Source organism: Chionomys nivalis, chromosome 2, assembly GCF_950005125.1.
Source record: "Chionomys nivalis chromosome 2, mChiNiv1.1, whole genome shotgun sequence".
Classification (NCBI taxonomy): domain Eukaryota; kingdom Metazoa; phylum Chordata; class Mammalia; order Rodentia; family Cricetidae; genus Chionomys; species Chionomys nivalis.
The window spans coordinates 75,077,843-75,207,464 of NC_080087.1; the positions used below are offsets into that span (position 1 = coordinate 75,077,843).

The 129,622-nt window shown below is 50.4% G+C and overlaps 6 protein-coding genes across 8 annotated transcripts; 5 read left to right on the plus strand and 1 right to left on the minus strand.

The window, feature by feature from the left end:
• The first annotated feature begins 5,034 nt into the window (after nt 1–5,034).
• Slc1a5 (solute carrier family 1 member 5) lies at nt 5,035–21,218 on the plus strand. Its single transcript, XM_057762572.1, has 10 exons — nt 5,035–6,249; nt 9,411–9,453; nt 10,111–10,152; nt 10,528–10,575; nt 10,668–10,715; nt 12,229–12,389; nt 15,710–15,943; nt 17,523–17,717; nt 17,803–17,937; nt 19,374–21,218. The coding sequence occupies exons 1-10, from the start codon at nt 5,687–5,689 to the stop codon at nt 19,606–19,608; spliced, it is 1,704 nt and encodes a 567-aa protein (XP_057618555.1). The 5' UTR covers nt 5,035–5,686; the 3' UTR covers nt 19,609–21,218.
• A 10,134-nt stretch (nt 21,219–31,352) lies between these two features.
• On the minus strand, nt 31,353–38,412 carry Fkrp (fukutin related protein). 2 transcript variants are annotated; one of them, XM_057762260.1, is made up of 3 exons: nt 38,377–38,412; nt 36,757–36,813; nt 31,353–34,101 (listed from the first exon to the last, which is right to left on the minus strand). In XM_057762260.1, exon 3 carries the CDS (start codon nt 34,058–34,060, stop codon nt 32,576–32,578), a length of 1,485 nt encoding a protein of 494 aa, XP_057618243.1. In that variant the 5' UTR covers nt 34,061–34,101; nt 36,757–36,813; nt 38,377–38,412; the 3' UTR covers nt 31,353–32,575. The 2 variants fall into 2 exon arrangements, with proteins under 2 accessions (XP_057618243.1, XP_057618242.1); XM_057762259.1 differs by having other exon boundaries at nt 36,757–36,816; nt 38,377–38,402.
• Strn4 (striatin 4) lies at nt 38,000–63,326 on the plus strand. 2 transcript variants are annotated; one of them, XM_057762257.1, is made up of 18 exons: nt 38,000–38,311; nt 44,169–44,272; nt 44,692–44,765; nt 45,873–45,951; nt 47,950–48,147; nt 49,896–50,037; nt 53,520–53,679; nt 54,168–54,281; nt 54,633–54,727; nt 56,114–56,289; nt 56,362–56,409; nt 57,492–57,613; nt 60,125–60,295; nt 60,422–60,562; nt 60,854–60,952; nt 61,124–61,210; nt 62,162–62,394; nt 62,597–63,326. In XM_057762257.1, exons 1-17 carry the CDS (start codon nt 38,030–38,032, stop codon nt 62,329–62,331), a joined length of 2,262 nt encoding a protein of 753 aa, XP_057618240.1. In that variant the 5' UTR covers nt 38,000–38,029; the 3' UTR covers nt 62,332–62,394; nt 62,597–63,326. The 2 variants fall into 2 exon arrangements, with proteins under 2 accessions (XP_057618240.1, XP_057618239.1); XM_057762256.1 differs by having other exon boundaries at nt 54,612–54,727; nt 62,597–63,325.
• Nucleotides 63,327–65,314: 1,988 nt separating this feature from the next.
• Nucleotides 65,315–94,426, plus strand: Prkd2 (protein kinase D2). The gene is made up of 18 exons (XM_057761341.1): nt 65,315–66,197; nt 68,516–68,654; nt 70,230–70,361; nt 71,190–71,344; nt 71,447–71,672; nt 72,977–73,054; nt 73,540–73,693; nt 76,107–76,224; nt 76,717–76,794; nt 79,044–79,302; nt 80,842–80,894; nt 81,577–81,649; nt 82,945–83,051; nt 83,530–83,691; nt 88,497–88,595; nt 90,151–90,418; nt 93,280–93,365; nt 93,601–94,426. The coding sequence occupies exons 1-18, from the start codon at nt 65,958–65,960 to the stop codon at nt 93,799–93,801; spliced, it is 2,628 nt and encodes an 875-aa protein (XP_057617324.1). The 5' UTR covers nt 65,315–65,957; the 3' UTR covers nt 93,802–94,426.
• A 4,948-nt stretch (nt 94,427–99,374) lies between these two features.
• On the plus strand, nt 99,375–110,575 carry Dact3 (dishevelled binding antagonist of beta catenin 3). Its single transcript, XM_057763257.1, has 4 exons — nt 99,375–99,701; nt 106,691–106,787; nt 106,908–107,060; nt 108,396–110,575. The coding sequence occupies exons 1-4, from the start codon at nt 99,453–99,455 to the stop codon at nt 109,724–109,726; spliced, it is 1,830 nt and encodes a 609-aa protein (XP_057619240.1). The 5' UTR covers nt 99,375–99,452; the 3' UTR covers nt 109,727–110,575.
• A 7,138-nt stretch (nt 110,576–117,713) lies between these two features.
• On the plus strand, nt 117,714–119,210 carry Gng8 (G protein subunit gamma 8). The gene is made up of 3 exons (XM_057763042.1): nt 117,714–117,733; nt 118,768–118,853; nt 119,076–119,210. Exons 2-3 carry the CDS (start codon nt 118,770–118,772, stop codon nt 119,202–119,204), a joined length of 213 nt encoding a protein of 70 aa, XP_057619025.1. The 5' UTR covers nt 117,714–117,733; nt 118,768–118,769; the 3' UTR covers nt 119,205–119,210.
• The last annotated feature ends 10,412 nt before the right edge of the window (nt 119,211–129,622 follow it).

Consider the following 129,622-nt stretch of genomic DNA (forward strand, 5'->3'; position numbering starts at 1 on the left):
ACAGCTTAAAAAAAAGAAAAGAAAAGCCGGGCGGTGGTGGCGCACGCCTTTAATCCCAGCACTTGGGAGGCAGAGGCAGGCGGATCTCTGTGAGTTCGAGACCAGCCTGGTCTACAAGAGCTAGTTCCAGGACAGGCTCCAAAACCACAGAGAAACCCTGTCTCGAAAAATAAAAAAAAAAAAAAAAAAAGAAAGAAAAAGAGGGTCTTACTGTGTAGCTCAGCCTGGCCTTGAATTTACAGTCATTCTCCTGCTTCAGCCTCCAGAGTCCTGGGATTACAATTCTGAACCACACCTGACCTTGGTGTACCTGTCCCAATGCAGACCCATATCGGGGGACACAGAAGACATGGAAAGAGTTCCCACCTCTACCCCCCAGTCCTGCAGAATGAGCAGACGCAGCCTCTGGAGGTGAGGAACATAGGAGCAGGAGAGTCCAGGTTACTGAACGGCCTGTGAGTTCTCTGCCTCCCTTGCACCGGGAGCCAAGTGTGCACCACCAGTCCCATAATTTTTCTCATTTGGGCACTGAGGCTAGAACTCAGGTCCTCCTGTAAGCACACAGCACACATTTTACCCACTGAGCCCTCTTTCCAGTCTTACCATTTCATTTCCCATAGGTCTTTGGGACCCATGGCAGTTAGGTTCTTTGTTAGCTGTTTATTTAGCTGGTACTGAAAATGACACGCACAGGGCCTTGTGCATGTTAAGTGTCCACTCTGTCATGGAGCTATATTTCTGAATCCTATTGATTGATTGATTGAAACAGAGGCTCACTGTGTAGCTCAGGTTAGACTGTGTTAGTCCTCCTATCTCGGCCTCCCAAGTGCTTGGTTATGCCTAGTTTGTAATGTTTAATAGAATGAAAATATACGTGTATAGATTAGTGTCAAGGGACAAGATGATACACTGTAGTACCAGCTTGGGGCACACAGTTGTTAACGACAGCTCACACACGTCCACAGCTTAACCTTAGAACTGTGTTGCAAACTAGGCCTGGTACACATCTGTAAACATTAGCAAACAGGTGGCAGAAGCAGGAGGATTCAAGTTCAAAGCCAGCCTACATATTGAGTTCCAGGACAGGGATATAGAGACTCTGGCTTCATTGTTGTTTTGTTTTGTTTTTGAGACAGGGTTTCTCTGTGTAGCCCCAACTGTCCTGGAACTCACTCTGTAGACCAGGCTGGCCTCAAACTCACAGAGATTCGCCTGCCTCTGCCTCCCAAGTGCTGGGATTAAAGGCATGGGCCACTGCCCAGCTTCTTGTTTTTTGTTTTTGTTTTGTTTGGTTTTATTTTTAAAGAGAGTAAGAAAGAAAGGGGGAGGGGCAACAAGATGATTCCATGGACAAAAGCACTTGTTTCCAAGCCTGTATTCAATCCCTAGGACTCAGAGAGGATAGAAATAGCTCTTAAAGTTGTCTTTTGGCCTCTATACATTGTGAATACATGTACACACACACATAAATTAATCTAAAGAGAATGTCCTCATAAAAATTTAAAATAATTTCTTCCTCCCTCATCAGGCTGTTTCAGTGGAGATAGGTTAGGCTGCACAGCAATCACAAACAGTCCTGACTGCCCGCTGGAATTGCAAAGAATTGGAAGCTTGGAGAGACGGTTTCAGGTCCCAACACCACATGGCACCTCACAACCGTCTGTGCCTACAGTTCCAGGGCATCTGACGCCCTCCTCTGGCCTCTAAGGATGCCATACATGCATGTGGCACATAGACACACAGGCTGGTGAAACACCCATCCACATAAAATAATACATTAAATAAAATACTCACTGATGTTACCTGTCCAGATTCTAATAGATTTGTCCTGCCTCTCCCTCCCTGGCTTCTTTCTTTCCTTCTCCTCCCCGCTTCCTTGTCTTTTTCCTTTTAGAGTATGTGCAGTTAAATTCCTAAAAAATTCAATATTGGTAAAAATGGGTCCCTTTTGATTTCACATTTCAGCCTCATTTTTCAGTCCTTGACTTCTGTCTGTTGCAGAATTCAAAAATGCTGTCTGTACGCAAAGCATTCTACACATTCTGCTGGAACCCTGTGTTACAGGGGCTTCCTGTCTCCCAGCAGGGGCTATTGACCCTTCTAGTGACAGAGCAGGTTTGCGGGGGGGGGGGGGGGGGGGGGGGGGGGGAGCAGGAAATGGATAGTTTATGTAATTAGCTCCCAGCTCCTGTGCCTCTGGCAACTGAATGGCTATAGCCCTGGACTTGGGTTTACGCTAATGAATTAGGGGAATTGAAACAAATGCACAGCAGGACCATGTGCGGTGGCTGCTGGGAAGACGTACAGAAACAGAGTGGCAGAGAAGGCTGTGCTGCCAAGCCTGAAGACTTGAGTGCAATCCCCAGGACCACATGGTAGACAGAACAAGAGAAACTAATAGTGCCAGTGTCCTCTTACTCCAACACATTGACGGACATGCACTCACACACAGTAAACAAAGACGAGACAGGGTTTCTCTGTAGCTTTGGAGCCTGTCCTGGAACTAGTTCTTGTAGACCAGGTTGTCCTCGAACTCACAGAGATCTGCCTGTCTCTCTGCCTCTCAAGTGCTGAGATTAAAGGCATGTACCACCATTGTCCAGCTAAGAACTTTTTAATAATGAAAAGATGGTATAATATTTTCATAAAATTTATACATCCTCCATATACTTTTTTGTTTGAGACAGGGTATCACAGGGTGGCCCAGAATGGCCTGGCACTCACTACTAGTAGCCCAGGGTAACTTCTTCAGATTTGCAGCAATCCTCCTGCTTCATCCTCCTGAGTGCTGAGATTCCAATTGAATGGCATCATCCTTCAAAAACTGATGTGGATGCTTCCTCCGCCAGCAAGCCCTCCCTGCCCTGTCTCTATCTCTCAGGCTAGTCTTCCCCTCCTGCCCCTCATGCCCATCTTTACTCTTGATGTCACCGTCTGTGGCCCAGGCTGGTCATGAACTTGGAATCCTCCCATAGTTAGGAATGCAGGCCTGAACAAGAGCTGTGAGTGAGGTCCTGCCCAGAAGGCTGGTAGAACAGACAGAGCCCTGAAGTGTCTGTCCTCTGCTCCTCCTACAGGCAGACAGCAGACTTTCTAGGAGAGCCACCCTTCAGGGCATTTCCCAGGTGGTCAACAGAGCCCAGGCAGGGTTTCTTGGTTGCCCATGGTGGTCAACAGAGCCCAGGCAGGGCTTCTTGGCTCCCCAGAGCTCAGCCCAACCTCTCACTGCCCTTTCCACCCCTTGGGAAGCCCCAGGCTTTTCTCCCACTGATGAAATCTGAAGGAATCCGGGTAGGAGGTTCGGCCAAAGGGAAGAGAGCTGGCTGGAACCAGTTTGTGTGTTTTTTCTTTTACAGGGGACAGGCAGTGGGGCAGAACACTCCCAGCCAATCCTAATCCCTACCCTTCAACCTTTCCTGGCTGAGGTTCACCCTACTAATCCCAAATCCCTAAGATTCTGGGTTCAGGAGGCTTCTTTACTCTCCTTCTCTGAGTCTATTGTTCTTACCCTTGGAAGGGCGACAGTGTCTAGACTAAGAATACATTTTGGGATGAATTGGCCTGAGACCAATATTTAAAAAAAAAAAAATGTTACATTTATTTGTGTGTTTGTGCATGCGTGCATGAATGCGTGTGTGTGCCTGGGTGTGTGTGTGTTGCATCTGGCACACTCCTATGGAGAGCACCCAATCTATGACTGTCTGAGGAAGCAGAACGCAAAAGATCGTTTCTCCTGGCTAGGGAGTTGGTTTTCTACTAAAGCACCACCACCCCTTAGCCCTTCCTTCTTTCTTTCATTTGTTTAGAGACTGGGTTTTTCTGTGTAGCCCCTGCTGTTCTGAAACTCATTGTGTAGTCTAGTCTGGACTCAAACTCAGAGATCTGCTTGCCTCTGCCTTCTGAGTGCTGGAACTAAAGGAGTGCGCCACCACCTGGTTTATCCTGCTGAAATCCTTTTGTTTTGTTTTGTTTTTGTTTTTCGAGATGAGGTTTCTCTGTAAAACAGACCTGGCTATCCTGGAACTGGCTTTGAACTCACAGAGATTGGCCTGCCTCTGCCTCCCCGATTGCTGGGATTAAAGGAGTGCGACACTCCGCCCAGCCCTAAAGTACTTTTTAAAAAAGATATTTATTTATTTACTTATTATGTATACAATATTCTGTGTGTGTGTGTGTGTGTGTGTGTGTGTGTGTGTGTGTATGCCTGCAGGCCAGAAGAGGGCACCAGACCTCATTACAGATGGTTGTGAGCCACCATGTGGTTGCTGGGAATTGAACTCAGAACTCAGGACCTTTGGAAGAGCAGGCAATGTTCTTAACCACTGAGCCATCTCTCCAGCCCCCCTAAAGTACTTTTTAAATGGAGAGGAGTGTCCAGGCCTGTAATCCCAGGATTTGAGAGGTTGAAGCAAGAACACTTCAAGGTCAGCCTGGGCAACGTGAAAGCCTGTCTGAAAAATAAAAACAAAACCAAAAATAGCAAAAAAGAAAACTAACCTTTCAATGTCTAGGTACCTGCCATTTCAAGAGGTCGGGCTGTTTTATCCACTACAGTCCACAGATAAGAGTTCTTTAGCAAGCCGGGCGATGGTGGCGCACGCCTTTAATCCCAGCACTCGGGAGGCAGAGGCAGGCGGATCTCTGTGAGTTCGAGGCCAGCCTGGTCTACAAGAGCTAGTTCCAGGACAGGCTCCAAAGCCACAGAGAAACCCTGTCTCGAAAAACCAAAAAAAAAAAAAAAAAAAAAAAAAAAAAGAGTTCTTTAGCAAGAGATGCATGTGAGTGGGTGTGGGTTGGTATAACTTCCCAACGACCCGCCCCTTCTGACAGCCTTTGCATCCTCTCTGGCCACGCCCCCTCTCCTGCCCCACCCCTTCTAGGCATTGTTATTCAGCCTTGGTTGGGTGACCAACCCCTCTTTGATCTTGGTCCAGTCCCTCGCTCACCACCTGGCGCCGAACGCTCCGTAACCAATCAGCGCTCGCGGACTGGCCTCCGCCTTCTCAAGCCCCGCCCTCCGTCTTTAATCCTAATCGCTTCCGTCCAGCAGCCTCAGAGCCACGCGGCGCGGCCTGGGAGGTGTTTTCTACGCTCTTTGGCGCCACTTTCCACATCCTCGGGCCGCTGCCTATTTGCATTTGAGAATTTGATTTCCTCTCCAGGACCCGTGACCCTCAGTCTACTCCTCCTAGGACTCCAGTACGCACCGCAGGGACCGAGAACCAGGCGCCCTAGCCCTGGGATCCCGGATCCCAGATCCCGGTCTACCGGAGTCAGGCATCCGGATCTCCGCCACCTGGATTGAGTTTCTTGAAGACCTCGGCCACTTGGGCGGCCTCAAGCCTTTCCCGGAGTCGAAGATCCCCACGTCCTGGTCTGAAGAGTTGCCTCTCCTCCCCACCACCACACCAAAAAAAAGAAAACAAAGAAAAAAAGAAAAGAAAAAAGAAAAGAAAAGAAAACCAACCCAGACACTCTCAGCTTCCAGTTTTCGGGGATCCGACATCACCAGGAAAGGTAAAGGGGTCTCGGCGCACAGCCCAGAGAGCTTAGGATACGCCAGCCTCCGAGAGCCAGTGGACACACAACTTCAAGGACCCCTGCAAAGTTCCGGCCTCGACTGTCCGTCCCGAAAACATTGCACCTAGTCTCTTGGCGCGTAAGGAACCCCCAGTTGCGGCTCAGCATGGCGGTGGATCCCCCCAAGGCCGACCCCAAAGGGGTCATGGCGGTGGATCCCACCGCGAACGGTGCGGTGTTGGGCTCCAGGGAGGACCAAGGCGCGAAAGCAGGTGGTTGCTGCGGTTCCTGGGACCAGGTGCGCCGCTGCCTTCGCGCCAACCTGCTGGTGTTGCTCACGGTGGCGGCGGTGGTGGCCGGCGTGGTGATAGGGCTGGGGGTCTTGGCGGCCGGCGGTGCTGAAGCGCTGGGCCCGGCGCGCTTGACCGCCTTCGCCTTCCCGGGAGAACTGCTGCTGCGTCTGCTGAAGATGATCATCCTGCCGCTCGTGGTGTGCAGCCTGATCGGAGGAGCGGCCAGCCTGGACCCTAGCGCGCTCGGCCGTGTGGGCGCCTGGGCGCTGCTCTTTTTCCTGGTTACCACACTGCTCGCGTCTGGGCTCGGCGTGGCCTTAGCTTTGGTGCTGAAGCCGGGCGCCTCCTTTACGGCTATCAACGGCTCAGTCGGAGATACCGGTGTCCACAGTGGACCCACCAAGGAGGTGCTGGATTCCTTCTTGGATCTCGTGAGGTGTGTTCCCGCAGGGGATTGGGGTGGGAAGGGGTGGGAAGGGCCCGGTGCTAGTGACAACGGTGGTACGAGGGAGGAAGGACTTTTCTGAGTCTCTGTTGCTCAGGATGACCCTGAACTCACGGCAGTCTTCCTGCTCTGCCCTCTCGAGTGCAGGGACTACACGTGTGTGCCACTAGTGGTGGGACTTTAGATTCCTCCAGAGTGGGACACGCCTTCTAGGATCTAGGAAAACCCAAGGTAATGTTAACAGGACCTTGGAAGGGTGAATTTTTACGGAAGTTCCCTAAATTTGGGGGCAGGTCTAGACTTGGAGGACTTTTAGAGGAAGAAAAAAGAGTAAGCCTTCCTAGTTTTGTTATGTTTTTGGAGACAGGTTACAGGGTCTCGTACGTCCAAGCATGGCCTTGAACTCCTAATCTTCTGCCTCCACCTCCCAAGTGACTGGGTTAACGGCGTCATTTTGCTTACTGAAAACAAAGTCTGCTACATAACTCAGGCTGCTCTCGGAGCAGTCCTGCCTCAGCCTCCTTCTCGGTGAGGGGTGGTGTCTAGAGAGATACAAGGTCTAAGGAAAAGAGCCAGAGCTAAGCCCCCTCCTAAAGAATGAAGGTCTGCCACTCCACAAAAGAACAGCTGTGCAGATTTTTGGGTGGTGAGGGCGTAGAGATGGGGCTCCTGGACAAAGATTTGGGCCCAAGGTATGAAACCTTTGTACTTCTCTGTCAGGACGTCCAGTGTGGGTGTGAGGGGCTTCCTGATTTCCAGATAAGTGTCCTTGCACGTCACCCAGACACAGCTTGCTCACTCTAACCCCTGGCAGCCGGCCAGCCTTCCCTTCCGCTGCGGCCTTTCTGCCTTTACCATCTCACTTCCTCCTGCACACTCCTTCAGCGCCTCCCCCAACGTGGGGGTGATTCTTATCCCTCCAGGGTCCTCCCCATTTCGGAGGACTCTAGATTCCGGGTCCACGTGGCCTCCTCATGAGGCCCTCTGATTCAGTGTCTTCAGATTGGGGACTTCCTGGAAGGAAAAGCGGAGGGCGGGGGGGGGGGGGGGGGGGAAGTGAGTCAGAAAACAGAGCATCCTCTGTTTCTGGGTCAGAGTAGGGAGTAGGGGCTGAGATGGAGGACTGGGCTCTGCTTGTCCATACTGCGTGTGCCTCCTGGCTGGTGGAGATTAGCTGGTTCCTGGGCCCTGCCCTAGTGGCAAGCAGGCACACCCACCTTCAGGCTGTTTGTTATGAACAGAGCCTTTCCCTCCCTCCCAAGCTCAAAACAGCTGGACGCTTGGCTGGCTGGCCACCCTCAGTCTTAGCCAAGAACACCTCACGACCAGCTGGCATACAGCTAAACAAGGGCACACAGAAGCACACATACAGGGGACTAAGCACTCCACATTTTTATTATTATTTTATGTGTATGAATGTCCTGCCGGCGGTGTGCTGTGCACCACATGAGCGTGGTTATGGATTCCCTGGGACTGTAGTTACAGGTGGTGGCGAGCTGCCACGTGCCACTTTGTTGTTTCTCTTCTGTGTGGCCCTGGCTGTCTTGGAACTCACTCTGTAGACCAGGTGGCCTCAAGCTCAGAGATCTGCCTGCCTCTGTCTCTGGAGTGCTGGGATTAAAAGGTGTGCACCATCACTTACAGCCCAGTTTGGAGCCACTTTCCATGATGTCACTAGCCACGTAAAAAAGTTTTAAGCCCATGTTCTAAAGGGCAGGTCAAACCAGACGTGGTGACCCAGGCCTCTAAGACCCAACACTGGTGAGGTGGAGGCAAGAGGACCAGGAGTTATAGGCCACCCTGGGCTATGATAGATTCTCTCTCACCACCCCCATCCCCACCAAGAAAAGGACAAACAAGAATCCCACCTATCACTTCCTTTGGCAAGTTTCTTGCCTTTCTGTGCCTCGATATTTCCCTTGTTTTTTTTTTTTTTGTTTGTTTGTTTGTTTTTGTTTTTGGTGTATGTGTTTATTTATGGGTTTTGAGAAAGGGTCACCCTGTGTAGCCCTCTCTCAGCAGCAATCCCCATGCCTGCACCACACACCTGCCGTCACTTCAGTTCAAAAGGAGTTGGTGATGTAAAACAGTAGCTGTGCCACCTGGCATATGGCAAACACCCTCCACACACAAGTGGCCATGCAAGGACAGATGCATATTCATGACCGGAACAACCATCCCTTGTCACCAGATTTTAGCCTCTCACTGCCACAGCTCCGACCCACCAGCCTGCCCCTTAGGGACTGCCCTGTCCGCAGCCCTCCAGGAAGTAGCTGATGTAAGACTCCTGTCTGGTTAAATGATTTTAGGGGGTGGAGCTGAGGCCTGGTGTGACCCTGCCCTTGCCTGCCTCTCTCTCAAAAGCCCAGGTTTTGTTTTTTTTGTTTTTTAATTTTATTTCTAAGCCACAATCCCTTGGTTCTGAAACACCGGCTTACTGGGGCCAGAAGAGGCCAGTTGAGAGTTCCACATCCTGGAAAGGTGTGCTGGCTTGGTGGTTGGTGGTACTGGACTCAGTTATCCCTCCAGCTGCTCTAGGCTGAACTATCACAAGTCAGTCTGGGCTTACACAATTTAAGGCCACTTTGGATAACTTAGCAAGACTCTGTCTCAAAAAATAAAAAGAGGGCTGAGAATGTAGTTCAGTGGTAGGGTATTCAAAGGTCCTTTGTTTCCATCTCTATTATGGCAAAAAATAAAATAAAAGGATGTGGGGAGTGTGTGACTCAGGGGCTTAGGGTACTTTTGTTGCCAAGCCTGATGACCTGGGTTTGATCTCTGAGACCCACACAACAGATGGAGAAAACTGATGCTCGCGCACACAAGAGCAGTGGGGGCACACGTGCGCCTCCCACCAGAGTTCAAGGCCAGCCAGGGTTACACGGTAAGATATTATCCAGAAAAAAAAAAATTGTACACAGGGTGGGGTTGTGTGTTAGAAAGAATGTTTATTGTAATCCTAGTATTTTGGAGGTAGATACAGGAGAATCAGAAGTTTAAGGTCACCTTCAGGTGCTTATTAAGTTTGAGGCCAGCCAGGGCTACATGGACACTTCCTTAAACAATCAAGACCAAGAGATTCCTGTCCCTCTCCTGCCTGCCCCTCCCCACCCTCCCACGACAGTACCTAACAACAACGTCTATTTCTACAGGAATATTTTTCCCTCCAATCTGGTGTCTGCTGCATTCCGCTCAGTGAGTCCTCTGGGGTGTACTGGGGATGCGGGAAGAAAAGGAAAACGGGGCTTTGGGGTTGCCACGGAGACTCACCCAATGAAATGGGGACGGTTTGCTGGCTAGACAGCAGGTAGAACAGAAAGCAGATAGGAAGTGCTTGCTGTGGGCGCCTGAGAACCTGGGTTTGACTCCCAGAACACAGTTGTCCTCTGCCCTCCAAACACACTGGGTTGGGGGCAATGGGGAACATGCACATATTGGGTACACACACACACACACACACTAAATTAAATTTTAAAAAAAAGTGAGAATGTGGGAGAGGCTTGGTGGAGGCTGTGATACTAGCTCCGGGAGGCTGAGGTAAGGGAGAGGATAGAGAGTTCAGGCTACACAAGGAGACAGTGTCTTAATAAATGAAACTGGGCAGGACAGCCTTTACCTATAATCCCAGTACTTGGGAAGTGGGTGGGGAGGAGTCAGGAGCTCAGGGTTATCCTTGGCTACATAGGGAGTTAGGGATCAGCCTGGGTCACAAGAGACCCTGTCTTTGAAAAGAGAAAGGGAGGGAGGAACGAGGGATGCCCGCACCCAGTTTGTGGCTTTGTTCCCAGGATGGTGTGTGGCAGCTTTGGTGACAATTGACAGTGATTTTTTTTTTTCCCGCCCCATCTGCAGTATGCTACCTCGTACGTAACCACTAACACATCTGCAATCCAGGTGAGCCGAAGGGCCGGGGTCCTATAGAGCCTTGCCACTGGTCCAGGGTAGCTTTTCAGTTTTGCCGCCCTCCTTCCCCTCTGTCTTGTGAATCTGCATTCCTTGAGACTGGGGTGTGGTTCTGTTGGTAGAGTGCCTACCTGGTATGTGTGAGCGAAGCCCCGGGTTTCATTCGCCAGCCCTGCATAAGCCATGGTGGCACACACCTGAGTCATCTTTGGCTGCATAGGGAGTTCTAGGCCAGCATGGGCTACAAGAGACTATCTCAAAAGAGGGGCTGGTGGAGCAGCTTTTGGGCATTGCTGTCCCCAGTATGGTACCTGGGAGCCATGCTGACACTTGACCTGGCACTAATTCTTCCAACCTTGTCTACAGCAAGATGCCCCCTGTATACAAAGCAAGATCTACGAAGCCATGGTCCAGGTGAGCAGGGAAAGGCATTGCTGTACCCATCATGGGAGCAGAGAGCCATGCTGACCCTGACATGGTACTAATCTTTCCATGTCTGTCTACAGCAAGCTGTACCCTGTACAAAAAGAGAGATCAACGCAACCATGGTCCAGGTGAGTGGGGCAAGGGCTGAGGAGGCCACACCACAGGCCCATTGTATTGTGGCTTTCCATTCTGCTTCCCACACTTTACTGCTTTGAGCCCCCCACCTCCACCCCCCCCCAAAAGTATAGTGTGAAATTTGATTTAAAGTCTGCTTTCCTTGGAGCTGGGGATATAGCGTTTGTTTAGTGTGAATGTGACCAGTCCCGGGTTTGGTCCCTAGTGCCGTGTAAACCAGGAGTGGTGGTGCGTGCCTGTGATTCCACATTAGGGATGTAGGGGCAGGAGGGTCAAAAGTTCAGAGCTATCTCTTTATACATAGGGAAATCAGAGGCCAGCTTGGATTATAAGAGACCCTATGAAATTCCATAGTCCTATATCTACTGAGGTTTGTTCCCCAATTGTTAGGCAGTCCCCCAGCAGAGCCCCACCCCCAGCTCCTCACTCTTCCCCTACCTGATCCCATCCTCCCTTTCACCTGTCCACAGTGCCAATCTTACCCTCTCCATTGCCCAGAATCCCCAGTGCTCATATCCCCCTTCCCTCTAGAACGTTCACTTTCTGCGCCTCCTCAGCTTCATCTTGAAACTTCGTCTGCCTAGTTCATTTCCTGTTGGCCAGAGTGGGTAGATTTCTTCTTGTTCTCTGAGTGCTCAACTTACACTCATTTCTAGGTCCTTTCCAGAACCTTTTATTGCTTTTAAAACTTGTGCGTGTGTGTATGGATGAGGGGGCACATGCCAGGGTGCTCATGTGGAGGTCAGAGGACAACTCGTGGGAGTTGGTTCTTCACCATGTAGCTTCTTCCTGGAGTCAGGCCTGGTGCACTGAGCTATAACGATATCCCCACTTTATTTTAAAGACTGATTGGTGTGTGTTTTCAAGCACAGAGGTCCACAGGAGTTGATCCCTTGGGACTGGAGTTAGGGGTGTTTGCAGGACACCCGCCCTATGATCTGAATACTGGGATCTAAATTCCATCCCAGCCCCATCTACTCCTGGCTGGCACCTCCTCTCAGTTTCAGTCTTGCTTGCGTTCCTTTTAATTTGCTTTCTATTGTGAGAAACACTGTGGCCAAAAGCAACGTGGGAAGGAAAGGGTTTGTCCCCTAGCTCTGTGCAGTTCATCGTGAGGAGACTCAGGACAGGAACCGACGCAGGGACCACGGAGAAATGCTGCTTACTGACTTGCTCCCCATGGCTTGCTCAGCCTACTTTCTTATGGAATTCAGAATCACATGCCCAGGGATGGCAGCACCTACCATTGAGCTGGTCCCTCCCACATTAATTATTAATCAAGAAAATGCTGTACAGATTGGCCTACAGTCCAGTCTGATAGAGGCTTTCTCTATATTGGGGTTCCCAGATGAGTCTAGCTTGTGTGAAGCTGATGAAAAATAACTAGGGCTGGTTAGTTCCAGCCCCACCCCCTCTGGGTGACCCCGATTGAGTTTCCTGGGCCTTGGCAGGGCCTAGGACAAATGGCTGTGTAGATGGTTAATGCTCTCTGTTCCTTTCCCACAGCTGGGATGTGAGGTAGAGAGCATGAACATCTTGGGCCTGGTGGTGTTCGCTATCATCTTTGGTGTGGCTCTGAGGAAGCTGGGGCCTGATGGTGAACTGCTCATTCGTGTCTTCAACTCCTTCAATGATGCCACTATGGTCCTGGTCTCCTGGATTATGTGGTAGGTGGTGGGCACAAGGGGTGGACATGTCTGTTGTGTGATACGGGGGAGCCTCCCAGTGTGCCTCAGTTTCTCCGTCTATAAAATGGTGACCATCCTGTATTTCATGACTGCTAGGATTGCTACATTTGCCTTCTTGATCTTACTAGAAGGTGATAGAAGACAGCCAAACTCATATACCACAGCCTCCCATGTAATAACATGGCTCCTTTTGAATTAAGTCTCTGAAAGAGTGCCTGCCTTACCCTGTTGCCATAGAGAGTAGGTGAATGAATCATAGAAACACAGAAAAGAGATTGATTGGGGGCCATGGTCTCGCTCAACTTGTCCCACAGCTGCCAAGAGCACCTGCATCCCATCCCCTGTGCCGGGCTCCTAACTAGTGAGCACTCACTGACGGGAGTGCTGCACTTTGGTTTTCGTTAAATGACATCAGGAAATGAAAGCAAAAACCACACGCAGATGCCTCTGGTTTCCCGCCTTGTCCATCTGGTCTGACATTGACTCTGCCACCTGGCCTGGATCTAAAGATCAGAAATCGAGAGAAAAGACAAGATGGCTACTTTAAAAAAAACCACCAACAACAAAAACGAACAAACAGAAAAACCACCTAGATACACTCTGAAGGCAGAGACAGGTGGATCTCTGAGTTTGAGGCCACCTGGTATACAAAGCAAGTTCCAAGACAGCCAGGACTGTTACACAGAGAAACCCTGTCTCCAAAAACTAAAACAAAACTAAACCCATAAAACATGTTTTCTGGGACTGGGGAGAGTGTTCAGTGGTGAAGGGCTGGCAGCTCTTCCAGAAGATGGGGTTCGAGCACCCAGAATCCACAGGGTGGCTTGTAAACATCTCTGACTCTAATTCCAGGGGATCCTTTGTCCCCCTCTGGCCTGCATGGGCACTATACCCATGTGATGCTCAGACATACATACAAGCGAAACCTCCTTACACATAAAAATGAATCTTTAAGAAAAGTAACTTTCTAGTGGCTGGAGAGATGACTTAGGGATTAAGAACACTCATTGCTCTTCCAGAAAACCCAGGTTTGATTTCCAGCACCCACTTGGTGGCTCACAACCGTTTGTAACTCCACCTCCTGGGGATCAGAACCCCTCTAATGGCATTTTAGGGTACCAGGTATGTGCATGATGAATGGAATACCTTCAGGTAAAACACTCAGACACATAAAATAAAAAAAGAAAAATTTTAGCCAGGCATGGTGGTACATGCCTTTAATCTCAGTACTCAGAAGGCAGAGGCAAGCAGATGGATCTTTGTGGGTTCAAGGCTAGCCTGTTCTACATAGCCAGTACCAGAGCAGACAAGCAAACCAGTGAGACAATATCTTTTTTTTTTGTTTGTTTTTGTTTTTGTTTTTTTGTTTTTCGAGACAGGGTTTCTCTGTGGCTTTGGAGCCTGTCCTGGAACTAGCTCTTGTAGACCAGGCTGGTTTTGAACTCACAGAGATCCGCCTGCCTCCTGAGTGCTGGGATTAAAGGCGTGCGCCACCACCTCCCGGCGAGACAATATCTTAAAAACAAAACAAGCTGGGCAGAGGTGGTACACACTTTAAATTCCAGCACTTGACTGAGCTACACCCCCAGCTCTTCGCTGGGGAGGGGGTTCTGGGCTTTACTGCTGAGCCAAGTCCACACTCCTAGTATGTATTGATCAGTAAGATCGCTGCGCTGGAGTAGCAAAGAGATGATGTGGGTGAGGACAGCTTCTAAGATAGCTTGGTTTCCTGCGCTGCTGCTGCCCGTTCCCAGCTGTGTGCTCTATCTTGTTAGAACTTCCCTGTGCCCCGGTTTTTTCTCTGTAGACAGTGGGGCCTGTGACAGCTGCTTCAGAGGTCACCAAAGAGTCAATACGTGTACTGTTCTTAGGACAGTGGCTGGTCTGTCCCATGCTCAGAGTAAACAATGGCAAATATTTATTTAAGCATTTGCGCTTATAAAATTTCTGGGCAAGTCTGAGTGGCTAGGACTTGGCCAACTGGCCCTCCATAGTTGCACAGGTGACTGGGGACTGGTGTCTTTCTTTGTGTAATGGAAAAAGGACTGAGAAGGCAGTCAGCTTTGGCAGCTAGGCAGGAGGGTACTGGGAAGCCTAGCCAGCAGCAGGTATACCTTGGGGTCTTTGCTGTAGGAGACTGGGATGGTTGTTGAACCAGAAGTAGGACTGTGTACAAATACCTTCCAGCAAGTGTCTCACTTCATCCTGTAGCAATTCTGTAAGTATTACCTTGTCTGCTTGGTGTTTGTTTTATTTTGTGGTGAAGACTAAAAACAGGACTTTGAGCTACCACTGAGCCACACCCCAGCCCCTCACTGGGGGATCCTAGGCAGGGGCTCTACCACTGAGCCACACCCTCAGCCCCTCACTGGGGGATCCTAGGCAGGGGCTCTACCACTGAGCCACACCCCCAGCCCCTCACTGGGGGATTCTAGGCAGGGGCTCTACCACTGAGCCACACCCCAGCCCCTCACTGGGGGATTCTAGGCAGGGGCTCTACCACTGAGCCTCACCTGTCAGCCCTCTTTAATTTTTGAGACAGGATTTTGTGTCCTTGACCTTTTTTTATAAAAGAATTTTTTGTGTGTTTTTGTTTGGCCTGCATATATATCTGTGTACCATGTGAATTTGGATCCTGTGGAAGTCAGAAGAGAACACCAGATCCCTTGGAACTGGAATTCTAGACCATTATGAGCCACCATGTGGGTTCTGGAAACCGACCCTGAATCCTGTGGAAAAGCAGCCAGTGTTCTTAACTGCTGAGCCATCTTTTCCAACCCCTGGCCTTATTGTTTTGATTCTTATAACTTAATTAATACCTAAGTGGGATGACCGCTTTGTAGTCTGTTTTATACGCATGTTCAGTGTTAGCTCTACTAGCTGTGACTGACTTGCTTGTAATAGGAACTCCCTAGTGGGCTGTCAGTCAGCCATGATCAAAAGCTCGGGGCATGTTGTAAATGACATAGGCCTGGGAGTTAGTGTCACCCAGTCAGGCCTTTTTCTTTTTTGTTCTTTGAATGTGTTTCTGGCAGCAGCTGCTTTAACAAGCAAACCCAGAAAGAAAATGACTCAGAGTGCTGAGTACTTCATTCATTGTCAAGTCTATGTCCAAAGTCGATGTTCTGGCAGGTGTGGGAGCACACCCTGGCTTTTGTCTCGGAAAAGGCATGTCTACAGGTAGCTGGGTCTCCCCAGGCCAGTCTTGGGCGACTCCAGACTTCAGCTGAAGTGCCGAGCACAGGTCTTGGCTGTGAGTCCTGTGATCGGCAGCCGGAACCTGTCTCTGTGATGATCAGGTACGCCCCTGTGGGCATCTTGTTCCTGGTGGCCAGCAAGATTGTGGAGATGAAAGACGTCCGCCAACTTTTCATCCGCCTCGGCAAATACATCCTGTGCTGCCTCCTGGGCCATGCCATCCACGGGCTCCTGGTTCTGCCCCTCATCTACTTCATCTTCACCCGCAAGAACCCCTATCGGTTCCTGTGGGGTATCATGACTCCTTTGGCCACAGCTTTTGGGACCTCTTCTAGGTGAGGCCTGTTACCAGTTGTAACCAAGGGACCTGGGAGTGGGTACCAGTGTTTGATGACCTGTGAAACACCGTGATTGGGGTCATTTGTGCTTTATGTGTGTCAGCATTTTTCCTGCATGTGTGTCTGCAGTGGGTATGGTGCCTGCAGAAGCAAGAAGAGGGTGTTTGATTCCCCTGGGACTGTAGTTACAGCCCTAAGCTGCCTTATGGACGTTGACAAATGAACCCCGGTCTTCTAGAAGAGCAGCCAATGTTCTTAACTGCTGTACCACCTCTCCGGACCCCTTCATCAGCTATTTGGGGTCCTGGATTCCACTGCCCTTGAAAGAAATGAGACAACTTCTTAGTCTTTTTTCTTCTCGTTTTTTCTTCTGTCTCGTGTGTGTCGTATATGTGTGGGTGTGTGTAATCAGAGAACATCCGCTTTGATTTTTCCCTGTGTGCTCAGGCTAGCTGGCCTTCAAGTTGCTGGGATCCCTACCTCCCGTAGGGGTGCTACACAGACATTTGTATGTGTGATTTGTTGTTGTTGTTGTTGTTGTTTTACATGGAATGGGGAATTGAACTCTGATCTTTATGTCTGTACAACTACAGGCATTTCCTTAGCAGCCCCCCCCCTTTTTTTGAAACAAAAAAACCAAAACAACAAAGACATTTATTCTCGTGTGTATTTGTACATCTGTGGAGATCTGAGGACAACTTGAAGGAATGGGTCCTTTTTTCTTCACTAGGCGTTGAACTCAGGAGTGTCATGCTTAGCAGCAAACACCTTTACCCTAGTCAGCACCCCTTTCTCTTTTTGTGGTGCTTTGAATTGAAACCATGACCTTGGGCATGCCAAGGATAAGCCTTCCACAGAGAGCCACACCCATGACCCCTAACTGGAGGGATCTAGCCACGTGCTTAACCACTGACCTACATTCCAGTCCTCTTTATTTTTATGAGACAAGGTCTCACTATGTTAGCCCAGGCTGCTTTCGAACTTGGAATCTATGCTGGGTGTGGCGGTGCTTTAATCCCACCACCTGGGAGTCAGTTCATCTCTATTTGAAGCCAGCCTGGCTGGTCTACAAAGCAAATTCCAGGCCAGCTGCAGCTGCACAGTGAGAGACCCTGTCTCAGAGAGAGGAAGAAAAAAAAAACAACAAAAAAAAACCCACAGACACACAAAGAAACTTGGTCCTCAGCCTCCCAGGTGCTGAGGTTACAAACCTGTGTCACTACATGCAGCTTCTTGTGGGTGTTTGCAGCCTTCTGCTCACAGGCAGAAAGACAAGACAGGTCTAGAGGGTGCATGCTAGACCTTAGTCCTCCCATGCATAGCATGTTATACTCCAAGTACTGTTCAGGATCCCTCTGTTTCGTGGGACCCTGGGTGCCAGCTTTGGGAAGAGAAGGGCATTGGAGAGCTAACAGATCCTTCAGATGGTGGAGGAAAGGGAGTTTGGGCAGGTGGTCAGGGTCTTCCGATGATGTGGGTGGGGCTGAATTGTAGGTGACAGCCTCAGCTTGGGAGTGGACCTAGCCCTTGTGGTCCAGCAGTGCTCCTCCAGGCTCACCCTGATACCCTCCATCAGCTCTGCCACATTGCCTCTGATGATGAAGTGTGTAGAGGAGAAGAACGGCGTGGCCAAACACATCAGCCGGTTCATCCTGCCCATCGGCGCCACGGTCAACATGGATGGGGCAGCACTGTTCCAGTGTGTGGCCGCGGTGTTCATTGCTCAGCTAAATGGCGTGTCCCTTGACTTCGTGAAGATCATCACCATCTTGTGAGTGCAGCAGAGCTGTGACAGGAGCCCCGCCCCACTCCTTCCCATTCCAGATGCAGCTCTCTCACCTCTCTTCCCTCCCCAGGGTCACAGCTACAGCATCCAGTGTGGGGGCAGCAGGCATCCCTGCAGGGGGTGTCCTCACACTCGCCATCATCTTAGAAGCTGTCAGTCTCCCTGTGAAGGACATCTCCTTGATCTTGGCCGTGGACTGGCTAGTGTGAGTGGGGCTTTTGGGGGGTGGGGCTGGGGAGTATCCTGGGAAAGAGGATAAGGACTTCTGAGCACAGGAAGAAAGACATGAGGCAGGTCTAGAGGGAGCACGTGGGGACCCTAATCCTTAAGTTCTTGTGGTGGTGTACACCTTTAATCTCAGTACTTGGGAGGCAGAGGCAGGTGGATCTCTTGAGTCCAGCCTGTTCTAAAGAGAGTTTCAGGATGGCCAAGGCTGCAAAGAGAAACCTTGTCTCAAAAAAACAAAATAATGATAATAATTTATGTATTATTGTGTGTACATGATAGGGGATGAGATACGGTTCATGATATGGTTGGTTTTGCTCCGTTCACTTTTTTTTTATTTATTTATTTATTTATTTATTTATTTATTTATTTATTTATTTTTATTTTCGAGACAGGGTTTCTCCGTAGCTTTTTGGTTCCTGTCCTGGAACTAGCTCTTTTTTTTTTTTTTTTTAAGATTTATTTATTATGTATACAACTTTCTGCCTCCATGTATACCCACACGCCAGAGGAGGGCGCCAGATCTCATTACAGATGGTTTGGAACCACCATGTGGTTGCTGGGAATTGAACTCAGGACTTCTGGAAGAGCAGACAGTGCTCTTAACCACTGAGCCATCTCTCCAGCCCCAGGAACTAGCTCTTGTAGACCAGGCTGGCCTCGAACTCACAGAGATCTGCCTGCCTCTGCCTCCCGAGTGCTGGGATTAAAGGCGTGCGCCACCACCGCCCGGCGCTCCATTCACTTTTTGTGTGGATTCTGGAGCTCAGTCTCCAGCTTCCAGTCTTACAACAAGCACTTTTACCTGCTGAACCATCTTGCATCATCCTTCTGCTTCAGACTTCAGGGTACTAGGAATACATGTGTGAGCCACTATGCTTGGCTAACCTTTGGGGTTTCATAAGGAACCCCAGAAAAGCAATGAGCCCTCGTACTTTGCAATCGTGACTCCTAGGACAGGCGGACATGCAGCTTAAGCTCAGTCTGTCATAACCTTGTGATCTTAATCCTCGTGTATCTCAATTTCCCCATCTGTACAATGGGAAGAGAGTGAGGTACGCGCTGCACAAGTCTAAGGCCCTGAATTTGCATCCCTAACACCCATGTACACCCTGGGCCTGACAGAGACAGAATTCATTGGCCAGCTAATCTGCCTGACTGATCGTGTTCAAAAAATAAGGATGTCAGGTGTGGTGGTGCCTGCCTTTAAATTCCAGCACTCAGGAGGCAGAGGGAGGGAGGAGAAGCTCTGCATTTGAAGCCAGCCTGGTCTCCATAGTGAGTTCCGGGACAGCTATGTAGAGAGACCCTGTTTCACAGAACAGCTTTCCTAGTGGAAGAAGACAGGCCACCTGGGCCCAGCCTCCTGCCTCCTCTCCCTTCCCTCTCACCTTTGTCACTGCTTGCGCCCTTTAGGGACAGGTCCTGTACCATCCTCAATGTGGAAGGTGACGCTTTTGGGGCAGGACTGCTTCAAAGTTATGTGGATTGTACCAAGACGCCGAGCTCGGAGCCTGAATTGATCCAGGTGAAGAATGAAATGCCTCTGAATCCACTGCCCCTCACCACAGAGGAGGGGAACCCCCTTCTCAAACAGTACCGGGGACCCGCCGGGGATGCCGCCTCCTGTGAAAAGGAGTCTGTCATGTGAATTTCAGGACTTCATATGCTTTGGTGGCATCGCATTGGAAGTGGGGATCATGAGGGCTGGAGAAACGGGCTGGTGTGGACTCGGATGGACTGTTTACACAGTCCGTGAGCTCTAAGGGTCCCTCCTCCTTCCTGCAATGGGTATTGGGAGCCTCCTTGCTGGGGTGTATGTGCTTTACATGAACGTGTCCACAGATCTTCCCCCTATCCTGCCACCCATGTCACCCATCCAGCCTACCTGTCTACCGCATAGAGTTCTCGATCCTTTGAAGACAAATGCATTGTGATGTAGTGGCCGTAGGTGTGTGTGTGTGGTGTGTGCACGTGCGTGAGTTCTCTGACCTTACCAAGTAGTCTCTCCATGACAACAAGCACTCCCCACAAGTCCTGAGGGAAAGCCAAAGATAAATATTGTCACTCCAGAGCACATTTTTTTAGCAATAAAATGGTGTCAAGTGTATGGGATGAGGTGTTCTAAGAATCTGACTAGTACCAGGTGTACCGCACACATCTGCAGTTTCAGCATTTGGGAAGTAGGTTCTAGGTTCTTACCTGGGAAAGGATACAGGAAGAAGAATCAGGAGCCAAAGGCCAGCCTGGACTATGACATTGTCTCAAAAAAATAAATTCTTAGCTAGACATAGTGACACACTATGAATACTAGCAACTCACATCTGTCTGTCACCCCAGTCCCAGGGAATCGGATCCCTTACGGGACATATATGCAGGCAAAACACCAATGCATAAGTTTATTTTAAAAGTATATTTTGACTAAACACACTGAGCATTTCAATGCCAAAGACAAGTTTAGGCTTTACTGAACTCCAGCGATCATGTAGCCGGTGAGATGGTTTAGAGGGTGTAGGAACCTGAGTTCCGTCCCCGGGACCCACCAGGCAAAAGGACAGAACACATTCCTGCAAGCCACGCACCATCCCAATGTGTATACATAAATACTATGTAAAATACCTATTAAAGGGGGCTTAAGAGAACTGGCTGCTCTTCAGAGAACTGGTTCCATCTCCAGCAGCCACATGGCAGCTCACAACTGTAAGGGGTGGGGGGTGGAAAGGCTCAACCATCCATACCTCCCTAGGGGATCAGATGTCCTCTTCTGACCTCCATGGGTACCAAGCGCTCCTGTGGTGCACATGCAATCACGAAGGCGACCATTCTTTACATATATTGCTTCATGTATAAAGGAATCAGTTTAAACATGTAACTGGGGCTGGAGAGATGGCTGCTGCTCTTCCAGAGGGCCTAGATTCCATGCATAGCTACACAGGATGGTTCATAACCGTCTGTCACTCCAGTTCCAGACAATGTGAGCTTGGTCCCTGGATCCCAGTGAATGTGGGAGAGAACCAGCTTCACAAAGTTCTCTTCTGATCTCCACAAAGCTACAGTATTTTTTTTTAAAAATATTCTTGAGACAAGGTCTCACTGTGTACGCCTGACTGACTTTGAGCTCAGAGATCCACCTGCCTCTCTCCTGAATGTTGGAATTAAAGGCAAGCACCACTATACCTAAAATCTTGTTTAAAATCACCATTGATCCTGGCTTGCTGACAGTGGTACTACAGCCTCTTGCATAAAATGAATAATGTATTACCTTTGGGAAAATGAGTGAGTCTGTACTTATAAAAATCAGTGCATTTTGTTCTCTCTGTGTTCTATTTACAAATCTTGTACAGGGCCTGGGTGTGTGGCCCAGTGGTAGAGCCCCTGCCCAGAATCCCCCAGTGAGGGGCTGGGGTCATGGATCAGTGGGAGAGCCATCCTAATATGCAAAGGTTGTTGGCTTCATCCCCAGCATTGGGTATGCGCATCTTGTACAATTTTTGGAAAGTTCATACACCCCTGTGACTTCCTGCTACTCTCACTATCCAAATATTTCCCATAGAATAATTGGCTCTTTCTTTTTTAGGATTCTTCTTTTCCTTCCTTCCTTCCTTCCTTCCTTCCTTCCTTCCTTCCTTCCTTCCTTCCTTCCTTCCTTCCTTCCTTCCGTCTTCCTCTCTTTTGAGACAGGATCTCTCTATGTAGCCCTGGCTGGTCTTGAACTAGCAGAGTTCCTCCTGTTTTTGCTTCCTGGATGCTGGGATAAAGGTGTGCCACCAAGCCTGGTTTAGGATGGTTTTTGCTTTTTAAACAGGTTTTGCCTGCATGTATATCTGTGTACCGTGTGTGTGTGTGTGTGTGTGTGTGTGTGTGTGGTGTCTGTAGAGGCCAAAAGAAGGTAACAAATCCCCTAGAACTGGAGTCATTGTGAGCCACCATGTGGGTGCTGAGAATTGAATCCCAATCATCTGGAAGAGCAGCCAGTGCCCTTAAATGCTGGGCCATCTGTAAAGTCCTAGATCATTCTTGGTTTTTCAAGACAGGGTTTCTCTGTGTAGCTTTCAAGCCTGTCCTGGAACTCACTCTGTAGACCAGGGTGGCCTCGAACTCACAGAGATCTGCCTGTCTATGCTTCCCGAGTACTGGGATTAAAGGTGTGCACCACCACTGCCTGGCCTTGTTTTAGGATTTTTGAGGTAGGGTTTCCTATGTATCCCAGGCAGACCTCAAACAAAGCAATCCTTCTGCCTTAGCATCCCCCAGTGGTGGAATTAATGGTACTGACCAGTCACCTGACTTTGATTCGCTCTTTTATTCTTCTTTCTCTTGGAAACCCCAAATCTGTTATGTCACTTAGAGTCTTGCTGTCTTTTGGGGATACTCACCTTTTTAACCCACGCTGGCCTGAAGCTCTGGATCCTATAGCCTCAGCCTTGAGTGCCTGGATTACAGGTGTGTGCCATATGTCCAGCTGTGCTGCTGTTAAGGCTGTGTGCGTGCAGGCTGTGAGCTCTGCTGCAGTCTGGCACCTGTTTCAATGGGGTCCTGATCTCTGTAGTCTAGTGTGTTAGACACAGCTGCTGTCCTTCCTGTTGTAGGTCACTGTTGATTTATTCCATTTCCCTGGATCTTCTGCCAACCTGGGTCTTAGGATGGAGGAATCTTTGTGTGTGTATATGTGTGCCTTTTCAAGACAGGGTTTCTCTGTGGTACAGCTCTGGCTGTCCTGGAACACACTTTGTAGACCAGGCTGGCCTCAAACTCAGAGATCCTCCTGCCTCTGCCTCCCAAGTGCTGGGTTTAAAGGGATCACTACCGCCGCCCAGCTAGGACGGAGGAGTCTTGAGTCTCTTCAGCATGATTTTGGTTGTTATTCCCCACGGTCATTATGGTTCATACCTGATTCCATGCCCTATCCTGTGGTATACACAAACATTACTAATGAGTTTGATGTTGGGTCCTTATGAACCTGGGCTTTTTAAATGCTCTCTGTTATGTCCTACCCCTTACTGTGTTGTAATGAAAGCATAAGAGCATTTTAACAGGTGGGTTATGCGCCTGTAATCCCAGCACGTGGGAGGCAGAAGGATCCCCGTATACGGGTACCCGGGCTACAAAGCGAGAGCTACTGAAAGAAATGCTAGCATTTGGAAGACTGAGCCAGGAGGATTGCTGTGAGTTTGAGGACAGCCTTGGCTATAGAGTTAGACTCTGTCTCAAAACAAAATTAAAAAACAAAAACCAAAAGCCACGGGAAAGGGGGGTGTGACTGGAGAGATGGCTCAGTCATTAAGAACACTGCTGCTCTTCTATAGGACTCGGGTTTGGTTCCCGGCACCACAGTGCAGCTCACAGACACCAGTAAATCCAGTTCCAAAAGATCTGCCTCTATTCTGGCCTCAATAGGCACCACACATACAGTGCACATACATCCACATAAACAAAACACCCACATACATAAAATCTTTATAAGGCCAAAATAACCTAGCGCCAGTGAAATGGCTCAGTGGGTTCCGGCACTTACTGCTAAGACCGATAATCTGAGTTCAGTCCCCAGGATCCACAGAAGGAAGGAGAGAACCAACTCCTGCATGCTGTCCTCTGACCACAACCTACCCCCCAGCTCACTCAGGAGAGAGAGAGAGAACACACATGGCAGTACATGCCTATAATTTCAGTACGGGAGGGGGTAGGAGTTAGGCCTCACATAGTTCTAGGCCAGCCTATGCTATATCAGACCTTGCCTCAGAAGAGGGGCAGACCTACATAGGTGGGGGATGTAGCTCAGATGGTAGACCACTTGCTTAGCACGCATGTGATCATGGGTCCATTCCCAAGACTCAGTTCTGTGATACGGTTGGACAGTAACTTTACATCAATGGTTTCAAACTGTTCTAGCACAGGAGGGGCAAAAGGGAGATAGGTTCTGGCAATGTAACCCGGGTTGGTTTTGAGCTTTCCATCCTCTTGCCTCAGCCTCCTGAGTGCTAGGATTATAGATATCCACTACCATGCTTGGCTCAGTGGGTTTCCTTCCTTCTTCCTCCCCCCCCCACCCGGTCAGCTGAGACTGACCTTGAATTTCTGGTCCTCCTGTCTCCACCTTCTGTGTGCTAGGGTTACAGTCATGTGGCATTGTACCCAGTTTGATGCGGCACTGGGGACCAAACCCAGGGCAGTGTGTATTCTAGGCAACCTTCCTCCAACTGAGCTGCAGCCTCGGGCCTTCATATCTCATACTTAGGCTACCACACACCACATTCTCCTGCTCTCAAAAGAACTCCACACCCGATTCCTGTCACCTCCCACACTGGCCGCTTCCCTGGTCCACCGGACCCCTCACCTGTCTGAAATAAGACAGATGGCTTTTGAGACTCCCAACCTCAGGGCTCTCCCGGTTGAACTGTTCCCCATATGTCCACAAGAGGGCATCAGTTCCCACTTCTGGGAGCTCCCATTCCCTGCTCAGAGGTGTTCCACAGACAGGTGCTCCTCATAGCCCAGGAGACCTTACAACATCCCCCTTCAGTAACTTTGTAGCCTACCTAGTCCACCCATCCGCCCGCACTCACTCCAGTCACACTGGTCGGTCTCTCTCTTTGTTCTGTTTGGTTTTGGAGACAAGGTCTCACTCCATAGTCCTGGCTAGCCTGGAACTCCAGGTCCTAGTCTTCCTCCAGCTTTTGTTCTTATTTTTTTTTCTTCCGAGACAGAGTTTTTCTGTAGCTTTGGAGCCTGTCCTGGAACTAGCTCTTCTAGACCAGGCTGGCCTCAAACTCACAGAGATCCACCTGCCTCTGCCTCCCAAGTGCTGGGATTAAAGGCGTGTGCTACCACTACCGCCCGGCTTTCTTTAATTTTTTTTTTCAGAAGCTAGTCGGTGGTGATGCAAGCCTTTAATGCCAGCACTCAGGAGGCAGAGGCAGGAAGATCTCTGTGAATTTGAGTTCAGCCTGGTCTACAAAGTGAGTTGCAGGAACAGCTAAGGCTACACAGAGAAACCCTGTCTCAAAAAAACAAAAACAAAACATATATATGATGTGTGTATGTATATGTGGGCATGTGCATGCAGATACGTGTGTAATGTATGTGTGAGTGTGTCAATTTTCTCCCCCCACTGTGTGTGGTCTGGGAGTCAAACTCAGGCTTCGTGGCAAGCACTCTGACCCAGTCTTGCCTAAACTAGTTATTTCTTGCTCATGCCAGGCTGCCTCTTGCTCCAGAGCCCTTTCTCTGGCTGCTCCTTCCCCTAGATACCTTTGGCCCAAATCTCTACTTGGATCTTTCTTCAGCTCTTTTGAATCTTTTCTCAAATGTCATCTCAGCAAGGTCTTCTCTCAGGATATTTAATCCAGTCCCCACCCCAGTTCCATGCAGCACTTACCCACCCATCACCTTCTCTAGTTACTTAGTTTTCGTTTTAATTTTTTACACTTAATTATTGATTTCTGCGCATGTGGCATACATGCAGAGGTCAAAGGACAAATCCCATTTCTCTCCTTCAGGTCCTGTTTTGGTTTGGTTTTTGAGACAGGGTCTTGCTTTGTCACCTAGCTGAGAACTCAACATATAATCCAGGCTGGCCTGGATTTTTTTTTCCCCACGAGATAAATAAGGCAAGAAAAGTCAATATTCAGCAAGTAGATAAAAACAGTGAAACACGACAAACTCACAGACAACATGGCTGCCCACACAGAACCTCTCTTCAAATGTTCAGAAGCAATCCAGTAGAATCAAGAAACAAAGCCCAGGCAGTTCCACAAGCATACAAAATACACAAATATACAAAAATCCATTTCATTAATATACATGGCAAAAACACATGGACCAATAAAAATAATCCACAATAGCATAAAATGCAAACTCATACAAATAAATATGTATTATTTGCATGTGGAAAATCTACAAAATGGATAAAGAAAATTTAAAAGATATGAAAAAGGCTTGGAAACATTTTCAGATTTCAGTTTCTCAATATTTCTGAGATACTAGTTCTAGCCAAACTGGCCAACTGATTCAGTGCAATCCCTGTCAAAATCCCGTCAGACATTTATATCTCTGAAGAAACTGGGAGGCTGATTGTGAAATTTATATAGAAAAGTGAAAGGCATCTACTAACTTGTATGATTATGATAAAGAAGAAAGTTAATGAGGGCTTATATTACATGCCTTCATGATTTACAATACAGCTATATATAGTAATTGAGAGAGTATCAGTGGTGTAAAGACAGGCATATAGATTGGTGTAAAAACAGAAAAGAAAGCACAAATGGACCCAAAGACTTATAACCTGTTAGTCTTCATTAGAGGCACCTGGCAGCCCTATTCAGGACAGGTACTATTCCTAATAATGGATCAGGAGCAATTGGACACAGACATCAGAGAAAAGCCTCATGACCAGTAAGCCCTGCTGATTTGCAGAAGTCTGCTCTTGGGCAAACCATAAGCATAGGGAAAGCCTGAGTTACAAAAGATGCAGAGCAAAGCTTCAGAAGACCAAGCAGGACTCTGAACTCAGCAAAGTTTCTTAGGCAGGAACTGGGATGCATGCTATTAAACAGGGCTTCATACAAACGTAAAAGCGTCTCCCTGAAGGGTGATATTTAGAGTGCAAAGGAACAAGTCACAGAACTGGGACTCATACTGCACCCAGAATCTGAAAATAACTTAGAAATGGGATTGACACTGGCTTTAATAATGGTTAAACACTTACAGCACTTTGAGTTTTCTGGAAATTCTTGTACACCGTTTTTAACTGATGTGGAGTTCTTTCAGATTAACTAGGCTAGCAATAGAGGTCGGCAGACTTGAGAGGTCATTATCAGGGATGCTTAATTTCCACAGAGCTTGACAGTTGAACAATTGCCCGTGTTGCTTTTTTTTTTTTTTTTTTTTTTTTCGAGACAGGGTTTCTCTGTAGCTTTGGTGCTCGTCCCGGAACTAGCTCAAGTAGACCAGGCTGCCTTGAACTCCCAGAGATCCACCTGCCTCTGCCTCCCGAGTGCTGGGTTTAAAGGTGTGCGCCACCACCGCCCGGCTCTCTGTGGTTTTGGAGCCTGTCCTGGAACCTGGAACTAGCTCTTTTTTTTTTTTTTTTTTCGAGACAGGGTTTCTCTGTGGCTTTGGAGCCTGTCCTGAAACTAGCTCTGTAGACCAGGCTGGTCTCGAACTCCCAGAGATCCGCCTGCCTCTGCCTCCTGAGTGCTGGGATTAAAGGCGTGCGCCGCCACCACCCAGCTCCGTGTTACTTTTTAAAATGTAGCCTTGCTCATAAGACTTCAGGGCCTCTCTGTTCTTCAGGAAAAAGTGCAGACTCTTCATTGTGGCTTTTGAAGTCCTCATCTCTGCATATACTCATCCTACCACATCCGCCATCACCTGTGCCTCCTCCAACCTCCCTCCATCATCCTGTAGCCCACTCTGCCTGCCACTCCGGGTCCAGTCTCCAGCTGATGGCCTGGAATTTTCTATACAGCTGGGGTTGCCCTTGAGTTCCTGCTGCTTCTGCCTCTACCTTCTTAGTGCTGGGAGTTGAACCTAAGGCCTTCTGCATGCTAAGCAAACCCATTGCCGCTCTACTGCTGACTATAGTCCCAGCCAAAGGCTAGTCATTTTTAATGTGTAAATGTGTGCTCACCCCACCCCACCCCACCCGTTCTTGATACCCCAGGAGGTTGATACTGGTACCCACTAAATTAGTAGATCCAGATGTGTTGGAAAATGTTCTGGTGGTCAATTGCCAAGTGCCGTGGGCAACAAGGTTTTCTGATGTAATGGGCAGGCCTTGGCCAAGTATCTAATGAAAGCTGACACCAGCTTCCCTTGCTTTACATGGATGTTGCATTTCCTGGAACATCCAGAGGTAGTTAGAGCCTCACAGAGGACCTTGAGTTTACAATGGTGACTTCATGTGGGGCTTAGATCAACAGTATTTCTGTCTGCAAGGAAGGTTAACATTTAATTGGTCTGATCTGGATGTATAGATTATTAAAATGTAGAAATAATTCCTCTTCTGGCTGGTAATTAACTGGTAAAGTAGTAAACTTACATATTCTTTATTAATTTCCTGGGGAAGGAATGAATGTTTCTTCACCATGTGGGAGCTGGGGGTCCAACTCAGGCTCTCAGGCTTGGCAGCAAGTTTTTACCTGTTGGACCTTCTAGCTGCCGTCATCATCGTCATCATTTTATTGTGTGGGAGAGGGTTTACTCAGTGTGACCTCAGGATATCCCTCAACAGTTTCTTTACCCAGCCAAGTGTGGTGGCACACTCCAGGTACTCCCAGTACAGAGGCAGGCAGCTCTCTGAGTTTGAGGTCAGCCCGGTCTACAGAGTGAGTTCCAGGACAGCCAGGGCTACACAGAGAAACCCTGTCTCAATAACAAACAAATAACAGCAACAAAACAAAAACAAGTCATCTCCACGACCCGAGCAATGTGGGGAGAAAGGGTTTATTTCATCTGGTAACTCTCAGGTCACAGTCTGTCACTGAAGGAGGTCCGCACAGGAACAAAGAGGCCGAGGAGCACTGCTTGCTGGCTTGTTCAGCCTCCCTCCCTCCCTCCCTCCCTCCCTTCCTTCTTTCCTTCCTTCCTGCCTTCTTTCCTTTTTCTGTCTTTGTTTGTTTGTTTATTTTGTCTTTTGAGACAAGGTTTCTCTGTGTAGCCCTGGCTGTTCTGGAACTCACTCTGTAGACCAGGCTGGGCTCAGACTCAGAGATCCTCCTGCCTCTGCCTCTGGAGTGCTGAAACTAAAGGAGCGCGCTGCTGTGCCCGGCCCAATAGTTTTGTTTTGTTTTTATGTTTGTTTTTTTGTTTTGTTTTGTTTTTTGTTTTTCGAGACAGGGTTTCTCTGTAGCTTTGGTGCCTGTCCCGGAACTAGCTCTTGTAGACCAGGCTGGCCTCAAACTCCCAGAGATCCGCCTGCCTCTGCCTCCTGAGTGCTGGGATTAAAGGCGTGCGCCACCACCGCCCGGCTTTTATGTTTGTTTTGAGAAAGGATTTCTCTGTGTAGCTTTGGAGCCTGTCCTGGAACTAGCTCTGTAGACTAGGCTGGCCTTGAATTTACTAAGCCTCCCAAGTGCTAGGATTAAAGGTGTGTGCCACCATCGCCCGGCCAGGAACTTTTTCATAGTTGATGATGGCCTTGAACTCCTGCTCCTCCTTCTGAGGTTGTAGGCACAAACCACCACTCCTGGTGGTTTCATTTAGTTTGGTTCAGATGGGGTCTTGCTGTGTTGAAGGTCTTTAACTCCTGGGCTAGAAACACTCCATCCAGCCTCCGCCTCCTAAATAGCTGTTGTAATATGAGCGGCAGGGCTGCTTCCCACAGCCACCCGGCTAGCTTTACCCGAAATAATTACACGGAATCTGTATTTTTTTAATCACTGTCTGGCCCATTAGCTCCAGCCTCTTATTGGCTAGCTCTTACATATTGATCTAACCCATTTTTAATATTTTGTGTAGCACCACGAGGTGGCTTACCAGGGAGATCTTAGCCTGTGTCTGTATGGAGTGGGAGAATCATGGCGACTCACTGACTTGGCTTCTTTCTCCCAGCATTTTGTTCTGTCTACTCCGCCTACCTAATTTTTTGTCCTATTAAAGGGCTAAGGCAGTTTTTTTATTTAACCAATGAAATTAACTCTTCCATCATTTCCCCTTTTTCTGTTTAAACAAAAAAGAAAGGCTTTTACTTTAACATAGTAAGATTACATATAGCAAAACAGTTATCAAGCAAGAATTACAGTTACAATATTTATATCTATTTTATCTTTTATCATAACTAAGGAAAACTATAACTATAACTAACCATTTTTCAACTCCATCAAAGACTCCAGAAGGATATAATATTACCTAAGTAAACAAGAAATAAGAAAACTCTAGAAATGACAGAGACATCTTGCTGCCTGGACAGTCACGCAAAGTTTCTCTGTACCGTTGGGGCATACATCTTCAGCCTACAGACCCATAGTATCCAGCAGACATTTTCATGAAGCAGGAAAATTCAAAGACAGTTTAGTCACTTTCTGCTGTGTCCTGTAGAATGTCTCACAGACTCTTTTATGAATCAGGAACCCCGAAAGACCATCTCACCTTTAGGCAAGTTTAGCAGTCCTCTCTCTGTGGGTTCTCTGTGTCCAGTTTATGCAACAGTCCAGGCAAGAACAGTTTCTTGCCCAAATGGCTATCAAACTCCATAAGGAGCCTCTTTGATGCCCATCATCCTCTTGAAGTAGATTGGTGCTTCCAGGAGCAGACGTGTCTCATTGTCATGAAAAGCCCTAAGTTATTAAAACACTTAAATGCCATATTCTGTAGCCTTTGAAAGATATGAAGAATGCCTATCTGAAATATATCTATGCATATCTAGAAAATCTAACTAACATGACTACAATCTTGACTATTATTTATGATTATCCATTAGCAACCTATATTTTTTAATTATACATTACATTTTTAAATGAACTACACAATCACAATACCTTAATCAAGATCAGAAATACGTATACATATAACAAAATTGACCTTAAAATTTATACCAATGCAAATTATTCATATCTATATCATATCCCCCTTTAAATGTAAAAGAATATTTATAAACAATATTTGGGAATATGGGCACAGTTTTTGTTCTCAATATTGTTTGTTATATTTATTATTTGTTATTATTGTATATAGTTGTATTTGGTTTAGTTCTATCTTATTTAGACAAAAGGGGGAGATGTAGGGATATAGCCCCACCCATTGGGGGCGTGTTCGCCTCGGGCTAATGTTTACGGATAAATCTGCAGGGCGTGATCCCAGCAGCCCCTTTTCTTTTGCTCTGCTTTTCCTGTGCTCCGCGGGAACCTGTGGTCCTGTAAGTCTATTTCCTTATTAAAGCTGTATATATCTATATAATCTGTCTGCATTCATTTGCGCCGCCACAAATAGCTGAGATCACAAATGCACAGAGCTGTGCCGGCTTCCTGTGCTTTACTAGTCACTATGCTATGATCAGTCTGTGGTACAGGTGTCAAGCCTAGGGCCTGTGCAGGCTAGATAAACCTGGGTCTACAGCCCTAGCTTTTCTTTTCTAAATCAGGACCAGAGTGTGGGGGCATATCTCTATAATCCCAGTACCTGGAACACTGAGGCAGAAGAATTTGATAAATTGCAGGCTAGCCTGGGATCCATAGCAAGCCTGGGATCCTCCGTTGGACCAGACATTTTGGTACATACCAGGAATCCCAGCCAGCACTCCAGAGTCGAAGACAGGCAGATCAAAAGTTTGAAACCAGCCTAGGTTACAAAGTTAGACCCTGTCTCAAACCCCTGCTCTTCCCAATAAAATAAATGCGATGGGGAGGAGGGGAAGGCACAGCCAGGAAGCACGTGGAGGAAATCCTCAAAGCAAGAAAATGAAAGGCTCTATTCATCTTTTATTTTAATTTTAAAGTAATATAAATTAAACATTATTTAACAATATACAGTTGGTCGTAGTGGTCTGAACATAATTTACATGTATAATTAAATAAGGAAAGTTATTATTTTTAACCTGTTAAATGACACGACTACTGCAAGGACCCACGGTACTATTTCTAGAGCAAGACATAAAATGGGCTTTGAAATGATGGCCTGAATTCAAGTCTCCTATTGGCTGGCCACTTCCTAAACTAGCTGGTCATGGATAAATAACTGCCATTTTGGCCTCAGTTATCCTGCCTGGAAAATGGATGTAACAGCAGCTGTCAATTCAGGGAGTAGGAGTGAAGATGAATCCATTCGTGTGTATGCCTGGGCCCCAGTAAGCTCTCCTTAACTATGAGCTATGGCGAAGGTTCACCCCTCAGGGCAAGTGGGGAAACAGGGGCCGAGAACTGAAAGAGGTAATAAATGTCAGCCAGGATCCCAAACCAGAGCCCTGTTAGTCTTCCAGGTACACGAAGGGGCTAAAAGCAGCAGATACATCACGCAGAGTTCTCTAAGAAAAGTGCCATATTCAAGGAGGAGGGGAAGTGGCCAGTGCTGTCCCACCACCCAGAGCCATGCCAAGAAAACCAGAGATGATGGCCGGACAGATGCGCCCTCTGGTGGAGGAAGCAAACGCTACAGCAAAGGATCCTACGGATTCTAGACACCAATGGAGGCATTCACAAAACGGGCGGAAAGCAAGACTGTGCAACTGGTCCAGGGCCTCCTAAGTTGTGTGTGGTAGACTGAGGCTGGCTGGTCTGTCCTCCGGACCTCACTTTACAAGGGCCTAGGGATCTTGGAACATAACAGGGCAGAGACTATGTGAAGCCCTGACGATGGGCTCTGATCCCTGGGCTTTTCCATCAAAGGCCACCACTTTCCTTCATTACTGGGATGGAGTAGGAGGTTTCCACACTTACCCCAGCTCAGGGCTCAAGAATATGTATGTTGCTCCAATCTTCCGCAGGGTTCTGCTTCCTGCAAAAGCCGAACTTTTCCTGTGGGCTCCCTCAAGTCTTCCTTGGGCAGTTCACCTTTTTTTTTCTCTCCAATGCACAGCCTCACCGCTCAATCAAATGAGCTTGTCCAGACCCACAGGGCCTCCAAAGGCAGAGAACTACTTCCTGTAAATTACCGCTCCCCTAGCCCCAGATGCGAGCACCAGGGTTTCAGCCACCTGTCAGACTTAAGAGTGCAGGGTTGGGGTACTCCGGGTTCTCGATGACGCCAGGCCCGAACTTGAGCTCCAGAAAGCGGCGGTAGTTGTTAGGGGCCTGCGCCATGAAGCCGGCAAAGGGCAGGGGGACTAGCGGCTGCAGGAAGTGCTCTGGGAACTCCACATCCTGCCGGTGGTCCAGCCATGTGTCCTTCGTCATGACCCCATTGCGGGGGTAGAAGGGCCACAGGTCAACGTGTAGGTGGTTGCTCTCACTGAACTGCACTCGGAAGAAGTCGCCCTCCACTGCCTTCTCCCACACGAAGCCGCGTTCGTCCACTACCGAGCCAGCCTCGGCGCCCCGCAGCTGCTCGCAGTTGCCCACGTCCTCCAGGTAGATGCCCAGGTCTACGTCGTAGTCCCAAGGGATAATGTCACCGTGGCGTGCTGCACCCAGCAACGAGCCGCCCTCCAGCCAGTATCGCACGCCTGCAGCCTCCAGCACGCCCACCACGTAGCGCGCAGTCTCTCGCAGTGCGCGCAGGCAGCAGGGCGGTGTCCAGCGGCCCTCGTACAGGTAGGAAGGTGTGTCGCCTGCTACAGTCCCGAAGCAGCGTGCGCTCTCCTTGCTGCAGCCAAACCATTCGAGCCGCCCGCCCTCCCAGCTCACCAAGCGGATGCCCAGAGCACGCAGCAGCGCAGCCCTCCGCGAGCGCCCCTCGCGATCTGCCTTCCAGCGCGCGTGAGCCGTAGCCAGAGGGGGCTGGCGCGCAGCGGCGAAGGTCAAGTCCAGTAGCTGCACTGTCCAGCCCCGTAGAGCAGTCTGTAAGAAGAGGCTGGTGGCCAGAGGCCGCGCCAAGGGCACCGAGAGGTTGAAGAGGTCGCGGGAGCGCAGTAGTAGCACAGCGTCGCCATCCAGGGCGTCACAGCGCGGTGCGCTGGGTGCTGGACCGTAGCGCGCGGTCCACTCCCGCAGGCTGACGTTCAGTGCCAGGCACCGCGCTGGGTTGGCGGTGGCGACTGGGGCGGCTACCAGGCGCGCGCTGCTCCCTCGGAGCGCCTCCACCATACGCTCCAGGTGGGTTGGTGACTCGGCCCGCACTCCATCAGGGACCAGGGCCACGAACTCGGTGGCTACGTATGTCTCTGGGCGCGAGGCCGCAGCTGGCCGGTCCAGGGCCGGCTGGAGCAGCGCCAAGCGTACGTTGGGGATGCGAGGCAAGGCCAGGGGTGGGTAAGGGAGTGTGTCAGTCGCCACTACCACAGGCTGGGCTGGGTCCTGCTGCAGGAAGGAATCCACCAGCTCTGGCACCGCATTGTCAAAGGCCTCAAACTCCCGAATCAAGACGGTCACCCGGGGTCCAGTGGCAGGAGTCCGGCGGGGGCCCCGTGCCCGGGAGTTTCTGGGCTGGTGGTGTAGCCATGACACGTAAAAGAAGACCAAGAGGTTGAGGATGATGGCGGCTGCCAGGGCAGCCCAGCAGCGGGTGAGCCGCATGGGGCCCGATGTCAGACTCTAGCGGGGACGACCAGGACATCCTGGAGAAAGGATAAAAAGGGAGGCTGGTGCAGGTTTTCAGCAGCCCCCTCCCTCAAACCCTCAGCCCTTCTTCCTGGATCTAATCTCAGGGCTAGCCCTCCAGGACTTCCTACCTGGATAGCTGATCTCTCCCAGCTACCTCCCAGTGTTGAGTCTACTACAGGTGTGGGACACCACACAGTTGTAAATGTACTGCGGAGCTGTGTGTGCAAGACTGGTTAAGATGATCCATTTGATGTTACGTGTATTTGATCACCGTTTTTAAAAGCTGTAGTAATTGTGTAATCCAGCCCTCAGAAAGCAAAAGCAGGAGGATGGAAAGCTCAAGGCGAGCACGGGCTTCACAGCGAGACTTTCTGTCTCAAGAAACAAAACAAAGATCCAAAAGGAGGAAGAGGAGGAAAGAAGCAGCAGCTTGCTGCCCTTTACCCCAGCACTCAGGCAGAGGCAGGTGGATCCCCACGAGTTCAAAGCCAGTCTGGTCTACATAGTGAGTTCCAGGACAACCAGGGCTCAGGCCCTGTTTTTGTCTTTTGGTTTTGTTTTTTTTTTTAAAGATTTATTTATTTATTTATTATGTATACAGTATTCTGTCTGCATGTATATCTGCAGGGCAGAAGAGGGCGCCAGACCTCATTACAGATGGTTGTGAGCCACCATGTGGTCGCTGGGAATTGAACTCAGGACCTCTGGAAGAACAGCCAGTGCTCTTAACCACTGAGCCATCTCTCCAGCCCCCAGGCCCTGTTTGTTTGTTTATTTATTTATTTATTTTAAAGAGGGCTGGGGGCTTAGCTTAGCAATAGAAGCCTAGCCTAGAATTCATCATCAAGTAGCCTGCTCCCCTGAGGTGTGGCTTTTAGTGGCATAATTGCATTGCATAAAAATGTTTCATTCCCAATACAATAAGGAAGGGGGGGGGGGAATCAAACACAAATCAGGGCTGGAGAGATGGTTCAGCAGTGAAGAGCACTGGCTGCTTTTCCAGAGCACTGGAATTCGAATCCCAGCACTATTGAGGCTGCTCACAACTATCTGTAACTCCAGTGCCAGGGGTACCATGGCATGCATGTAGTTAGTACACAAACATGCACACAGGCAAAACACTTGTACATTTAAATAAAAATAAAGGGAGGAAACTGAAGCACAGAAAGGTGAAGTCACTTGTTCAAAGTCACACAGCAGAGAAGAGGGACATGGGATTTGATGCAAGAAGTTAGTTCGAGAATCCTGCTTCAATCCAGTAAACCAGCAGGCATAGTGGCACTCGCCTTTAATCTCGGCATTGCAGAGGCAGAAAGAAGAGGATCTCTATGAGTTTGAGGCCAGCCTGGTGTACACAATGAGACCTTATTTCAAAAACTGAAACACCCTAATAAGCTGTTTTGCTTTGTTGAGATGGGATCTCACTGTGTACGGAAGGCTGGCTTTGAACTAGGAAACTCTTGGGGCTATAGGCCACTATGTCCACCCAACTCGGTTCTTTTTGTTTTTGTTTTTTCAATCAATCACATAGCCCAACTCTTTCACTACATCTCTTCCAGAGCTCAAAAGGCTGAATATGGCACATGAAGTCAGTTTAGTAAGTGGATACTTAATCAAGTACTCTGTGCCAGGCTGTTTGTTTTTGAGACAGGGGCTTAATGTGGGCTAGGTTGACCTTGAACAAGGCATAGAGCTGAGGATGCCTCTACCTACCAAGGACTGGGCTGGGATTACCGGCATGTGCTACCATCTTCCACACTCTACCAGCTAAACTATGCCCTGAGCCCAAACCCTAATCCCAGCCCGTGTTCAGACTCTGTGTTCAGCAGGCCTGAGCAGACAGGCAACCAAAACAACTTAGGTAGGAGGTCAGCAGGGGGCATGAGTGAGTAACACAGGACCTTGCCTAGGAAAAGTGGTCAGGGAAGGGAGAGTGAAGCTAAGACCTTATTGGCTTTCCATTTCTTCCCCTGAACATTTTTTTTTTTTTGGTTTTTTTTTTTTTTTTTTTTTGGTTTTTTGAGACAGGGTTTCTCTGTGGTTTTGGAGTCTGTCCTGGAACTAGCTCTTGTAGACCAGGCTGGTCTCGAACTCACAGAGATCCGCCTGTCTCTGCCTCCCGAGTGCTGGGATTAAAGGCGTGCGCCACCACCGCCCGGCTTCCCCTGAACATTTTACATGCTAGAAGTGGTCTTAAATGTTGTCATCTCAGCTCATAGGAGGTGGAGGCAAGAGGATTAAAAATTCAAGGTCATCCTTGGCCACTGCTTGAGTTGGAGGCCAGTCTGAGCTCCATAAGACTATCAGAAAAATCCCAAACCACCACCACCACCAACAACAACGACGACAAAACAGTGCACAAAGTCTGGTGCGATGGCCCAGCAGGTAAAAGTGCCTGACACTAAGTCTGACCTGAATTTGACCTCCAGGACCCACACAATAGAAGGAACGAATCAACACCAGCAAGCTACCCTCTGACCTCTACACATGTTCATGCAAACAATAAATAAATAAGTGAAAAATTTAAAGTGTATGTAAGTGTATCACTTGGATGTAGCCTGAGCCTTTTCACCCAGGTACAAAAAAAGGAGGTCTATTCAGGAACGCCTTTAAGGACATAGAAAGGGCAGTATCTATGTGATTCTCGTGATATCAAGGAGACTTCTTACCTCCCTAGGTTTCAGACTGAGGGTGATCAAGGATGGTGGCTCTACCTTGAGTCATCTCTGCTGCGGGAGAAACCAGAAAACAACCAATGAGCCAACTCCATGCAACAAGCTGCAGTTTCACCCTACCCACAAAAGAAGTCAAGGACTCTTTTTCTGTTTGAAGTCCACAGGCTGGGTCACAACTTCAGTTGTCTCAGGAGTGGGGTGGGTGGGTAGAAGGTGTGTCAGATATCAGTTGTAAGCTATAACTATCCCTCTTCCATGGTGGTGGGCAGAAATGACCGACAGTAGCTGTTACCATGACAACCTCTTCCCTCGACACATACATCCTTTGGAGATAATTCTAAAACATCCCCTATCTTTGTGATCTCTCTGGATCACTATAAGGTGGGAGATTGCCCTGTTATAGTAGTCAGGGCACGGCTTTCACTCTCATCTCCCTGGAAATGGCTTAGACCCTGTAACCATAGCAACTGTCCCACAGCAGCGCTTCTCTAAATAAAAACACCTGGTTGGTTTGTCCATGGACCTCCCATACAAGAAGGGGCTATGGTTACCATGGTAATGCCAACTGGGTTGGCTGGGGGAGGGGTGGGGCAGAGGCATTCTTAGAGGAATATCTTTGGGGCTGAGTTCTTTTCTACCTGAGCACTAGGTGAGGAGAGGTTGCCATGGTAACTGATGAGGATAGGGTCAGAAGAACCACCAGGGACTTGGGTTACCTTAGCAACCGCCTCCTGGTGCAAAGATAGTAGGTTGGGGCTCCACATATGCAAAATGGGAGAGGGTTGGAAAAGGCCTCCAGGTTGGAAAGGGTTGCTATGACAACAAACTTGGTCAGGACTTAGGACAGATCCCACTCCCGAAATCACCCCAGGTCCTCTATTTTTTTCCTCTTAATGAGTGAAAGTGGTGGTGGGGGGTGTTATTTGCATCTGGAACGGGCTAGGGCTCTGACATTGGGGAGAAAGAAGGCAGAAAGAAAGAAGTCCTGTTCTGTCTCACTCCTCCAAGGGGGACAATTGCAGGGGCTCTAGGTCCTTTGCCTAAGTTGAGGCAGTCCCTCCCCCCTCCCCGGTCAGTATCCCAGAACGTACACACCACCGGGGTCGACCCCGGGTGGGCGAGGCTCGCGCCCAACCCTGTGCTCGCCTCCGCTCCCCTCGCCCGCCCGTCGAGCACGCGCGCGCGAGGTGGGGGTGTGTATGTGTGAAGCTGCGCGTCCGCGCAGGCGCGAGGCAGAACGGGCGCGCGGGCCGGCCCCGGGGCCTCCATGATGGAGGAGCGAGCGGCCGCCGCGGTCGCCTCGGCCGCCTCCTCCTGTCGCCCTTTGGGCTCGGGCACGGCTCCCAACCCGACGGCGGCGGCCCCGGCCTCCAGCCCTGCTCCTGGGCCCGGCCCGGTAGGTAAAGGAGGTGGCGGTGGTGGCAGTCCGGGCCCCACAGCGGGTCCGGAGCCCCTCAGCCTGCCTGGGATCCTGCATTTTATCCAACACGAGTGGGCACGCTTCGAAGCCGAAAAGGCCCGCTGGGAGGCCGAGCGCGCCGAGCTGCAGGTGAGCGCCGCCGCCGCCCTCCCGCGCCCCCCGCCCCGGTCCTCCCCGGCCCGGCCTCGCCTCACCCGCCGCCGCCGCCGCCATCTTGAAGCAATGGCCGCCGGGACGGCCGGGAGGGGGCGGGCGGGGACAGCAACGGGCCGGCGGCAGGGTCCCCGGGGCCTCGGGGCGGGACGCCGGCCCGGCTCGGCCCGGCCGAAGGAGTTGAGCCGGGCCGAGGCGGCAGGGAGCCGCGAGTGGGAGCGTCGGGCCCAAGCCTACGGGTACCTGAGCGATGCGAGTCGGGGTCCTCGGGGACAGGGTGCTGAGAAAGTGGATGGGGTCTGGGCGAGTAAAAATGCCTCGCATCCGGATCCTAACCAGATGCTAGCTGTCAGGGTGGGATGGACGAGGTGCCTTTTGGCGCGACACATGTTTGACATCCACTGGGTGCCAGGAGTGAAGAGAGAAAGTCTTGAGAGCTGGGATGGGTACCTGGGGGGAGTGTCTGGCCTGAAGGAATTGAAAAGTGACTGTGTGAAGACTTCTGAGGGTGGGAGGAAGCTTTATGGGAGGTGTCCCAGGATGAAGTATGTAGCCTCTTGTTCAAGAAGGACACTTTGGGCATGTGTGGGTTCCATGTAGGGAAGGGGTCATTTGGGCGGACTCACGGAGAGTGCAGAGGACTTACTCTAGGAATCTCTAGGAGAACTTGAGAGTGGGGCGCGACAGTTTGGGGGCTTGGAGGGAGTAGAGTGATGGTTCTGGTGTGAAGATGTGAAGATGTTAGGTAGTTCTCCTGAACTGGAGAGGCATCTGCTGGATATATGCAGTGTGAAGACAAGAGCACCTGTAATGGACAGAGGAATGGGGAATAGGGGGAAGGCAGCATATGGGGGAACCCCATGAGAGAAGTGTTTGTGCGAACTCCTGAAAAGGGACTTCATGGTTTGTGGAGAAGAAATGTGCCAGGTGATGGTTCACCGAATAGGAGTTGGGCTGGGCTCTGTGACCTTGAACAAGGTCCTGCTTGTGGATAGTGGTCTTTCAGAACTAAGAATCAGAAAGGTGAGCACTTCAAGTCCTTCAGGGATGGGCCACCAGGAGTCAAATGGTTCTTAGGCTGGGATGTTATTAGCAGAAATAGTCAGTACTTGGCTTCTGGCAAACCATTTTTGTGTTTGCAAAGTGCTCGTTCCTGTCTAATTGAAGTAGGGCCCCAAATAAGGGACTGATTCGAATTTTGTCCATGGGATGAACTAAGAGAACATCTTACTTTTCTCCCTTCCTTAGCTAGCCGTAGCTGAGGCTGTGGTGGGGGAGAAATCCTTATGTAAGTGCTCCTCATGTTGTGCCCAACACTATAACTAAGGCTCTTTCCCAGCACACATTTCATCAGATCTTCTCAATACCCCATTATGTAGGCAGGCCAATGTCATTACCTCACTCAGCAATAATGACAGCAACTGCTATTTTTTCAGGGCATATTATGTGCTGGACACTGTATTAAGTACTGTGATACCTGCTATCACAATTTTTGTAGCATTCTGAGAGGGGAAATGGTATCTCTTCCTCTCTTTTTTAAACAAGCGGAGGAGGAATGGGGTTTTGAGAAGGCAAATACTGCGGATCACAGCAGTGAGTGGCAGTGCTGATCTTTCCTCTCTCCCTTACTCAGCACAGGTGAGGAAAGTCTCCAGGGAAGCTTAGAGGCCTCAGCAGGTCACCCAAGCCATCATAGCAGAGTGAGGGCTGAATCTTAACATGGGCACTTAACATGGGCACAACTGATAGCATCCACTATAACAAATACCCTGTCCCCTTGCTGTGTAGCACAAGCTCAACTAAAACTTACCATCCTCCTGCCTCAGCATTCTAAGTGTTGGGATTACAGGTGTGTGCTACCTCTTAATGAGAGGTGTGTGTCTGTCCCCACAGTTTTGTGGAACTCATGAAGAGCATCATCACTTTGTACTTTTGTTACATTAAGTCAAACATTAGGGTGTGTGTGTGTGTGTGTGTACATGCCCAGAATGAATGGAAATGTGCTTATACCATTTTGTGACTTTCCATAAGTCATACATTAAGTCTCCTTTTCCTATCTGCACAGAGAGCTCTATTTTGATAATGGCATAGCATTCCCTTGAGTATTTATACCATCACTTACTTATTTTGACCCTTGTCAATGGATGTTTAGGATTGTTTCCACCTTTCCAACCCTGTCAAAAATATCTCTGAAGCCTCAAGAGACAGTTCAGTTGGTAAAGCACTTGCTGAGCAAAGGAGTTGAGTTTGATCCTCCAGAACCCATGTAAAAGGCAGGCATGGAGACACACACTTGGAATCCGGTAGTGGAGACGGGCAGGTTCCTGGGACTCAGTAGCTAGTTAGCTTTCCCACTAAGAGCTCCAGGCTAATGAGAGGTCCTGTCTCAAAAAAACAGGGTAGAGGGTGCCTAGAGAATGGTGCTTCTAGATAAGCATGCATTCATAGACACACACACACACACACTATGGCTTTGATAACTGACTGAGTTTATGGTGTATGAATGTGTTTTGCTTCAAGATAGGGTCTCACTATGTAGCTCTGGCTTTCCTGGAACTTACTGTGTAGACCAGGCTAGCTTTGAACTCACAGAGATCTGCCTGCCTCTGCCTCTGAGTCCTGGGACTAAAGGCATGCTCTGCCTCACCTGTTAAATTTTATTTTTAAGTTTAAAATTAAGTTTGTTTATTGTGGAGGTCAGATGACAAATCACAGGAGTTGATTTTCTCCTTTGACCATGTGGCTTCTGAGATGGAACTTAGGCAGCAGACTTGGCAGTTGGCATCTTTACTCACTGAATCATCCTTGGCTCATGCAACTCTTTCCATTTATTTATTTTAAATATTTATTTGTCTGTCTATTTGTGTATTTACTTTTGAGGAAGAGTCTTGCTGTGTGGCTGTGGCAGTATTAGAACTTCATATGTAGATTAAGCTAGCCTTAAACTCACAGAAATACCCCCCTCACACAGATCAACATACACCTAGCTCCTGAGTGCTGGAATTAAAAGCACTTGGTACTGACCACATTTGGCCCCTTTTTATTTTTGAGTTAGGTCTTATTCTGTAGCCATAATGGCCTCGAACTCACAATCCTTGTGTCTCAGCCTCTGGAGTGCTGGAACTACAGGTCTGCACTGTTACAGGAATAGTCCCATTCTTTGTAATGGGTGAACATCAACACGTCTGACAAGCAACATCCCTTCTCACCTTTCTTCCATTCAGCACTCAGACTTTCTGAAGGGCAACTTCCATGAGAACCTTCATGACGGGGCAGTATTGGTACTGAGGAGCTGTCCCTAGCTGTTTATGATACAATGTCCAGGACACAGGTGGGAAAAAGGCTGGCCAGGAAACTCCAGAGTTCAGAGCAGAGTTCTCAGGAGCAGAGGATATGGCCCCTCAGAAACTTTAGACCAGCAGAAAAGACTGCTTTATTCAGGAGACTGCAGAGAACTGTCAGTACTCTTGCATAGTTGATTGTGGGATTCTGCTATGTGCTTCTGAAAAGGGAGTCCTTGGGGAGAGATCTGAACCTGCTGTTCTTGCAATGGAGAGAGTAGATGAGGCTCCAGGGAGAAAGTGTGCAGTTCCCTCCTCCACTCAGCCTCTTGGGCACTCTGGGATCCAGTGAAAGCTTGCCCTGTCAGGAGCTGTGTGAGCTATAGGCTCCAGGCCACATACTGAATGGGGAGCTTGAGGATGAGAAGATGTGCAGCAGGAGAGGCTCTGTGTTCCAGGAGGATGCTGCCTTAGAGGAGCAGCCCCAAGTCAGAACTCAGGGTGTTGGGGCCTTGTGGCTGGAAGGTGTGGCACTTCTAGCTCTTAGCTCCCCTGCTGCCCTCATGTAGGAGACTGACAGGCTGGTGCCAACATTTCCCATTTTTGGTGGGATTCCACCAATCTAAGACACTTCAGCCACATCTTCCTGATTCTCCTTCCTCTCTTCTCTACCAGAGGAACTGGCAAGAGGACAGCAGACCAAGAGGGTGCTGGGGAGGCTCCTACTCAGCTAGTCTCAGTACTTCTGGGTTTAAAAAAAAAAGGTTTTATTGGATTTATGTGTTTGCTGAGATTACAAGCATTAATGTTACCATGCTCAATTTTATGTGGTGCTGGATATCAAATTCAGGGCTTCATGCGTGCTAGGCCAGCACTCTGATTGACATCCTCAGCTCAGTTCCAGGGTTCTATGTTTTGTTTTTTTTTTTTTTTTTTTTTTAATTGGGGTGCCTCTTTGAGCTTTGCTAAATTCACACTTGGTTCTCCACATTGTAGCTGTAATGCCTTTGGTACACACTTGGTTATAGCTTTCTTCTGTGGCCTCCCTGTGCTCTTCCGGTAGACATCATGTTCATCTCTGTGGCCCATGATGTTTACTGTCTCCCATTTTGTTCACTAACCTTAGTTCCCATTCTGGTGTACCCTTGCTGTACTTTTAAGAGTACTGTTAGTTTGCCTTGCCCTGTTGTCTGTTTTCTGCCTGCAGCTCCCTTACCTAACTTCTGATCAGCCTCAGTCCTCTGTTAACTCTGGGTAAAAAATGGAGGTGAGGGATAGCAAGCCTGGTCACAGGGACAGGGAAGATAGGTCAAGGACCCTGCTAGCCCTGAGGAGAATGAGCAGCTTGAATAGGCATTTGAGCATTCCCTGGAGGAACCGGGCAGGTCAGCCTGTGAGTTTTTGGGGGAGCCCAGGAAGCACTTCAAAACTGATGTGCAGGAAGACAGCCATCCACAAGGGCCTGGCCTCCCAAGCCTTTCTCCCTGATGCGTCTTGGTTCAAGGATTAGGTCCCTTTGACTAGCTGGAATTTTGAATTAGTGGACAGGGAGAGAAAAATGAAGAGAGGCAAAGGCAGGGACTGGTATGGCAGCCCTCATTGCAGATTAGAGCTACATATGAGGGACAGTGCCATGGTACTCTATTCTCTTAAAAGAGGAAGGCTCGATGAACTACTTAGTGTCTGCAGCAAATCAGTGGCAGAGCCAGACCTGGCTCTTAGGCTGCTTTGGGCTAGAACAGTGGAGCCATTCTGGGAAAGCCAGAAAGAGCCCCATGCTCTGGACTTTGGTAGAAGGGCTTCCAGAACATGATTGGTGGTGCCTCAAAGGCTTTTGGCTCAATGTTTCTAAATGGTCTTTTGACAGACTGGAGTTGACTAGGGCATCCCAGCTAGCAGTCAGGGAGGAGAGGGTGGCAGGAACCATACGCCATGTCTGTGACACATCTATCTCCTCATGCCCTGGGCAGCATAAAGCTTCAAACTGCTTCTGCATTGCAGCGGGAGCTGAGCCCAGCCTCCTACTCTTGTCCCTGAGTGCCAGAAGTAGCTTCCTACGCCTCGCAGCAACAGATGCTCTGAAGGAATAGTGGGATACCACCTCCACCAGCAACCATAGGGACAGCAGCTGATGGGGGAAGGGGGGAATTCAGGGCTGTTAATGCTTAACACCCCCAACACATCCCTGACCTAACTCCTCAGAAGGCCACGGTCAAGTCAGGCTGGGCTGTCCCTGTTTGAACTTCATGGGTTAAAAATGGCTCCTCAGCTTTTTTCTTTTCTTTTTTTAAAGGTAAAGTCTTATCTTAGCCCACACTGGACTTGAACTCATAGCAATCCCTGTGCCTTAGCCTCCTGAGTGGTGAGATTATAGACAGAGCTCTTTTGTGAGTGATACACCTAGAGATTCTGGAGGAAGACTCAGCTTGACCTCACTTCTTACTGAATCCTGGCATCCATGGGGGAGAGGCTGAAGCTGTGCCTGAATGGGGAGGGAGACACAGCATCAGTGACCCTTAGTCCCTGCTGTCCTCCTTTCTCTTCTGTCCCAGGCTCAGGTGGCTTTCCTCCAGGGTGAGAGGAAAGGCCAAGAGAATCTAAAGACAGACCTGGTGCGGCGGATCAAGATGCTGGAGTATGCGCTGAAGCAGGAGAGGTGAGCCCTGCCCTTGCCAGAGAGGTCACTGTTCCAGAGAGGGTGGCAAGCTGCTAGCTCACTCCTGCCAGCAAAGGAAATTTCTTCACCTTCCTCTTCCCATCATCCCTAGGAGTGGGTGAAGCAGCTTGTAGTAGGTGGGATTCAGATGCCAGCAGCAGCATTAGGGGCTATGGCAAACCTACTGTGTGCACCAATTCTGAACAGCTGCTACCTTGCTTATTCTTGCCATAGTCTGATGGTGTTGCTGGCCATGGTTCTGGGACGGAACTGAGGCTTCAGGAGGAGGGTAACTGAAAGTCTTAGAGCTGGTGTCTGGGGGCAGGGTGTGAATGAAGGAATCCTTGGAACTTGGGCTTTCTGAGGTAGTCTCTTTCCCTGTCTGCTCTTCTCTACTCATTTGTTATTTACCCTTTTAGGGCCAAGTATCATAAACTGAAGTTCGGGACAGACCTGAATCAGGGGGAGAAGAAGGCAGATCTGTCAGAACAAGGTACCCGCCCTTGCATCCTCCCTTGGCCACCCCCGGCACAGCAGCTGCTTGGCATAGAGAAGTTGCAGATGGCCTGCGCTTTTTTACTTTGCTCCATGAAATGCAGCAGTGGCCATAGGGTTGCAGTGGGGTTTAGTCAGACACTGTGTTCAGCCCTACCTGTCTGTCATCCTGCTGTCTTCAGGGACATTATGGCTGCTCCAGCAGCTCCCGCCTCCTCCTGTTAGGAGAGTGAGTGAGACTATTTGTGGCATGCTGTGGAAAGCGTAGGAAGGCCATCATCGATGAGCTGGTGTTTGCACTGGGCTGTCATTCAGTCATTTACCCTCAAAATTTGATATGTGATGTGCTGGCTTCCTGTCACAGAACAGGAGCACAGCAGAGAGCAGAATAGATGTGGTTCTGTTCTGTGGGCACTGGTAGCTTAAGCTTCTGGAAGGAGGGATCAGATGCCCATGGGAGTAAGAGAATGTTTTCAGGTGAGGCACTAGTACTTAGTCAGTGTAGGTAGACTCTGTGGCAAGGGCAGCGTGCTTGACTGTGCTGGTGATGCTGGGAGCTTGGTCCAGGGCTCTGTAAAGGCCTTGCCTGCAGGGCTAAGAAAGGTCATCAGCTATTGCCATGCTTCTCCTACCGAGATAATAAGCTCTTGATTGGTGTGGCCCAGGCATGTAGCACGGCCTTACAGATGCCCAGTGGATACCTGATGAGCAATTCACAGAACAGGTGTCTCAGCCAGCCTCACCTCATCGTGAGAGGTGAGAGCTGTAGCATGGAAGGCAGGCTCATAGGCGCTCAGAGCTGCTCCAGGAAGTGCAGCCAGACTGCCCACTCCTTGCATAAGAAAACAGCAGCCAGCCCTGCGTGTGGAGGCACAGCTCTGCTATTATAGGGGGTGGTGATGGTTGGCAGAGGCCAGTCAAGAGCCTAGCAGCGTGGAGAACTTCCAAAAGAGGAGTCACGCTGAGTGGGAGAGTGAGTGGAGCACACTCAGGAAGTGGGGACAAGGCCTGTGATGGTAGTAGATTTGGACTTGATGGGAGAGGATGGAAGGGTTACAGGAAGTGTCGGTGTCCTGACTGAGACGCTCTCCTCTTTTCTCTCTAGTCTCCAATGGCCCTGTGGAGACGGTCACACTGGAGAACAGCCCATTGGTGTGGAAGGAGGGCCGACAGCTTTTGCGACAGTGAGTGGGTGGGGAGGGATGGAACAGGATGGGGCACGAAACACACAGCATACTTGGCTCAGAAGATAAACCCAAGGAATCCACAGTCTTTCCTGTCCCCACTGGGACGTGAACTATCAGGATCCCACCCAAACAGATCTGGAATGACCCATCAGCCCATGGGAACTAGAGGGAAGGCTTGCAGCAGGGGGCACCCTCCCACATCCTGAACTTGACCCTGCATGCCTTTCTGACATTTCCTTTTAAAAGAATAATGTTGGGAAAAATTCTTTTTCAAAGAGTGAAATTAAATTATAGTAGTATTAGTACCTGGGTGCTGTGGGTTCAACCCAGGACCTCAGAGAAGGTGAGCCCTATTGTCTTACCCTCTGAGAGGTGAGCTGTCCTGCCTCCTGAGAGGAGAGAGGCCCCAAACAGAATCAGTGGGCCATCAGCCTCCAGCCAAGTCAGTATTTTTGTTACTTTAAAAATTTTAGCATTTTAGGATACTTGAGAAGTAAATAGTCCCAGTAAACAATCCCATTTCTGAGGAAATGTGACCCTGTACAAATTGACATCTCCACCATCAGCCCCAGCACTTGGAGGGGTGTCCTGAGTCACGAATGGAGTGCTCTGTGCTGTGTTAAGAGCCGCGACTCTCCTTTTACTGTTCTTAGGCTTTGTAATGCTTTGACTTATTATCAAATCCTCCATATAAATTAGCTAGGTTACGTAATGTTAAAAATTTTGTGGGTGGAGTGTGGCTTAAGGGTTGAGTCCTTACTGCAGGGAAGGCCCTGGAGTCCATCCCCAGTACCACAGAAATCACCACCATGTAATAGGCACGCTTCTGGAAAGCCAAAGGTCTCGAGAGCCAATCCATTGTGAGGCTTAGGACTCGTGACAGACCTCAGGAAGCTGACCTTGACTGCTTTCAGCTCAGTCTTTGCAAACCACTGCTAACGTAAGTGGGCACAAATAACCCCAGAGGGCTGAAACAAATATAATGAGAGCCAATCACAGTGTCTGTACTGTGTAACTACTGGCTTGCCCTGATTCACTGGTACCGAGACCATTTAATAAATACAAGGAGGACCTACAGTAGGCTCCCAGGCAGTCATCTCTAGAGCTCACCTTCCAGATTGCCAGGTTTCTCTACCTCTCTTGTCCCCTGGGAGATAAGAGCCTGGGCCACACACAGGCATTACAGAGATGAGACAAGCAAAGGAGGGCACAGGCACCCAAAGGGGCCTCTAGCAGAGCAGCAAGGCAGTATTGCCCCTTAACTTTGGAAGCTGCAGATACCCATGATTGACTTTTTGATCTTTTTCTCTTCTTTTTCTTTTTCCTTTAGGCCAGTCTCAGCTGGCTTCAGTTTTTTAAGTTGCAGAAGTAATAAATGCTCAGGTGTAGAAGTAAGTAGAACAATCCACAGCGCTCTCTTGCAGGCTGCGGATATAGCGCAGCGGTAGAGCGCTTGCCTCGCATGCTCAAGGCCCTGGGGTCCATCCCCAGTACCGCAGAAAAAAACAGTGTACTCTTGTGTCCTGGATCCTTCCCTGCAGAGGTCACTGTTGCTCAGTTATGTTTGTCTTTTAGGCATCCCAGAAGCAAGTACAAGTGTGTCTCTGTGTGTGATGAAAACATACACACACCTTCACACTCTTTTTTCCATTTTTATAAAGCCTGGAATCACATGGAGCATGGTACATACACCATGTTCGCTGTGCTGCTGATCATAGTCATCTTTCTGTGGCTCTCTGCCTTCGTCACCTTCTGCCTAGCGTCCATCAATGGACATCTGGCTTTTCCTGCACATGGGCTCTCCCCTACATGTCGGGGACACAGTGTGCCATAACAGCGTGCATGGGGACCAGGGCTTCCATTGAGAAGTATCAGAAGCCAGGCTGCTGCTCAGGGCTTGCTTCTGAAAAATTGCCGTCTGCTCTTTGGTGGCCCCTCGGAAGACTGCTGGGTTCTGCATGGCATGTGTTTCCTGACCTGGCTCTGCTTCCACAGGTACCTGGAAGAGGTGGGCTACACAGATACCATCTTGGACATGCGGTCCAAGCGAGTGCGTTCCCTTCTGGGCCGTTCAGTGGAACTCAATGGGGCCACTGAGCCTATCGAGGGGGCTCCCAGGGCTTCACCAGGCCCTGGGGGACTTAGTGGTGGCGAGTCTCTGCTGGTAAAACAGATCGAGGAACAGATCAAAAGGTGAGACCCTGAGCAGGAATGTTGTTCTTTCCCCTTGAGTAAGGCTGAGCAGTAAATCAGCTGTTTCCAGCTATTCCGCCAGTCCTTCTAGATTATGTTGTGGGCTCCACCATTGCTAGGCTTCCCCTTTAGGTTGTCACACGGTCTTTTTTCCAAGCTGAGGTTAGACCTCGGGTGGTTTGGTTGCAGAGGGAAACGTGAGGCCTCTACCCTTGTCTTAGGGGGCTCATTTTGTTCATCTTCCCATCAGTAGTTGGTATTCATCAGGAGCAGTAACATCATCATTAGGTGATGCTAAGTGCTATGAAGAATGTGAAGAGAGTGACAGGAGATTGCCAGGTACTGTGGCACGCCCCTGTGGTCCCAGCTGCTCAGGAGGCAGAGGCAGGAGATTGTTTGAGCCCAGGGGGTTGGAGACCAGCCTGGCCAGGAAAAAAAAAGTGACAGAAGTAGTGCTCTGCTTGGTAGCTGGGAGGGAGGACCACTTTGTGGAGGTAGCATTTGGCCAGAGAGTAGCGGGAAAGAGTGCTCTCCAGGCAAGGGAAGTATTGAGAGCCGGATTCTGAGACAGAAAGGGCTTGATGTGTGTGGGAAGCAGGAGACCTGTGTGGCATGGCTGCTGCAGTAAACACATGAGCCTTGTGGCCTGTGGTCTGTGGTGAGGCCAGATCTCAGGAGGCAGATCACGGAGTGCCTCCCAGGCCATGATAAACAGTGGATGCTTACCCACAGGGCTGTGGGAAGCCAGTGGTTTCTAGCAGAGGTATATCATCTGATATCTTAGTCTGCTTTGAGGAGAGATTGCGGAAGCAGGGAGACCAGCTGGGGGCTTACCGTGGGATCTAGGCCAGAGCTAATGGATTTAGCAATGGACAGGTAAGAAATGGGCTCTTGTAAAGGACTTAGGGGGAGGAAGAGGAAAAGAAGTCTGAGGAATGGATTGGTATCTTCTGAAGTCAGGAACCTGGGTGGAGGAGGAGGGACAGCAGGAGTTGTGCAGTTGTGTTGAGGGTAAAGTATCTGTGTGCCTCACATCAAGAGGCCACATGTAGCTTGGAGGCAGAGGTGGATGTGGAAGGAGGAAGCCCTCAAAGGAAAGTGTACGGGAGGCAGAGGTGGATGTGGAAGGAGGAAGCCCTCAAAGGAAAGTGTACGCTAAATTGATCTCTTTAGAAAAGTAGTAACTGTGTCCTGGCAGTTGACAACTCTGGTGTGACAGTGAACAGCAGGGAAAGGGTGGATATCTGTAAGGAAGGGATGGCATTCAAGTCTGTCTATGCTGCCTGCACTTGGTATTGGGGTCTGGCTTCCCTGGGAGCCAGGAGGCAGAGAAGGAATGCTACTTATATGATGAGACGAGGCTCTCCCATGTCCATGTTAGTTGATAGTAAAGAGTTGGAAGTGTCTGAGTATTGCAGAGTGGCTACTGCTTTGGCTGATTAAGGGAGAGGCACTGGGCAGTGATGTCTTCTTACCCAGCTCATGTCTGACTTGGCCAGATGTAGGACAGGCATATGCAGGGGTGCTCTGTCAATTACAGTTGGAATTCAGTGGGTGGGACGCATAGCTTTAGGTCTGTACAAGGACCCCAGGGATGATAGTGCACGACAGAGGTGGAATAAGAGGCTCTGCATGCTCAAAGCCAAGGCTTCTTGGGGCTTAGGAGCTCAGCTGTCTGGGATCTTATCTCTGGCCTCTTGTCACCTGACAAGACTAACATCCCTCTGTCTGTTTCCCTTTCTCGGCAGAAATGCAGCAGGCAAAGATGGCAAGGAGCGCCTGGGTGGCTCGGTACTGGAGCAGATCCCCTTCCTGCAGAACTGCGAGGATGAGGACAGCGATGAGGATGATGAGCTAGACAGTGTTCAACACAAGAAGCAGCGTGTGAGGGTGAATCTTCCACTGCTGACTTAGCCTCTGCCCCGGGCCTTCCCTGGCCCCAGATAATGCCCCATCCTACCTTTCCATTTATGATTCTGCAGGGCAGCTCAGTGCCCTGACCCATGCAGAGCTGCTTCCCTTCAGCTAGCCTGTCCCCAATCCTAAGTGAAATGTTTTTGCCTGTGACTCTTGCTTTCTATCCCCATGTTCTGAAAAGGGTGTGAAGCACAGGCTCTCAGTAAAAAATTGTGAATGAGTAGATGTGCCTGTGTGAGGTCTGGGGAGTCAGTATGATCTTGGGGGTTCTGGTCTGCTGTGTGGTCAGGGCCCTTGCCTGTGTGACTTTGATTTAGCACCCAGTATGGTCCAGTGCTGTTTCCAGGATTCTGTCCTTGGTTGTGATATGGCCTTAGTTGCCCATTAACATCTGCTGAACCCTTCACAACCCAGCTCTGAGCAGGTCATGGGACAAGACCACAAGTGGAGCAGTAGTGGCTTTGTAGATGGCCACCTGCGGGACATGATAAGGTGGAGGCAGAGACATCAGCTGTGGGGAAAGTCTCAGTTTTCCCTGGACACCACTTTCCCAGATGTGGCTTCTGCGGCTCTTTTCTACTTAGTCTAGGCACACTTTCTCTGTCTTGCCTTGGGTCTCCTGGGACCACTGGGAATGTGTTTTGTCAGCTTCTAGAGCTCCGGGTTCCCTTATCTGAACCCTGACAAACTCTTGAGGTGGTGATGGAAGGGTCTTGGCTCCCACTCTATCCCTAAGGTCCCTGGCATGACTTAGCACAGGGTCCTGTCCAGGTGGAGCAAATGATAGACCTGGAGCCCTGGAGGAGGCAAAAGGCTAAAGTGTATCTTTGATGTGGGCACTCTAACTTGGCGTCCTGGTTTAGATGTTAGAATCTTCTGTTCTTCCCTACCCCCACTTGGGATTGTCTTTTCTTTTGTATGTGTATAAGAGAGAGAAAAAGAAAGAGGGGGAATATTTGTATGCTTCATAATGGCGGTCTACTTCCTCAAGAGCTGTCTACCTTGTGACTTTTTGGATTTGTTCGTTTCCATTTTTGGTATTTATTTGTGTATTAGTCAGAGTTCTCTAGAGGATCAGAACTGATAGAATAAATCTATAGCCAGCTTGATATATATAAATCTATAGGTACTTAGATAGATAGAAAGAGGATTTATTAGAATGGCTTACAGAATGTGGTCCCACTTGTCCAACAATGACTATCTACCAACGGAAGTTTCAAGAATCCAATAGTGCCTGGCAGTGGTGGTACACGCCTTTACTCTCCAGCTCTCGGAAGACAGAGGCAGGCAGATCTCAGGGCCAGTCTGGTCTACAAAGCAAGTTGCAGGACAGCCATGGCAATTACACAGAGAAACCCTGTCTTGAGAAACTTAAAAAAGAAAGGAAGAAAGAAAGAAAAGAAAAGAATCCAATAGTTTCTCTGTCCACTAGACTGAATGTCCCAGCTGATCTTCAGTATATGCCAGAATCCTGAAGAAGTAGACTCTAATGCCAGTGAAGGAATGGACTTGGTAGTGAGAGCCAACAGGTAGAGAGCAAGCTGCTTCTTCCAAGTCCTTGTTTGTTATACGCACCAGCAGGTGTGGTCTAGATTTAAAGGTGGATCCTTCCACCTCAAAAGATCTGAATTCAAAGTGGATCTTTGATGTAGATTCCCCTTTGTATGCTGTGATTAGCATTAATGAATAAAGAAAACTGTCTTGAGCCCGTGATAGGGCAGAACTTAGATGGTCAGGGAAAACTAAACTGAATGCTGGGAGAAAGAAGGGCGGAGTCAGAGAGAAGCCATGTAGGCCCACCAGAGACAGACACCGGAACTTTAGCTGGTAAGCCACAGCCACATGGCAATATACAGATTAATGGAGAGGGGTTAAATTAATATGTAAGAGTTAGACGATAAGAAGCTAGAGCTGATGGGCCAATCGGTGATTTAAATAATATAGTTTCTGTGTGATTATTTCGGTTCTGGGCAGCTGGGATGAACAAGCAGCCTTCCTGCAGCAGATCTTCCTACTTTAGATGATTTAATTAAGAAAATTGCTCACAGGTGTGCCCAGCTGCTTGGGCTTTAGGTAATTCCAGATGTAGTCAGTTGACAACAAGAACAGCCATCACAGTTTGTATTTTGTTTTTTGTTTTGTTTTGTTTTGTTTTGACACAGTTTCTCTGTGTAGTCCTGGCTATCCTGGAACTTGTGATCAGGATGGCCTGGAACTTACAGATCCTCCTGCCTTTGCCTCCCGAGTACTGTGATTGAAGGTTTATACCACCATGTCTAGTTTGTGTTATTGAGACAATGGGCGTGAACTTGCTGATAAGCCTCCAGCCTGGCTGACTAGTAAACCTCAGAAACACTGTCTCCTCTCCCCAGCCCTGCATCACAAGTACCCACTGCCATACCTGTCTTTTTTTCCGGGCGCTGGGGATGGAACTTGGACCTGAGGCTTGTTTGGCAGGCAATCAACTGAGCTGTCTCCCCAGCCTCTCAGGACTCTTCTTCTGAGCCTGGATGACGCTTTTTCTAGGAACCAGGCCTCACAGCAGAAATGATTCTTCACTTTATTTTTTTTTTTGTGTTCTGTGGTTCTCATGCTCAAACTCATGGTCTCACATATGCCAGGCAAACACTCTGTGCCCGAGCTTCATCCCAGCTCTTTTGTTTCCTTTTGAGGCAGAGTTTCATACTACAATAGAGGCTAGTCTAGAACTCTTGGCCACCTTCTGCCTTGCTCAACTTCTGAGTACTAAATCAGGCATGAGCGTCACCTCCATCTTCCCCCTCACTGTTGTATACCAAGAGGCCTTGCATTTCACTGTCTTGTCCCCCATGCTCTGTGGGCTTCCTGGTGTGGATGCCTGAGAATTGTTAGTTCTAGATTCAGACCCTCTGGATGACCACCTTGGAGAATCAACTGTGTCCTGGGCTCCACAGTCTGTTGGTGCTGCCCATTTTGGGGCCCAGTTTGAATTTGGGGGCCTGGGGTAATGGGCTTCATTCTGTATAGCTTATTCCTACACATATAGGATAGGAAGAAGGATAGTAGTTTGGGTCACTGTTCACAGGATTGTGCATTAAAATGAAGCCATATCTGTAAACTCATTTGTGAGCCACTAGTTCTTGCTCAAGCACACAGCTGAGTGACTAGGGTATGTTATCACTGTAAGTTTTATGCCCAGAGTGGAAATAGAGGTTCTGTTCATCCCCTTGCAATTGTATGTCTCTGTATACTCCCAGGGCTTGTATCATATGACTTCCCGAGAGCCATGTGCTGGGGAGGGGCTCAGCAAAGCTGAGGAGAGATGAGAGTGCCCAGTGCTGGCGGTAGAGGAGGGCCCTCTGCAGTCCCCAGATCTAGGCTTTGGGAAATGAGTTGATGGCTTGCCTTTTCCCGGGAACCAGCTGGGTTTGATCTCTGAACTCCAGCTCCTTTTCCCACTTCTTCCCCTACCCTAGCTCCCATCCAAGGCCCTAGTGCCTGAAATGGAGGACGAGGATGAGGAAGATGACTCGGAAGATGCTATCAATGAGTTTGATTTCCTGGGCTCAGGAGAAGATGGGGAAGGGTCTCCAGATCCTCGACGTTGTGCTGCAGAGGGGAACCCCCATGAGCTGGGTGAGTCGGAGACTGACTGACAGGCCTGGCTAAGACAGGATCTGACCCTGCATGCTTCAGGTGCTTCCTGTCCAGGCCCGGGCGGATGTACTTCCTGAGGTGGGTCAAGGATAGCTGAAGCCCCAAGCCAGGTCCAGGCCCTTACCCTTCCCTGGAAAGTCCCTTTGAGCTGTATTCAAGTGGCCCTGCCAGAAGTCAGCTCTGGTCCTCATAGCAAGTGTCTAGGACCTATTTAACTCAAGTAGGGGGTAGGATGAAAACTGATGGTGGAGAGGGGGGTATGGGGCTATGTCTCTTCCTGCCTTGTGACTCCTGACCAGAAGGGCCTTGGGGGTCCCCTGGGCCTAGGGTAGAGAGATGCCTGCCATCTCTCACTGGGTCCCTGCCAGTCTATTTCCTCAGTCTGTGTCCAGCAGCAGTGGGGTGGGCTTCCCTGAAAAATTGGGTAGAACTGGTAGGCAATTCTTATTTATGACTCTTTCATGCAGAAAGCCGTCGGGTCAAACTCCAGGGAATTCTTGCTGACCTCCGGGATGTGGACGGGCTACCCCCCAAAGTGACCGTTCCACCTCCTGGCACACCCCAGCCCCGGCCTCATGAAGGTAATCTCTAGCCCCACATGCCAGTACCTTGGGGTCCATAACAGAGGGGGTGCTGCAGAGCTAAGCCCGGGGTCTCTGTGTCCTCAGAGGTAAGGCCCAGTCTCCAGTCTGCAGCCTACCTGTCCCAAAAGGTCGTCTGTCTGTCTGTTTCCCTCTCTTTTTGTCTGTCCTCCCCTGTCTGTCTGTCTGTCCGTCCCTGTCTTCCTTTCCAGCTGCAATTCTTGATCCTGTCTTCCTGCCTCTCTTCCTTGCTCCTCATCCTTTCTGCCTCTCTCTGCCTTTCTCTCTCTCCCTGGCCCTGTCTGCCCCCCTATCCCTCCCCCCTACCAGGTTCCTTTGGCTTCTCCTCAGACGTCTTCATCATGGACACTATCGGGGGCGGGGAGGTGAGCCTGGGGGACTTGGCAGATCTCACCGTCACCAATGACAACGACCTCAGCTGTGATGTAAGTTTTTGGGGTGCCCCATCAGTTCTTAGCTCTGAGCATGTTGCAGGTCTGGGTTCTTTCCCTTTCATCTGAGGACTGTGAGAGGTCATTCCATACCCCAGCAGGAGACCTCAACACACCATGCCTTACAGAGGGGTACCTGGCAAACACCTCACTTAGGTGCAAGCTCTGAAAGACACAGGAGTTTCTTCATTTCATGCCTTCTTAGGTGATGTGGGGAGATGATTGCCAGCCATGCTTCCCCACTCAGGACCTCTATTGTGAGTGGAACAGGGGCTAGAATGAAGGGGCCTCATGACTAGCATTCTGTGCTGTGCACCTTGGTAACTGGGACTTTCTGTGGTGGGTTTGGATGCGCTTTTCAGGGCAGAAGATCAGGTTACTGGCTCCAGTGAGGTTGGAGGCTAGTGTAGAATGAAGAAGCGAGGCTGGGCAGGGTCTACTGGGAGTGTACTGCAGGGTTCCTCAATCTGCCCCATGGGTGCTTCAGGGAGTAGGGAACCCGCTTGAGCACAAATCCTCCAGTTCCTGATAATCATGGTAGAAATTGCTGCTGAGCCCAGGTGAAGGGGGTCTGATGGTGCTGAGGCTTCCTTGACAGCTCGGTGTCTCCCAAACCTGGCCGTCCCCTTGCAGTGAGCAGCTTCATCTTTTAGGACCCATGCTCTCAGAGCATCTCTCCTGGACCCGATGGCTCTGCTTCCCTGTCAGGGACTTCAAGACTTGTTCCCTAGGGCTTTGTAGCTTAGGGACCTATCTGCAGTTACTCTGACCTTCCCCTAATCCCAGCCTCCTTAGAGAGGCCAAGACCTAAGGTTCTACAACCTCATGTGGCTTCCCATTTTTCTGGAGCTTTTGCTTAGGATGAAACAAATTGTAAGTTTCTGAGTGGAACCCACTGTTCTGCCTGCCATTGACCTTGCTGGCTTTCTCTCGTGCAACACTTTTGGTGTGTCTCCTGGTCTTGCTGCCTCCTGCCTCAGGGCCTTTACACACACAGCTCTTTCTTAAGTCCCTTTCCTTTACCTGGTGCTAGTTAAATCCTGCTTTGTCACTATCTCCCCAGAGCCTCTTGATCCCTACAGAGGAGGCTAGGCTGCCTTGGTGTCCCTGCCTCAGGCTCAGAATTCCTGGTTCTGTGTATTTAAGACCTGTCTGTCTACCTGAGGGACCTCTGAACTGTGAAGCCCCAAAGAATTAGACTCCCTGACCCCTTCAAGCCTTCCATGTTGCTGAGACCTGCTGAGTATGTGAAGAGCTTTTCTGGCCTGCGGAAGGGAGATCAGACTGGGGCTAGTCAGTTCAGTCTGAAAGGAGTGGTGTCACTGTCTGTGTGAGTGCTGGGATATACAAGAGGATACTGAGGCAGCTTCCCATCCCCAGCTGTCTGACAGCAAAGACGCCTTCAAGAAGACATGGAACCCCAAGTTTACCCTCCGCTCACACTACGATGGTATCCGCTCACTGGCCTTCCACCACAGCCAGTCAGCACTGCTCACTGCTTCTGAGGATGGCACACTTAAACTGTGGAACCTACAGAAGGCAGTTACAGCCAAGAAGTAAGGATGCTATCCTGGAAGGGGCAGAGCCCTAGGACCTGGGGTCTTAGTGACGGGTTCTTTTTCCCACAGAAATGCCGCACTGGACGTGGAGCCGATTCACGCTTTCCGTGCTCACAGGTAGGGAGGCGCCTGAGCCTGTTGTAACCCCTGCATTCCTGCAGCATGGGCTAAGCTGATGCCTGCTACCCTGGAGACCTGGAACAGCAGTCTCCACCCTGGTCCCTCTGTACAGTGGACCCTCAGCACATCCCTTACTCAGGGACATGTTCATTCCCACTGAGGTTTCACTGAGGCCCTTCTGAGCAGTAAAGGAAGAGAGCAGGAGACAGACAGCTTTCCCAGATGGCTCAACCAGAGCATGGATGCAAAATTCCCTGTGACATCCTTAAAAAATACCTAGGAAAGGAGACTGATGAGACGGTTCAGTGGTTAAAGGTACCTGCTACTAACCTTGACAACCTAAGTTTGATCTCTACAGTCCATCTGGTGAGAAGAGAGAACCAACTCCAGAAAGTTGTATTCTGGCTGGGCAGTGGTGGCACATGCCTTTAATCCCAGCACTTGGGAGGCAGAGACAGGTGGATCTCTGTGAGTTTGAGGCCAACCTGCTCTATAAGAGCTAGTTCTAGGACAGGCTTCAAAGCTAGAGAAACCCTGTCTCGAAAAACCAAAAAGAAAGAAAGAGCCGGGCGGTGGTGGCGCACGCCTTTAATCCCAGCACTTGGGAGGCAGAGGCAGGTGGATCTCTGTGAGTTCGAGGCCAGCCTGGTCTACAAGAGCTAGTTCCAGGACAGGAACCAAAAGCTATGGAGAAACCCTGTCTCGAAAGAAAAAATAAAAAGAGAGAGAGAGAGAAGAAAGAAAGAGAAAGAATGAATGAATCACAAAATTGTATTCTGGCCTCCCCATGCACAGTGTTATATGTGACAATAAATAAATTTAAACTATTTTTAAAAGTAGGTAGGAGAAACTGGGTGCTGGTGGTACACGCCTTTAATCCCCAGCACTGGGGAGGCAGGGGCAGGCAGATCTCTGAGTTTTAGGCCAGCCTGGTCGGCAGAGTGAGTTCCAGGACTACACAGAAAAACCCTGTCTCAAAAAACAAATAGACAAATAGCTAGGAGAAACCCTCAAGCTTCTATGAGCAAGGAAGGCCTGAGCCATAGCTACCTTCCATCACCTACCCTTGCACCCTGCAGGGGCCCTGTGCTGGCAGTCACCATGGGCAGCAACAGCGAGTTCTGTTACAGCGGTGGGGCTGATGCCCGCATCCACAGCTGGAAGATTCCTGACCTCAATATGGACCCATATGATGGCTATGGTGAGGACAGACCCTTCCCACACCCACCTCATGTCACAACCCTGGGGAACAACTCTATAGAGCTCCCAATCTGATTTAGCATTAGTGGGTAGGGCAGAGGGAGTTGAAGCAGGAGTGGTAGTGGTGAGGGGAAGGTTGGGCTACAACTGAGAATCAGCATGACCTGGCCTTTTGAGGGAAGCAGAGGCAAGAGAGCCTACGTCAGGGCCCCAATGGATTGGACAGCTTGGTAGACTCTGTTCTTGGGACCCAGCCAAGGTCTTATCATGGGTCAGTGGAGGGGTTTATTAGGAGCAGAGGAAGTGAGCTGAGAGGCATCAGTGGGACCATATGGCAGGGAGTTTAGGCTTTACTTTTAGCCCTTTAAGAGCTAAGTAGAGGAGCCAGGAGCTGGTGGCACACACCTTTAATCCCAGCATTCAGGAGGCAGAGGCAGGTGGATCTCTGTGAGTTGGAGGCCAGCCTGGTCTACAAAAGCTAGTTCCAGGACAGCCAAGACTGTTTCACAAAGAAACCCTATCTCAAATACAATGAACAAAAATGTCTTTCACTAGAAGTGAACACCAAATCCCGTCTCTAAGTAAGAAGCTATTTGCAATTGAATCCTACTGAGAAAGGGAAAGTGAGTCTCTCTGATCAGTGTCACTGGGTGTACCAGTCACACTCTAGGGCAGGCCCCATGCCCAGGAATAGTTGGACAGCACAAAATAAACTCCTTGTTAGGGTTGATTCTTTTGTTTGTTTGTCTGTTTTGTTTCTTCTTGGCAATTTTTGCTTTTTTTATCCTCTGTCTTTAGTTTAACTATTTTGATTTTTGTTTTTCTTTTTTCTTTTCTTTTTTTTTTTTTTTTTTTGAGAGAGAGAGAGAGAAAGAACATGAAGTTGGGTGGGTAAGGAGGTGGGAGAATCTGTGAAGAGTTGGGGAAGAAAAGAATGTGATCACTGGAAGAGCAGCCAATGCTCTTAACTACGCTGGAGTTTATTAAAAGACATTTTTAAAAAATGATACTGAATGTCTTACCCACTGAGCCATTTCTCCAGCCCCACCTCCACCCCATTTTTTTGTTTTTGTTATTTTGACTGGGTTCAATTCCTAGCACCCATATGGCAGTTCACAACTGTAACTCCAGTTCCAGGGTACCTGATACCCTCATACAGACATACATGCAAGCAAAACACCAATGCATATAAAATAAGGCTAAATAATTGAAAGAAAGAAAGCAACTCTAGGTATGCTTGCTTAAAAATGTTTGGTTTAGTTTGGGTGTCTCTTGTGTAGCCTTGGCTGACTTGGAATTCACTCTCTAGACCAAGCTGGGCTCAAACTCAGAGATCCACTTGCCTCTCCTTCCTGAATGCTGGGGTTAAAGGAGTGCACTTCCATTGCTTGGCCATAAAAGTTTTTAAAGTTTTTAAGTAGTTAATTTTTTGGTTTCTTGGTTTTTTGTTTTTTCAAGACAAAGTTTCTCTGCATAGCTTTGGAGCCTGTTCTGGCACTCGCTCTGTAGACCAGGCTGGCCTCAAACTTACAGAGATCTTGCCTCTGCCCTCAAGTGTTGGGTTTTAAAGGCCATCTGCTATTACTGCTTGGCTAATTGTTTTTTCCTAAGTGAAAAGGTACCCAGAGTTTCTCATACTCAGTGCCTTTGCCCTATTCATTGATACCTGTTTTACTCTTTTTACATGTATTTGTGTGTGTTATAGATGGTTGTGAGCCACCATTTGGGAACCAAGGTTGGGAACCAAGCCTGGCATAAGAGCTCTTAACCACTGAGCTATTTTTTTTTTGGTTTTGGTTTTGGTTTTTTTGAGACAAGATTTTTCTGTGTAGTCCTGGCTGTCCTGGAACTGGCTTTGGCTTTGTAGATCAGACTGGCCTCAAAACTCAGAGATCTGCTTGCCTCTGCCACCCCATTTTTTAAAGACAGGGTCTCACTGTGTTGTCCTGTCCATATTGAAAATCTCTATGTAGACCAGGTTGCCCTCCTGCCCACAAAAATCCTCCTGCCTTTGCTTCCCCAGTGCTGCTTTACTTTTGAAATTTGGCAGAGTATGGAGTTGTGTTTACCGTCAAGATAACAGTTATCTGGAAGGTCAAGGGTCAGTCCTAAGTGAACTGCCCATACTTCAGGTGTCAGCTGAACTTGACCCAGAACTGTGTGGAGTCCAACAGCCTGAGAGGCTACAGAAGGGTCTTTGAGCAGCAGGGGCTGTGAGAAACTAGCAAGAAAGGACATTCCAGGGCTAAAGGGGGACCAACCTTGGTCAGCAAAGACAGCATTTCCCCTCTTACTCCACTGGTGCCCTGAGCTGCTGACCTTGGCCCTGGGGAGACAGTGAACTCGGAAGCTTCATTTTTCTAAGCTGTTGAGCTGCTTCCTGAGATGAGGAATCTGCCCAGGTGAGCTCATGGGCAGTGGGCAGCCACCCAGGTCCCATCAGAGCTGCAGGCCCTGGGCTGTCTGGTGGGGCTGACATCACTAATAGCCTATTTCCTCCTGGCCTACCCAGACCCAAGCGTGCTGAGCCACGTCCTGGAAGGCCATGGGGATGCTGTGTGGGGTCTGGCTTTCAGTTCCACCTCCCACCGCCTGGCATCTTGCTCCGCTGATGGCACCGTCCGCATCTGGGACCCCAGCAGCAGTAGTCCAAGCTGCCTCTGTACCTTCCCCATGTCTGGAGGTGAGCCTTGAGCCAGTGTCTCACAACAGAATGCAGAGCCTAGGGCTTGGGGTGGCTCCAGAGGAGGCCCCCTGCCACAGGGCGGGCCTGACCCCTTAAGTATCCTTTTCTCCCCTGTGCTCTCAGAACACGGGATCCCCACCTCAGTGGCCTTCACCAGCACCGAGACTGCCCATGTCGTGGCCTCCTTTCGTTCTGGTGACACTGTTCTTTATGACTTGGAAGCTGGCAGTGCCCTCCTCACATTGGAGTCCCGAGGGAGCAGCGGTGAGGGCTCTTGGCCAGGCAGGCCAGTGGGACTGGGATTTGAATGCCCATAGGACCCCAGTTCCTCCTGTAGCTTTGGGGACCTAGCCATCAGTGAGATCAGAATGTTACCAATGTGCCCTCTGGGCCCACAAGCAGGAAGGAAACAAGGCTCAGTGGTGGCCAGCCAGTTTGACATAGCGGGCTGGGTAGCATGTCCCCAATTGCAGAAGTGGCCTGCTCCTCCTTCCTCTGTCCCAGTCCTCTTATTTTCCTCCTCAGTCCCCTCCCCTCTCCTCACTTACTTTCCAGGCCCAACACAGATCAACCAGGTGGTGAGTCACCCAAATCAGCCCCTCACCATTACTGCGCACGACGATAGGGGCATCCGATTCCTGGACAATCGGACAGGTGAGGCCCAGCCTTAGTTGTCCCCTCACTGTGTTTTTGGGAACACATTTGGACTGCCAAATCCTGATATTTATACTATAGGCTGTCAACCCCAACCCCCCCAACTTCACCTTCCCAGATAAGGCCTGCAGAGAGAAGCCACTGCCAGCCACTCTCTGTCTCTCTCTCCAGGTAAATCTGTGCACTCCATGGTTGCCCACCTGGATGCAGTCACCTGCCTAGCCGTGGACCCCAATGGCGTGTTCTTGATGTCAGGAAGTAAGTTGGGCCTCTTTTGCTGTTCCTTCCTCAGGAGGGTTGGAGGCAAAGAGAAGGGGCTACAGCCATAGCAGGCAACTCCATTCCTGCCTCATCTTCATCGACTGCCCCTGGTATTCCTGCCTGGGGGTTTGTCCTATGTTACAGGTGTATGGTGATGGACCCAGATCCCCTTGGAGTTTGAGCACTTGGTCCCTCTCTGCTCTCAGATAATAGGCTCAGCCGTCTCCTAGAATGGTAGACGGGTCCCTCAGACCAGTGTCAGCTGGGATGAGTGTGTGCACATGTGCTTGCAGATGTGCAAGGGTGGAGGCTGTGAGCAGATCATGTGCTGGCTGAACAGCTACACCGCAGACCTCCTGCTCCCGGCCAGTGGTATCAGACCCAGCTGTAGTACAGACAAGCTTAAGATCAGAGGCACTGCTTTCTGGGCTGAGTCCTTCTAGCTGGGCTGACTTGAGGAGCAGAGCCTCAAGCTAGTCATGACCTCTCATGCCCAGCAAAGTCCCTAGCCGAGCCAGTCTCAGTTCCCTGCAGTCATCAGGCCTCATAGGCTGCTTGCCCCAGGCCCTCCTTGGCCATCCCTCTACCTGGAAGGCTTCCCCTCCTTGAACTGATACTTTTTGCCTATCACCTGGAATTAGTTTCTTCTGTTTTCTTTCCTCCCTGCTGTGCTAGGAATAGAACCCAGGACCTTGGGCTGGCAGCCTCTGAGCCACACCCTACCACTTTAAGCTGTTCTTGCTCAGTGTTTGTGTGCATCATTCCTCCCAGGATCTTCACATATACTTGGCAGTTAGCAGAATGGTTAGCAGGATGGTGACAGAAGGGTTACACTTAGGGCTAAGCTGCCTCCACCTTAAGGCCTTTACATGAGGCCGGGTGAAGGGTTCAGAATCCAAGTCTGAGCTCAGGCTTGGTAACAGCCTCATCTGTTCCATGCCTGTGCAGGCCATGACTGTTCTCTGCGTTTATGGAGCCTAGACAACAAGACATGTGTGCAGGAGATCACGGCCCACCGCAAGAAGCATGAGGAGGCCATCCATGCAGTGGCCTGCCATCCCAGCAAGGCACTTATCGCCAGTGCTGGTGCTGACGCCCTAGCCAAGGTGTTCGTATGATCCCACCTGGCCTCGCCCTGGCTACACAGTGGCAGGGAGCGGGGCCAGGCCAGTGGGGCTGAGGTAAGGGCCAGAGGCCATTTGTGTTCTAGGTAGGAATGCAGAAACCCAGCATCCTTGCCCCAGAAGATATCCCACTTGCCTGTCAGTTTGAGTTGTGCCAAAGCCCACAGTCCTGTGAGAATGAGACTTCCCTGAGAAGATGGGAGGAATGGGGGCTAGAGTGGGACTCTAGCCTAACCAGCTGCTTTCCCTCTCTCTGCAGGCAGCCCCAAGCCTCCCTTGAGAGGCTCAGAGTCTCCGCCTCTTTCATCTTCCTGGAGCCTGGTGGTGCTAATGGCCCTTTCCCCAGGAATCGCCCTTCAAGGATGGCCTCTGGGATTTGTGCTTATGCCCCAGCCCGAACTCCTGATACAGTTGTCCTCCTGAGTTCAGCACAGCCAGGGCTGGGTGTCCTTGGGGATCTGTTTTTTCTAAGACAATAGAAGGTACCAGGCTCTACCCTAGAGTGCCACCTTTCCCCCGCCCATCAGATGAAGGGCTGTGCTGAAAGGGGTCTCCTGTGGCCCTCCTGTGTGGGCCCCAGGCTGTCCTCTTGGACCTCAGTCCCTTCCTTCTGCTTTCCAACACTAACAAGCATCTGGGGCCAGGTCTTCTGGAAAGGGCCTCCACTCCTCTGGGGCATGCTCCCAGCCACAGGCACTCCTTGAGATATAGAGGGTGGAGTGGGCCCCTGGCCCCTAGCTCGCTGTCTATCTGTATAAATGGGATTTTAATGGCATCCACCCCATGTTATCACTGTGTGATAGTCTGTCAGTCTCCTTCCAACTCCACACTTTTGCCTCTATTTATTTCACTCTTTATTTGGGTTCTATCTTGTGCCCTTGGTTCCCCCTTCAGGTTCCTGTTTATAAACCCCATCCCTTTTGCCCCCAACTTGTATGTGAAAAAAGCTGTCTCAATAAACCCTTTGGAGTAAGAAAGGTTCCCCAGGCCGTCTTTCAAGAGGGTAGGGGGTGTTGGGGGAGGGTCACTCTCTCTGCCTTGGCTGAGTGGAATCTGGGGAGAGAGAGATGATGGGATTGGGGTTCTGTCATAGAACAGGGTGGGGGTGGAGCTGGGTGGCAAGCCAGTGGAGGGGCAGAAGTAGAACATGGGACTGAATCTCTGTGAGCCCCTCCTTTTTGTCACTAAACATGACTTCCCCGGGGGCAGTAAACTGATCAACAGATGCTGTGTTGTGGCAATAAACAATTTAGTTGAAGATCCCATGCCTGCTCAGGAACTAAGAACTAAAGCCCCTTTCCTACCCCATACCCAGTCGTGGACTGACAGAACAGGAAGAGTGTTGGTAGACCAGCAGCCTAGGTAGGGTGTAGAGCACATGCAGGGATCTGGTCCTCACAGCACAGCAGAGTCCTCATCCCATCTTCCTAGGTTCAGACAGTGGGGGAGGGCTGGGAGTCCATACTGTAGAGGAAGAGAGTGAGGTCAGCTCAAGGCTCTCAGGCTGAGACTCCAACCTGCCAGCCCCTCTACAAGGGTCACGGGTAAAAAGGGTGTAAGTCCAGGTCCAGAGGTAGGCCTGCGATCGTGCTGGGGGACATGCCCGTCTAGGAGAAGGCGCAGGTGGGTGTGATATTTAGGTGACATTCTAGTGGCCAAGCTGTGAGCTCCACGTGGCCTTGCTTCCCCCCCCCCCCCCCTTTGGGCTCTTTGCAGCTTCCCCAGGTGGTAGTTTGGGTTTTTACTCCAGCCTCAGACTTCCTTCCCCAACCCTTGTTCCCCGGATGTGGTGACAGCCAACACTGTACCGACCTCAGCTGCCCCCAGCAGCACTGAATCAGTAAGGGGGGCTCTTGTGACAAGTCACTCTTTAAAGCTCCAGCTTTCTGGATGTGAAAACTAACTGGTCCCCTCTGCCTGATTATTAGAACAGCCGTCCGAATTTCCCCTGATGGAGCTGGGTTGATTACACAGGCCTGGCCACAGACTCTCAATAGATGTTAACTTTTTAAGTTTCCTGGTATTGCACTATTTGTTTCGGAGAACGGTAGAGGTCAGAGGATAACCCAGAGGAGCTCGTTCTCCTTTGATTGTGAGTCTCCAGGACTGAACTCGGGTCAGTGAGTTTGACTTCAAGTGCCTTTACCCTCTGAGCCATCTCACTTCCAGATGCTGGATGTTTCCCTTAACACAATCAGCCAGAAACCCCTGAGTGACTTTGGTGTCTCCTTTTTTCTCTGCAAAATTTAAGGGCAACCACATCAACTCTACCTTAGCTGTGTTCCAGGCACCCGTATTCCATCTCTGGAATACAGCCTCATGATAGGGAAACTAAGGTTCACAGTGGAGAAGCCCATACCTCAAGACACACAGCCAGGAAGATGTAGGTTAGGTCTCATGAGAGAGGTCTATGAAGTAGTTTTGACCTTTGGCATGTCACCTTGGTTGAGGTTTCAAGCTCTGTACCCATCTCAACTCACTGGAGACAGACCCGAGGCTTAAGCTCTCCCGTGTTTCAGTCTCACACCTGTGTACTGGGTGTATTGTTGAGCTGGGACTTGGGGTGGGGGGAATAGGAACAAGAACAGGAAAGCCACCGGACTTGACACCGATTTCCGACCCTTTCCCTGGGGCGGGCGCCGGATGCCGGCCAGCCTGACAGCTCCCTCTTTCAACGACCAAGCGCTGCCTCTCCCGCCCGCCACAGTGGACTGCAGCGAAAAGTCAGCTTTTCAGACTGGAGCTTGCGGAGAAAGCACTGACCCTTCCGCCCTCCTCCCACCCCAGCCACCAGATACCACTCCTCCCCAACCCCCAAACTCCCTGATACAGGGTCCCGCCTTCCCCTTCCGCCCCAGGCCCCTCGATAAAGGCTCCGCCCTGTGACGTTACGGAGCCCCGTGCTGATTGGCCGGCTGCGCCATCGCTGCGGAGACTTCCTTCTGGGCCGCTGCTGCCGACTTAAACTTTGAAGGGGGAAAAAAAGAGCCACCGCGCTGTGCGACCCTCCCTTGCCCCCCACCCGCCCCGCCTCCGGTAATGGCCCTTCTCCGCCGCCCCTGACCCAACTTTTCTCCAATTTTCGCGACCTGTGAGAGTCTCTTCTTTTAGCCCTGGCCTGGGGACCCCATCCCTGAGCCAATCGGGTCACTATGATCCAAAGACTGCTTTCTACCCACAAGGCATCCTCAGGCCCGCTCTCAGTTTGAGCCTGCCGTCAAACCTACTGGATCCTGGGATCCCCCTGCTCCGCTCTCAATCTTCTCTCTCCCAGGGGCCTTGGATTGTGTGTGTGTGTGTGTGTGGGGGGGTGTCTTTTGATTCTAGAGACCCTGCCCTACCCGATTTTCTTTTTTGGTTTCTTGCCATCTTCCAATATCTGGGTGCCCTCCTTCAAACCATTGCTTTTCTTTCTGTGCTGTGCTCCCTTGACTCCCGGCGTTTGACCCACTAGATTCCTTTTCTCTCATTGCCCAGGATCCCGCCATCCTTCAGTCTCTTAACCTGACAGATTTCTCTCTCAAATGCTTACGTTCTTACCACTACCGCACGAGAGCTCTCGGATCTAGGTCCCAGGTTCCTCGGCGAGCTCCAGCGGCTCTGGTCCGGGTCTGGCCCCCATGGCCGCCGCCCCCTCCCATTCTGCCGGACTCCCGGGCTCTCCTGGGCCCGGGTCTCCTCCGCCCCCCGGTGGCTTGGAGCTCCAGTCGCCGCCACCTCTGCTGCCTCAGATTCCGACCCCAGGCTCGGGGGTCTCCTTCCACATCCAGATCGGATTGACCCGAGAGTTTGTGCTGTTGCCGGCCGCCTCAGAGTTGGCTCATGTGAAGCAACTCGCCTGCTCTATCGTGGACCAGAAGGTGAGGGCATAGGGGCTATCCTCATGAAGGAGAAGAGACTTCAGCGGTGGCCTGGGGCTTGTTGGGAGGAGAGAGAGGGTTCCTAGGTAACAGCCGAGGAGGGGCACTACTCCCCAGTTGTGTCCTCACCCTACCACCGGTTTGAGAGAGGCCCGGGTAGGGGTGGGGTGCCTCAGAGGCCTCCCCAAATTGCGTGTTGCTGCTTGTTGTTGTTTTCTCAGCGGGCAGGGAGGAAGGGAGGGGCCTGCCAGGTGTGGCGTGGGGAAGAAGGGGCAGGTGGGAGCTGCGGATCAGGGGGACCTCTTCTTATGGTCTCACTCTTGGCCTCCGTTCTTTGGAAACTGTAGAAACTGAAGCCGTGTTGGCCATGGTGATCGGGTGACATGTGTGGGTGTGTGGACAAGCTGCCAGGGGCAAGCAAGGTCTCAGGGTGCAATCTCTACCCTTTCCCAGGCCTAAGATGGGGTGTGAAGGAGCAAGGCACCCCCCAAAATCCTGCAGATTCTATCTGCTCTCCGAATCACAGTTTCCCTGTAGGTACTCTTAGTTTTAGCTATCAGGGTTCCTCCCAAGAGTCATGGCAAGAGGGAAGCAGTAGGACTAGATAGATGCCCAAATCCTAGGAACATTAAAAGTTACAACCAGGCCAGGTGGTAGTGGCTCACACCAGGAGGCAGAGGCAGGTGAATTTCTGTGAGTTTGAGGCCAGCCTGGTCTACAGAGGGGGTTCCAGGACAGCCAGAGCTGCACAGAGAAGCCCTGTGTCAAAAAACAAACAAAAGTTATGACCAGGCTGGTAGAGCCCTTGTCTAGCAAGCAAAAGCCGCGGGTTCCATTTCCACCCCACCCTACACCTCTCATCCTGGGGTGGGGGATGCTTTTGTGTAGTTCAAGTGCCTGATTGTGAAGATGTCAGAACCTGAGTCCTGAGTAGTTGGATACTGAAATCTTTTCATACTGAGGCATCCAAATAATTAGAGTCTTAAGTTTATCATGTTGCTGTCCCATAAGAATTCTAGATGGCACTGACAGTAGGGCAGCCACAGCTGGAACCCAGGATGAATACTCCAAAATGACAGCACGTCGGAATCCAAAACATCCGGACTTAGCTTTTCTCAGGCTCCTGGAAATGGATTCTTTGGGTTTTGGGGAAGCAGGAAGAAAAGGGTCACCTCCCCCATTTTCCCTAGGGGGTGAAACTAGTTTAGAAAAAGACCTCCCAGGTCTGGCACTTTTGTAACTCCAGCACTGGGAAGGCAGAAGCAGGAGGATCAGGAGATTTACGTCAGGCTAGGGCATCTCCATTCCCTATTCTCTAGGGAAAGAAAGGAAGAAAGAAAAGAAGGAAGGAAGGAAGGAAGGAAGGAAGGAAGGAAGGAAGGAAGGAAGGAAGGAAGGAAGGAAGGAAGGAAGGAAGGAAGATTAAGCTACTGTGAGGGCCAAGGCAGTACTGCTTTTCTGTTGAAGATGGGGGTTGTGACCACCGACTTCCCAAGACCAGCCCAGCTGCCACTTCTAACCCAGCTGGCCTTATGGGAAGCAGGATTGGGGCTCCTGTGCATTGAATTCCCTGGCTTGAAATTCTTGGTGCGAGAGTTCAGATCCCCAGCCTCCCCTCCTCAGGCCCAGCCAGTTTGTTTTCTGCTCTTCCTGGGGTACAGGTGCTGTTTAGGGCCCCTTCCTGTCTGCCTTCCTTCCCTGTGCCCCACCTGGGCAGTTTCACTTTCTGTTTTACGGTGTTTCATTTCCTGCCCCCCCCTTCTCAAGCTGGGACCGGGACACCTGGGTCTTTAGAGCACGGCATGAAGGGAGACCTCCTTACCTCTAGCTATCTGGAGCACCCCCACTCAAAATTCCCAAAGCACCCCCTGCTTTCTAGTTCATTCTGCCCCAGTGCTGGGCTAAGAGCCAGGTAATGGACAATAGAGTCAGGAAGGAAGCTGGGGTGGAGAGGTGGCCAAAAGAGAGGGGGGTGATCACTCAGTGTCCCACCAGCTCTGGAAAATTCAAAGTGTCCATTCTGATCCTGGAGCCTTTAACACCCCCCCACACACACACACACTTTACCCCTCAGCTCTTCTCTTGACAGTCCCGCTACCAGACTCTGGCCAGTGCCCGTACCCCCACCCGGCACACCTGCCCCCCCCCACTGGCTCAAGCTAGGGTTGGGAGGGGCCCAGCAGGAAGCAGTGGGCTGTAGGGTCTCGGTTTCCGGGGGAAATAACCGGTTCTGCCCCTGGAGGGTTCAAGAAGGCTGCTGGCTGCCGCTGTTACAGGCTGCTCTGAGCTTTTCTGTTGCTACCTCCCCCTCCCCTTAGTTCCCAGAGTGTGGCTTCTACGGCCTGTACGACAAGATCCTGCTCTTCAAACATGACCCCACATCGGCCAACCTCCTGCAGCTGGTGCGATCAGCTGCAGACATCCAGGAGGGCGACCTGGTGGAGGTGGTTCTGTCGGGTGAGAAGCAGCTGTCACCCCAGGGGGCGGGGCCTCGGGCGTGGGGCCAGGTCTCTGGGAGAGGTGACCGAGGGTGGGCATGGAGGGGGCTCACCTGTGATCCCAACATTCCCGAGGCACAGACAGAAGGGCCACACATTTCACGCCATCTTGGGCTAAGAGTGAGACATTCGGGCTGGACAGTTGGCTCAGTAGTTGTTACTTTTTCAGAGCACTGGGGTTTGAGTCTCAGCACTCATATAGCAGCTCCAGTCCCAAGGGATCTGACGCCCTCTTCTGACCTCTATAGGCACAGGCATACATGCTGGCAAAACACCATGTCACAAAAACATAAAGTCAACAAATCTTAAAAGGGGGGAGGGACTCGTCAAGAGATGTGCCCCTTGGAAGTCTTGGGGAAAACACTTTGCTTATTTATGTTTGTTTATTTATCTATTTATTTATTTATTTGAGATAAGGTTTTATGATGTAGTCCTGGATGGCCTGGAACTCACAGAACTCTTCTTGCTTCTCACTCTGGAATTCTGAGATTAAAGATGTGTACCGGGGCCTGGGGAGATGCTCAGTGGTTAAGTTCACTGACTACTCTTCTGGAGGACCCAGACTCAATTCTGAGCGTCCACATGGCAACTCAAAACTGTCTTAACTCCAGTTCCAGGGGACCCAACACCCATGACAAAACACCAGTGCACATCAAATTTTAAAAAATAAGTAAATAAATAAGTAAATGAAGGGTGTACCATTGGACCTAGATAGTTAGCCCCTCCTCTGGGGATTGAACCTAGAACCTTGTGCATGTGAGGCACGCACTACAACAGTGAGCTATACCCTCAGCCCACCAAAACTGTTTTACATTGTGTGTGTGTCTGTGTGTATGTGTAGTACAACTTCTGGGAATTGATGCAACACATGGTGCCTATATATTGGGACTCAGGTCATTGGGATTGGCAGCAAGCACCTTTTAATTGCAGAGCTGTTTTGCTGGCTCCGGGATTGTTTTATTCTATTCTATTCTATTTATTATTTGTTTTTTGGGTTTTTTTTTTTTGTTGTTGTTGTTCTTTTGAGGCAGGGTCTCACTATGACCTGGAACTCACTATGTAGACCAGGCTGGCCTCAAACTAACAGAGATCTGCCTGCTTTGTCTCTGTGTGCTGGGGTTAAAGGCATGTGCCACTGCCCAACACCCAGGACTGTTTTTTTTTTTTTTTTTTTTTTTTTTTTGGTTTTTCGAGACAGGGTTTCTCTGTGGTTTTGGTTCCTGTCCTGGAACTAGCTCTTGTAGACCAGGCTGGTCTCGAACTCACAGAGATCCACCTGCCTCTGCCTCCCAAGTGCTGGGATTAAAGGCGTGCGCCACCACAGCCCGGCCCCAGGACTGTTTTAATAATGCAAAAAATATGATGTGTTCTGCCCATTAAACAACCCCCCACTAACTCCTTCCTATCAGGAAGCATGTAGTTTTTTTTTTTCCCCAACACCGAGTTTCTCTGTGTATCGCTAGCTGTCCTAGAACTCTGTAGACCAGGCATCTACCCTCTTGGCTCAAGGTGTGTCCCTCCTTGCTGCCCACAGCCTCGGCCACCTTCGAGGACTTTCAGATCCGTCCACATGCTCTTACTGTGCACTCGTATCGAGCTCCTGCCTTCTGCGACCACTGCGGGGAGATGCTCTTTGGTCTTGTGCGCCAGGGCCTCAAGTGCGATGGTGAGGGGCAAAGGGACTGGGCAGAGCCGGGGAGGTTGGGAAGGCTGAGGTCAAGGGGTGGAGCTTAAATGGTAGATGAGGTAAGCTCTCAGAGAGAACTTGGGAGGGGAATGGGATACAAGTCTGTGGGCAGAGCCCAAGGGGTGGGATTAGTGGGCTAGGTTAAGGCTCTAGAGCTAAGTTTGGGGAATATGGGCCCCTGGCTCTGGAATGGGTGATAATTGAAGTTACAGAGCAGGGAAGGGGTCCGAGTTCAGGCCTGGAGATGCAGCATAGGAAGCACTTCCAGAGTAAGCACTTGGGGAGATTTTTTTTACTTATGTTTATGTTATGTGCATGGGTGTCTGTTGCACCCCATGCATGGGGTTTAGGAGCTGAAGCGGGTCCTCTGCAAGAGGACAAGTGCTCTAACCACTGAGATCTCGAGGTGTGCTGACGGAAGCGTGAGCATGTGTCTGTCAGTCAAGCAAAGAAATAGATCAGGAGGAGAGAAATAGTAATGATTTATGAGGAACTGGCCTGTAGGACTTCGAGGCTGGTCAGACAGCTCTACAGTCCTCAGGGCAGCCTGTCTGGGATCACAGGCGCTACAGGCTGAATTTTACAGGCTTGGGAATCTTTACAGCTCTTTAGAGCTTTGGGTCTAGTGAAAATCAGGCATCTTCATCAACAGGATGTGGACTTGAATCCAGGACACAAAATACCTGCAGCACTGAGTCTTGGGGTTTCTCACCTGTGTGCTTGATGCACAGGACTGTTTCTTTAGGTGGGGGTCATGCCTAGTAGTGAGTACAGGTTTTGGCTCTGATGGTCTTGCGCCCCCTACAGGCTGCGGGCTGAATTACCACAAACGCTGTGCCTTCAGCATCCCTAACAACTGCAGCGGTGCTCGCAAGCGCCGCCTGTCATCTACGTCTCTAGCCAGTGGACATTCTGTGCGCCTAGGCAGCTCCGAATCCCTACCCTGCACAGCTGAGGAGCTGGTGAGGGGCTGGAGAGTGGGGATGGGTTGGAGTCTGGGAGTTAATGGAGCCAGGCAAGTGCTAACTCACTCATCCGTTCCTTCCACCCTCGCTGCTGGGTAGAACCGTAGCACCACAGACCTCCTTCCTCGCCGACCACCCTCGTCGTCGTCGTCGTCCTCTTCCTCTTCCTTCTACACAGGCCGTCCCATTGAGCTGGACAAGATGCTGATGTCCAAGGTCAAGGTGCCACACACCTTCCTTATACACAGCTACACACGACCCACTGTTTGCCAGGCATGCAAGAAGCTGCTCAAGGGTCTGTTCCGCCAGGGCCTGCAGTGCAAAGGTCAGTGGGACCAACTAGGAAGACTGTGGGTCTGACAATGCCCTCCCCCCCCCAAGAAGCACAGAATCTCGGATCCATGTTCTGAATCCAGGCCATCCTGGAGGTCTCTGGAGTTCTGGAACCTTAAACTCTTGGAAATCTAGATTCCTAGTACAGGATAGAATTCTCACTATAAAACCCAAGAATCTGAAAATCAGGGAAGCTTAGGAGCAGAGATCAAGACTTCTGGAGCTAGCCATGGTGGTGCATGCCTTTAATCCCAGCACTTGGATTGTGGAGAGAGATAGGCAGATCTCTGTGAGTCCAGCCTGGTCTACAAAGTGAATTCCAGGATAGCCAGGGCTGTTAAACAGAGAGACCTTGTCTTGTAAAACCAAATATATATACGAATATGTATTTACAACTTCTGGAATTAGACACCTGGAATCCCACCAGCACTTGAGATGTAGAGACAGAAAGGCCAGGAGTTTGACTAGCCTTGGCTACATAGTTTGAGGCCAACCTGAACTACATGAAATGGTGTGAGAAGGCTGGAGATGCAGCTCACAGAGTAGAATACCCACCTAGCATACCAGAGGCCCGGGTTCCATCCTTCATGGTATTCCTACTACCTTTTTTTCTTCCTTTCTTTCTTTCTTCCTTTCTTTCTTTCTTTCTGTCTGTCTGTCTGTCTGTCTGTCTGTCTTTTTTTTTTTTTTTCAAGACAGGGTATCCATGTGTAGCAGTACTGGCTGTCCTGGAACTTGCTTTGTAACCCAGGCCAGCCTTGAACCCACAGAGATCTGCTTGCCTCTGCTTCACAAGTGCTGGGATTAAAGGTGTGCACCACCACAGCCCTGCTCTGGTACCATACCTTTGAGCCAGATGGTGGCACACAGGCTTGTAATCAGCCTGGCAGTTAAGTCACCTCCTTCCTTAGCCAGTTCCTGACCAAACTGGGCTGCAGGAGATCATCTGCAACAAAAACATCTGGAAGAAAGACCTGATGGCCCATGCCTCTAAACGAATGCAGCACTTGGGTATTGGAGATGAGAAGATTGTTCTTGGCTACATAGAAGGTTCTGGGCCAGTCTGAACCAAAAGAGACCCTGTCTCCAAACAAGCAACAACAACAACAGTAAAAATATGTACTTGCAGCTCTCACCTGTAGAGCCATCTCCCCAATCTTTACAGTGCAAACCCTAATCCTAGCACAGGAGGATGACAGGAATTAGATGCTGACCACCTAAACTACGTAGTAAGACCTTGTCACACACACGCACATGCTGGGAACACAGTAACTCTCTCCTTTCCTGTCTCCTCAGACTGCAAGTTTAACTGTCACAAGCGATGTGCTACCCGTGTCCCTAACGACTGTCTGGGGGAGGCTCTCATCAACGGAGGTAAGACTCTTGTTGCGAGTTCTTTTACATCTTACTCATTTTGAGGGGCCTGCCACCCAGCTCCCAAGAAAACACACACAGAGGCTTATTCTTAGTTATGAATGCTCAGCCTTAGCTTGGCTTCTTTCTTTCCCGCTTCTCTTAACTTAAATTACCCCGTCTACCTTTTGCCTCTGGGCTTTTACCTTTCTCTATTCTCTATACCTTTCTTTAGCTCTTTCTCCATGGCTTGCTGTGTAGCTGGGTGGCTGGCCCCCGATGTCCTACTTTGCCTCCTTGTTTTCTTGCTCCTCCTTTCCAGATTTCCCCTTCTGTTTATCCTCTCCACCAGCCAGCCCTTCCTGTCCTTGCTTCTGCCTTGCTATTGGCCGTTCAGCGCTTTATTAGACCATCAGGTGTTTTAGGCAGGCAAAGAATCACTGCTCCACATAAGAGAATCAGGGTGGGACTGGGTGGAAGCTCTTCTAATGCCCCTGTCCCCACAGATGTGCCCATGGAGGAGGCCGCCGACTACAGTGAGTCTGACAAGAGCTCCCTCTCGGATGACTTGGATGACTCAGGTGTCATCCCAGGCTCCCACTCGGAGAATGCTCTCCATGCCAGCGAGGAAGAGGAAGGCGAGGGAGGCAAGGCCCAGAGGTACCCAGGGCCCTTGAGGAGGCTTCCCCACCGCAAGCCTCTGCTTCTGTCTTTAAGATGGGCTGGTGTTCGTGTATGATTGTAAATATTCTCAATTCCTGAGCCCCAGCCTTTTATCTTTGGGTCTCTCTCTTCTTTTCTTTTCTTTCTTTCTTTCTTTCTTTCTTTCTTTCTTTCTTTCTTCCTTCCTTTCTTTTCTTTCTTTCTTTCTTTCTTTTTTTTTTAAAAAGACATTTAATTTTTGGGGGGGATGTTGGTTTTTTTTTGGTGGGTGGTTCAAGACAAGGTTTCTCTCTATGTAGCCCTAGCTGCCCTGGAACTCATTCAGTAGACCAAGCTAGCCTCAAGTTTAGAGATCCTCCTGCCTCTTCCTCCCAAGTGCTGGGACTAAAGGTGTGCACCACCACCACCCAGCTTCTTCTTTCATCATTGAAAAGATTTTGCTTTGCTTTCTCTCTTTTTGAAGCTCAAGGGCAATATTAGTGTTTGAAAGAAAAACAGTGCGGGTAAACTGTAAACTCATCCATTGCCCTGCGAGGTTAGCTAGAAAAGAGGAGAGCTGTGCCTGTTTGAGCTAGGATCCAAGAAAGATGGCAGGCTCAGCAACAGAGATGAACACACAGCTGAGTGGTCAGAGGGGAGGCAGGCCTTCGGAGCCTGCAGGTCAGAGTCTAGATGCCAGTTAGCACTTACTGGAGAGCCTCTGTACGCCAGGCTCTGTGCCAAGCTTCTAGGAGCTGGAGACACACAGAGGTTAGGTGTCTGCTAGGCAGCCTGATTTCATAAAATTGTGGGATTGGGGTTGGAACCCAGGGCCTTTTGCACGGTAGGCTTGCGCTCTGCCTCCAGACCAAAGCCTAAACTTAAGCTAGCTTAGTAAGATGGCCTTCTCAAGAGTCACCCTCCTCCTGGGCACGTGGCTCAGAGAGGTACAGTGCTTGCCTGGCCAGCAGGAAGTCCTGGAAGACCCTCAGCACTGTTTAAACAAAGTGTGGCAGAGTATACCTGTAGTCTAGTACGCAGAAGGTTGGGGTAGGAGGACCAGGGCTAGCTCAGAATACCTCAGACTAACTCAGAAGGCAAAGTCGGGGACTGGAGAGAGAGCTCAGCAGCTGGGTGCAGTTCCTAGCACCCATATGGCCAACTGTCTGTAACTGCTGTTTCAAGGGCTCTGACACCCTCTTCTGGCTCTTTCAGGTACCACGCTGTGCAAACAAAGCACTCATACACATAACATAAAGGGATTTTTTTGTTTGTTTTTTAGGTTAGACTTTTTGTGTATAGCCTTCGTTGTCCTGGAACATGTACCACTATGCCCTACTAAAATAAATAAATCTAAACAAAACAAAACAAAAACCAACCAACCAACAACAACAATTAAAAACAAAAATAAAAAAGCATAGAGCCAGGTTAGCAAGATGGCTCAGTGGGTAAAGGTACTTAATCCCTTACGCCACAAAGGTAGGGAGGAAGAAGTAGACTTCACAGAATTGTCCTTCAGACCTCTCCCCCACACACAAAATAATATAACAAGTTAAAAGAATCCTTATTGGGGGGAGGGGGTGAAGAGTGACTCCGTGATTAAGAGCTCTTGTTGCTCTTGCAGAGGACCTGGGTTCGGTTGCCAGCTCCTGTGTCATCATCATCATCATCATCATCATCTATGCCTGGCAATGCTAAGCATGCACGGACAGCCCGTTTAGGGCGGTTTTCCAGCTGTTCCCATCCTAGGCAGTCCTAGAAGCTTGCGTTATTGTCATGCCCACGGTTCCACAGTCTTCCTTTATGCTGTCTAGCAGTGTTTTTTTTTTTTTGTTTTTTTTGTTTTTTTTGTTTTTCAAGACAGGGTTTCTCTGTAGTTTTGGAGCCTGTCCTGGAACTAGCTCTTGTAGACCAGGCTGGCCTCGAACTCCCAGAGATCCACCTGCCTCTGCCTCCCGAGTGCTGGGATTAAAGGCGTGCGCCACCACCGCCCGGCTCTAGCAGTGTTTTTTTGGGCCTTCTTCTTCGCCTTATCCTGTGCACTCCTTCAAGCAGTGCTATCTTTGGGGATCTGCCGTCATTCATTCTCAGGACATGGCCGGTGCATCTCAGGCACCTTTGCCGTATCCTGTGGTTTACCCTTCTGCAGATGGGGATGTTTCTTAATGTCATCTGGAGGCTTACAATAACTATAACTGTAGCTCTGCCTGACAATCTCCTCTGCCCTAAGCCACACCCACACACATCATACATTTACATAAACTCCAAAAATATATATATTTTTTTTAATTAAAAGAGTGAGAGTCCCTTTGCTATGAAAATCTAAAATCTCAGTAGGGAAAGAAACAGCATTTTCACATGACTGCTCAAAGATGTCCCTGTGGCCCCAGGCAGGACATGTGACTTGTAACATCTGGCCTGTTCCCTGCAGCTCACTGGGGTATATTCCCTTGATGCGGGTGGTACAGTCTGTGCGACACACAACCCGGAAATCAAGCACTACCCTGAGGGAGGGCTGGCTGGTCCATTACAGCAATAAGGACACACTGGTGAGTTGGGGATGGGGGTGGCTATTCTGGGTGCGGGTGGGCAAGTGGGCGTGGTTAAACTTCTGGGTGGGCTGGAAGAACTAGAGTTGACAGAGGTCCTGAAGCCTGTGTGGGCAAGATTCTTGGTGGGCGTGGTCAGAATTATGAGCGGGCCAGAAAGTGGGTAGGTGAGGCCAGTTGGGTGTGACTAGATTTAAAGGTTTGTTAAAAAGCTTGAGCAGATGGAGAACTCAATGGCCAGATGGGTGGGGCCTAGGTGGGCGGAGTTAGAGAGGGGAGGGCTGGGAAAGTTCAGGTTAAGTTGGGTCTAGGAGCAGGGGTTGTGCTTTGCTAGAATCAAGGATATGTTAGAGGAAGGAGGCTGGGCAGGATGTACAGCCCAGTGGGTAAGGCCGAGTTGAGCCACAGTCCCAGCTAGGGAGAAGCTAGGCTGGGTATGTGCTTGTAAACCGCCGGGCTGTCCACCTCACCCTGTCCGCATCTCTCTGTCAGAGGAAGCGGCACTACTGGCGCCTAGACTGCAAATGCATCACCCTCTTCCAGAACAATACAACCAACAGATACTACAAGGTGGGCCTATGTCCTCCCTCGCTGCTCCTCCAGTGACCACCCCACAATCTCTTACCCACTGTCCACTTGATTCCAGCCTGGGTGCTTTCCAGCCCAGGGAGCAGGGCTGGTTCGTTAGCGTCTTAGGCCTCCCGTGTCTCCTGTAAAGAGTCCCGTGGGCCAGTGTGAGAAGTCAAAAGCAGTCCGTGGAGAACAGTGAGCTTGGGGCAAGATCTACCTGCTTCTGTCTCTTGAGGGTTAGGGTTAAAGGCGTGTTGCACCATGCCCGTTTGTCTTTGCTGCCACTGCTTCTGCATGGCTCTTCACAGTCGTCTCTGTAGTGTGACTTTGTCTCTGTAGCCAGGGTCTTTACTGAAACCTTCAGAGGCAGCCGGACACAATGATGAGTGATCTCTGCTCCGGCAGGGAGAGTTCAAGGCCAGCCTGGGCTCCATGAGTCCCTGTCTCAAAAGTAAAACACACACACGCACACACACAGTCACCAGTGTTCCAGTGGCTCCACTGACTTTGGAATACAGATCAGGTTTCCCGGCCTCCACCATGTCTTCCTTGACATGCCCAGGCCTGCTTCCTTCTTACCTTTGCACTCCTCTAGCTCACCACATAGCTTGTTGCATAATTCACTTTTTCTTTTTTTTCTTGTTTGGTTTTTCAAGGCATGGTTTCCCTGTGTACTCTTGGCTATTCTTGAACTCGCTCTGTAGACTAAGCTTGTCTTGAACGCATAGAGATTTGCCTGCCTCTGCCTCCTGAATGCATGTGTCACCACTGACAATAAGTCACTTTTTCTTTTTGGTTTTCTTTTTGGTTTTTTGTTTGTTTGTTTTGGTTTTGTTTTTCTTTTCTTTTTTTTTTTTTAACCCGAGACAGGGTTTCTCTGTAGCTTTGGTGCCTGTCCCGGAACTAACTCCCAGAGATCCGCCTGCCTCTGCCTCCCGAGTGCTGGGATTAAAGGCATGTGCCACCACTGCCTGGCTTGTTTTTGTTTTTCAAGACAGGGTTTCTCTGTGGCTTTGGAGCCTGTCCTGGAACTAGCTCTTGTAGACCAGGCTGGCCTCAAACTCACAGAGATCCACCTGCCTCTGTGATGTAGGAGGGTCTTCTATTTATCTGTTGCTTTCATTGGTTAATTAATAAAGAAAACTGCTTGGCCTGATAGGTCAGAAAATAGGTAGGTGGGGAAGACAGAACAGAATTGTGGGAGAAAGAAAGCAGAGTCAGGCAGACGCCATGAAGCTCTAGCCCAAGATGGACATAGGTTAGAATCTTCCCAGTAAGCCACCACCTTGTGGTGCTACACACATTAATAGAAATGGGTTAATCAAGATGTGAGAGTTAGCCAGTAAGAGGCTAGAGATAATGGGCCAGGCAGTGTTTAAATGAATACAATTTGTGTGTTGTTATTTCGGGTGTAAAGCTAGCCATGCGGGAACTGGGCGGGACGAAATGCAGGCCTGCCTGCAGCTCATCACTACACCTCTGCCTCCCGAGTGCTGGGATTAAAGGCGTGTGCCACCACCGCCTGGCAAGTCACTTTTTCAAACCCAGGGTCCAACTTAAGCACTCTACCACTGAGCCACACCCCCAGCCCTCTTCCTACTTTTTGTTTTTGAAGCAGGGTCTCACCAAGTTGCTTAGGTTCCTCCTGCTGCCGCCTTCCCTGTGACTAGGATTATAGGCCCGTGCCACTGAGCCTGGCTGTCCTCTAGTTGTCTCTCCTCTTTTCTCCCTTCCTTTCTTCCTCAATGCTTTGCCTGCACAACAGTCCCTGCACTTCCTCTTTCACAGCCTCCTCCTCATCTGCTGTTTTGACCTCATTTTGTCTCATGGACTTTGCGCACGGAACCATGAACTGCACTTCCTTGCTCCAAACCTTTTTACCACTCCCTAGAACTCTTAGACAAAATCAGGCTTCTTTATATGGCTCCTGATGTCCTTGTGGAGCCTCATGGCCTTCATTTATACATACATCAGACACTTGTCAGGTGCCTACAGCGCGCCAGGTACTATCCCATGTGATGGGCACAGCAAGCTTTCTTCAGCTTTGCACATGCTATTCCCTGTCTCCTGCCAGCTAGCTAACTGTTCTTACGGTTAATGTGGGTACTGCTGGAGACCTCTCCCAACCTCTCCATATAGACCAGGCCTGTCCTTATTGATCCTGGCTTTGATGTGGCCCTCTAGGAGCAAGAACGCTTCAGGGATGGCCTACTAGGCTTGCCTGTCCTGACAGTTCCATCCCTTGCCAGGAAATCCCACTATCGGAAATCCTTGCAGTGGACTCAGCTCAGAACTTCAGCCTTGTACCTCCGGGCACCAACCCACACTGCTTCGAGATCGTCACGGCCAATGTCATCTACTTTGTGGGCGAGACACCTGGCGGCGCCCCAGGAGGGCCGAGTGGGCAGGGAACAGAGGCCATTCGGGGTTGGGAGACAGCTATCCGCCAAGCACTGATGCCTGTTATCCTCCAAGATGCACCCACTGCCCCAGGCCACACACCCCACAGTAAGTCCCTATCCAAGGTGCTAAAAGGTGACAGTCAAAGGCTCATGGGTAGCCTGGGGAAACCTAGGTAATGCTGGATGGGCTCAGACCTGGATGTGGGTCTCTGTGAAGCCCTTACCTGCCCTGGGTGTGTTGTCTCTGAGATGACAGTCAGTAGGGCTGGACTGAAATGAAGAAGCTGAGAAGCCAGAGGCACTTTACTGGGAAAAATCCCATCTCTGGCAGTGTGGACCACAGAGAGGAAGCAGGGGAGAGCCTTCTGCGCATGAGCGCCAGAGGGAGACCAGTATGTCAGGAACACACACCACAGGTGATATCTGCATCAGCCTGTGTGTCTGTCACAGGGAGCCTGAGCAAACGCTGAGGGTACGGAGCAGCTACGGCAGAATGCAGAAGAGTGCCAGGGTCCGGTGTGTGTTTAACCAGGGCCCTCTGGCTGTATAAGGAAGCGGACAGGATTAGTCAGGCGTAGATAGCACACACGCTTGGTATTCCAGCTCTTTTGAGGTAGAAGCGGCAGGATTGCTGTGAGTTTGAGATCGGCCTGGGCTGAGCACTGATTTCAAAGCCAGACTGAGCTATACAACAAGACTCTAGCAAGGAATAAAGAGTAGGAGAGGGAGGAAGAATGGAGAGAAAAGGCCTGGAGAGACGGCCACGTGGTTAAGAGGACTCGCTGTTCTTGTAGAGGACGAGTTGAGTTCCCATCACCCACATTGGGCGAGTCACAACCGCCTGTAACTCCAGGGGATCCTAGGCCCTCTTTTGGCCTCTGTGGACAACTGTACTTGTGTGTGAGCATACGTGTGCACACACACACACACCCCTAAAGGTAAAAATAAAATCTCTTAAAAAGAGGAGTGGGAAAGACACAAGATTCAAGGAAGAGTCGGGTAAGTTGTGCCTCCTAGCCTCAGTTTCCTGCTCTTGTCCCTGGCACTGAGGACACTGGGTACAGTGCTAGGTGTAGGATTGCAAGGTCCCATTTGGAGTCTCTCAGTGCATCTGGTTTACCTCCCTGTCCTGACATGACTCTTGTATTCCCCCCTCTTTTTTTAAAAAAAAATGTTTATTTATTTATTATGTATACAATATTCTGTCTGTGTGTACGTCTGCAGGCCAGAAGAGGGCACCAGACCTCATTACAGATGGTTGTGAGCCACCATGTGGTTGCTGGGAATTGAACTCAGGACCTTTGGAAGAGCAGGCAATGCTCTTAACCACTGAGCCATCTCTCCAGCCCCCCCCTCTTTTTTTAAAAAAAAGATTAATTTATTATGTATACAGTGTTCTGTCTGCATGTATGCCTGCAGGCCAGAAGAGGGCGCCAGGTCTTACTACAGATGATTGAGAGCCACCATGTGGTTGCTGGGAATTGAACTCAGGTACCTCTGGAAGAGCAGCCAGTGCTCTTAACTGCTGAGCCATTTCTCCAGCCCCCTGTAGTCCCATTTTATAAATGAGGAAATTAAAGTTCCGAGTGTAGCCTTGGGAGGTACAGGTAACGGCTCTGTTGACTTGTCTCTCCTCTCCTCCTAGGACGAGCTTCTCTGAGTATTTCTGTGTCCAACAGTCAGATCCAGGAGAATGTGGTAAGTCTTCTGCCAGCCTGGGGCACCTTCCTCCTGACTGAATTTCATTTTAGATCACTATGTCAACTATGTCAAAATATCCTGCCGAAAGCAAAACTTGGGGAGCTGGAGAGATGGCTCAGCAGTTAAGAGCACTTGCCCTGAAGAGGACTGGGGTTTGATTCCCGGCTCCGGGAAACCCCTGCCCAGCGGCCTGCACTCATGCGCATACACATATTTAAGATAGACTAAAAATAAAACAATTTTCATTTCACTAAAATTAGAAACTGAGGTGCTGGCTGATCTTGTTCAAATTTAAAATAAAGCAAGCCTAATTAAAAAATAAAATAAAAGATTTCAAAAGAGAGAAAAGTGTTATTTGGGCTCAGAATACAGTCAGTCGCTGGAGGCAGCTGGCTGCATCTATAGTCGGGAGCAGAGTGGAATGCGGCCGTGCCTGTGCTCAGCTTACTTCCTCCTCCACCCTATAGTCAAGGAGCCAGAGCCAGGGACTGGTGGCACTCAGTTTCCTGGGTCTTCCACCTCCATTATAAGACAGCTCCCGTGCCTCAGGCCAGCCTGGTCTGGACCATCTCTCAGTGGAGAAAAGTGTCAGGCCTGTCCACTCTCATCTGACCTCCTGTCTCCCTGACCCTCTTTCATCTCCAATTGCACCCATGACCCTGCTGTCTCCACCTTACAGGACATCGCCACTGTCTACCAGATCTTCCCAGACGAGGTGCTGGGCTCTGGGCAGTTTGGAGTTGTCTATGGAGGTAAGGCTGCCACAGGCCTGGCCCAGAGGCTGCCCAGGGTCAGGTGGCACTGTATCCTCCTTGCTGCCTGCCTCCTGTTTTGTTGGGGTTGGGAAGCTGGATCCCAGGTATGGGATTTGAAGGTTCCTTTTCTCATCAGGAAAACCAGGGGGCTTCTTGCCTGTCGTTAAAGGAGATGTCTCAGGGTTTCTATTGCTGTAACGAGAGAGACACCATGACTAGAAAGCAAGGTGTGGAGGAAGGGTTTATTCGACTTACACTTCGTCACTGAAGGACAGGAGCTCAAACAGGGCAGGGTCCTGGAGGCAGGGACTGGTGCAGAGGCCACACGGAAGAGAGCTGGTCACTGACTTGCTTCCCCAGCAGCCCAGGGATAGCACCAGCCAACATGGGCTGGGCCCTCCCCTGTTGACCACTAAATGAGAAAATGCCTTATAACTAGATCTCATGGAGGCATTTCCTCTGCTGACTCTAGCTTGTGTCAAGTTGGCACCCAGGAGATGTACCTTTTGGCTTCTGCTCGGTTATGAGTGTGGTTGCTCATGTTATCCATTGCCCTCCCCCAAGACAAGGTTTTTCTTCTTGTATAGCTCTGGCTGTCCTGGAACTTTGTAGACCAGATTGATCTCAAACTCAGAGATCTGTCTGCCTCTGCCTCATGAGTGCTCGGTTAAAGGCGTGAGCCGTTGCGTCTGGCTTTTCATTGCCCTTATTGAAGCTCTCTCTGTTCCTATCATTTGAGACTCATTGTGGTCTCAAGCTTGGGATCCTTTCACCGTAGTCTTCCAAATGCTGGGATAACAGGGTTGTACCACCATGCCTAGCTCATTTATCTTTCTTCTGTCTTTCTTTTCCTAGGGGTGAAACCCAGGGCAGCCTGAATGCTAGGCAGGTGCTTTCCCATTGAGCCATGCCCCAGCCCCTCAATGGTAGGCAGGGGCTCTACCACTGAACCCTGCCTCCAGCCCTCACTGGGGGATTCTAGGCAGGGGCTCTACCACTGAGCCAGGCCTCAGCCCCTCACTGGGGGATTCTAGGCAGGGGCTCTACCACTGAGCCATACTCCAGCCCTCCCTGGGGGACTCTAGGCAGGGGTCCACCACTGAACCCTGCCTCCGCCCCTCCTACTTTTACTCACTAGCCCTGCCCTCCCACTCCTCATATTGAGAACTCCTCAGAGAAACTTTGGAGGCTTCTAACATCTTTGGTCAATTGCATCTGGGTCTCCATAGAGGGGTGGAAGGAACTGGGAGGCCTTGATCTCTGATCTTTCCCCTTTCTATGCCCTCCCTCAGGAAAACACAGGAAGACTGGTAGAGACGTTGCAGTAAAAGTCATTGACAAACTGCGCTTCCCCACCAAGCAGGAGAGCCAGCTCAGGAATGAAGTGGGCATTCTCCAGGTGACCCGCAGGGACCATGGCGCATCCGTGCCCTTCCAGTGTACTCCTTTTATGTACAACCTGAGCCACAGTCTAAGAGTGATCAAGCTAGGCTTCCTACAAGAGAAGGTGTACATGTCAGAACTGAGGGATGTTCTGAGCAGAGAGGAACCAGGACCAGCCTGTGCATGTGACAGGGAACCCTAGAGCCAGGGAGACCAGGGAGGAGGGTAGAAAGATACCAGAGGGCTTTCTAATAAAGGAGCCATAGGAAGATCTGGCGGGCTGGGGATCGCCGGTAGAACACTTGGCCTAGCATGCACGAGAACCTGAAGAAGAAAAGCAAATAGAAACCAAAGCAGCGCAGCTTGCTATTTTCCCAAGCTTCCTGCTGTACTCTCCTCCCGCCCAGGCCCTCCCTGTGAGTTCCCATGCAAAGACCTCTCCGAGTGCCTTCCACCTCTTGCCATGCTGATCCTCAGCCCTCATTCCCGGACAGAGTCTGCGGCACCCCGGCATCGTGAACCTCGAGTGCATGTTCGAGACCCCTGAGAAGGTATTCGTGGTGATGGAGAAACTGCATGGGGACATGTTGGAGATGATCCTCTCCAGTGAGAAGGGCCGGCTTCCTGAGCGCCTCACCAAGTTCCTCATCACGCAGGTACGTTGTGGGCCTTGACTTCGGGAGTCCCCTGGCGGAGGCCTGGAGAACAGGCTAGTGCACTGGGAAGTCAAGAGGGCAGAGTTAGAGAAACAGATGGAAATCTTAATAACAGCAATAAGAGATGGAGGGGCAGAAGCTGGGTATGATGGCACACACCTTTAATCCTAGCACTTGGGAGACAGAGGCAGGCAGATATCTGTGAGTTCAAGGCCGGCCTGGTCTACATAGTGAGTTCAAGGACAGCCAGAGTTGCACTGTGAGACCCTATCTCCAAAAAATAAATAAATAAATAAATAAAATAAAAAGAAAAGGACAATCAGGGCACGGTAAACACGTTATTGATCATAACTAGCCTTCCTGTGACAGCCCTGCCCACTACAGCCCTGCCCACTGTGGTGACAACACCGCCATCCAAGGCGAAGGGCTATCTTATTACCACTATGTATCTAGTACCCCAACCTGAGTCAAGCGTGGAGCAGCATCTGGGGGAATGTCGGCTAAAAAGCCTACTGGAAGGACTGAAAGATTGAGAGAAAGAGGAGGGGAAGCCAGTTTCCCCCTTTTATAATATCATAGCCTGGCACTTACTATGTAGATGAAGATGATCTTAAACTTTGGATGTTCCTGTCTCTGTTCCCTGAGTGTTGGGATTATGGCCGCGTGGCAGGCACAGACCGCTACAGGAGGTGGGGAGATCAGGAGTTCAGGGCCATCCTGTCTGTGACCTGAGAGCCTGTCTCAGAAAGTAAAAACAATGTTTATTGTCTAAAACCTTTTCCATCTTTTTCCACAACTAAGTGGGAGGATGCATGCTTTCACACTTCTTACTGATGCTGGATAAAAATAATTGCCAGGCTCGGAAGATTTCATATTAGCTTTTGGCTTTAGAGACAGGATCTCATGCTCACCTCTGTGCTCACCTCACTTGCTTCTCCTGCATCTTTACTGCTGCTGGGGTCACACGTGTGCGCTGCACATTTGTTATTATTTTTGTATGTTTTACGTCAAATTAGTATTTTATTTTATTTATTTTTTGGTTTTTCGAGACAGGGTTTCTCTGTGGTTTTGGAGCCTTTCCTGGAACTAGCTCTTGTAGACCAGGCTGGTCTCGAACTCACAGAGATCCGCCTGCCTCTGCCTTCCAAGTGCTGGGATTAAAGGCGTGTGCCACCACCGCCCAGCCTCAAATTAGTATTTTAAAAAAAGTTTTTTCAAAAAAAAAAAAAAAAAAGTTTTTTCGTTTTGAGGCAGAATCTTACTATGTAGACCAGGCTGCCCTGGAACTTATAGAGATCCATCTTCCTTAGCCTCCCAAGTTCTGGGATTAAAGACATAGGCTACCATGACAGATTTACTATTTTCTATGTGTGTGAATGTTTACCCAATATATGTATTTGCACCCTGTGTGGTATGTGCAGTACCTGAGGAAGCCAGAAGAGGGCATCAGATCATCCCCTCCCCATCCCCCACCCCCCACCCCAAACTTGAGTTAAGAGCCACCATGTGTATGCTGGGAATTTAATCCTGATCCTCTGGAAGAGCAGATAATGGTACTAGCAAACTAAACTGTCTCCCCAGCACTTTTGTTTGTTTTGCTTTTGGAGACCAGGTCTTAATATGTATCCTTGGCTGATCTGGAATTCTCTGATTAGACAAGGCTGGCTTCCCACTTGCAGCAATGCCTATGCCTTCAAACAACTGGGCTTACAGGCATGGGTCACGAAGTATACTTATTGCATTATTAGTGCTCTTTGCATATGACAGATGTGAGATCATTGTCCTTTATGATGATCAGTATTTAATTACATATACTGTGTAAGTTTGCACGTGTGTGGGCATGCATGTGCTACAGCTTGAGAGCCATAGTGCACATATGGAGAGCGAAGGACAACTTGTAGGAACTGGTTCTCTCCTTCCACCAGGTGGATCCCAGGGACTGAATGCAGGCTGTCAGGCTTGGTGGCCAGTACCTTTGCCCACTAAGCCATCTCTCCAGGTCTATTCAATCCTTTTTATCCAAATATTTATTTACAACTTTTTTTTTTTTTTTTGGTTTTTTTTCGAGACAGGGTTTCTCTGTGGCTTTGGAGCCTGTCCTGGAACTAGCTCTGTAGACCAGGCTGGTCTCGAACTCACAGAGATCCGCCTGCCTCTGCCTCCCGAGTGCTAGGATTAAAGGCGTTCGCCACCACCACCCGGCTGTTATTTACAACTTTTCTTTCTCTCTCTCTGTCTCTCTTTCTCTCCCTTCCTTCCTTTTCTTTTCTTTTTTTTTTTTTTTTTTTGTTTTGTTTTGTTTTGCAAGATAAGGTTTCTCTGTGTAGCAGCCCTGGTTGTCCTGGAACTCCCTCTGTAGACCAGACTGGCCTCAAACTCACAAAAGATTGACCTGCCTCTGCCTCTTGAGTGCTGGGATTAAAGGTGTATGTAGTAGTATCAAGAGTTCCACAAGCTCTCTCGCCAGGCGTCCTCGTTGGAGTGACATTGTCTTTAAACCCTGCGTGGCAATCCCTGACACACCGCCGTGATGCCCAGGGAAGACAGGGCGACCTGGAAGTACAACTACTTCCTTAAGATCATCCAACTTTTGGATGATTATCCAAAATGCTTCATTGTGGGGTGCCAGCCCAGAACACTGGCCTGGGGCCCAAAAAGACCTCTTTTTTCCAGGCTTTAGGCATCACCACTTATTTATTTATTTATTTATTTATTTATTTATTTATTTATTTATTTATTTTGTTTTTTTGAGACAGGGTTTCTCTGTGGTTTTGAAGCCTGTCCTGGAACTAGCTCTTGTAGACCAGGCTGGTCTCAAACTCACAGAGATCCTAGGCATCACCACTTAAAAAAAAAAAAAAAAGAGTTCCACAATAGTCCGGAATCGAGTATAACAAAGGTTTGTTTATGCGGGCATAAACTCACAGTAAGGATAGAGATCCACATCCTCTGCGAGTGCTGGGAACTGGAACCGAATCCAGCGGAAGAAAGGGCACTTCTCATCTGCACTTAGACCACATGAGACCACGCCCAAAATGGGCCGGTATCTTAAAGGCTATTGGCTGAAGGAGCTGCCACAACAGGCCTGTGCCACCACTACCCAGCTTTTTTTCCCTTTTCTTTAATTTATTTTATGTGTATTGGTGTAAAGGTGTCAGATCCTCTGGAACTGGAGATACAATTGTGAACTGCCACGTGGGTGCTGGGAATTGAACTCAGTTCCTCTAGAAGAGCAGCCAGTGCTGTTAACCACTGAGCCTTCTCTCCAGCCCTTTTTATTGCTATTGTTGTTTGAGACGTGGTCTCTTATATCCTCAGCTGACCTTGAATTTGCTGTGTAGTTAAAGAAGACTTGAATTCCTGATGAAGTTCCAGGCATGAACCATCACATCCACTGTACGCAGTACTGGGGTGGAACCAGGGCTTTGTGCATGCTAGCCAGGCCATTGCTTCACCCATGGCCTTCATTCACCATGGAGTTTTAACCTTTGCGGTGTTGGACATTCCCTGGTGTGCTCAGAGGTTCAGTTCTCCCTAGAGAGGCCTCCCCTCTGTCTGGGCCTTCCTTCACTCTGGGACAGATCCTCTGTTGGTACTAGGCATCCTGTACTGTGCTGCTGCTCTGTCTCCACACCCCCATCAGTATGCCTGAAGAGACAGAGAGACACATCCTGACTGTGGAAGAGGGGGCTGAATGCGGTCAGCAACCAAAGTAGTTTCTCTACGGTCTTCCATTTTGTCCTGTGTTTTCTCTCTCTCTCCTCTCTCTCTCCCCCTCTCCCTCTCCCTCTCTCTCCCTCTCTCTCCCTCTCTCTCCCTCTCTCTCTCTCTCTCTCTCTCTCTCTCTCTGCAGATTTCTGTCTTCAGGGTTCTTGCCTGCTCCACCTCTAAGTGCTGGACCCTGTTCTTTGCCTCAGGAACTTATTTAGGCACCACGATTACCCTTCCAGGTAGGTATTAAGTCCCAAGTTCAACAGTGTGTGGTACACGGGCTTGTAACCCTGGAATCCGAGAGGTACAAGGATCAATCACTTGAAGGCTAGCTTTGGCTACATAGTGACTTTGGGGCTAGCCTGGGATACATAAGACCCTATCGTAAAAATAAAACAAGAGGCCATGCAATGTTGGACCACGCCTTTAATCCTAGCACTTAGGAAACAGAAGCAGGTGGACCTCTGTGAGTTTGAGGCCTGCCTGGTCTCAAGCTCCTTTACCTGCTGAGCACTATCTTGCCAACCAAAACAAGGTTTTCTGTTTGTTGTTGGTTTTTTTTGGTTTTTCGAGACAGGGTTTCTCTGTGGTTTTGGAGCCTGTCCTGTCTTGTAGACCAGGCCGGACTGCCTCTGCCTCCCAAGTGCTGGGATTAAAGGCGTGCGCCACCACCGCCCGGCTTTGTTTTCTTTTTATAATGCAGCCCTGACTGTTGGGGAACTCCTTCCATAGACCAGGCTGGCCTCGAACTCACAGAGATCCGCCTGCCTCTGCCTCCCAAGTGCTGGGATTAAAGGCACCACAACATCAAGCCTCAAAATGTTTTTTAATTGCACCACATAAAGGAAGTGTCTTGAGAGCCCCTGCTGTTTTAATAGCTCATGAGGCTTCTAAGCTGGGTCTTTCTAGAGTTCAATATCAGGCTCTTAACTCTGGAGGGTAAATGGTTCTACCGTTTTTGGATTCCTTCCTTAATGACTCCCTCAGCCAGGTAGCATCCTCAGTGGGGCAGAAGAAGACCTGGGTGGGGCTCATGGGTGGACTTCAGGATTGGTTCTATTTCCTTTCTCACCGGCCCTGCCTCCTCTCCTCAGATCCTGGTGGCCTTGAGACACCTGCACTTCAAGAACATCGTCCACTGTGACTTGAAACCAGAGAACGTGTTGCTGGCATCTGCTGATCCATTTCCTCAGGTCCGTTATGTCCCCTCCTAGCCCTGACAGCCAGGGGATAGGCAGACTCAAAGTCTAGTTGCAGGTGAGCTTCAGACCTTAGGTGACACAGCTTAAGACAGGGGCTTGATCCCACTGGATTGCATCTGACCTAGGTATTCTCAGCCTGCAAAGGTACTACATAGCCCTGGGCACCCTTTTCCTGGCTGTTATGTTTAAGACGGTTTGGTGGCACTGCTGGCCTTCACAGCCCATGGTCTAGCTAGAACGAAGGAAGAAAGACAAGAGGTACAAGAAATGTATTATCCCTTTCCTTCGCTGACATAGTAGGGAAAGTGGCTCACCTCACTTCCCTCACACCCCGTTCTCCTCTCACCTTCTAGGCATGGAGCCTAGGCCTGTGCTCTACCATTGAGCCACACCCCAGCCCCTCACTGGGGGATTCTAGTCAGGGGCTCTACCACTGAGCACACCCCAGCCCTTCACTGGGGGATTCTAGGCAGGGGCTCTACCACTGAGCCACGCCCCAGCCCCTCACTGGGGGATTCTAGGAGGGTGCTTTATTGCCAAACTACCCTCAAGATCCTTATTGGGGGGTTTTAGACAAGTGCTTTTTTTTTTTTTTTTTTTTAGATTTATTTATTTATTATATATACAACATTCTGCCTCGATGTATGCCCGCACGCCAGAGGAGGGCGCCAGATCTCAGTACAGATGGTTGTGAGCCACCATGTGGTTGCTGGGAATTGAACTCAGGACCTCTGGAAGAACAGCCAGTGCTCTTAACCTCTGAGCCATCTCTCCAGCCCTAGACAAGTGCTTTTTATCATTAAGAGAATTCAATCACTTTTAATTTTTATTTGAGATAAGGTCTCAGTATTTTCCTTGAAACCCCCTGTCATGTTCAGGATTTCTTTTTTTTTTTTTTTCCTTCTTTGTAGACCAGGCTGGACTTGAACTCACAGAGATCCACCTGCCTCTGCCTCCCTGAGTGCTGGGATTAAAGGCGTGCGCCACCACTGCCCGGCTCGAGCTCTTTTTCTTAATCTATGTTCTGCATTAAAAAATAAATTAATTGAGTTGTTCAGGCTAACTTTGAACTCAGTCTGTAGTCCAGGGTAGCCTTCAACTGTTTTTTTTTTTTTTTTATTTGTGATCCTCCTAGCTCTGCCTGTAGGTAGCTGAGACTATGTGCCTACACCTGCAGGTCCTGCATGCCTGTTCCTCTCTAATCCCCAGAAAGCCCTAGAAGTGAGCCCATTCCCAGTGTGGAGAGACCAGAGCCCTTGTCTGAAATCACATATACATTCCAGCTGGACAAAGCTTCTAGAACATTGCCCGTGCATCTTTCAGTCCATACACCTGTCCAGTAGGAACAATCTACAAAGGGTCATTCAGAGGCCACAACCCAAACTAGGAGGCACAGACGACTCTAGAGAACACTTAATCGAGATTTCTCCATACTGGGCACAGTTCAGTGAGCTGCATGTGGAATACTGAGGTGGCAGTGGTGTGGACACACAGTGGGGGAGGTGACACTGTCATTGCTCACAACCTTCACCTGCCACCTTCGCAGGTGAAGCTGTGTGACTTTGGCTTTGCTCGCATCATTGGTGAGAAGTCCTTCCGGCGCTCCGTGGTGGGCACACCCGCCTACCTGGCACCCGAGGTGCTGCTCAACCAGGGTTACAACCGCTCGCTTGACATGTGGTCCGTGGGTGTGATCATGTACGTGAGCCTCAGCGGCACGTTCCCCTTCAATGAGGATGAGGACATCAATGACCAGATCCAGAACGCAGCCTTTATGTACCCAGCCAGCCCCTGGAGCCGCATCTCATCAGGAGGTGAGCCTCGGTAGACAGATAAGCTGGGGATGGAGCCAGGCCTCAGACTTCATGGGCTGTTAGTGTGGGCACGCGAACACAACAGGGTGAGGCCACAGCTAGTGGGTGAGGCTGTCAGAGAGTTGGGGCCAAGCTGGGCCTGGGTGGGTGGACTATCAGATGGTGGGCGTGAGCCCATGCCAAAATGTGGGTGGGTGTAGCATGAATTCTAACTGGTCTTAATAAATAAAACCTAGAGTCAGATATTAGATGGTGAAAGCTGAAGGATCAGAGAAGCGTGCAGCCAGCCACTAGAGAGACCTTTTACCTCTACCAATGCTCACACCAAAAGGGCGATCCTATCCTCAGACTGTCTTCACCAAACCTCAGAGTGCCATGAGCTCCTGTCTCCACCTCCCTAGTGCTGGGGTTAAAGGCGTGGGATCCCCTTTGGACAGATTCAGTCTTGTGTAGCCCAGGATGGCCTTGAACAAACAGAGATCTCTCTGCCTCTGTCTCCCAAATCCTGGGACTAAAGGTGTGTGCCACCACTGCCTGGCCTCTAGTGGCTTGGCTCTGCACTCTGATCTTCAGGCAAGCTTTATTTGTTAAAACACAAACAAAATATCCCTACAGGTGGGACTGTAAGAGAGGGGTGATCAGAGGCAGGGCTGGGTAAATGGGTAGAGCTGAGAGTAAAACCTGAGGGGCAGGTGACTTGTGGGTGACCCTCGTGGCCAAGGTGTCACGGTGGCTTGAGACTCTGAGCCAAGTACAGAAACAAGTACTGGGGGAACAGTACTTTCTCTTCTCTCTCTGTGTGTGTGTGTGTGTGTGTGTGAGTCTCTCCTGTTGTCATCTTGTTTCTTGTGTGTGTATGGCTCTTTTGCTTTCATGCTTTCTGTCTGTGTCTGTGTGTGTGTGTGTGTGTGTGTGTGTGTGTGTGAGTCTCTCCTGTTATCTTGTTTCATGTGTGTGTATGGCTCTTTTGCTTTCGTGCTTTCTGTCTCTGTGTGTGTGTGTGTGTGTGTGTGAGTCTCTCCTGTTATCTTGTTTCATGTGTGTGTATGGCTCTTTTGCTTTCATGCTTTCTGTCTCTGTGTGTGTGTGTGTGTGTGTGTGTGAGTCTCTCCTGTTATCTTGTTTCATGTGTGTGTATGGCTCTTTTGCTTTCATGCTTTCTGTCTCTGTGTGTGTGTGTGTGTGAGAGAGAGAGAGTCTCTCCTGTTATCTTGTTTCATGTGTGTGTATGGCTCTTTTGCTTTCATGCTTTCTCTGTGTGTGTGTGTGTGTGAGTCTCTCCTGTCATCTTGTTTCATGTGTGTGTGTGTGTCTCCTGTCATCTTGTTTCATGTGTGTGTGGCTCTTTTGCTTGCATGTATGTATGTGCATCATATGCATCATGCCTGTTGCTCCGGAAGGCCGGATATGGGTATCAGATCCCTGGAACTAGAGTTACAGGTAGTTGTGAGCCTCCCTGTGGGTGCTGGAAACCTAACCCAGATCCTCTGGAAGAGCAGCCAGTGCTCTTAACCACGGAGCCATCCCTCCAGCCCTATCAGATGTACTGTTTTTCTTTTGCAACAGTAGAAATTGAGCCCAGAGCCTCCAGCATGGTAGACAAGTGCTCTATGACTGAGCCGGTCCCCAACCCCTCTCTAGACAGTGGCTGGAGCCAGACACTATCAGTGGAGCAGAGAGGAGCCTGAAGCTTAGAAATGTGTCCAAAGACAAGGCAACCCAGTCTAGGGATGTGGCAATTGGATTGTCCAGCAAAGACAAGTTCATCAGCTGGCCACTGGGCCTGAGAGATACACCCTGAGGCATGGGGCTTGGGGTGAGATGTGGGGTAGAACATTTGAGAGGATGAAAGTCATGGGTGGGCTTGTTTGGTTGGCTTTGGACTATGTAGCTGAAGTGGACTTTGTACTCCTGATCCTCCTGCCTTCACTCCCAAATGCTGGGATTAGAGACTAATGCTCAAAGAACCTGGTAAGGCTTTGTTAGCATTGTTCCTGAGCAACACAATATGACAATTATTTACATAACAATCCATTGTATTAGTAAAAGAAATCTATGTGAATGTATAGGGCAGTGATAGAATTCCTACCCAGAATCCCCCAGTGAGGGGCTGGGGTGCAGCTCAGTGGTAGAGCCCCTGCCTAGAATCCCCCAGTAAGAGGCTGGTGGTATCATGGCTTGGCTTTGGAGCACATGTCTAGAAACCATCCTGAAAGATTGGGGTGTGGCCAGGTCAGTGGAAATTCTCTTACCCTGTACCTGTGAATTGCTAGGTTCCCTCCATAGCATTGTAACAAGAATACTATTATAAGTTATCTATAAATGGTTCAAAGTAAGCATGGGAATATGCGGAGGCTGTAAGCAAATACTCTGCTGGTTTTTGTTTGGGTTTTTTTTTTTTTTTTGGTTTTTCGAGACAGGGTTTCTCTGTGGCTTTGGAGCCTGTCCTGGAACTAGCTCTTGTAGACCAGGCTGGTCTTGAACTCACAGAGATCCGCCTGCCTCTGCCTCCCGAGTGCTGGGATTAAAGGCGTGCGCCACGACAATCAGTCCAAAAATAATTTTAAAAATTTGAGCTGGTCATACTGGCATATACTTACAATCCCAGCAATTGCCAGGTGTATCCCAGGCTGACCTCGAACTCCTTATCTTCTAGCTTCCACCTCCCAAGAGCTGGAATTGCCGGTGTGGGCCACCACAAGTGGCAAGATTTGGAATTTTATGAGAAAAGCAGGGATAAGTGTTTGGTTACCTGGGCCAGTGCTGGAGATACGCCCTTGAGGCAGGCAGGGTGGGGTGCCCTGCTGGAAGGGGCCACCTGTCACTCCAGTGGCGCTTCATCTGTCTTTCCCCCCCCACAGCCATCGACCTCATCAATAACCTGTTGCAGGTGAAAATGCGCAAGCGCTACAGCGTGGACAAGTCTCTCAGCCACCCCTGGTTACAGGTGACGTATGGAGGTGGGGCTCGAGAAAGCAGCAGAACTAGGTCTTTAATTGGCTGATTGACTAGCCTATTGCTGGACTGTGGTTGGAGAGGGGGTTGCACCGCTATTGGCCGAGCAGGTTGTGGGGTGTGGCGCTTTACCATCATTGGTCCCAGCGGAGTCCAGACTGTTGCTAAGACTGCAGTACTCTGCTCAGCGTGAGGTACCCAAGCTAACCGGGTTTTTCACCGCCCAGGAGTACCAAACATGGCTTGACCTCCGAGAGCTGGAGAGAAAGATGGGCGAGCGATATATTACACACGAGAGTGACGACGCGCGCTGGGATCAGTTTGTGACAGAGCGGCATGGGACATCTGCAGAAGGGGACCTGAGTGGCGCCCGTCTGCCGCAGGACCACGAGATGCAGGGGCTGGCTGAGCGGATCAGCATCCTCTAAGGCTAGCGTTTCCCTCTGGGCTGCTTTCCGCGGAATCCTGCGCTCCATCCCTGAAGCAAACTGTTCTAGGGGAAATGGCTTCCTGCACAGACTAGATGAGGCACTATGCAGGGGGACAGGGGAATGGGGCATCAGTCAACAGAGCTGTCTTTCAGTCATTGAAATAGACTCTTCTGGGGGCCATGGTCGCAGTCTCTGATGCCACTGCCCTAGAGTCATTAGACTGTTGCCCACAAGAAGGACTGTATGAGAAGGAGGCTCCAAGGCTGGAGGATGACTCTATCTATGGCTAAAGGCACTTGCCATCAAGCCTGACAACTTGAGTTTGATTCCTGGGACACACCTGTTTGAAGACGAGCATCAACTCCCGCCTGTTGTCCTCCAACCACCACAAGTGCCCACACAAACACACACAAAAAATAAATGTACTTTTTAACAGTGAGGCTCCCACTGGCCATGGTGATACGAGTCTATAAGCCCAGCCCTTAAAGAGGCTGAGGAAGGAGGATTGCTTTGAGTTCAAAGCTAGCCAGGGATACAGAGTACGACTTGGTCTCAAAAGAGACAGTCTATGTGGTAGTTCCAGTGTTTGGGAAGTGGAGTCAGAAGGCTAGGTGTTCAAGGTCATACTTAGATACCTGGCGAGTTTCAGGCTACTGTGGGCTGTTAAGATCCTGTCTCAAGGGCTGGAGAGATGGCTCAGTAGTTAAGAGCACTGGCTGCCCTTCCAGAGGACCAGAGTTCAATTCCCAGCACCCACATGGCAGCTCGCACCTACCTGTCTGTGACGCAGTTCCAGGGGACCTGACACCCTCACACCAGTGCACATAAAATTGAAAAAGATCCTGTCTCCAAACCAAAGTGGGTGCTACAGACAGTAGGAGGACGGGCAGAAGGGGAAGCGTTTGGGGAGGGTGACTCCCTGGAGTAGAATACAAGAGAGGGACACATCACCTGTGCCAGGAAGGGAGAAAGTGTGTAGCCTCGAGAAGGAAGAGTTCAGGTACAAAGCTGGAAATGGCAGTTCACCAACAAGCTGCCAGGCACGGTCCTGCACACCTAAAATCCCAGCGTAGATCTCTGAGTGTAAGGCTGGCCTGGGCTACAATGAGACCCTGCCTCAAGAAGAGGAGGAGGAGGAAGCACCGTGACAGGTGAGTGGGTACAATTCTCAGGATCATTATTTTTTTTTTAAGGTTTATTATGAGCTGGGTGGTGGTGGCTCACACCTTTAATCCCAGCACTCATGAGGCAGAGGTGGGCGTATCTCTGTGAGTTCGAGGCCAGCCTGGTCTACAAGATCTAGTTCCAGGACAGCTCCAAAGCTACAGAGAGTCCCTGTCTCAAAAAACAAAACAAAACAAAAAAAAGGGTTTATTATGTATAGTGTTCTATTTGCATATATCCTTGCAGGCCAGAAGAGGGCGCCTGACTGCATTACAGGTAGTTGTGAGCCACTCTGTGGTTGCTGGGAATTGAACTCAGGACCTCAGGCAGTGCCCTTAACCACTGAGCCATCTCTCCAGCCCCAAGACACCTATCTTAAGTCATAAGTGCATTTAAGGGGCAACCGGTGGAGCTCTTACCTAGATCCCACCAGTGAGAGGCTGGGGGCCTGCTTTTGTTGTAGGACATTTGTCTAGTATGTGCCAAGGCCAGTGTCCCACCACCTAGCACCTAGGAAAGCAAAGCAAAGCAGGTGGCATACACCTGCAGTCATAACACTGTAGGTGGAGAAGCAGGAGGATTAGACACTGAGATTGACGGGTGGATGAGATGGCTCTGGGAGTAAATGTCCTTGCAGAGCAAGTCAGACCTGACTTCAAGCACCCAACCTAAGGGTGAGGTGAGAACAGACTCTGGGAAGTTGTCCTCTGATAACTACAGTAGTGCATACCAGCCCCCCCCCCACTCACACACACAACTCACACACACAACACACACACAACGGCAAAATAAAAATTAAGTTTAATATCATCTTTGGTTACATACCTTATTTTTTGTTATATTTTAATTTGAGATTCTGGTCTTTCACTACAATACAGAAAAGTGAGATGGCTCAGAGGTAAAGGTGCCAGTCGCCAAGCTTGGCGACCTAGGTTCTGTCCCAGGACCTGCGCTACAAGGGGAAGACTGCTCCCAAAGCAGTCTTCTGACCTCCACACGTGCCCACGGAGCCATCTCTCCAGCCCCTGAAGGCAGGATGTCTTTGAGCCCAGAGCTCCCTGTTAGACTAGTCTATCTCTCCAGCTGGCTCCGGCTCCTCTGTCTTTGCTTTCCAAGGTGCTGGAGACATGGGCAAGCTGCCATGTGCATCTATCATTTACATGGGTTCTGGAGATCCAAACACCCAGTCCTGTGCTATGCAGCAAGCTCTTTAACCACTACATAACACCGCCAGGCAATCTTTCACCACTTTTGCACCATGATAATGTCAAAAACTTCCCTCCTTCCTTCCCTTCCATTTGTGGTTCTGGAGGTGGAGTCCAAGCCTTTACAAATACCAGGCAAGCATTGCACCACCAAGTGCCAGCTCGTGTAGTCGTGTGTGCGTGTGTGTGGAGTGTGCACATGTGCAGTGGGCGTGTGTGTGGTCCTCTATCACCCTCTGCCTTATATTTTAATTTGGGCTGGGGAGTATACTGCAACAAGCTTGCAAAGATCATCTCTCCGTCCACCATGTGAGTACCAGGCTCGGCAGAAAGTTCTCCTACCCACTAAGGGCCATCTTACCAACAACTTCGTTTCTTGAGACAGGATCTCTTGCTGGACCCCAAGCTTACTAACTGACTAGACTGGCTGGCCATCCTGCTTCAGTGATCCTCCTGTGTCCATACCCAGCACTAGAAAGTCAAGTGTGGAACTGTTCCATCTGGCCTTAGCATGGGTCCTGGGAATGTGAACGTGGCTCCGCATGCTTTCATGTTTTCCACTGAACTGTCTTCCCAACCCTCGTATTTCCCTTTCTATTGCAATGACATCTTGACACACTATAGGTGATCCTTCACTCTTGTTCGTTGTTGTCACTGTGCAGAGTGAGGCAGGGTCCACCGTAGTGACTATAACACCTCAGGCCCTGCAACCATGGCATGGAGACACAGATCAGTCCTGGGGATAGTGCTGGTCCTGAGTGGACAGGGAACACAGAAATAGGGCAGGCTGAAGCAGTCTGAGAGCATGGGCAGGCTTGTCTAGGGGAGCCCTCAAATTTCACCCTGAGGCTGTAGGGAAAGGGAATGACCTGAAGGATCATCCACCTTTTATGTTTTGTTTCTCTGTGCAGTCCTGGCTGTCTAGGAACTCACTGCTTTGTAGACCAGGATGGCCTTGAACTCACTGAGATATTCCTAACTCTGCCTCCCAAGTGCTGGGATTAAAGGTGTGTGCTACCACTGCCTGGCAAAGACTTTATTTTTACATGTATTCGTGTTTTGCCTGTATGTATGTCTGTGTGAGGGTGTCAGATCCTCTGGAACTGGAGTTACAGACAGCTGTAAGCTGCCATGTGGTGCTGGGAACTGAACCCGGGTACCCTGAAGCAGCCAGTGCTCTTAACCACTAAGCCATCTCTCCAGTGATGAAATTTTTTTAAGATCTAATTTTATTTATGTATAGTGTCTTATATAAGATCTAACTAAATTAAGAATATGCATGTCTTTGCTAGAGTGCAGTTTCATGAGGTGACCAGAAGAGGGCACAAGATCCACTGCTGCTGGAGTTATAGGGGGCTGTGAATGTGTGCAGGAACAGAACCTAGGTCTTCTGAAGAGCAGCAAGCACTCCTAAACCGCTGAGCCATCTCTACAGCCTCAGTTCTGGGACTTCAGGCATGAACCACCATGCTCAGGACTCAGATTTTATGAATGGTAGAAGCCATTGCTCCAAAAAAGTTAATAAACAAGGCCATGTGTGGTGGTCCACGCCTTTAATGTAAGCACTTTGGGGGGCAGGGAGAATTGAGGCAGGCTGATCTTTGTAAGTTCAAGGCCAGTCTGGTCTACATAGAGTTCCATGCCAACAGGGCTACTTAGTGAGACTCTCAGGACACAAAACAAAACCTAATAATGTCATTTAATGTTCAGAATAACTCTGAGATGCAGATGAGAAAAGGAGACAGAGAGACTACATACATTTCCTGGTGCTACTCAGCCTTAAAGTGGCAGTGTCCAGACTCACCCACCATATCCTGGGCCCTTACATCAGCAAAGTCATAAAAGGTGGAAGGTTTCACACTAGTTTTTTCTTTTCCTGACAGGCTCTCATTGCTATCCCAGACTAGCCTCAAACTCCTGCCCCAGCCGCTTACCAGATCTTCTGAGCTTTGTTTTGGGGTTTTAGTTTTTGAGACTGGGTTTTTTTGTGTAGCCTTGGCTGTCCTGGATCTCTGTAGACCAGACTGGCTTCGAACTCACAAAGATGTGCCTGCCTCTGCCTCCCGAGTGCTGAGATTAAAGGTGTGCGCCACCACTGATTTTACCAACTTTTAAGGTGTCCAAGGTCTGTCTGAGAAATGGGTTTGTTGAAAGTTGCAGACACACTGTAGTGACACAGGCTGGCCGCCTGAGGGGGCGCTAGCCCCGCTTGCCCAGCAAGGGGAGGCAGCCTTAGAAAACAGAGAGGCTCACTCAGACTCAGGACTATAGAACGTTGAGAATAGAGCATCTCAGAAGACCGAGAACAAAGCCTTTTAAAACCGGGAACAAAAGGCCCTGCCATCTAAGACTGGTGGAACTCAAAGCTCCACAGCACCTGGGAGACAAAAGACCTCAGATTCTTTTCTGGTCAAATCATTGAATATTTCATCCCAGATTTTGTAATTCCAGAAGTGTGTTGTTTTAATGAGATGGAAACACTCTGTGTAATCCAGGCTAGCTTGAAATTCACTTACGTAGCTCAGGATGGCCTCGAACTCTCAATTCTCCTTCTGCCTTAGCCTCCCCTGTATGAAATCACAGAGCTGGTTTGAGCCGGTCCTGCTTAAAAGCATCATAATTGTATCATAAGATGTCCACCACTTCATTTTACTTCTGAGTGTCTGGGAAAGCTTCCTAGGAGAGGAGGCGTGATCCGAATTTCCTCCTCGCTGATGATGCTCCTTCTGCGCAGACTCAGAAGCTTAAAGTTCGGGAGGGTAGACAGGAGCAGCTGCGAAGCTGTCACGTGGATCCAGTCTCATTTTATAGACCAGCCATCCCCTCTACCCAGACAGTCCAATAGCAGCAAGAGCTCGCCCGCAAGAGGGCGGGACCAGCTTCAGAATCCGAGCAACAGGCACCAATGGAATTGGAGCAAGGGCGGGCTTGTTTTATTGTGACGTTGAAGGGCGTGGCCACAGAGCCTTAGTCAGTGCGCGAAGGGGCGTGGCAAGCCTGATCCCGTAGGCAGTCGCGAGCATGCGTTGTGGGGGCGGGGCAGGTTGGGGCGGGGCGTTGCGTCACGGAAGGCAGCAGCCAGTAGATGGTCGTTGTTGTGCCGCTGGGGGCGTGGTCATGCAGATACGGCTGGGGTGGGCGGCCCAATGGGCGGGCGCCTATGCAGATGAGACGGTGACAGCCCGGGCAGCAGGCGGGCGGGCTGCTGGGGCGGGGAGGTGGGACCGGCGAGAGGGGCGGCCGTGGGGCCCGGCCGGGCTGGGGCGGGGGGCCGCAGCCATGATCCGGGCCTTCTCGTTCCCGGTGAGCCCGGAGCGGGGTCGGCTGCGGGGATGGTTGGAAGGCAGCCTGGCCGGGCTCTGCGAGTTGCATTGGCTCCGAGAGAGGCAGGAGTACCGCGTGCAGCAGGCGCTGCGGCTGGCCCAGCCCGGGATGGGGGGCGCCGAGGCCGAGGACGAGGAGGACGCCGAGGAGGACGAGGATGCGGCAGCGGCACGCAGGGCCGCTGCAGCCCTGGAGGAGCAGCTGGTGAGGGGTCGCCTGTCCGTGCGTCCATCCGTGCATCCCTCCCTCCCCCATCCGTTCCCCCACCTCCCTGTCCGTGTGTCGGTCTGTCCGTCTCGGTAGTGTACGCGCAGGACACGGATCCTAGGGTGGAGGAAAAGGCAAGGAAAAAGGACGAGAGATAAGACTGGAGACCTGGCCTCCCCCACCCCCAAATCGAGCTGATGGGGAGGATGCACGGCCTCCACTAGACCCTCCGCATGGACCCTGTTAACCATCCTGGACGCCTAGTGTGTGTCAAGCTCAACACTCCGGTTCTTACAATCTTCCCATCTCATGAGGGGTTTAGAGTCCCCATTTTACAGAGAAAGAAACTGAGGCTTAGAGACAGGAAGAGACTCACCCAAGGTCACACAGCCGGCATTCAAACATAACCTCCCTCTGGGCCCCGCTACCCAGGCTCCATCTTCCCTTAAGTCCCTGGGGTGCTTGGAGATCCCTGGAGGGGGCAGGATGAGGGAAGGGGAATCTTCTGGCCTCTGGAGGGAGAGACCCACTGGCTCACAGTCCCTGAAGACCCTCGGAGGCATTTTCATCCACCCGATGACACTTCTTTCTTCTACTTGGTCCCATGCCTCAGTAACATAAGGGGAGGCCAGGTGAAAGTAGCTGGGGGTGGGGGGTAGTATCTGACTCTGGGGCGGTCTAATGATGACTTTCAGATTGCAAAGGCCCCAGCTCTATCTCCCTCCCTATGTCCCTTTCCGGGTGTCCCTCCCATCTTTCTATACCACAGCATGTTTCCTTTTCTTAACCCTGTCCCTGACTCGGGTCTTCCCAGACCTGCTTAGCTTCCAGAACCAGAATATCAGAAATGGGGCGGTAGTCTGGCTCTAGGCTCTCAATGCTTCCCCCTACCCCACTGTCTCCGTTTCTCTTCCCTTCCCCCAGCCCACTCCCCTGGCCCATCTCGGTCCCTAAGCCTCCGTGTGTGTACATGTGTGTGGTCAGAGCTTCCCGTTTAGGGAAACCTGAGCCGAGGCTGTGGGGGTGGGGAGGGGGCTCTGGCTGTTGTTGACCTCGGCTGCCCCCTCCCCAGATGGGAAGTGGGGAAAGGGGCTGAGGCCAGACGCCCAGCCCCACCCCCACCGGCCTGACCGTGCAGGGAGTGGGACCTTACATTCTTCTCGAAGCAGAAACAGCTGTGTGAGGCCCCGCCCCCTCCCAAAGTTACGGACGTGGGGGGAGCTTCAGTCGCTCCCCCCACCCCAAGCTGCCTGGGCTTTGCCAGACCCCACCATCCTACTAGGAGAGGAAAGGAGACGGCGCTACAGCATCTCTCCCTCCTCACTCTGCCCCTCACCTTCTGTGTGTGTTTGCCTTTCTGCCCCACTTCTCACTGCTCATTCCTCCCTGCTGTCATGAGGTGGTGATGGAAGAGAGGACCGTCCCCTCACACTCCACCCCTTCTCCACTGTCAGCAATCAAGGCTCGCTCGACCCAGCCTCAAAGAGGAGGCGGTGGCGGACTGGGACAGAAGCCTGGCTAATGGAGGAGTAGGAAAGCGCTAAATATAAACATCTCTGTGTCAAGGGTCCCTGGGTCCTTCTGAAGAGGCAATGAGGCCACCTCTGATCCCAGAACCCCTGCCTTATGAGACAACCTACATCTCCCTCCATCTCTCAGAAACGCACTCCCTTTGAAGCAAGAAAAACCGAAGTTAGACTCGGTAACTCTGCTAGACTGAGGTGGGATGTCAAATAAAGAGTAGAGGTATTTCAGAAAAGAAAAGCGTGGATGTTGTGTGTGGAGGAGCTCTATTTGCTCCTGGAAAGGAAAAAAGATCCCGTCCAGCAAGGAGGATTTGAGTTAGACTTGCAGAAGGACTTCTTAACATAGATGAAATTGCATTGGAATGTAAGGAGAGGAAAAAAGATATGGGGAAGTTTGGGCAAAGGAGTCTCTTAAAGATGAAGGAACTCAGGTTGTCTGTTCCCCCAACTCTTGACTCTTCCCTCTAGTGGAAAAACTGAAATGAGAGTTTATGGAATTTATTCCCCCATTCATCATTTTACATATATTTTTAATTATGCAAGTGGTATTTGAAATTATTCCTGCTAAGATACTGAGCTTTCTTGTGACAGGGTAAGCTAGCATTAATGAAGCACAGAGAAAGAACTGCTCTTTGAATTCATTTTAGCCCTTCCAGCGAGCTTATGAAAGACCTGGTTAGATGAGGAAAGAGAAGACCAGAGAGGTCAAGACATCTACCTAATGTCTTACAGCTGCACAGTAAAACAGAGTTTGAATCTTGGCCACTGGGTACCAAGTCACACCTTAAATATCATTAGCCTGTACAGGGCCCCTCATCTCTCCTTTGATTCCCTATGTTAAGAAGGCCACTATTTGACCTTGGCTTGAGTCCATTCTGATGGTTTGCATGGCAGGAAAGAAATGAAGAGAACCCGGCAAAGCTTTGCTTTTTTATTTACCAGTACAGGGCCTGGAACTAAGGGTTAGGAGCAGCCTAGGCAAGCGCTGTATCCCTGAGCCACACCCCAGCCCTTCACTGGGGATTCTAGGCAGGGGCTCTACCACTGAGCCACACCCCAGCCCCTCACTGGGGGATTCTAGGCAGGGGCTCTACCACTGAGGAATGTCCCCACTCCCCCTATTTTTGTTTGTTTGCTTTTAGTTTAGTTTTGGTTTGGTTCAGATTTTTTTTTAAAGATTTATTTATTTATTATGTATACAACATTCCTTCCATATTTGCTAGCATGCCAGAAGAGGGCACCAGATCTCATAGATGGTTGTGAGCCACCATGTGGTTGCTGGGAATTGAACTCAGGACCTTCGGAAGAGCACTCAGTGCTCTTAACCTCTGAACCATCTCTCCAGCCCCAATTTTTTTTTTCCGATTAATTATGCAAGCAGACGTCACATTCATGCACAGCACACAGACAGAGCACAGAGACATTCATACACAGTCACACACAGCACACAGACACATTCACACAGTATACAGACTTACCTGGGACTCGAACCGGCGACCTCAGGCTCTGCGGGCGGCGCTCCAATCCTCTCAGCCAGCTCTCTGAGCGTTTTGGTTCAGATTTTGAGACAAGGTCTCACTCTGTGGCCCTGGTTGATCCCTGTGAGATTCATTTGCCTCTACTACCCTGTCTAGCCCTCTTTTTGAGACTGGATTTCTCTAGGACTCCTATACAGGCTTTGAACTTTGTATACTCCTGTCTCTGCCTCCCAGAGCACTGAAGTATCTCAAACCCCACCCTTGGCCTGCTTCATAAAATTCCAGTTTCTTGGTTGAGATCCCAAGGCTTTACTCTTGGTCTTCAAGACAAGCTGTCAAGCTGGGACTCAGTAACTTTGGTTTTACAGACCCTCCAGGTTTTGTTAGGCTTAAAATACCCTTGTCAACTCCCACCAGCAGTGGCATGCATATAGGATGGTGGCCCCCATAAGTTTTTGTCGTCACTGTGTGTGGTAGTGCCTCTCCCTCCCTCCCTCCCTCTCTCTCTTTCTTGGTTTTTCGAGATAGGGTTTTGCTGTAGTTTCGGAGCCTGTCCTGGAACTAGCTCTTGTAGACCAGGCTGGCTTCAAACTCACAGAGATCCACCTGCCTCTACCTCCCGAGTGCTGGGATTGAAGGTGTGCGCCACCACTGACCTGCATGCATGCTTCTCTTATGAGCACTTGAGAGCATTTGGGAGGTGATGGTAGGAAGACTGGGAGTCAGCCAAGGCTACCCAAAACTCTCTCCAAACCCAAAAAGGATGGCCGCCTGGTGGCATTGTATGCAATGCCCCTAAGTGCTAAGTCCAAGGGAGAAGAGTATGCTGTGAACAAAACAGTCAGAAACCTCTGCCCTCGTGAGAAGTCACTTCCTAGTGAGAGAGGTAGATAAACAAGTGATAGCCGGGTGGCGGCGGCGGCACACGCCTTTAATTCCAGCACTTGGGAGGCAGAGGCAGGCAGATTTCTGTGAGTTTGAGGCCAGCCTGGTCTACAAGAGCTAGTTCCAGGACAGGCCCCAATGCTACAGAGAAACCCTGTCTCAAAAAACCAAAACAACAACAACAACAGAAAAAGAAAAAACAAAAAACAACAGGTGATACCCTTAAAATATTTAATGTCAGGAGGCAGGAGAAAAGGCAGAGTGACAGGGTGCAGAGTGCAAAAGAACTATCTTAGCAAGGTGGGGGGTGGGGGTCCCATTAAAAAGATAGGGTGGGGGCAGAAGCACAGAGCTCATGCTCCTGGTGGTAACTGGGGTCATGTAGCCAACTGGTCTGGTCCACTTGGGACCTACATAGGCCATTGATGGCAGCCTGTGGCTTTTTTTCCCCCCTCACAGAAACCTCCCAATACTGTGAGCATGGGCTTCTGTTTTAGGTTTTGCTTAAAGTTGATTGATTGGGCTGTGGGTATCTGCACATACCCAGAGTAGAAGCCTCCCACTGGAGGCTTTGTTGACACAGACAGGGCCACATGGGGCTTCTGTTCAGGGAGGGGAGGAGGGCAGACCTGGAGGAGTCAAGGGCGGGGAGGGGTGTGGGGGGGGGGCTGTGGCTGCTGCCCAGAGCCAGGCCAATCTTTCTGCCCTAAATAGGCAGAGCTGGGTGCTGGCCCCGCCCTCACGCCACGGCCAGACAAGCCGCTTTTGTCTGAGGGTCAACCGTCTGCCCCGGGCAGCCTGCTACCTCTGGTCTCTGGTCTCACTCAGTGTCTTGTGAGACATTCCCTGGCCCTGCCTTGGTGCCTTTCAAAATAAGATGAAATCCTGGATTTTTATTTTTTAAATTGTAGAGACAGGGTCTTGTTGTGTAGGCTGCCCTCAGACTCAGCAGGTAGTCAAGGATGGCTGTGAACATCTTATCCTCCTGCCTCTAATGAGTGCAGGGACCACAGGTCTGTGTCATCACCCCAGTTTTACGCAGGACTAGGGACTAAACCCAGATCCTCCAACTCAGCCCATCCCCCACCATAGTCCTGGGGCTCTTGGTCTGGGATCACTGTTGTAGCCACCAGCAAGGCTAGACTTGCAGAAGGACTTTCTTCCTGAGGGAAAGACACAAGGAAGTGTGTGGATTCTGTTGCACGTTTTTCTGTTCTTTTTCTGTTCTCTCTCTTTTTCTTGGCTTTTTGAGACAGGGTTTCTTTGTGTAGCCTTGGCTGTCCTAGGAGTAGCTTTGTAGACCAGGCTAGCCCTAGTGCTGGAATTAAAGGCATGCACCACCATTGCCCAGCCATGCTGCAAGTATTTTCTATGAGACAGCCAGTCTGCAGCAGGACGCACTAAGAGGAGAGTTCACAAGACATAAGATTTCCATAAGGGGCCATGCCAGGGAGAGTAAAGCACCTGAGAAACTGAGGAGGAGGCAACCCCATGGCCACCCTTGGATCTGCCCGCTCCTACATACCCCCGTTTAGCACTGAACTCTCCTACAAGACCTAAACCAGGCAGTGGCGGCGCACGCCTTTACTCCCAGCACTTGGGAGGCAGAGACAGGCAGATCTCTGTGAGTTCGAGGCCAGCCTGGTGTACAAGAGCTAGTTCCAGGACAGCCAGGGCTGTTACATAGAGAAGCCCTGTCTTGAAAAAAAAAACTTGTCACAAAAAGTTACAGCCCAAGCCCAAGTGTAGTGGTTGCTGCCAGCAATACCCTACTCAGAAGGTGCAGGCAGGAAGGTCATGAGTTCAAGTACATGTTCCTCTGCATGGCAAGTTTGAGGCCAGCCTGGGCTATGTGTGAGTGAGGGGCTGGGGTAAGGCCAACCTGAGCTATGTGAAAGCTATGGACAGCTAGGAAGATGTCTCAGTTAGGTTCCTGCCACTCGGGCATGAAGATCTGAGTTTGAATCCCTGGTACCCACATAAAAAGCCAGATAAAAGGCTGGGTTAAGCTGAGATTAATGGTACTGGAAAGGCTGAGTCAAGAGGACTCATCATAGTCAGGCTGGCTTATGCAGGTGAGAACTTGCCTCAAAAAAAAGGTAGAGAAGTCGGGCAGTACTCAGGAGACAGAAGCAGATAAACCTCTGAGTTCAAGGCCATCCTGGTCTTCAGAGTTCCAGAACAGTCAGGACTACACACAGAAAACCTGTCTTGAAACGTCAATCAATCAATAAATTGATTAAATTAAAATACAGTGGAAGGGCTGGAAAGATGCTTCTGTGGTTCTGTGGTTAAGAGCCCCTGCTGAGCAATCTTGATGACTAGAGTTCGAATCCCACATCTGCCTCTAACCTTAGCTCTGAAGAGGACAGAGATAGGAAAATCACTGGGAATTGAACTCCTAGTTCAGGCCAAGAAAAGTAGAGTACACTTGATGCCCCTCCTCTACCTCCACACTCAAGTACAGGTGCACATCATGCACAGACACATGGGAACCAGATGGTGGTGTACACAAATTTAACCCCAGCACTCGGGAGGCAGAGACAGGAGGGTGAGTTCAAGGCCTGCCTGGTCTACATAGTGAGTTCCAGGGCAGCTAGGACTACATACATAAAGAGACCCTGTCCAAAAAAAAAAAAAATTAAATTAATAAAGACAAGCATGGTGGTGCCTTTAATCCCAGCCCTGGGGTTGAGGAGAGACAGAGGCAGGACGACCTCTGAGAGTTAAAGGCCAGGCTGGTCTACATAGTGAGTTCCAGGACAGCCAGGGCTGCATAGGAAGACTGTCTCAAAATACAAAAAGGCAAAACAAGGATGTGAAATGAGACTGGAAGGGGAATATTTTTATAGGGGTTAGGGCACTGTGCTCACAGATGGGGGCACAGCTGACAGAGAATGCACAAAAGATGGGTCCTTCTAATCTCTCAGCACACATAGTTGGGGCCACAGCATGAAGGCTGAATGTTAGATAGAAGGACTTCCTAACAGGAACAAGAGACAGAGCTGACATTTCCCAGTGGATCTCTGCCAGGAGCTTGTGAACAGTAGGCTGGTGGGCTCTGGAGCCTTCTGACCACTCTGTTCTTGTGCCTCAGGAGGCCCTGCCTGGGCTCATCTGGGACCTGGGCCAGCAGCTGGGAGACCTGAGTCTGGAGTCTGGGGGCTTGGACCAGGAGAGTGGACGCAGCTCAGGTGAGTATGGGGGCAGGGTGGGGTCTCTCCAGGAAGCCCCAGTCCTCCTTAGTGTCCTCTCCCTCTCAAGCAGTTCCCCACCCCGCTCCCTAATTCATTCTGCTTCTCCCTGGAATTCAGGCTTCTATGAAGACCCCAGTTCTACCGGAGGCCCAGATTCACCACCATCTACCTTCTGTGGGGACAGTGGCTTCTCCGGATCTGGCTCCTATGGACGCCTGGGTTCCTTGGACCCCCGGGGCATCTATGCCAGCGAGAGACCCAAGTCCCTAGGTAAGGTGGGTAAGGTGAGGCCCTGTGACAGTGAGAAGATGGCTTCCTGCATTAAAAAAGAAAGAAAGAGCCGGGCTGTGGTGGCGCATGCTTTAATCCCAGCACTTGGGAGGCAGAGGCAGGCGGATCTCTGTGAGTTCGAGACCGGCCTGGTCTACAAGAGCTAGTTCCAGGACAGGCTCCAAAACCACAGAGAAACCCTGTCTCGAAAAACCAAAACCAAAACCAAAAAAAAAAAAAAAAAAAAAACAAAAGAAAGGGAAGGGAAGGGAAAAAAAGGGAAAAAAGGGAAAGGGAAGGGAAGAGAAGGGAAGGGAAGGGAAAAAAAGAAAACAAGTCCACATCGCACTCCAAGTTCTGGCTGGGACCTTCAGTCTTGGTGTAGTCTTAACATCTCTTCCTTTCGGGCTTCTGTTTAGCTAATGGGGTCCTAAGAGTGTCTACATCAGCCAGGCATTTTGATGTACACCTTTAATTCTAGCACTTGGACAGGCCAGCACTCGGGAGGCAGAGGCAGGCGGATCTCTGTGAGTTCAAGACCAGCCTAGCTACTGGGGAAACTCTGTCTCAAAAAACCAAAAAATAAAATAAAATAAAAACTAAAAAAAATTTTTTTAAAGTTTTAAAATTTTTTAAAAAAAGTCCTAGTACTTGGGAGGCAGGCAGATCTCTGGGAGTTCGAGGCCAACCTGGTCTACATATCGAGTTCCAGGACAGTGAGAGTCTCTTTTTCCTTCCTTCCTTTTTCTTGTTTTTGAGACAGGGTCTCTCTGTATAGCCCTGTCTGGACTTGAACTTGCAGCAGTTCTCCTGCCTCAGTCTCCCCAGCGTTGGGATTAAGATGTGGGCCACCACACCCAACTTAATTATTATCGCTGTTTGTGTGAAGCAGGTCTCATATAGCCCAGACTGGCCACTAACTCGCTATGTAGCTGAAAGTGACCTTAAATTCCTGATCCTTCTACCTCCATCTGCCCAGTGCTGAGTCTACAAGTCTGTGCCACTATGGCCATCTTGAGTTTGTTTTTTTGGTTTTTTTTTTTGGGGGGGGGGAGGGGAGCGAGGGTGTTTTGAGGTAGGGTCTCCTGTAGCTCAGGTGGCCACCAAAGTGTTAAGTAACTGAGAGTGGCCTCCACCTCCTCAGTCCTGGGTGGATCACAGAGGTGCACCACCAAGATCATTATTCATTTATGTATTTTACAACACTATTAAATTAATACATAGCTCAGGCTTGCCCAGAACTGGAGGCAATACTCCTGCCTCAGCTGCTTCAGTTCTAGGCTAAGAAAGGCCTTTGAGTGCCCCACTCTTTCTCCCTCTGCCTCCCTCCCGCAGGTGACGCCAGTCCCAGCGCTCCAGAGTCGGTGGGTGCCCGGGCTGCTGTGCCTCGCTCCTTCTCAGCTCCCTATCCGACGGCAGCAGGCACAGAGGCCTGCTCCTCCGCTGAGCGGCGTGCGCGCGCGGGGCCCTTCCTAACTCCCAGCCCACTGCACGCGGTGGCACTGCGCAGCCCACGGCCAAGCGGACGCGCGCCCTGTGGCTCCCCCGACGGGGCGGCCCGTCGGCCCCTGGACGGCTACATCTCGGCGCTCCTGCGCAGGCGCCGTCGCCGGGGGGCGGGCCAACCGCGTACGAGTCCCGGGGGTGCGGACGGGGGCGCGCGGCGTCAGAACGGCGCGCGCCCGCGGCCGCCCGAAGCGTCCCCGCCCCCCGGAGGCGCGCGACCCGCGCGGGAGCCGTCGACGGAGCGCGCCTGGGCCACGGCGTGGGAGGCGGAGGTTGTGCCCGAACCCGCGCCTCCAGCCGCCGTGTCGCCGCCCTCCAGCCCGGCTGAGGGTCGCCTAGTAAAGGCACAGTACATCCCGGGCGCGCCTGCAGCCTCCAGGGGCCTCCCGGGCCGCGCCGCACGCCGCCGGGCTCCTCCGCTCACGCGGGGTCGCAGCGTGGAGCAGTCCCCGCCCAGGGAGAGGCCACGTGCTGCGGGCCGTCGGGGCCGCCTGGCAGAGCCGTCGGGGCGTCGGGGATCACCGAGGGCGAGGAAAGCAGCGCGCTCGCAGTCTGAGACCAGCCTGCTGGGCCGCGCGCACGCCGCTCCGCAGCCCAAGTACCCTACGGCCGAGCGAGACGAGCCCCGGCCGCCCCGACCCCGGCGCGGTCCCGCACCCACACCGACCGTCCAGGCCTGCCGTCGGTGGCGCTCCACCGCAGAGATCGATGCGCCTGACAGCCGACGCGCACGAGCCCGGGTGCCCGCGCAGCGCGGCCCCGTGCCCTCACCGTCCGCACCCTCGCGTCGGCTACTGTATGGCTGCGCGGGCAGCGACTCCGAGTGCTCAGCCGCAGGGAGGCCGGTGCCGCTGGGTCGTCGGATTCCGTCGGGGTGCGGCCCGGGAGGTTATGGCGAGAGCGAGTCGAGCGCCAGCGAGGGCGAGTCGCCTGCCTTCAGCTCTGCCTCCAGCGACTCCGACGGCAGTGGAGGCCTCGTGTGGCCTCAGCAGCTGGTGGCGGCCTCCGGGGCCTCGCCATCGGGGCCCGGGGGTGCGGCAGGTGTTGCGACCCCCGCGGGCCCCGCCAAGGTCTTCGTGAAGATCAAGGCATCGCACGCGCTGAAGAAAAAGATCCTGCGTTTCAGATCAGGTTCTCTGAAAGTCATGACGACTGTGTGAGTTGGGGGGGGGGCATGGGCTTGGGATCCACCTCTATGGCCTCTTCACCCCCACACTTCTCATCCTCGACCCCCTCCACGCCCACCTTCCAAAGACCACCGGTTTTTTCTGCTTCCAAAGACCCTCCTCACTCTCTTCCCACCATCCATAGTCGTCCTGGGAAGGCTGCTCCTCTCCCCACACTGAGAGGAGCCCAGATTGTCCGAGTACAGCTGGTTTTCAAAGTCTTGGACCAGGAAGTGCCCTCCGTGGGCCTCGCTCTCCCCATCTGTACAATGGATGTCCGTGTATGCAAAAGAAGTAATTCGGTTCGGGTTCCCCACCCAGTTTTCGTTCAGAGGTTTAGTCTGCTCCCTCTCCATTGCTCTCACATGACTTTCTCATCCTCTTTTCCTTGCCCAGACAGGGCTCCCTTCTCATTCACAAAGTGCCCCCTCCATGTCCCTGGACCCTTAGGATATGCCCTGGGGCCCCGGTCAGAGACTCTGACTCAGGTTATGCCTGCAGAGTGCCCTGGAAGAAGTGGCACTGTTTTAGGGGCTTTGAGGGTCAAATAGGAGTTGCCAACACCTGGAAAGGACTCTTTCTGTTCCATCCCTGGACACTTATGGAGGATTGGGAGGTTAGAGAGAGGAAGGAAGATGGTTTCAATCTCGTGCCTCTCCCCACGGGGAGTGGGGAAAGCTGAATGACCCTCAGCTGTTCCAATCCAGTGGGTTTTTTTAAATTTGTTTTTTGATTTAAAAAGAAATTACTGTATTTATTATGACAATGGTGACTCCCCGGTGCATGGGGGGGCCAGATTCTGTGTGTTTCTCTAACCTCTTTGTAAATAAATGCACAATATTACATATTCCCTGGATTTGTGTTCCCTGTTAAAATGAGAGATGTGACCTTTTTCCTTCCAGCCAGTGTCCATGGAGCATCTTCAGTCTGCTGTGGAACCAGTGATGTGCATATCCTAGGGGCGGGTCTCTGGTGACTGACCTTTGAGTTATATTTGGACATCATTATGTTTTCATAAAAACGGCAAGTCGTGGAGGGCAGGGCTGAGACTATGTCGTCTTAGGGGTGAGGACCTGAGTTCAGGTCTTTAGAACCCTTGGAAAGCCCCACGGAAGCCCCAGTCTGTAGAGTGACCCCAGTGCTCTTTCGCAGTGGTGAAAAGTGGAGACAGGAAGCTCAAAGCCAGCCACACTGGTGTATGCAGTGGCACAGACGGGCAAGGTAGAAGCCAAGGACTGACATGCTAGATTGTCCTCCAGCCTCCATGCTTGCAGCATTGCTTGTGCATACTTCACACACACACACACATACACACACACACACACACACAGAGTTACAAAGCAGTCATCAAGATCAGGGGCTGGGGAGCTGGCTGCTATACAAGCATGAGGACCTGAGTTTGGATCGCTAACACTCTTGTAGAAGCCAGGCATGGTGGGAAAAGCGAGGGAGATAGAGGTGAGCAGATCTATGTGAGCTTCAGGCCAGCCTGGGCTACATAGTGAGCTATATATATATAGGTTTTTTGCCTTGATGTATACCTGGTGCCCACAGAGGCCAGAAGTCATCAGATCCCTTGGAATTGAGTTCAGGTCCTTTGGAAGAGCAGCCAGTGTTCTTAACCACTGAGCCATCTCTCCAGCCCCTATTTCTCTGCTGTGGCACAGCCATCTGCAGAGTTTGGCTCTTGTTTTTTTTTTTTTTTTTTTTTTTTTTTTGCCTGTTCATATCCTTTATACATTTTTTTCTACTGAATAAGCCCAGAAACTATGCCCATTTCATGGATGGGTAAACAGACACCTAGAGAGGCCATCACTAGCCCTGGCACAAGGCCTTGGGACCGTCAGGGTTCAGAGCCAATGCCCACCTGTCTCCACAGTCGGGGGATGTGTGTGTCTGTCCGGGAAGGTTCATGTCCCTTCCAGCACTGAGAAAAAGAATCCAGGTTTGCCACGCTCTGGAGGACACAGTGGGGAACAAAACAGTCTCTGCCCCACTGTAGTGAGGACAGAGGAGACCAGTAATAGGAAATGATGGGCTGGGGTTGGGCTCAGTAAGGAGAGCACTTGTCTAGCATGGATAAAGCTCTAGGCTCCAACTCAGCACCCAGAAACTAGGCATGACTGCCCACGTCTGTAATCCCAGCTCTTGGGAGGTGGAGGCGAGAGGGTCTGAAGTTCAAGGTCACCCTCAGTTTCCTAGTGAGCTAGCCACAGCTACCTGAAACTCATAGCTAACTAGGTCAGTAGGTAGCTGGATGGATGTTTAGGGGCTGGCAGCTGGAGGTGTGGCTCCAAGATAGACCCCTTGTTTAGCAGATGCGGGCCTTTTCTTTGACCCTCAGCGCTAGGGACTGGGAACGCTGTTTATTTTCAAAAGCTGTTGCTCTTAAGGCCCCGGATAGTGTTTGTTCCACCGAGAGGCAGCTGAGGTCAGAGGAGGAAGGGACTTGGCCAGGATTTCACAGGTCCTTAGCGGTGGTCCAAATAAATGGGAATGGTTATACCACTCCCAGCCCGTGAATTTTTTTTCCCAAGACAGAGTTTCTCTGTGTAGTTCTGGCTGTTCTGGAACTCCTTCTGTAGACCAGACTGGCCTCAAACTCACAAAGAGCCACCTGCCTCTTCTTCTCAAGTGCCCATGGAACTTTCTACGTAGCTGAGGCTGACTTTGAACTCCTGATCCTCCCTCCTCCCTCTCCCAGCTGGTGGCATCTGGGATTGTAGGTTTATACCACTAAGCATATCTTCCTCCCCCTCTTTGTATGTATGTATTTGAAATGGGGTCTCACTCACTCTGGGGACAGGCTGGCCTTGAACAGGCAATCCTCCTGCCTCAACCTTCTTAAGGTATTTCCATGCCTGGCTAGTGACCATGTTCTTGATTCTGCCCTCAACATGTCTGCTATACTCATCTCTTCCTTGGTCACAGGAAGGGATTTTCAGGGGGGGGGGACGGACGAGTGACTTAAAAGTTGATAAGGAACGTGAGAAGGGGACAGCAGATAGGCATGGTGACATGTACCTGTTATCCCAGCACTCAGAAGACAGAGGCAGAAGAATTGTTTTGAATTTGGTGAGCTAGCCAGCCTGAGCCACACAGGGAAATCCTGTCTCCATATTCCATCCCCTCAAAAGGAGGCACAGCAACATCTGAGCAGCTGCCTAAGGAAGTCAGGCTCTGGATAGGTTCCACAGGAAGAGGCTGTGCAAAGGCCCTGAGGCAGTGCTGTACCAAGCAGATTAAGTAGATGGCACCAAGGCCAGGACGTCAGAATCAAAAGGAATGAAGAGGAGTAAAAGAGACATCATTAAGTGGGAACCTGAAGCCATAGACAGAGCTCTTTCTTCCTTTTTCTTTTTCTTTAGTTTTTCAAGACAGGGTTTCTCTGTGTAACAGTCCTGGCTGTCCTGGAACTCATTTTGTAGACCAGGTTGGCCTTAAACTCAAAAAGATCCACCTGCCTCTGCCTCCCGAGTGCTGAGATTAAAGGTGTGTGCCACCCCTGCCTAGCCATACACAGAGTTTTAAGTATGGGAGACGCTGGAGAATCCTGGGCAGAAGAGAAAATTGTTTTTCATTTTGCCAGTCAGTTTTCAGTTTTGTTTTGTTTCATGAGAGGAGTTAAAAGCCTTATTGAAATGTAATTTGTACACTATAAAATCCACCCATATAAAGTATACAGTTCAGGCCAGGAGTGACAGTGGGTGCCCATTCCAGTGATCAGGAGGTGAAGACAGGAGGATCTCCTGAGTTTATTGCCAGCCCAGTGTACACAGTGAGTTCCAGGCTAGCCACCTCACCAGCCTCTTGACGACACTTCTTCTTGTTCTGGTCCTCTTAAGCTTGCGATGGGAGCTGGAAATTTGGCTCAGTGGTTAAGAGCACTTCTTGCAGAGGACCCGGGTTCGATTCCCAGCACCCACATGGTGACTCACAACTGTCTATAACTCCAGCTTCAGGGGATCTAACACCATCTTCTGACCTTCATGGGCATGAGACACACATGTACACAGGCATACATTCAAACAGAGCACTCATATTCAAAAATAAAACTAAAAAAATTTAATAATAAAAATTAATCTTTGGGGGAAGGAGAAATGGCTCAGTGGTTAAGAGCACTTTCTGTGATTGCAGAGGACCTGGGTTCAGTTCCCAGCACCCACATGGTGACTCACAATTAACTGTTCATGGGTACTTGCATGGTGCACATACATATATACAACAAAACGCTTTTACACATAAAATAAATCTTTAGGAGAATGAAATGTGGGGCTGGAGAGATGGTTCAGAAGTTAAGAGCATTGGCTGCTCTTCCAGAGGTCCTGAGTTCAATTCCCAGCAACCTCATGGTGGCTCACAATCATCTGTAATGAGATCTGCTGCCCTCTTCTGGTCTTCAGGCATACATGCCGGCAGAACACTGTAACTAAGGCTGGCTCCATGCTGAATGCTGGCATTACAGGTATGTGGCACCCATGGTTTCCTACATGCTAGGAAACACTCTACCCGCGGAGACACAGCCCCAGTCCCCTCTCCCACCACCCTTTCTAGGCAGAGTCCCACTCTCTAGCACCAGCTAAGATGGAATTCACTATGTAGTCCAGTCTATTCTGGAATTTCCAGACTTCCAGGCTCATCCTCCTCAGTGCCCCTCAGTGCCGGGATTACAGGTACCCTGAGACTTGTTTTGAGACAAAGGCCTTGTGACTTCGCTACAAGAAACAGGCCGACAGGGTCAGAGGAAAAAGGCCAGATGTGGGAGCCAAAAAAAGAGTGAAGCTGGAGGGAGTTTGTGGGTTCTGGATGTGTTTAAGATGCTTATAAAACTTAAGGACTTGGAGATGGCTCAGCCGGTTGAAGGCCTTTGCCACAAGACTGAGGACTTGGGTTCCACCCTGGGACCCACATGATGGGAAGAGAACTAAGGTTCACAAGGTGACCCTGACTCCTACACCACCGAGGCTGTGGTGTAGTCACACACCTCCGCATACACACAATAAATAAGTAAAATATAAATATATATAAATATAAGTTCATATAATTTAAATATATATATATTTAAATAATGGAGAGGCTGCTGAGGTCTGTAGATTAGGAGGGAGCTGGAGGTTATCCATTCCGTGTCCGTCTGTCCTCCCTTCTCCTTCCTCTAGCCTTTGGTCGGGAGACGGGGTCATCACCCTGTCTTTCCAGCATTAAGTAAGCTAGGTTTCCTCCTCTGGGGCACTCTAGGCCAGATCTGGGGATGAAAACCAGCTGCAGGAGGCGCCGGGCTCGGGGCAAGCCCAGGCCCCTCCTCGGCGCCGGCAGACACCGCTTGGCTGGTGTGTGTGTGTGTGGAGGGGGAGCTCCTTGGCTCCCCTCCCCCTCCCGCAGCCCCGGCTCGGGGCCCTGGCACGTCCGGCGCGCCTGATGCTTTCCAGATGTGGGCCGTGTTCTCCTTCCAACCTGGCCCTGTGAGCCCACGAGGGAGGGGGCAGAGAGCCAGGGTCCCATACTCCCAGTTCCAAAAAGCCATCAACGCGGCTCAGGCCTGTCATCCCAGCTCCCTAGGGATGGCCGTGGCAGGAGGGTCGCCTGGGCCACAGAGTGAGTTCAAGGCCATTCTAGCGCAACTAAAGAAAACTGTCTCAAAATGAAAAAGTCAAAAGAGGGCTGTAGATGTAGCTCAGTGACAGAGCTCTTGCTTAGCACGAGTAAGACTTTGGATTCAGTCCCCAGTACTGGGCGGGCGGGAGCTATCAGAGACTGATATCTTTCCCCGACCAGTCTGGCTTCCCGGTACAGGAGGTGAAAACCGAGTTGGGTTTATGCAGTCAGCGACAGAGACACCTCTCCCGACCCCACCTCTTCCCAGGGTTCCGGGATCCCTGAGAGCCAAAAAGGGAAGGAGCGTCAAGCCCCGCCCTCACTCCCCTTCAGGCCACGCCTCGTCCAACACACCCACTAAGCCCCGCCCTTGACCACACCCACAACACTCCCCCCCCCTCTACAAGCCCCGCCCCGCCGTGTGGTCCGGCCGGGAAGGCGCACTATGAAATTTCTGGTCCTTTGGCCGGCCTGGCTCGTTCTCTGAGTGTCTATCTCCAAGTCCCAGTCTCTGTGTCTGTCTCCTGCCACCTCTCCCTGTACCTCCCATCTGTCCTTCTGTCTCTCTCCGTACTTCGTTTCTCTGCCCCTCTCACCTCTCTCTGAAGTTCTCTTCCTCTCCCTCTAATCCCGCACTTCTTTCACCTTCGTAGGAACCCACCTCCCCTCTCTCACATGCTTCTCGGGTCCCCCAGATCTCCGGTTTCTATCTTCTGCAAAGCTGGCCGGAGAGCCGGGTGGTGGTGGCACACGCCTTTAATCCCAGCACTTGGGAGGCAGAGGCAGGCGGATCTCTGTGAGTTCGAGACCAGCCTGGTCTACAGAGCTAGTTCCAGGACAGGCTCCAAAGCCACAGAGAAACCCTGTCTCAAAAAACCAAAAAAAAAAAAAAAAAAAAAAAAAAAGCTGGCCGGAGATGCCTTGTCTTCGCTGCTTCTGCTCGCGCTCCTCCGGGGACTTTGGCTCGAGGGCGCCCCCGTGTGGCCAGCAGTGGGGCCTTGAGGGCGGCGAGGGTGAGCGACCAAGCAAGTGACGGCTGTGGTGTCCCACGCGACATCTAGAGGTAGTGCTACCCACGCCAGTGTGAGGGCACGTCTCAGATGTGGTGTGGGACTGTGTGACACAGTGAGATTAGGAATGACAAGGAGGGATTAAGTGGGACTGTCAGAGTGAGGTGTCATGTGACACTGAGATTATCGGTGAGACTGTGGGCCGCTATGTGTGGCACTGGGTCTGAGAGAGAAACTTCCTGGAGCCTGCCTGTGCTGTCATCTGTATGTAAATCCACATGCGTTACAGGAGCAGAGTGAAGTCACCGAAGTGATGGCACGAGGGGAACCTGGTGTGGTCAACTGTGTGAATGTAAAAGTGTGTCTGCTACACTGGTGATCACGTGACACCGAGAGGTTGGCCTGTGTTTGCGATTGCCTTTGCAAAAGTGTGTGGTTAGGGACTCAAAGCTGAGTGAGGAATAGAGAGACAGCGTGTGAGCATTTGTAATACAGACTGTGAGGCCCAGCAAAGACCCGTGTGTGTGTGTGTGTGTGCGCGCGCGCGCGCACGCACGCGTGTGTGTAAAACGTGTGTGTGTGTGTGAGGACTGTGTGCCATGTGTATCAGGAAATTGACCAAGAGTAAACATGGCCACACACAAGCACCCGTGGAAAGAAAACCATGTGGTCCTGTGCCGCACTAAGCAATGGAGCGCTTGGCAGACATTCTGAAGGAGTTATTGTATGTCACCGTGTGAGATGTTGAGAAAGTGAACGGAACCTTCAAGAGAAGCTAAAACTGCACGTGTGGATGACAACACATACGCTTGACACTCTAAGATAGGGTACCTGACTGCAGTGGTGCAAGCCGTCCTTGGCGATGGCGTGCTGTGCTCTGAGACATCATGAGTGACAGCGGCAGTGGCGTTGCGCATTGGGTCGAGCACGGTAGCACTATCCAGTGGCCCAGCAAGGTAGTGAGCATCCCTGTGTGGGTGACTTGAGTCTGTGTGCCGCGGAGTGAGTCACTGAGATGCGGGGATGCTGAGGCGACTGCTTTGGTGTGAAGCACTGAGAGGCTGCATGGGACACCCAGGAGAGGCTTATGTGCATAAATACACACACCTAAAGGGTGCATCTTTTCCTGCCAGTGTGAAAGAGGGACCCCAGAGAGAGACACGTGGGAAACAAGAGTGAGGGAAAAACAGGGAGAGAGAGGGAGAAAAGGAGAAGATACAAAGCAAGGAGAGGACCCAGAGAAACAGACCTAGGGCGTGGAGACAGGTGGTGCCTAGGAGAAGGAGGCGGTCCTGAGGGGCTGCACCCCAGGGGAGAGGGCGGGACTGAGAAGGGGACCAGCCGCTGCCTCTCTTAGCTTCTGTGGCCCGCCAGTCATTCCAACCCTGAGCTGCAACAGGTAGGAGGCTCCTGTCCGGGTCCAGTAGCTGCTTGGTGGCTGCCATCTGTCCGTCTGCGATTGAATGAGTGAATGGGTGAAGGAAGGAATCAATGACTTTATAGTTCTGTGTGTCCATCATCCTCTCTGTCCTGCTCATTCCTCACCGCCTCTCTCCTCTTTCCTTGTTCCATTTCCCTTCCAGCCCTGCCTTATCCTCCCCTGTCCGGGTCCCTTCTCTCCCGTCTCCCTGTCTCCTCTGTTCCTCTGTTCCCGTTTCCCCTGTATCTCTTTCTTCCCTATACCCTCCTTTCCCCCTCCTCTCCCTATCGTCTTCCTTCATCATCTCTCCCCCAATATCTCTGTCTCCATCTTCAGTCTATTTTCCTTCTCCATGCCTGTGTGTCTTGTCACTCTGCCCCCTCCCCCGGCTCTTCCTCTTGTCCCCCTCTCTATCCTCAACACCCCTTTGCAGAGCTGGCTGGGTTGACTTGCCCCAGCCCTCTCCCCGGCCTGCTAATGAGCAGAGGAGCCTTTGAGGTAGCCAAGGCTGGGGAGGGGGTGGGTCCCTGAGGGGGGCAAAGGGGGGCAGCTGCTGCTGAGGCCCTAATGAGGCCCCCTCTGCGCTCCTCCTGCCGAGATCTTAATTCTCAGTTTTCCCTGGAGTCGCCGCTAATTGGCCTGGGGAGCTACCCCTCCCTTCCTGGCTCAAGCTCTATCCCCAGGGGGTGAGGGCACCTGGATCAGTAGATTCTGATCAAGCACCTGTGGCCCTGTCCTTCTGACCCTGCCTTCCTCCACCTGCCTCTCAGCCTTCCTTCTGTGTCTCCCTCCTTCCTTCCCCGGCCCCTCTGCTCTTCCTCCAGCGGCCTCTTGGTGGGTATCCCCATCCGGGTACCCCTCCATCTTTCTGTCCTCCTCTTGAGTCGTCACCCCAACCACTTCTCCTGTTACTGGGTCACACCACTGCTTCTCACTACTCCCCGGGGGATCCAGACGTGTTCCAGGCCCCAGGCCCCACTCCTGCCAGGCATTTAACCCCTTTTCTGCCCCAGCCATGTCCAACAACATGGCTAAAATCGCTGAAGCTCGCAAGACCGTGGAGCAGCTGAAACTGGAAGTGAACATCGATCGCATGAAGGTGCGCAGACCCGTGAGGGAAATCATTTGTTGGGGAGGAGGGGGGATCTGCGCCAGGCTCTGTTGGGGGAGGAGCCTGGGAAATGAGGGGTAGGAGGGTGGGGCTCGACCAAGGGGCGTGGCCATATAGGGCGTGGTCAAAATACGGGGCGGGGATTTGGGCGTTCGCCCAGGGACCAAGTCGTTAGGGCGGGTCAACTGCATCTCTACACCCCGCCTGCAGGTGTCGCAGGCGGCGGCTGAGCTTCTGGCTTTCTGCGAGACGCACGCTAAGGATGATCCACTGGTGACTCCTGTTCCCGCCGCCGAGAATCCCTTCCGCGACAAGCGACTCTTTTGCATCCTGCTCTGAGCCCTCAAGACAGCTTTATCCTCCCCCGCCGAAGTATGAATCCAATAAACTTGATGACTTGGTGGTGCCTGCACTTTAGGGGAAACGGAGGCACGGGCAGAACATAGGGGCCACTTTTGGCCGTCCCTTCTCTTTCTTTCTGAGCGTGTGTGGAGTGTGAGCTGTGTGGATGAGAAGCACTGCAACCCCACAAGAAATGAGTACTCAGCCCTGCTCCTTTTTCCATTTCCCACCAGCTTGAGAATGAAGGAACTGAGTCAAGGGCGGTCCTCTTAGTTACACAGCTGAGAGGTCAAGAACTTCAAGCTCCCTGTAGCCTAGCTGCCTCATCTCCCGCACTCCCTCCTAGCGGGGACTTAGGGACCTCTGCTCAGCCCCTGAAAAATCCGTCCAGGTTTCACATCTTTGTTGTGCCTACCACTGGCTTACTTTAAAAAAAAAATTAATTATACATATGTGTGTCTGTGTGGGGGTATGTGCATATGAGTGTGAGTGTCTAGAGAGGCTGTACTCCGTGGGTGCTGGGAATCAAACCCTGATCCTTTGGAAAAGCAGTATTTGCTCTTTTTTTTTTTTTTTTTTTTGGTTTTTTGAGACAGGGTTTCTCTGTGGTTTTTGAGCCTGTCCTGGAACTAGCTCTTGTAGACCAGGCTGGTCTCGAATTCACAGAGATCCGCCTGCCTCTGCAGTATTTGCTCTTAAGCACCGAACAAACTTTCCTGAGCCTCCCCCCGCTTTTGGGGGGGCAGGATCTCATTTCATAGACCTGGCTGTCCTGAAGCTTGCTTTTTAATCCAGGCAGACCTCGAATTTACAGAGATCTGCCTGTCTCTGCCTCCTGAGTGCTGGGATTAAAGGAGTGCACCAACATGCCCAGCCTCCCCAACTTTTAGGTACTCAGGATTTGAACCCAGGGCAAACAAGTAAGTTATTTACTACTGAGTCATGCCATAGCGACTCACTGGGGGATTCTAGGCAAACGCTTCCTGTTTAGCGATTTCACCAGTCCTCATTTTACCCTTTTTTTTTTCCTTTTTTTCAATTTTTGTTTTCTCTTGAGACAGGGTTTCTTTGTATAGCCCTGGCTGTCCTGGAACCCGCTCTGTAGACCAGGCTGGCCTGGAACTCAGGAATCCGCCTGCCTCTGCCTCCCGAGTGCCGGGATTAAGGCGTGCGCCACCACCGCCCGGCAAGAGATGGGTTTCACTGAGCAGCTGGTGCTGCAGGCCTCTCTCCTCCCACCTTCTCCTGTCTTCAATCCACCCACTCGCCTACCCATCCACTCTTCCAAAGCGCCCCTGGATACACGCTCTGTGAATAGTCCTGGGCTGGGATGCAAGGTTGATAAAATTTGGGAACCTGGATAAGAGTCATGTGGTTAGATGACAGGAGGAGCAAATGAAGACAATCACTCACGAGCTCCCCTCTGCATCCTCCTGCTGTTATCCTAATTTGGGGTCCTGTGGGCCCCAACTCAGCTATTTTTTCTAACTGTGAGGACAGAGGACCCCTGCTGCACTTCCCAAGGCACTCTCTGGAGCAGTATATATGTGGCTTGCCCTTGTGGTTGGAGGCTATTTTTGGCCTGGATGATGGTTAAATATGTTGATTTGGTTGCGACACAGAAATGATATTTCTCATCAAAGTACTTTTTTCCGGCTTCCCTGAGGGTAATTTTTTTGTTTTGTTTTTCAAGACAGGGTTTCTCTGTATAGCTTTGGAGCCTGTCCTGGAACTCACACTGCAGACTAGGCTGGCCTCAAACTCACAGAGATCCACCTGCTTCTGCCTCCTGAGTGTTGGGAACAAAGGCGTGCACCACCACTGCCAGGTTCTTTTTTTTTTTTAAACATGGGGTTTTGCTATGCAGTCCAGACTAGCTTCAGACTCATTATCTTCTTGCCTCGACCCTTCAAATGTTAGGATTACTGGTGTGTGTCGACATGCCTGGCCTTCCCTGGAACTTTATAAGGCTTCAAGCTGGACAAAGCTCCCACGGTGCCTCAGTGAGCCCTTGCCATGTGGCTCTTCCTTGGGAGGCACCCACAAACAAATATCTGTTTTATCAGTGACAGACAAAAGAAATGGTTGCACCTGGATCTAGCTTGGGGAGTCAATTAGTTTATCGAAGTCACTTACAGGAACGTTGGTGACTCAAAGCCGGCCACATCACCAAAAATCCACCATGGCGTGGGCGATGACTCAGGAAAGCTGTGTCTCTGGAGCTCCCATCCCCATGTGTGGTCAGCTCCACGAAGGGGCTCCTTCCTCAGCAACTGTTCACTTCTGTTCCCCGCAGAGGGGCCTTGGGAATTTAATGAGTTTCTGAGCTTCCTGTGCCTCGAAGTTTCCTGTGTCTTAGGATGTTCTCTCCTTCTCCAGAGAATGACTTTGGCTGGAGGAAGAGTTACAGAGCAGTAGGCTAAGGAGTGTGAGTTGTCATTCCTCTTGGGGGCTGCTTAAGGACTTACACAGTGGAATGAAAAAGGAAACGTTGCCATTGAAACTAGTGAGGGGCTGGGCAATGGGGGCACAAGGCTTTAATCCCAGCACTTGGGAGGCAGAGGCAGGAGGATCTCTGTGAGTTCGATGCCAGCCTGGTCTACAGAGCGAGTTCCAGGACAGGCTCCAAAGCTACACAGAGAAACAGAGAAACCCCGTCTCAAAGCAAACAAATAAACAAAACAACCAAACAAAACAAAAGAAGAACAACAACAAGAGGAAGAAGAAACTAGTTAAGGGACTAGGACAATGGCTCAGGTAGTGAAGTGTTTGTCACAGGAATAAATGGGCCAGAGTTTAATCCCTAGCAATAAAGAGCTGGAAATGAGGCCAGGTGGCGGTAGCGCATGCCTTTAATCCCAGCACCTGGGAGGCCCTGTGAGTTCCAGGTCAGCCTGATCTACAAGAGCTAGTTCTAGGACAGCTAGGACTGTTACACAGGGAAACCCTGTCTCGAAAAAACAAAACCAAAACAACAACAAAAAGAGAGAGCTGGGAATGGGGGTTGGAGAGATGGCTCAGAGGACCTGGGTTCAAATCCCAGCAACCACATGGTGGCTCACAACCACCTTTAATGAGATCTGGTGCCCTCTTCTGGTGTGCAGGTATACATGCAGGCAGAACAATGCATACATAATAAATAAATAAATCTTTATTTAAAAAAAGTCTGGGAATGGTGGAACACAGTTGTAATCCCAGGCAGAGACAGACAGGTTGCTGAGACTCACTGGCCATGCAGTCTAGCTAAACTGGCAAGCCCTAGTTCTAAGGAGAGACCCTGTCACAAAAAAGGGGAGGGGGGAGAGACTGTGGCGGTGCACACCTTTATCCTAGGACTAGGGAGGCAGAGGCAGGTGGATTTCTGTTAGTTCCAGGACAGCCAGGGCTACATAGAAAAGCCCTATCTCAAAACAAAACAAAGGAAAAAAATGGTTTTTGAAGAACAATATCTGAGGTTGTTTTCTGGCCTCCACATGCACACATACATGTGTATATATGCACCTGCACTCGAACATTTACTATGCATGCAAGGACATGCTTGTACACCTTTGCACGCACGCATGCACACATGCACACATGAGCAAACATGTACCTATGCACACATGAACATATGCATATGTGCATGCACACACACACACAGAACCAGGGGAAAAGGCTTTATTATTTAGTTCAAAACCACTCTCCTCAGACTCCCTTAGACTCCACCCCATTCCAGAATCAGGCATTTTTTGCTGATGGAGACTGGACCCTTAGTCTCCTGAAGTGGCTTACTGGGGTTTCCTCCCCAGGAGGTCTTGGGGGAGTCTGGCAAATGCATCGGATTAGGGTCCCCTGGGCCCCAACTCTGAGCTTCCTGTAGAATGGAGGCAGAAGCAGCTGTAATTACATCTCTCTCCTGCTCCCACCTCTCAGTCCGCTCCAGCCTGCTTGCATCATGTCTGTGGGAGCCACAAGGGAAAAGGGAGACAGAGAGAGAGAGAGCCAAGGATGAACTGGGGGTGGGGAAGGATACATTGCCCAGACTACAAGGCTTCTGGATCGCCAGAAAACCAGCCCTTCGCAGCTTAGAACCTGAAGGAATCTGAGCCCAAATTTGTTTCTTTCATTTTACATTTTAATTTATACGTATGAGAGTATATATGGAGGTCACAGGACAGCTTGTGAGAGTTGGTTCTCTCCTTCCGCCACGTGGGTCCAGAGGAATGAAACTCAAGCCATTAACTAGGCTTGGTGGCAGGCGCCTTCCCCTGAAGAGCCATCTCACTAGCCCTTCCATTTTTCTTCCCTCCCTCCCTCCCTCCCTCCCTCCCTCCCTCCCTCCCTCCCTCCCTCCCTCCCTCCCTCCCTCCCTCCCTCCCTCTTCTTTCCACAAGGTTTTACTTTACAGTTTAGCCCTGGCTTATATGGAGCTTGCTCTGCAGTCCAAGCTGACAGAGAACTCATGGATCCTTTTGCTTCTGCCTCCCGAATGCTGGGATTACAGGTGGGGGAAGAAATCTTGCCCCGCCCCAGGTAGGATCTAGCGTTGTAGTCTTGGCTGGCCTCAAAGCCCCCAGCAATCCTCTTGCTGCCTCAGCTTCTCTGATGCTACGATTACAGATAAACACATTATACCTCATCTTTTTTTCTTTTTCTTTTGGTTTTCCAAGACACCGTTTCTCTGGGTAGCACTGACTATCCTGGAACTCATTCTGTAGACCAGGCTGGCCTCGAACTCAGAGATTTGCCTGCCTCTGCCTCCAGAGTGCTGGGATTAAAGGTGTGCACCACCACTGCCCAGGTTCTTTCTTTCTTTCTTTCTTTCTTTCTTTCTTTCTTTCTTTCTTTCTTTCTTTCTTTCTTTCTTTCTTTCTTCTTTCTTTCTTTTTGACAGTTTCTCACTCTGTAGCCCAAGTTGGCCTTGAACTCAGAGCAATCCTTCTGCCTCCTCAGCCTCACAAATGCTGTTTTTTCTTTTTTCTTTCTTTTCTTTTCTTTTTCTTTCTTTCTTTTTTGTTTTGTTTTGTTTTGTTTTTTTGATTTTTCGAGACAGGGTTTCTCTGTAGCTTTTTGGTTCCTGTCCTGGAACTAGCTCTTGTAGAACAGGCTGACCTTGAACTCACAGAGATCCGCCTGTCTCTGCCTCCAGAGTGCTGGGATTAAAGGCATCCTCCACCACTGCCCGGCTCTTTTCTTTTCTTTCGAGACAGGGTTTCTCTGTAGCTTTGGAGCCTGTCCTGGAACTAGCTCTTGTAGATCCACCTGCCTCTGCCTCCTGAGTGCTGGGGTTGAAGTCGTGCACCACCACCGCCCGGCCCAATGCTGGGACTGGAGTTGTAGGTAGGCTCCACCAGGCTCTCACATTCCAGGGTCTTCCAGTCCTGTGAGGAAGGGAGCCTAGACTATTAGTTCTTACTTAACCTGTAGGTCTCTACCTGTTGGGACCATCAGTAGCTAAATTATAGCAATGAAAACAATTTTTTTGTTTTGTTTTGGAGACAGAGTTTCTCTGTGTAACTTTGGAGCCTCTCCTGGAACTTGCTCTGTAGATCAGGCTGGCCTCGAACTCACAGAGATCCTCCTGTCTCTGCCTCCCAAGTGTTAGGAATCTTGAGCACCACCAGTGTAGACTATTGGGATATAAGGGCCCTTCCAGACTGGAATCTGTGTGGTTTGAACTTCCTTGCTGCATGTTGTTGGCCTTGGTGAGGCTGTTGAGAAAGCTCTGGGGGCTGGCCAGCAGAAGGGAAGCCAGGAGACTTGGGGGAAGGGTGATGGAAACTGGGAAGATCCAGAAACCTGAAGTGGGGGCAGGGAGACAAGGCTGGTACTAGAGTTACAGCCACCAGAAGCGCTGGATTAATTATCTCATTAGCTATAGAACTCCTGATGGTATTGTCTCTGGTCACCCCTGCTCCTTCCTGCCACCAGCTTTGTGAGGTCAGCTTTGGGGACCAGGATCTAGCTGGGGTCAGACCCAGGTCAAGAGGTGTGTGGTGGTATAAGCCAGAGGAAGTGCTTGCTTCCTATCTGTCCCTCCCAGCCTCCCATGCTTGGATTCTCCTTGTTTTTTCTCATTAGTTTTCTGCTCCTCATTCTCCCTGTGTGTGAGCCCTGCTGGACTGGCTCAGGAGACCTGGGAGTGAAGGAATAGGAAGGCCCTAAATCAGGCTGAGCCAGGCAGACACAGCCTGGAAGGGTCTAGCAGCTTCTTGAAGTGGGGCCAGGGCAGAGCCAGACATGCCAGGCCTAACAGCAGGCACGGGCAGCTGGTGGCGTGGATATGGACTGCATGGGTTGAGTGGAACAAGAGCTTCCAGGGCCTGCACCAGGAAGAAAGGGACAGGGACTGAGGAGTCAGGACAGGTGGGCCCAGGGCAAATGATAACTCAGTCAGGCTTTACACACCCTCAGTGTGCAGCGTCTTCCGAACCCCTCTATGTCTCTCCGACCTTGGTACACAGTGATTGTTAGGTTTGTCAAGCCAATAATAGCACCAGCAGCTAACTGAGAAGAAGGCAGGATAAAGAGTCTCATTTTACATAATACCCCACGGCTGAGGCATTTGTTGAAAATCAGGGGAAGCCTTTTCCTAAGATCACGCAGTGAGTGGTGAGGGATGGGGCACCTGCCAGCAAGCCCAGGGACCTGAGTTTAATTCCCAGGACTCACATGGTGTAATGAAAGAACCACCCCACAAGCTGTCCTCTGACTTCAGTATGCCAAGCATACACAAGCTCATAAACACGATATAAAAATTAACCTTTAATCTCGACACTTGGGAGACAAGTGAATCTCTGTGAGTTCGAGGCCAGCCTGGTTTGCAAAGGGAGTGCCACAGAGAAATCCTGTCTCGAAAAACCAAACTAAACAAAGAAAAAGAAACAACAACAGACATTGTGAGCTATGACATTTTGATACATGTCTGCAAACATACCTATGAACTGGCAGTATATACACCCTCACACATATCTCTCCATGCACAATACACAGAAGCAAAACTGATTCCACGGAGAGCTGGGGAGATGGCTCATTGGATAAGAACACTTATTCTTGCAGAGTACCTGGGTTTGATTTCCAGCACCCACATGGAACTCCACTTCCAGGGGATCCAACATCTGCTTCTGGCCTCATTGGGCACCGGACAAGCACATGGTGCACAGACATACATGTGAGCAAACAGTCATACACAGAAAGTGAATAAATCTATTTGGGGGGCCAAATTATATCTCTGTATACCTGTCCATACCTATGTACCATCTGGCCATATCTCTGTACACCCTACCTATGAGCCCTACGTCTTTGCTCTACATCCACCTCACAAAGTAGGCAGCTATGAACCTGGCCAATGAAGAGCTAGGGAAAACATCCATAGAGGCTGTATAGTGTTACACACACACACACCACACACCACACTCACCTTAACTTACAGTCTCACGTGCCAAGTTCCCAGCTCCCATCCTCCTCTCTCTTTGATTCCCATTTCCCATTTCCCTCACCTCTGGGGACCGTGTCTCTGAGTCAGTCACCATTCTCTGTGCTGTCTGTCCTGTCCTTCCTCTTCTGAGAGCCCTGGGGTCCCTTGGGGAGGTTGAGTCCTCTTGCCTGTGGTGGGCAGAAAGCGATCTGCTGAGTCACGCTCCCAGGGTAGCTCCCACACCATGCTCTGTTCTTAGAAGCCGTGTGAGGGTGCAGATGGCCCACCCCTCACACGAAGACATCTGGTACATAGAGCCATGGGTAACCTTGGCATAGATTCCCAGGCCCCTTTGTCCCCTCATCAGGAGAGAGCTATGGTTGCTGTTACCCTACCTGCTTCTGTTTATTCTTTGACCTTGTGAGACAGAGTCCTGTGTAGCCCAAGCTGGCCTGCAATGCTCTGGGTTGTAGCTAAGGATGACCTTGGACTTTTCTGATCCTCTTTCCCACACCTCCGGAGGGGCAGGATCACAGGTACACAGTCCCACGCCCTGAGAGATCTTCTTCTAACCCAGGAGCAGGGCAGCGGTACCTAGAGCAGAAGCTGGCATGCACTGGGTATGAGGGGAAATCATGGCCTAGGCGGGTGTAGGGGCTTGACTGAGGTCCCTGGGCATAGCAGCCAGGGGACTTCCCGAATGCTGATGGTGATGGGGACAGGAAATCGGCACTAGAGAGCTCCGGGAAATGGAGGTCCCACCTCCTGCTAGGAACTCCCCTGATGCCAAGACAGGACGCCGAGCCTGCCAGGCATCATCCTTCATTAATATGATATGACTTCCTGAGCTCCCTCTGCTCTTCCTGGGAACCAGAGACCATGACAGGGACCACATGGCCCTCAGGCCTGCCTCCCTGTTTCGGGCTTTCCACCCCCCAGAGCAGAGCTGGGTGGTCCTTAGGGATCCCCAGAGTGCCTGGGACTGGGGATCCATCCTGTCGGAAACTAGGGACACCAGCTGGGTGGCAGCTGGCCAGGGGTGATAGGAAGATGTGGTCATGGGGGTGGGACGCAAAGGGCAAAGCAGCAGCGGCCTCAAGTCTAGCCTTGGCGTCAGGAACACTCCTGCCCTGAACATGAAACAGTCCTGAGCAGGCCTTTTCCCTGCTACAAGGCAAGCCTGGGGTGGGTGGGAGGCTGGCCACACTCAGCCACATGCCTGGGGGCGGGAGTTAGTGGGACCCATGCCATGGAGGAGGAGACTGGAGCAAACCAGCCTTCTGCCCTTGCCTGGTACCACCCATCATGCATCAGGAAGGTGGTCACACTGGTATAGAAATGAAAGTCAAATGGCTTTGAAATCTTTTTACTAAATGTCTCCCTGAAAAACAAGGGTCACACCCGGGTAGGCTGGTCACAGAATTTTAATGCTAACATGCTGTGGACAGAGACAAGAGAATTGCTGAGAGTTTGAGGCCAGCCTGGGCTACATAGTGAGAACTCACCTCACATAAACAAGAACAGAAAACAAAACAAAACAAAACTGGGCTTGCTGCCAAATAGAAGATTTGAGTTTGATCCCCAAGACCCGTAAGGCGGGAGAGAGGGAGAGAGAGAGAGAGAGAGAACTGACTCCTGCAAGCTGCCTTCTGAGTTCTACATATGCATGTGGCATGGGTGCACCCACACATAAACATATACATACATACACACACATACATACATACATACGTATATGCATCATTTTTTTAAAGTTTAATACCATTTTTGGTCACATAGAGAATTAGAGGCCAGCCTATGTCACATGAGATCCTGTCTCAAAAACAGCAGAACAACAAGTAAAGATCAAAGAGCCACAAAGAGCCAAGTGGTGGTGGCGCACGCCTTTAATCCCAGCACTTAGAAGGCAGAGGCAGGTGGACGTCTGTGAGTTCGAGGCCAGCCTGGTCTACAGAACAAGTGCTAGGACAGCCAGGACTTCACAGAGAAACCCTGTCTCAAAAAAACAAAACAAAACAAAAAGCCACCAAGGGTGACTGAGGGGGTCTCCAAGGTCCCCTTTGTGCCTCAACAGTGAGGCGACAGGAACTGTGCGGTCAGGGAGAACAGCTGGGCTGACACACTGGCCTGAGGGAGGATGAGCGCAGCCTTGTGTGTGTGATCAGTGCTGCAGCCTGGGGTGGCCATCCGTGTCAAAGCGTCACGGCTGGAGGTCAGGGTCCTTAGCCCTGGCCTGGGGCCTGGAGTGCTGTGATGAGAAGCCCTGTAAACTGGAGATGGTGTCCCAACACAGGACTAGGGGCCCCGGGATGAGGTCTGGCCAGGCTGCCTCCTTCCTCAACTCCTGGAAGGAGTGAATTGCGTCCAGGGACCAGGCTCTCTGTGATGTCTGGAAAACACTACATCATGGAGGAATTTCCTGGTCATTTCTCAATCCCAGAGCCGGGCCCTAACCCCAGGGCCTGAAGCCCAGAATAGCTCTCACAGGCCACTCACAGACAGTTCAGGCCACAGTTAAGATGGAGAAACACTCAGTACTAGGGCCTGCCTGGCTCCCACAGGGGCGCTGAACCCCAGTGACATGAACAGGGACTTATATCTGAATAGAGACACACACACAGACACACACACACACACACACAGAGAAACACACAAACATACACAGAGAGACACACAAACATACACAGAGAGACACACACACATACACACAGAGACACACACAAACACACACAGAGAGACACACACACAGACACACACACAGACATACACACAGACACACAGACACACACACAGAGAAACACACAAACATACACAGAGAGACACACACACAGACACACAGAGACACACACAAACACACACAGAGAGACACACACACAGACACACACAAACAGACACACACACAGACACACAGACACACACACAGAAAGAGACACACACAGAGACACACATACATACACAGAGACACACAGACACACACACAAAGATACACACACACAGACACACAGACACATACACAGAT

Bases quoted from the DNA above. Each gene is read 5' to 3' on its own strand.
- Slc1a5 (XM_057762572.1), top strand. From the start codon at position 5,687: ATGGCGGTGGATCCCCCCAAGGCCGACCCCAAAGGGGTCATGGCGGTG. The intron at 6,250-9,410 runs GTGTGTTCCCGC...CTATTTCTACAG, and splicing joins TCCTTCTTGGATCTCGTGAG to GAATATTTTTCCCTCCAATC. The intron at 10,153-10,527 runs GTGAGCCGAAGG...CCTTGTCTACAG, and splicing joins CTAACACATCTGCAATCCAG to CAAGATGCCCCCTGTATACA.
- Fkrp (XM_057762260.1), bottom strand. From the start codon at position 34,060: ATGCGGCTCACCCGCTGCTGGGCTGCCCTGGCAGCCGCCATCATCCTC.
- Strn4 (XM_057762256.1), top strand. From the start codon at position 38,030: ATGATGGAGGAGCGAGCGGCCGCCGCGGTCGCCTCGGCCGCCTCCTCC. The intron at 48,148-49,895 runs GTGAGACCCTGA...CTTTCTCGGCAG, and splicing joins ATCGAGGAACAGATCAAAAG to AAATGCAGCAGGCAAAGATG. The intron at 53,680-54,167 runs GTGAGTCGGAGA...TCTTTCATGCAG, and splicing joins GGGGAACCCCCATGAGCTGG to AAAGCCGTCGGGTCAAACTC.
- Prkd2 (XM_057761341.1), top strand. From the start codon at position 65,958: ATGGCCGCCGCCCCCTCCCATTCTGCCGGACTCCCGGGCTCTCCTGGG. The intron at 70,362-71,189 runs GTGAGGGGCAAA...CGCCCCCTACAG, and splicing joins CCAGGGCCTCAAGTGCGATG to GCTGCGGGCTGAATTACCAC. The intron at 73,055-73,539 runs GTAAGACTCTTG...CTGTCCCCACAG, and splicing joins GGAGGCTCTCATCAACGGAG to ATGTGCCCATGGAGGAGGCC.
- Dact3 (XM_057763257.1), top strand. From the start codon at position 99,453: ATGATCCGGGCCTTCTCGTTCCCGGTGAGCCCGGAGCGGGGTCGGCTG. The intron at 106,788-106,907 runs GTGAGTATGGGG...CCTGGAATTCAG, and splicing joins GGAGAGTGGACGCAGCTCAG to GCTTCTATGAAGACCCCAGT. The intron at 107,061-108,395 runs GTAAGGTGGGTA...TCCCTCCCGCAG, and splicing joins CGAGAGACCCAAGTCCCTAG to GTGACGCCAGTCCCAGCGCT.
- Gng8 (XM_057763042.1), top strand. From the start codon at position 118,770: ATGTCCAACAACATGGCTAAAATCGCTGAAGCTCGCAAGACCGTGGAG. The intron at 118,854-119,075 runs GTGCGCAGACCC...CCCCGCCTGCAG, and splicing joins TGAACATCGATCGCATGAAG to GTGTCGCAGGCGGCGGCTGA.